At 47.5% G+C, this 142,095-nt stretch overlaps 2 protein-coding genes and 1 non-coding gene across 21 annotated transcripts; 1 reads left to right on the top strand and 2 right to left on the bottom strand.

Annotated features, from left to right (window-relative positions):
• Positions 1-713: 713 nt before the first annotated feature.
• On the bottom strand, positions 714-62,930 carry Rap1gap (RAP1 GTPase activating protein). Of its 14 annotated transcripts, none has more exons than XR_012450073.1 (26): positions 48,506-48,609; positions 46,686-46,718; positions 28,058-28,151; positions 22,187-22,222; positions 21,262-21,309; positions 20,441-20,479; positions 19,796-19,981; positions 15,721-15,824; positions 15,402-15,480; positions 14,948-15,001; positions 14,039-14,122; positions 13,734-13,834; positions 13,473-13,602; positions 12,249-12,404; positions 11,795-11,866; positions 11,104-11,190; positions 10,634-10,774; positions 8,907-9,038; positions 6,689-6,766; positions 5,676-5,785; positions 4,632-4,745; positions 2,917-2,980; positions 1,981-2,083; positions 1,545-1,679; positions 1,301-1,340; positions 714-992 (listed from the first exon to the last, which is right to left on the bottom strand). XR_012450073.1 is itself a non-coding variant. In XM_074081070.1 (26 exons), the coding sequence occupies exons 1-25, from the start codon at positions 48,547-48,549 to the stop codon at positions 1,332-1,334; spliced, it is 2,211 nt and encodes a 736-aa protein (XP_073937171.1). In that variant the 5' UTR covers positions 48,550-48,607; the 3' UTR covers positions 714-992; positions 1,301-1,331. The 14 variants fall into 14 exon arrangements, 6 of the variants coding, with proteins under 6 accessions (XP_073937171.1, XP_073937170.1, XP_073937175.1 ...); XR_012450072.1 differs by having other exon boundaries at positions 2,917-3,040; positions 12,249-12,353; positions 48,506-48,608; XR_012450070.1 differs by having other exon boundaries at positions 2,917-3,040; positions 48,506-48,607.
• A 6,368-nt stretch (positions 62,931-69,298) lies between these two features.
• Positions 69,299-139,116, bottom strand: Usp48 (ubiquitin specific peptidase 48). 6 transcript variants are annotated; one of them, XM_074081064.1, is made up of 28 exons: positions 138,951-139,116; positions 138,511-138,726; positions 120,691-120,811; positions 118,719-118,875; positions 117,380-117,507; positions 116,936-117,060; positions 116,341-116,449; positions 114,260-114,393; positions 113,511-113,593; positions 110,986-111,165; positions 108,427-108,555; positions 107,747-107,896; positions 103,027-103,224; positions 101,800-101,914; positions 101,407-101,537; positions 98,194-98,265; positions 93,917-94,041; positions 93,642-93,764; positions 93,309-93,370; positions 92,931-93,041; positions 91,511-91,641; positions 90,918-91,024; positions 89,006-89,110; positions 83,764-83,919; positions 78,918-79,043; positions 75,478-75,526; positions 73,316-73,342; positions 69,299-72,064 (listed from the first exon to the last, which is right to left on the bottom strand). In XM_074081064.1, the coding sequence occupies exons 2-28, from the start codon at positions 138,642-138,644 to the stop codon at positions 72,042-72,044; spliced, it is 3,111 nt and encodes a 1,036-aa protein (XP_073937165.1). In that variant the 5' UTR covers positions 138,645-138,726; positions 138,951-139,116; the 3' UTR covers positions 69,299-72,041. The 6 variants fall into 6 exon arrangements, with proteins under 6 accessions (XP_073937165.1, XP_020032720.1, XP_020032718.1 ...); XM_020177131.2 differs by lacking the exon at positions 138,951-139,116 and having other exon boundaries at positions 108,427-108,552; positions 138,511-138,867; XM_020177129.2 differs by lacking the exon at positions 138,951-139,116 and having other exon boundaries at positions 138,511-138,866.
• Trnat-agu (transfer RNA threonine (anticodon AGU)) lies at positions 128,318-128,391 on the top strand. The gene has a single exon. It is a non-coding gene; the product is annotated as a tRNA-Thr (tRNA).
• Positions 139,117-142,095: the final 2,979 nt, after the last annotated feature.

Here is a 142,095-nt window from a genome sequence, read left to right as displayed (position 1 = left end):
ACAATAGCGATAAATAGAATTTATTTTATACAACTGTTACCAACATACACACGGCCATGGGAGCTTCCAAAGTGGGCAGTGGGGCCGGAAGGCTGGCCTTTGGCGTGGCACCTAAAAAGTGTAGACACACAAGGAAGGACATGGGCTCACAGCAGCTGTGCCTGACCGGCCCCTTTCATTCTGAGCAGGGTTTGATGAGGCCTGGCCTCTAGGCCCTCTGAGACCCCCAGCCTGAAGTGCCCAGGAGTGTGGGTGGCAGGGATTAAGCTGTGTGCTGGCTGAGGGGTCAGGTAGGACCCCCACACACAAGGGGGCCACTGGTCTATCACATGTAGGCAGTGGACAGGGCGTCAGCAGATCTGTGGCAGAGCTGGAGGGTCCAGGAGGGGCAATGGGCACAGCTGGCTCCTAACCCTGTAGCCCGTCTAGGGCCCCAGGGACCTCAGAAGGGGGTTAGTGTGATGAGGGAGATCCCCAGAAGACAAGTATCCCTTTTGGGGCAGGTGCGTGGAATCACAGTCTTCAGCCTCCTCTGAAATAATCTTGTCTGTTTGCAGCAGAGATGCCCAGAAAAGAAGAATGATTTACCCAGAGTCACACAGCATAACTCAAATCAGAAGCCAAGACTCCCAACCCAGTGCTTGCTCTACACAGCTCATATCTTGTTACCCAACAGCAGGCTGTGTGTGCACTGAGCTCTCACAATCGCCCTCTCCTATCTCTCCCCTGACTCTGGATAGGCACCCAGAAGTGTCAGAGGTCAAGCCAGGCCTATAGTCCTGCTTTAACTGACCCATCCCTGCCCAAGTCCAGACCCCTGGCCTGGGGTGGGGAAGATGCCAGCAGCGTCCCGACCCCAGGTCTGGATGGCTCTGCCCTGCGGAGACAGCCCAGATGGGTGGGCTGAGGGTAGGGCTGGGGTGGCCTTGGGGTGGATAGCCCAGCACCTGGGCTTGGCACAGCGTCTTCACTTTGTGCTTCTGTGGCCTCATCTGTAGGAAAGGAGGATAAGACACCTCGAAGCAGGAGACAGCAGGCCAGAGGGCTACCCTCAGCACCTGTTGGCACTCCTGGGCCCTCTTTCCACTGAATGACCACCAGGCTCTATCAGGCCCTCTCAGTGCCTCTTGGGCAGAGGTGAGCCCCTCTGTGCAGGTGAGGAAACAGGCTGAGGATCCAGGACTCACCCAAGGCCCCTGGCCACTGAGAGGCAGGGGATTCAAACCCATATATGTAGCTCTCACCCAGAGAGACTCCCATTTCCCCCTCCCCAGCCATGCAGCAGAGAGGTTTAGCTGACCTGCTCAGTCCACCTTCCCTCGGGTGGCCAGCTAGCAGCCCTGTGTGGACAGATGGTGGCCAAGGCAGGGGCAGGACAGATGAAGGGGTGGGCAGGAGACAGAGGAGAGTAGAAGTCACTGGTCGTGTTCAGGCTAGATAAGCCCAAACCTCCTGGATGCTGGGTCCCCTTGGTGTCTATCCCCGAAAGTTTATCCCCCTTCTCAGTGGACTTCCTCAGGGGCACCCCCAGGCACTGCTCCTACCATCTGAGGTGTGTGCTGCTCAGATGCTTCCAGCTGGATCTTGATCTCGGGACATGCAGGGTCCCCCGGCTTGCCGGAGTCTGGGTGGGGTGACCGCGAGGGGCCTGGGGAGGGGGGCAGGAGGGAGCCACCTCACTGGCCGCGGGGAGGCACCAGGGAGATGGAGGCATGGATGGGCGGTCGGCACCAATACTTCCAGCCTGTCCAGTTCCTCCCTTAGGGACTCCCACCCTTAACTCAGTTTCCTGCCACCCACTGTCCTGTGAAACCACAACAGAAGTGGCAGCCCTTCATATGCCCAGGTAACAACCCAACCTCTGCCCCCACAGCAGTGCAATAACATCACACACCCACACGGGGGGCATGGAGTGGTCTCTGCCCTCTGCTCCCTGTCCCCCCATCAACCCCCACTGACTAGGAGTGGACGGCCTGTCACCTGGGGAGCTGCCCCCGCTTGTGGTGCTGATGCTGTCCTCCAACCACGTGCTGTACAGGAAGGAGTCCCGCTTGTGGGGTGTTCCTGAGGATGACACGCTATCCTGGGGAGAGAGGGGAGAAAGTCAGCCCAGCCAACAGGGGCCTCCCTACCCTTACTCCCTGCAAGTCTTGCCCCAGAAAGACCACAGGAGGGAAGACCAGAGGGTCAGGCCCAGGAACAGACATCCACTCATTCACTCAATACACAGCCATGGATGGCATCCTCGGCCAGGCTACTAGGATAACAGGCCTGGTTCCTGCCCTCAGAGAGCCCGAGGTCTAGGAGACACAGCCCATAATTCCGGACTGAAAGCCCCAAGGGGAGGTCTTGTTCTGCATAGTTTCCTGCAGCACCAGAACAGAGCCAGGAAAGGAGCAGGTGCCCACAGAAGGTGTGTTCAATGAAGAATGACAACACGTGTTAAGGGCAAAGCCCAGGCACGGTTCTGGGAGAGCATAAAGCAGAGCTGCTACATCTCCTGGGCCAGAAAGCCAAAGTAGGCTTTCAGGAGGGGCAGGTAAAGCCCAGGTAAGAAGAGTGCTCAAGAGTCAGCCCAGTGAAGGTAGAAGGAGACGGAGGAGTGCTCCAGAGAGGAGAAACAGCACGTGGGAAGGCCCAGTGGTGGAGTAAGCCTGGGACATTTGGGAGATGGCAGAGTCCAGGACATCTGAACCGGTAAGACATGAGACATGGTAAGGAAGGAGCAACCAGATCTGCAACAGCACAGAGATTGGGCTCTGTGCAGACAGCACTGAGGAGCCAGGAAGGCTTCAGAGCAGGCCCCTGATCCCATCTCAGCCACAGTCAGGCTCATGCTTCTGTCCAGAGCACCTCCAGAAACCACTGAGCCCCCATCAGGCCCCTGTGGGGAACCTGACCCCTTGGGGAGCTCACCAGGCCTGTGTCCTCCCCATCCACGCCTTCAGTCTCCTCCACCACACTCGCGAAGCTGCTGGCGCTGGACGAGGAGCGGGAGAAGTCCTTCAACACTTCTGCTCTCTGGGCAGCCGTGTCCACTCTGTCACACACAGTGCCCGTTAGCCAGCAGCCAGCCACAGAGCAGCCCCTGGGGCCAAATCCTTTCTCTCACCTCCCGGCCCATCCACAGCCAGTCAAGTACCTTGTGACGCCCAGTACATATCCTTGGGCCTCTGAGCCTCCCTGGCCTTCCAGGACAGCCCCCTGACTGTCCTTTCTAGTACATGGATCTGTCCAGGGCCCTCCCCAGTGCGACACCCTCTCACGGCTCCTCATTGCCCTCAGGTAAAGCCCAATTGCCTTGGCTGGCATCCAGTCACAGGGATGATTACTGGTAATACTATCAGCCAGTTCAGTGCAGCTTCCTCAGTTCCCTGAGTCATCTATCTCACTGCTGTCATGGTAAGACCCCTCTTATAGGTGTGGGGACACTGAGGAACAGGAGGGTGGGCCCACAGCCCAAGGTTACTCAGTCGTAAGTGGGAGAACAGGGAACCCCACAGCCCACTTCTTAACCCTCCATCATTTTGTTTCACATTCAGGGCCTTTGTGTTTCCTGCTGAGTCTTGTTCCACTCAGATCTCAACAAGAAAATCTATCTTTCAAAAATCAGACACTCTGGGTCCTATGTGCCTGTCTCACCCCATCCCTGTTGCCCTTTCCTGCCTCTCTGTTCTCCTGCCTGATTCTCTAGCCTGTGCCGAGTCCTCTTGACCTCCAGGGTCCAGCTGGATGGAGGAGCAGCCTCTTGTGGCCTCCCTGCCTCTAGCCCTGCCCACCACCAGCCTCTTTCTATATAGCACCAGAGCACCCTCCTCTTCATTAAAATCATCCAACGGGGCGGGCACAGGGGCTTACACCTGTGATCAGGAGGAACACAGTTCAAATAGTTCCTCCTGGCAAACAGCCAGGGCAAATAGTTCAGGAGGCTATCTCGAAAATACCCAACACAAGGGTGCCCTCTCTTGGGACCCTCCTCAACTCTGGGGACTCTACTCTCCCACTTTATTCTTTTCTATCTCAATAAACTATCCTGCTTTATTTGTGACAGAGAGAGAGAGAGAGAGAGAGAGAGAGAGAGAAAATGAGAGAGAGAAGAAAAAAGAAAAGAAAATACCCAACACAAAAAAGGGCTGGTGATGGAGTGGTTCAAGTAGTACAGTGTCTGCCTCTCAAATGTGAGGCCCTAAGTTCAAATCCCAGTACTGCAAAAAAAAAAAAAAAAATCTTCCAAAGGCTCCCTGACTCAGTATAAAATTTAAAGCTTACATACTGCCTCCAAAGCCACGAGCCAGCCCCTGCTCACCTCTGACTCATTCCTGCTGCCACCCAGGACATCCCTGGCCTAGCCCCTCACTCACTTGGTTCCAACTGCACACAACCCTTCTTTCTATCCATCAGGCATGTCTCAGGCCCTCTGTACTTGCTGGCTCCTTCCCTAGAACCCTCTTCTCTCTGCCAGAGCTGACTCCTTACTCATTCTCAGTTCCAGTGGCACCCCTTTGGAGGTACCTTCCCTGAAGGACCCATCAAAAACTCCCAGTATCCAGACCCCTGGGCAGCTCAGGTCCAAGAAATAGAAAGGATGAGCCAGCTACCCACAGCCCATCCCATTGAGCCCAGAGCCCAACCTGTTCTTGGTTGTGGGCATCTCTGGAGAACTCTGAGTGGAAGAGTTCTCTGACTTGGGTTCTTGTGAGACGTGCCCGCTGTCTGGGGTCTTCTGGCCGGCCGGGGGACTCTCCCTGCAGGACACAGGGGGATAGCAGGGGAACTAAGCACTGAGCCTGGCAGTGAGGTAGAATGAAGCCCAGGTGGTAAGCAGCAGTCATGGGTACCTTGTATCCTCGGGGCTAACTTCAGGCCCTGTAGGCTCCCTGGCTAGCCAGCCAGCAACAGGGCAGTACTGATGGAACCACCAGTGACCTCCTAAGTCCTCCTCTGCATGGGAGGGGCAAATGGGCCCCTGGGATAGCTAAGGAAATTGGGACTCAGAGGCAGGAAAGGAGCTGCCCAGGGACACCTAGCTAGGACAAGAACCCAGGATTTATGGCATTCTGAGCTCGGGTAGCCTCTGCTTGATGTGTATAGCAGGAACTTTCACAGCAGTCCCACACTGTTGGCTGATTTCTTATCCCAGCTTTTCAGATTGGGATAATGAGAATCAGAGAAGTACAGTGACTCACTAAGGTCACACAGCCCTAGTATGGTGAAACTGGACTCATACCCAGGACCTGTTTTCTGTATTCCAGGGATATCTTGCTACCCCCATGCTCTCACAGACTCTGGCCACCCTGAGGCCCACTGGAAGCCAGCACTGGATGCTCTTACAGCCACTGGCAATGGAAAGAGTGTGGTGATGGCCCTGGAGAGACCAGGGCTCAAATCCTAGCTCTGTCCTTCTCAGCTGTATGACCTGTGCGAGCCACCGACTCCTGGACCTTACAGCTTCTTAATCTGCAAGGCACAGATCCAGGGAGCCAGCAAAACCTCTGGGCAAACAAAAGCATTTTGTGTTAGGTAACACTGGCTCAGCACCTGACATACAACTGTCACTGTAGGGGGACAGGGGCTGACAGGTAGGCACTCCCTCCTGTCTGCATCATCTTGCCTTGGAATAGGGTCAGGATGGGACCAGGAGGAGCAGGGCCCTCTCCCCAGGCACCCTCACCCACCTCTTTTCCTGGACCTCCTGAATGTTCTCAATACCGATGGCACTACTGCGGCGGGAGCCGAATGGGCCCGACTTCTTCCTTGTGGGACTCTTCCCAGGGACAATCAATGACTGCAGGGAGAAGCCCCATCTCAGTGCCTGCCTGCCCTGGGAGACCCTGTGCCTCCCACCTCCCCTGGGGCCCTGCTGTCCCCCGCCTGAAGCAGAAGTGGTGAGCAAGAAGGAGCAAGAGAAAATGTGCATTCCCAGGGCGGGTGCCTGGCTGGCAGATGGGAGACAGGGCCTTTCCTAAGACCACACCACAGGGCTGTACCCAGGGTTCAGCCCAGAAGAATGGCAGGGGCCTGAGGGGCAGGGCCACCACTCAAGCCAGGAGGAAGGAAGCCAAGTCTTCAGAGGGGCCACCCTCCCTCCAGCTCCATGAGAGCTATAGTCTGAGGGTGGGTGGGGAAAGCAGAATAGCAGCCCAAGCCCCAGTCCACCAGCCTGAACCCTTGGAACCTTTACAGCAGCTGGGAAGGCTCTGGCCCAGCAGTAGGGAGGTCCCCACTCACACACACACCATGGTGGGGTTCCCAGGCCCCAGAAGCATGCTACCAGCTCCTTGGGGGAGACAGGAGATGGACCCCAAGGAGGCATGGAGGGCAGCACCCCATGGAGGGAAGGGGGATCAGGGCAGAGGGGAGGGTTGGTGCCCCAAGCACAGCTGGCGATATTGGGGGACGTACAGCTAGACAGAGGGTCTCTTGAGTACCGTATACTGGCAGGGACTGGATCAGGGTCCCAGGGGCCAGGGCAGGGCCAGAAGCCCCTGGTGAGGGCCACTGGCTCTGGCCCAGGTACCACGCCCCAAAGCAGGTACTGAGTACCCAAGCCATGGGCACTCCACCCTGCACACCCTAGGGCCTGTCCCAGGGGAAGGGGGCACATCCCCAATATGGCCTCCATCCTGACAGCGAGCAGAAAACAGCGCGTGCAGGCAGCCTCCCGAGCTGGCGGCCCGCGGACGACAACCTCTTCCACGGTTCCTATGCCTATGGCACTGCCCCGACGTCCGAATCTACTCGCGCTTTTCCCAGGAATAAGCAATGACTGGCAAGCGGCAGAGGATGGGGCAGAGAAACAGAGAGTCGGAGAGAGGGAGAGAGAGATGAGACCAGGAAGGAGGAAAAGACAAACAGATGAGAGAAATAAGAGATTGAGTGGAAAATGAGAAAGAGAGGCAGGTAGGGAAGGGAGACATGGAGACAGAAAGTGACAGGTAGTTATGCAGTCAGGGACACGTGTGAGAGCGAGCATGTGAACACGAGAGATGGAGCACAGAGGAAACCAAAGGACAGGGACAGAAACAGCAGGACACAGATGGGCCCAGGAAGCAAGGGTCGGAGTCAGAGATGGAAAGAAAAGGGAGCGAGAAGGGAAGGCAAGGGTGAGAAGAGTGGAAAGAGGAAGGAAGGATGTAAACAGACAGGTGCAAGAGGAGGAAGAAAGGCACAGCGTGAGAAGATGGAGACATGATGGGGGGAGGAGAGGGGCAGGAAAGAGAAAACACCAGAGAAGAGTACAGGAAAAGAAGGCAACATGAAGAAAGGGAGAGTTGTGCAAAAACAAAAACAGAAATGGGTCTGGTTACTGCCATGGTGGGTGCTCCTGGCCTGGCCCTGACCCCGGGGCCCCTCCACAGCCACCCACAGGAGGCTGAGCCACTCAGTGGGGAGGGAGTGGCTGTAGAACCTGGGTTGGGGGAGGTTGGGCCAGCTTCTCAGATGACTGTGGGCTTGGTAACTGTGGGACAGCAGAGGTCTCACCTTGCTCACCCTCGGCCAAACCAGACCACACTGCAGGCATGGGGGTGGGGGGTGGGGGCTGCCTCCTGTCACATGACACAGACTCACAGCACTGAGCACAAGGTTTGGCATGCGGTATACAGTCAGTAAGAGAAGGATGAATGGATTTGTGGGTGAGTGGATGGATAGATGGATGAATGAGTGTGTGGGTGGACTGATAAATGGATAGATGGCTGAAGATGGGTAGGTGAATGGATGAGTAGATGGATGGATATGGGCAGATGGATGAATACATGGATATGTGGATGAATGGGTGGATAGGTGGATAAGTGAATGGGTGAATGAGGCATGAATGGATGGATGGATGGATGAATGGATAGATGGAAGATAGACATGGATGTGTGGATGGATGAATGAGTAGATGGATGGGTGAGTGGATGGGTGTGTGGGTAGACTGATAGACATGTGGATAGCTGGAGGGTGGACTGATGAATGGGTGGGTGAATGGATGGGTGGATGGGTAGGAGAATGGATGAATGAGTGTAGGATGAATGGATGAATGGGTAGATGGATGGATGGGTGGATGGTGAGTAGGGAGAGAGCAGAGCAGTGGGTGCAGTGTCTTAGGTCGTCACTAGGTGGCGCAAAGCAGCTAGGCCCGTGATGGAGGCCTGTTTCTCAGCACTCCCTGAGTGTGCTGGGTAGACAGACTCCTCCAGGGCCTGGCAGTCAGCAGTCACACAGCAGGGGCTCACTCAGGAGAAGCCCACACAGAAGCCAGTTCCTGGCTGGCTGCTGCAGACACACAGAAGGAAGTGCTCAGGAGAAACGCCCACCGTCACATGCTTCCTTACACACAGTAGGTGCTCACGCAGCAGGCAAGATCCAGACACACAGTAGGTGCTCACGCAGCAGGCAAGATCCAGACACACAGTAGGTGCTTTCAGAGTAGATGCCCACACAGCAGTCCATTTCCTTACACATAGTAGGTGATCAAACAGCAGCTCGGGACTGGGCACACAGTAGGTGCTCACAGAGTGCATATCCACATAGCAGCCCAGGTGCTGACACAGTGGCTGCTCACAGCCTGACACACAGTAGGTGCTTCCAGAAACCCAAGGCTTGACAAAAGATGCCCATACAGCAGCCCGGTTCCCAGTATACAAGAGACAGTAGGTACTCAATTAGGAACGGATGCAGAGGCTACAGAAAGTCACACCTGAATGAGTAAAGGGGCTAGGAGGAAGACAAGACCAAGGGGCTACAGGGTCTCAGGATCCTAGTGTCCGGGCCAGGGTATTTGACCCCCAAGGGAGAGCAGTGCCTAGACTGAGTCCAGAGCCCCGAAAGGGCACATAGACAGCAGGACCATGGGTGGGCAGACCTCAGGAGGCGGGGAGCACAGAGGGCCCTGGGGTGGGGCGGGGCCGTGGGAGGATACTCACTATTCCAGCTGCCTTGGCCAAGTCAGGGTTGTTGGGTGTGAAGCTCCCACTGTGGCTGGTGGACACGGTGCTGGGCTTCTTGTTTGTCAGTCCCATGGCATCCATGGACTGGCTGCGGCTCCGGATGACCCGCTGTGAGCAGAGGGTGGAGGTGGAGGCGGCACAGGCTTCCTGAGTTTCATCTCTGTTACGGAAGCCTAGGAGCCCAGGCGTCTGGTCCTTCCCCACCAATGCCACTCTGGGTCACCCTAGGAAGCCCAACCTAACCTCCCTTGTGTGGTTTATTACCCTGTGTGCCACACAAGAGGCAGGCAAGTGCACACAGTGCCTTGGGCAGGCCACTTCACCTCTCTGAGCCTCTAGCCAAATGGGCTGCACGACAAGTCTCCACCCATGTGGTTGTTGTAAGGACAGCAGATGTAGAGTTGTGAGCAAGTGTGCACTAATGTCCTCCAGAAACCTGTTTCTTTCCTTTTGGGGTCTCTGAGCGGCCCCTTCCATTCCTTTTTCCTTCTGCTTCTCCAACCTCCCTCCCTCCTCCCTCTCTTGTCTTTCTCAGACCACTCTATACTAAAGGCTTACTGTGGGGCCTGGTAGGTAACATTTACTACCATTCAATCCTTCCTGTGCGGTGGGGACTATCTCGTGCCTACTTTACACGTGAGGAAACTGAGGCAGAGGTAAGCCTGGCCAATATGCCAAATCCTATGCCCTTAACCGTGGACCCTGCTGCCTCAGAGAAATGCTCTGAGCTAATCTAAGGGTCCTGTCTGTCACCTACCAGATGTGAGACCATGGAGCTCTCCTCACAGAAAACACCATAGACCATGATCAGCCCATCATCCCTGTCTCTAATAGGCAGAGGCAGGACTCTCCAGGCCTTTCTCACATCCCGTCTGGGCAACTGGGCTGCCGCTCTTACACAAACTCATAGCTTCTGCCTTGGGGCTTCCCTGGGGTGAGGGTGAGGCCAACAGGCCTATCTGGGTACCTGGAGGATGGGCAGTCCTGCTCCTGTGGCCTCTGCCTGGGGTCCTGCAGTGGGAAGGAAAACTCCACCTCCTCTGCCTGTTGAGTTGGACCCTTATGGCTCAGGCAGATCCAGCACACTGGGTTGTACACTTTGCTTTTTAACTGATTTTGCACTAACCTAACAGCTTCACAATTAGCTCCACAACAGGTATATGAGGTCGGTTGTCATGACCTCATTAACCTACCAGCAGATAAAGAAACTGAGGCTCCAAGAATGCCTAAGCTGGTAAGAGGCAGAGCTGGGATGTGAACCCAGGGAGTTTACACTCTTTAACACTAAGCTAAACCAGGGACATCCAGGGAAAGTCACCCAGGCCAGGTCCCCTGCAATGGTTACTCAGTCCACTCACACCTTCTGGGGAAATTCCCAGGGGGACTCCCTGGGCTAGGCCCCACCTCTAGCCATTAACTCCTCTCCAAACGACAGGACAGCCCCCGTAGTACATTCCTCTTCCAGCCTTGAACCACTCAAGGCCCAGATCCCTCCTGAGTCTAAGTGCACCCCAAAGACTTGGTCGCCCAACCACGCCCCCAGCAGTGATCCCACCTCTGGCCACACCTCCACGCCCAGCACCTCCACTGAGGCCCTGCCCAGACTCTGCCCCCACGGATCCCTCCTCCACCACACCCCATGTCTGTCTTGTCCATCAGCCCCGCAGCGGTGGGTTCCCACCGGGTAGCCCCAGGCCCTTCACCTTGAAAGACTCGAAGAAGCCGCCGCCGCCGCCGCCGCCGTTCTCCATCTTGTCCTCGTCACCGCCCAGACCCATCATGGACTGGCTGTGGATGTGAAGTTCCTCATAGAGCGTCTCTAAGAGGGCCGCGCGGGTCCGCTCCTGTGGGCCAGGCACCAGGAGAGACCGCAGGGGTCAGCCCCTGTCCCACAGTACTAATACCGGCCACTTCCCTGAGTGGGGAGGAGGGAAGTCCTAGGCCCCAGGGAACGTGGGCTGGCTTCCCTGGGACCACTCTGCAGCCCCCAGCTCTCCTCATGGTACCCCTCCTCATTCCACCCACCTATGAGTCCCTCCTGCTTCCCCTCACTCCAAGCTCTACTTAGTCAGGTAGTCCCTGCCCCAAGGTCAAGATCTAACATTCCCCTGTGGGGGGCAGGGCTGAAAGTCTAGGCTGGGGTGGGGGTTCAGCTCCAACAGCCCATCCTCACCTCCAGTTTGGCAAACTTCTCTGCCTTGTAGCAAGCATATTCAGCATTGATCAACTTTGTCAGCAAAAATTCCTGGAACTCAGGCCCCTGGGAGCCCCCAGTGTGGAGGAAATAAGAAAGGGGGAGGGGGAGTCAGACAAACATAGAAGCCAGGTCTGAGCCTGGATGAGTCAGGCTGGAGCTCCTAAACTGTGCTCTGCCTGGCCTGCAGGTCCCTCTCTTCATTCCCAGAAGGGCATCTCCTTGGGCTCAGCAACCCAACCCAGGTACCTGTGCCCCTCACGGCCACCCACCCCCTCAGGAGAGCAAGGTCTGGAGGTGTTAGGGTCTAGGTCACTATCTTCTTCTGCCAAATCTGTAGTAGCATGTGCTGTGTGCCCAGCTGATGCCATGGCTTGCAGCGTGGCTTCTGAGAGGTGACAGAGACATGTGCCCCCTCTCCAAACATTTTAGAGGAAAGAAGACTGTCAAAAAGAAGAAAGGCCACAACTTGCTATGAAAAATGTAAAACAGTTCTGTAGTTCATTTGGTGACCTTGTAAAACCAGAAGTCACAGCTCTTTATCAGAATGAAGAGAGCAGCCCTAGTGGCCATGCACGTGGTAGACATCAGAACCTCCAGAGGCAGAACATGGGGCCCCTCCCATTGAGTCCTCCTCTGCCAGTGGCAGGAGCTGAGGGTTGCCTCTCACCTTCCTGAACACAGCGGGGTCTGGGAGGGGAGGCCCAAAGAAGGGCACATCATCTCTCGCAGTGACAGAGACCTGGAAAGGAAGACAGCTGTCCCTGTGGGGTCCAGGGCCTATGGCTCAGCCCCACACTAGTCCTCTTTCACCTTCTGTCATGCCCCTGGCTGGGGGAGGCTCTGACTGCGACTACCTGGGGACCAATGCTTTTGTAGCAGGATTTCAGCTCCTCTAGGCTTTGCTGTGAATTTGAGAGTGAGAGATGGGTAGGGGACCTTGTGGAGGCTCAAGGAGACAGAGGAAGGTGACACCGGGTCAGGAGGTAGAGGAAGGTGACTGCCTTCTTTGAGGGAATGAGCTCTGGGAAGTGAGAGGGCATGACAGGAATCATCCTGCTTACATAGGAAGCACTGGGGCTCAGAGAGGCCTTTGTAAGACAAAGCCATGGCAGGGCCCTCACCTTGTAGAGAGGGCCATCGGTGCCACACCCCTCGGCCTGCACCACTACATAGGCGTGCAGGAAGTTGGATGCAATCATGTCGGGCACGAAGGGTGTATTCTCATCCTGGAAGACCACAGCCACGATGTCATTCCCAATGTGCCGCTTCCGCTGCAACTGAGCACAGGGCCAGGGGCTGCACAGCTGGCCAGGGGGTGGGAAGGGCCACCCTGAGGGTGTGGGGGGCTTGGGGCAGGCAGAAAACACATCTAAGGACTTGCTTTTCCCCCAAACATGAAAACTTGTCTTAAAATTATTTCAATTTTCTTCAATATCTATGACAGATGAGAAAACCAAGGCCAAGGGAAAAGTAATTTACAAGCTCCTACGATGACCTCTGTGCAATAAATATATTTAAAAAATCCTATGATGAGCTCAGGGACCTGAACCTAGGTCTCCTGGTTTACAGGTCCTACTGCTCAGCCCTTCGATCTAAATGCCCCCAAATATGATCCTTCATTGAACAGACAGGTTCTACTCAGTATATATGTGTGTTGCTAAACAAATGGAGGATCTCATGAAAAGAAAAAGCTGGTGGAGTGGCTCAAGTGGGAGAGGGCCTGCCTAGCAAGCATGAGACCCTGAGTTCAAACCCTAGTAACACCAAAAAAAAAAAAAGGCACCAAAAATAAGGAATACATATTTCATTTAGTGCGCTGGGTTGGGAGTGGAGAATGGCAGATGGTCTTATAAGCAGCTCAGGGCAAAGTGATCAAATTTTGGGTTCATTTAATGGAACACACCCTGTTCCTCCTGTTCCACCTAGATATCTCAGCTCCTTTGCAGCCTAAAATTCACTTTATCTTGAAAGTTCTTCCTGGCTCCCACTTCTGCCAAGTCTAAGTGCCCCAATGTGATCCCATAATGCTTTTTACTACCCACAAAAACACTAGCTCACCTTTCTTGGGCTCTTGTGTGTGCCAGGCCCTAGAACAGTCACTTCATATGTATCCCTCCTTCACACTCACCTACCAGGGAGGTACCATTATTATTCCCATTTCTAGGCAGTGGAAATTGAGGTTTTCCCAGTATTGTAGCAATCCATCTCCTTGGCCCCCGCTAAAGCCCACAACTGGGAGGACTAGCTCGTTTCTCTGTCTGGTCCAAGGGCCCAGCACTGGGCTCGGTGTGATAGGGCATAGGTGGACAGTGGGAAGCAGGTAGGTGGATGGGCACCCAGGCTACCTGCTGGGCGTCCCCTTCTGTGTAGGGCAGCTTGGTGGACACATGAAACATGATCTCCTTGTTGCGGAAGTTGCAGTACACAGACTCGGTCCCCGTCTGCCCGTGGGTCACATCCAGGCCTCCTCGGAACCTGCCCGGGGGTCCCCAGGCCACGCCTCAGTCTCCAGCCCCAGCCAGGCCTCCAGGGGGCCAGGCCAGGGCTCCCTCCCTGCCCAGGAACATGGGTGAGATCCACTCTTCTTGTCCCACCCTTGAACTCACCCCTTGAAATCCTGCAATTTGACCTTCTGGCCCAGAAATTCGAGGAACTCCACGAAGGCAGGGCTTTCCTCATTGGTACTGAAGAGCTCTTCCTCAGAGGTCTGAGGACCACATGGGGGCCGAGGTCATGGAGCTGGAGTTCCTGAGCAGCCCTACCCCAGCCCCACTCAATTCCAGAGAAGACCCAGGCAGCCCCTTGCTCCTGGAAAACTGGGTTCCCCTGGCAGGTGCTCTGCCCTGCACAGGTCTGCAGTGCCAGGTGGAGAGCAATGTGGGGTGGGGAGCAGGGTGGGGGAGGAGCGCACCTGCCCAAGCTTCTGATAAATGACTCCGAACTTGAAGTTATTGCTGATGACATGCTCGTCGAAGGTGACAATGAGCCGGGAAGCCTGTGGAGAACACATGGCCATTCACTCCTTGTACATCCACTGCTGGGCCAGGTACACGTAATCCCCAAAGCAAGCCTGTGGGGGAGACTGTCCACTGTCCTCCTGTGCCTGGGTTTCAGAGTGCTCCAGCAACTTGCCTCAGGTCAACATGTAGATGAGTGAAAGGCTGGGACCTGACCCAGGTCTGTTGATTCCTGAGTTTTGCCAAGGCCACCCCACCCCACTCTGCAATGCCCAGCTAACTCCTGGCTCTTCTAAGAACCTCCTCATCCTTTCAGGCAGGCCAAGTCCCACCAGTTTGCTGTGAGGCCTTCAACAGGTACTGTGTCTCACCTTGGGCCTCAGTTTCCCCTTCATAGCCAAAAGGTAGGACCCTTCCTTCAAAACACCTTTCTTGAACCACAACCACCCTCAGGGACCTCACACCACTCCAGAATTCAGCCAGGGCCACAAGGGTTTACATGTCTTACAAAGCTCACCTCCTCCAGGAAGTTTCCAGGTTAGTCAAGGACAGAAGCCCCTGCCCATATTTTATTGCCACCGTGCCTAGAAGTAGCAGGCAGCACCAGGGCTGGAGGTGTAGCTGCTGTGGGGGCAGCAGGTTGGGGGGGGTTCTCCCTAGGTCCCCTCTAGGGGCAGATAGCAAGGCCAGTGGAAAAAATACCATTTCTTGTTTCCTCTTCTGCAAACTGTGGACTTTACAGTTTAGGAGGATCAAATGAGAAGATTTGGGGAAATTACCCAGCATGCAGCAGGTGCCCAATAAATGTTCAGTCCTCCAGATACCACCCACACTCAGGGAGTAGGGCCCAGATATGGCTATACCTTGGGATAGAGCACAGGGTAGAATCGATCCACATTGACGTCTTCACACACCAGCTGCAGAAGGAGACAAGGGAGGGGCATGAAGTGGGCAGGGTCAGAAGGGAGGGGCCTCCTGGGCTTCAGTGGCCAACCCTGGGGAGAACAGCAGCAGAGAGGATGTGGGAGTGGCCCTACTGGGAACAAGTAGGCTGGTGCAGTCTTGGGAGCTCACTGGTGCTCAGAACAGGGTTCTGAAGATTGGGGCCCCCAAGAGATCAGAGTGCTATAAAAAGTGCTGAAAGCACACAGGCCAAAGACTGATGCCAGGACAACCAAGGGCAGCGTGCACACACAGTGGGAACAAGTGAGAGGAAGGTTTGCAGCTGCAGACAAGGCGGTGCTGAGGCCAAGCTGCAGCCAGCCCTGTGCCCCCGGGGTGCCCAACTTGGGAAGCTCAGGAGAGCGGAGGCCTCACCTTTGCCATCTGGACCACGTTGGGAAACTCAGTGAGGCAGGAGATAGGGATGACATCATGGTATGTCCGAGACTTGGTCCTGGGAGGAGAAAGCCACATGGTGAGGGGCTAAGCAGTGGGAAGGGAGATGGGAGCTCTCCACAAAGACCCAAAGGTGAGCATGGTGCCAGGCCTGGCTGGGATATTAACTTGCCACATGACATCAGACAAATCCCCATTCCTCTCTGGGCTTCCATGAAAAGAGTGGGTAAAATGAGTCTGGCGCTCGAGTTACTGCCTCAGCCCTCCCCATGGACTCAGGGTCCCCCAATGCCCTCACCTGAGCAGCAGGCGCAGGTGCTCTTGATCCCCAATGACATCATACTTGAGTGAAAAGACCAGGTGGCCAAGGGCAGTGTCCAGTGAGTAGTAATTGAAATGTTCCTGTGGTAAACAGAGTTCAGGGAGGGGTCAGGTCCGTTTGGGACACCAGAGGGCCTACTCACTTGCACACAGCTCCTTCACCAAGCAGCAAGCTTCATAGTCAGTACCATCACACAGATATGCCACCTGCCAGCTGGGCAGTCTGAGAAGGTCACCTCACCCCTCTGTGCTTCATTTCCTAATCTATAAAATTTGAGTGAGGCCACCTACCTTGATGGTGGCAGGAACTGAGAGAGGTAAAATGCCTGGTATGGACTCAGAGTGCAATGAGTGTCTGTAGTAACCTTGATTCTCTGGCTCCTCAGCAATGTCAGGGCCACATTTGTACCTGCATATCTGTCTCCCAGCCTTTGCATTCTCAGGGCACACAGAAGGCGCTCAATAAGAAAAGCCAACTAGCTGGGCATGGTGGTGCACACCTGTAATCCTGGCACTGAGAAGCTGAGAGAGGAAGATTGAGAGTTTGGACCCAGCCTGGGCCCTGTCTCAAAAAAAGATGGGTGGATGGAATGAAGGAAGGAAGGAAGGAAGGAAAGAAAGAAGGTCAACTTGCATGTTCAAGGCCCTGGAATTCCCAACACTAAAAGAAAAAAAAAAAAATCCAACCAGTCGATTGCACAATATTTAGTTCCATGACCCCGAAGTCAAGGCAAGAGAGAAACAGGAAGTGAAGCATCTCATGCCACACAAGGTAGGTGACCTGGCAGGTTCCCACCTTCCTGTCTCACCTGAAGAAGACGACACAGGGCTAGGAAGACATCCTAAAAGGAACACGGGTGGCTGCTGCAGGAATGGCACCCCTAGATGGGCACACAGGGCTAGCACCTCTATGTAGGGAGGTCCCCAAGCAGAGACTAAGGCCAAAATGGAGGAGGCGCTACCCCAGCCTGACCCAGCCCTGAGAGTGGAGCTGGCTCCCCAGCCACACCCATCCCAGGAATCAGCCTGGAAGTAAATCCTGGTTCAACAGGAACACCTGTGCTCAGAGGCCAGGTGGAGAAAGCAGCTGCCAGGGGAGGAGGAGATATTCTGCAGGCCAGGGGCACTTGACAGACCAAGGAAGAGCCCCAGCCTTGCCTGGATACAAAGTGGCAAAAAGTCCCAACTGCCTGACAGTGTCCACAAAGCAGGGTGATAGGTACTTGGCAACAAAGTTTCCCCCAAACCAGAGGAGGCCAAAGTATACAGTGGAGCCAGACTCAGGGTCCCAGGAGGCCAAAGTCACTCTCACCTTCTCCCTCTGCTAGAACAGGCCTAGTGCCTGAGCACCTGGCTGCTTCTAACACCCTGCCTGGAGTCCAGGAGAGGCCCTACCACCCTGGTCCTGTCACTCTACCTCCTCTGTCCCCTCAGCCTGCACCTCTTCAAATCCTCCTGCATTCAAGGCCCCCACCTTCACCTGAAGGTTACTCCTTCAGCAAACTGTTCAAAGTCAGCCCAACACAGGCACCAAAATCCCACCATCGTTCAGAACCAGCTGAGACTCTGGACAGTGGGCACTTGGGAGGTAGGTCTTCCTTCACCCAAGGGTCCGCAGAGAGGCGGAATCCCACCCCACACTCTAGGACCGTCCCTGCGCAATGGCCCCTGAACCCAGGCCTGCTGGGTCAATCCCTGTCTCAGTGGATCCTCCCCCAACTCAGTCTGTTAGCACTAGTATTTCCTAGGCTCAAGATAGTGTCCTCCTCCTGATACACGCACACGCACACACACACACGTGCACACACACACGCACGTGCACACACATGCGCACACACACGTGCACACACGCACACGCACACACACATGCACACACACGCACACATGCACACATACACGTACACACACATGCACACATGCACACACACACGCACACACATGCACACACGCACACACACATGCACACACACGTGCACACATACACACACACGCACGTGCACACACACATGCGCACACACACGTGCACACACACACGCACACACACGTGCACACACACGTGCACATACACGTACACACACATGCACACACACATGCACACACACGCACACACACATGCACACACACACACGCACACACACGTGCACACACACACACGCACACACACGTGCACACACACACGCACATGCACACACGCATGCACATGCACACACACACGCACACACACATGCACACGTGCACACACACATGCACACACACGCACATGCATACACACGTGCACACATACACGCACATGCACACGCACATGCACACACACGTGCACACATACATGCACACGCGCACACACATGCACGCACGCACACACACGCACACACATACATACACACACATGCACACACGCACACACACACACATGCACACGCGCGCACACACGCAGCACACGCGCGCACACACGCACACACACACATGCACACACACACGCGTGCACACACACACGCACACACATGCACACATACACGTGCACACATACACGCACATGCACACGCACACACATGCACACATACACGCACACACACGCACACACATGCACACATACACGCGCGCACACATACATACACACACATACACGCACACATACACGCACGTGCGCACACACGCACACACATGCACACATACACGCACGTACGCACACACATGCACACACACATGCGCACATACATACACACATGCACACATACACGCACGCGCGCACACACATGCACACATACACGCACACATACACACACATACACGCACACATACACACACATACACACGCACACACACACGTGCACACATACACGCACACACATGCACACATACACGCACGCACACACACATGCACACATACACACACGCGCACACATACACGCGCACACACATACATGCACACATACACGCACACACATGCACACATACACGCACACACACACGCACACATACATGCGCACACACACGCGCACACATACACATACACACACACTTCCTGGCTAGGTAACTGCAACCTTAACCAAGACACTTCGCCTCTCTGAGTTTTAATTTTTTCTTCTGTAAAAACAGGATAATCTTGATCTCAAAGAGGGATTACACACATGTAATCATAAATATCGTTAGCTGTGTATTTGCTACGTGCCAAGCATTGTTCTATATGCTTTTACACTTACTTTTACTACCCCATATTTACAGATGAGGAAGAAGGCTTGAGAAGGTTACATAGCTTGCCCGAGATATCACCATCAGTAGAAGGAAGGGCCAACATTCGCACCCAGACCAGGGGACAGAGCCCATTTTGGTGGGAAACGGACATAGAGATGGCACCCTATGTGGAACTTAACATACAGGTCCCAGCACGGGCCTCCCCTCTGACACCCAAGCCTTACCCAGTAATTCCTGAACACCCTTGGGCAACACTCTGCCAAGCAGTTACTGGGCAGGCTCCCTGCTCTGGGGCTGTGGCAGCATCAATCTAGGTCACCACACTACTGTGCCCTCCCAGCCCCCACCCCAAGCTGCCCAGGGCAGGGCTGGGTCTTTGTTGGCTGTGGTATACCTGGTGCCCAGAACAAGGCCAGCATGCAGCCGATATCTGGTATTTGCTCACCCTAGGAGTGATTCCTTTGTTCCCAAATGCTATTCAAATTGCCTGACAGATCTTATCTCATTAAAGCCTCAAGGCATCCTTAGGAGGTGAGTGTCATCATCACTACTTTTACAGATGGGGAAACTGAGGTACCCTGAAGTTAAGCAACTTTCCTGATGTCCCATGTAGCATATGGCTAAACCAGGATTCAAACCCTAGGAGTCTCTGTTGTTAGCCACTATGCCATCCTACTGACTTTTGCAATAAATGTTTGTTGAGTGAATGAATGAGTCCACATGCACTCTCCCTGAGACTCAGAGCTCCTGAACTGTTGCCTAGCTCCAGCCAAAGGTTCTGGTCCCACAGAGGCCCAATGTCCCATGAGGCTAAACTGTGCTCCACCTCAGCCAGCCCCCAATGCCAGCCAGCCACCTACCTTGCCAAGAAAGTGCTTCCGGTAGATGCGGGCTGTGGGGTTACACTCGAGCTTCACCTTGGTGGTGGGCGACTGAAGTGGCTCTGTCTCAGGGATGCTGGTGATTTCATGGTTGGTGCCTTCAATCCAGTAGCCCCCAAACTGGGGCAGCAGGATGAGAGGAAAGGGCCCTTCTCGCCCCAGGACCTGAAGTGGAACTCAGCTGAACACCACCCCATACCTGGGCTCCACTATGGGTCCCAGGACACGCTTCAACTCAGAACCAGGATCACTTCTGCCATGGCTAAAATGTACCCCAACAACTCAGGGCTATGTGGTTCACACCCACTTCCTCTGGGTCCCTGCTCCAGTCTTTTCCCTTCAAGACCCAGGCAGCACCAAATCCATGTCTCAGTGGCAAGGATGGCATGGGGGCAAATGGGAAGGCTGAGGACATGGCCTTGGGCAGGAGACTGAAACGTTTGGCCAGAGGCCTAAAGGTTCAAACAGGCTCTGAAATCTCCAGTATATAAAATGAGGCTCCAGCCCCCATGGCAAGGCTATAGTCAGGCTCCTGGAAGGGAGGAAGACCCGGGCATGCAAATGCCCTGCATGAGGGCCTCTCCAGGCTCTTGGTAAGAGTGGGATGGGGGTCCAGCTGGGTACCTCATGGACGCTCGGATAGGGAATGTAGTCCTCCTCCGTCTGCAAGACACAAGCAGGTCAGCCCAGCTGGGGTGTGACCTCACCCTTCCTAGTACACTTGGTCTGTCCAGCCAGTGCCCCCAGCGGGGGTCAGGAATCAGCTGTGGCTTCATTCCCTCCATCTTATAGAGGGGGCAGGTGCAAGCCTTGGGTTGATCCCACCAGGCTGGGGCAGAGGCAGCTAACCTCACTAAGTCTGGCAATTTCAGGCTCTTTCTGTGGGGAAAGGAGGCTACTGGTTCCCCAGAGAAAACCAAAGACTACTTGGAGGCCTTGTCAGATGCGGATTGCTGTCTCACCCCCAGGGGTCTGGATGCAGTGATCTGGGTAGGGCCCAAGAACTGACATTCCTAACAGGGTCCCAGGAGGTACCGATGAGGCTGGTCTGAGGACCACAATGAGAACACCAGCCCTTAGCAAAGAATCAGGCTTACTGCCCATGAGCCTCTGTAGCCCTGACCCCTCCCCCAGCTACAGCCTCCCATCTTCTAGGGTTGGTGGCATCCAGTATCACTTGTGTGTGCCCCCCACCCCAGACAGGAGCTGCACGGAGCAGCTCACACACCCATCAATGTCCTGGGGTGAGTCTAAATGCAACTGCTGCAGTGATGCAGGAAGGCCCAAGCCTATGGTAAAGGAGCTCTTAGGATGCAGAGACCCGGATACCCTGTTCACCTAGGGCCAGCACCTGGTACACCGAGACTCCTTCACTCACAGGCAGCTCTGGCTGCACTTCCCAGACCCTGCCCTGCTCAGCAGGTGGTTTGCACTGGGCCACCTACTTTGAGGGGCGGCGGGAAGGGGCATCGTTGTTCATCCATCCTGCTTCCCTGAAAGAGAAGGCAACACCCAGTGGCACCCCTGCCGTGCCTGCTGCCAGAAGCCTGCCCTGTCGGAAGCTCGCCCCTGCCTATGTGGAAGGGTAGCCCTGGGAGGTATTCGTGGGTGGGTGTGATGGTACTCCCCCAGCAGGGTGCTGGTCTGTTTGCTCCTCAGGCCTCTCTGGAGGACTGGTGATGGCCAGGAACACCCTCTGCAGTGGCAGGGAGGGGCCAGGGGCTCTGTGCAGGAATGCACATGTTGCTGGGAGTGGAGGCAGGGGTGCACATGCAGGCGCGTGTGTGTGTGTGTGTGTGCACAAGGAGGGGTATGAACATCAACACAGATCTGGGGAGGGGTAGGAGGCAGAGATGTAAGATTGAGAGGCAGAGAGGCAGGAGGCAGAGGGCCAAGGAGGGTGAGCTGACATCAGGGAAAACTACTGAGGTTTTTGCAAGCCCCTCCACACTCTCCTCCCAACACATACCCATACAACACAGGAGGCAACTGCACCCCAGGTCTCCAAGCTCATGATGCTCCCCTACCTGTAGCACAGCCGCTGACTGACATCTGTCCCCTCCTCCGCTATGTATGAGGTCCTGAAGAACCTGTGATACCTCTTATGATGGGGGACGGTGTGTGCATGTGGGGGTAAGGTGAGGAGCTGACCAGAACCCTGCTGGTGACCAGTGCAGGGCTGGGAGCTGAGAGCTGGAAGCCTGGATGGGTCCCAGGTCAGGGAGGAGGTGGGGCACTACAAGTCCTTCGGTCTATCAGAGGCTCCTGGCCTGTCCTGAGAGGTGCTAGGATGGAGATACTGAAAGGGCCCCTGTCTCTAGCCCCAGCAGCTCTGTGGATCCCCAGCACAGGCAACTTTACCATTCTCACCTGCATCTTTTCAATCATCTCAAACAGATCTGTGTTCTGCAACAGAGACAGAGAGTGAGGTCAGTCCTGATAGGGTCCAGTCCATCCTGCCAAGCCCCACCCCAGCCTTGCTGGTCCCTTCAAGTCCAATGGCCACAAAGGCACAAGTCAGCAAGAGGAAGTGGAGGGAAACATTGCGAGGAGGCTCTGAGCAGCAGACTCCCAACCCTCAAAGTTTGGCCGACTGCCAAATGAGGCGAGCCCAGAGCCCAGGTCCTGGGCAAATGCTCCCCTTGGTCTGCTTACCTGAGGGCGACAGACAGACCTCCCCATGCCCACCAAAGTTTTTCAGTGCTAGGATTGGCACATGGATCCTTGAGAGCCCCAGGTCCTAGCCCCAGAGATGAGCCCAGCCAGGGTGGGAGGGAGGGTTTGTGTTTCCACTCATCTCTTCTGGAAGGGGACTGTTAACCCAGGCCACAGCTTAGAAACCCCCTTCCCCACAAGTAGTGTGAGCCAGGGGCTCTTTGGGGACAGGATGCTGGGCTGTTTGTTGGGCCTACACTTGTGTGAGCACATATGCATCCCTCACACCCAAGACAGCCTGTCCTGAGGCTAGCCAGGGTGCACGCGGGGTTAATCCTCATCTGCCAGCTGCTTGGCAGCATGGGCCTCTCCAGCGCCAACTCCCTACAAGCCTTCCTGGAAGGCAGTATCCCTGCTGGCTGGTGGCTGGCAGGCTGGGGGCCAGGCCTAGGAAGCCCCCAGAGTCTCTAGGATGGGACCCCTCCCCCAGCCCTTCCAAGGCTCAACTCAGTCCCCAGTAAGGGCACCACCTGAACTCACACGCATGTGCTATGAGGCTGTATACCAGGAAACACACTCATGCATACACACATATACAGGCACACACACTCTGTCCTCTTCCTGCTCACACACAAGAGGCCTGCACACCAATATTTAAACGGTTTCACTGTACCACGCATACATTTTGCATACTAAGAAATACAAACGCTATGATAGTAATTCTTAGAGCTATACACTAACAAAGATGCATGTTGTTATCCCGAGCTGCACAGTACACCCACTCGCACATACACAAGTCCATGTTCCTGAGAAACACAAACACAAACCCACCCCTGTGCGGGCCTGTACCCCAGTAACTGTGTACAATGCTACACAAATACACAAGACCACACTCCTGTCTGAGACCAAGAGACATACCGATGTACACAGGGATAACAGGGGGAAACAGACAGAACCCCACGCACCTCCCCATGACCACACACGCTGTACTACATACACACACGACACACATCATCCCAACACACAGACGAGTTCTGAGAAAAGGAAGACGCACCAGGCAACTGCAGGAGTTGTTAGTCCCCAGTGGGGAGGGGCACAGGCCTGTACCTCACGCCCACCTGAGTACAACCACCCACCACTCACACCATACATGAGCGCACACACACGCGTATACACGCGCATACACACACACACACACACATATACACATGCACGTACACACAGCCCTGGCGAAGGTCATGAGATACCCCAGGCCCACACTCTGCCTACAGAACAAGACACAGCTTTGAAGTCCACCTCGGGAGTCCCCAGGACAGGTCCCCATGGTCACCTATGGCCACACCCAGAACCTCAGAGTTTGGAAAAGATGACACCCATGGGCAGTTCCGGCAGATACGGCAGACTCACACCTGTAAACAAACACACCTGTCAAACCCGACAGTGTAACAGCAACACTGCCATCTGTTTTGGTCAGCCAGTGAGACACAGCAATGGGGGCACCCCGCTGAAGGTGGCCAAACAGTCAGACAGTCAGGCACAATGAAACGTGACGCCTTGCTGCACAGGGAATCACAGCCACATAAACACTGACACATGGGACTGTCACCCAGAGTGTACACACAGCAACAAGTAACACCCACAGTTAGTTTCACAGACAGCAAGCAGACGCCCTGACACATGGCGAAGGGAGGCCGGGAGTGATGCGGCCAGGAGGGGCATCCCACCTCACGGGACAACAACACAAAGTTACACTGTGACAGTCAAAGCCCCAATCGGGGCAGGGAAGACATGAAGTGGTTCCGACAGCAGTTTCACCCAGTACCACTGCATCCCGGAGCCACAGTGCTACCACATCTGTTCCGTGGGCAGCTGTGGAAAGAGCCCAGGGCTGTGGACCCCAGGGCGGGGTGCGTCCTGTGGCCGCCGTGGCCGGGTGTCAGCCCAGGAGCCAACACACCCACCAAAGCGAGCCTCTCACGCCCGGCCCGGCTCGGGCTCCAGGGAAGTGGGGCTGACCCGGCCCCGGGGTCCCCCCTCGGCCTGGCCGCCCCAGCCGGGGTCCTCACCTGCCAGCCGGCCCCAGCGGGTAGTGAGCCCCTCCGCGGACGGCCGGGGGTCGCTGGGGGCCGCGGCTGCGCCATCCCGAGCCCGGCCCGGCCCCGGCCCCCGCCCGGGACGCGCTCCAGCTGACCCGGCCGGCTTCGGTCCGCGCGCGCCCCGGCCCGGGCCCCGCAGCCCGAGCTCCGCGTTCCCGGCTCCCGCGGCGGCCGCGCTGCCTGCGCTGGGCTCGCGGGGCGGCCGGGCCGGAGGGGGCGGGGCGCCAGGTACGGGCGGCGCGGGACGGGGGCGGAGGCGGCCGGGGCGGGGCCTCGGTGTCCCCGCCCCCCTGTGAGGCTCGGCCCGCGGTCCCGGAGACTGCGCCTGCGCGCAGGAAGCCCCAAGCTGGTCGGCTCTCCGGGACACCCCGCCTTCTCTGTCTTTGCTGACCGTACTTAGCCTCAGGGCCTCAAGGACCAGGTTTCTGGGACTGGCTGTGAAGTCCGGCAGCAGAAAGATTTACCGTGGAGACTGGGCTTTTCTTGAGCACTTACTTAATGCCGGGTCCTTCAGTTGTCTCATCGTCTCGCCATAACCCAGGGTATACAAATATTACCCCCAGTATGGGGATGAGAAAACTGATTGCAAGAGGAGAAATCAGTTGTCCGAGACCACACAGCTAGGAAAACCAGGAATCCAGGAAAGGATCTGGTGCTGCTTTGGGGGCCCTCCTCCCTCCTCACCTCTCTACCCACACCAATGCCTGACGGTGGCTGGCTGTACCCTTCTCTCCCCAAGCCCCTGGCCCGAGGGGGAAGGCTGCCACAGTGCCTGAGAGGAAGGGATATGCCAAGGTCCCATGGTATGGAGAAAAGGGTACAAGCAGACTTCAGGACATGTGGGTTCTAGCCCTGGCCTGGCTACAACTTACTGAGGGGTCTAAATGAGTCCCTGCCTCCACAGCAGGCCCTTCCAGCTGACTCTGCTGTCCTGGTGTAGCCACTGTGTGTGTGTGTGTGATGGTGGTGGTGGGGACAACAACCTCCCAGCAGCTTCCTGAGCTATGGCCGGGTTGACATCAGCTGCTTAGGAAGCTGCAGGGACAGAACTACCCAGCAGCTCAGTGCCAGACCTCTCTGCAACTTCCCAGAAATGCTGCCCACCCCTTCTGTCCCCAGGGCCCAGAGCTCCTGGAAGGAAGGCAGTGCTTTCCTTTCTCTCCCACACCTGGCCCTGGTCTGATTTGGGCCCAGAAAGCCGGCGGGAACTCCGGAGATGTGTGTTCCAGACACAGAATAGCTTTGGTTTTAATAATTAACAGCAGCAAATATTGATTTACACAGCCACTTCCAGGCCTGCATGCTTCCGGGCACCCATTGAAATGCAGACAGAGGAGCATCAATTCCCACACTGGCCCTGGGGGAGGCTAGACCTGCTCACATCACCAGCAATGTGTGTGTGCCAGGTGGAGTGGAGGGTGTGCACATGTGTACAAGACAGCTTTCTGTGTGGACATATGTGACTCCAAGGCCGGCTGTGGCTGTGTGAGTGTGGATGTATTATGTTTCTGGAGCCTAGGTATGTGTATTTGTTTGTTTGTACATGTGTATCATGTATGTACCAGTCTCTGAAGACATTTACAGACAGATTCTTATGTCTGTGACCATGCCCCTGTGCCTAAGTGTGGGCAGTCTGGGTATGACATGAATGCAGACCAGAGCCCTGAGTGGAAAATCCCTGTAAGAGGGTGGGAGAGTCCTGCATAACTCAGTATCTGTTCAAATGTGGCTTCCTAAAGAAAAGGGAATGCCCCCTCTGGGTATCTGTCCAGCCCTGGGAATACAATAATGATGATAAAAGTTCTGTTTCCTAATTTCTTCCTTCCGCACTACAATCACAGCCATTGCCCAATGACAAACTGGCAAGGTAGACAGAAAAGATAGTGTCAGCTCTATGATACAGATAAAGAAACAGTCAGGGATTTGCTCAGGGAGGTCACTTGTCTCTCAAACTGCTTCCATCAATGCTATAAATGTGCCCAGATTTAGGGGTGCTTGGGAGAAATGGAGAATATATTCTAGGCCTGGGTTTTCTCAGCCCGCTATTGGCTTGCTGGGGACTCCAGATGAATCATTTAGTTAGTCTCTCTGAGCCTGGGTTCCTCCCAGACTGGGGCTTGACTCTGGGAAGGGGTGCACTACTGGGATGGGGTTTTGGAGTTCACTGTGTGGTCTGCATTGGCACCATCAGAGGTTGCCAGCCAGATCGGGAGGAGGCAGCTCTGTGCTAAATCAGGAAGGACCTTGCTGGGGCTGTCTGAGTATAGGACACAGGCAATGTGCTGCTCCAACCTGCTTCCCAGATGGGAAAACTAAGGCCTAGAGGGGAGAGCACAAGCAATGTCCAGGGGCACAAGACCTTGTGAGAAACCAGGCTTCTCCTGGCATGCCCAGGGAGAGAATGACGGGGAGCCTCATTCAAGAGCCCAGCTGCTTGAGTGAGTGGCCCCAGGAGCCACGTGGCCCAGTGCTGGAATGTTGCTCAGGCACAGAAGGCAGAAGAGGGTCTCAGGAGCCCCCTTCTGCTGCCACCAGCACACCCACTTGGGAGCCCCATGGAGGTCGTGATCCCACATACACACACTGCTCCCTGGCTATCTGCCCTCCCAGTCTAGGAAGGTGCCAGGCCAGAGCTCTGGAGGAGGAGCCTGGCTGAGCCTGCTTTGCTTTTTCCTGGATGTGTGACCTTGAGAAGAGCCCTTCACCTCTCTGAGCATTTGGCTTCTCATATGGAGGACACCTACCACCCTGGGGGTGTGCTTTGGAAACTGTAGAGTGCATCACCCCTGCATTGAGAGGCCATGAGCCAGTCTGGGCACACACCAAGCCTGGCCTCACTGTATCCAACCTGCTGGACTTCCGGCAAGTAGCAACCTCCCTGAGCCTCGATTTTCTCTATTCCAAAATGGGGCTAAAGAGAGTGGCTACTGCCTAACACGACTAGGGGAGAATGAAACGAGACACTGCACGGGAGGTACTAAGTACTAGAGGCTCAGAGCAAATGCCCCTGGATATCTGCAGGTTCTGGCATTTGACAGTCTGCACAAGGAAACAGTGTTCTCTCTGCCAGGCCACAGCTCATTGGGGGCGGGGTCTGTGTCCGGTGGATTAAGCAGGTGCTGGGAACACCTTGAGTTTTGGCGATAACCACAGGAAGAGCCTCATTTATAAGGTTCTTGCTCTGGGCCAGAGAGTGTGCCTGGGCTGCTGGACTGGGACTTTCATCTGCTCTCAGCATGGCCTCTGAAGCCGGTGCTGTCATACCCTGGGTTTTTCTATGGCGATGTGATAAGTAAGATAAAGAGAGATTGGCCATTTGCTCCCAGCCTCTCCCAACAGTTCTCCAGACCCTGGTTCAACCTCAGAGGGGCCAGAAGGGGGTTAAACCCTAGCAGCATCTAGCCAAGCAGTCTCCATTTCTCCACTCCATCTCCCAGCCACTGCGGGGGAGGGGGCAGACCAGGGGCTGCAGGTATGGGGCTGTGCTTACCTTAGGGTGGGCTGAAGCTGTATAGGAGGGAACTAAGTCCACTTGTGACAGGTCTAGTGCCTGAGGGACATGTTGGTTTTGCCCATCACTTCTCCTGAAAGAGAAAAAGAGTCTGAGGTCAGGGAGAGCCCCAGATTGGGAGAAAGAATCTCTGGGAGGAAAAGTCACACTCAGAGCTGAGCTGGCGGGGGCGGGGGGTGGGGGGAGAAGAAATACGTAGCATGGAGGGAGCATCCTGAGTTCCTCAGGAGGAGGGAGACGGGGACTTCCCGGCAGGCACTCCTTCTTGGAGATCAGAGGTGGTCTCTCCCCAAATTCTCCTCTGGCCTCCAGCCCCTAGGGGCCCATTCTGAAGAAGGAAAGACTGAGGCAGCAGCAGGGAGAGTTGATGCAGAGGACTGAGCTGTCTGGACCAACAGGGGTAGACCTCCCCCTTCCCCACCTTCAGGGAGCTGGCAGTCTTAGGGCTCAGAGCACCTGGGCTACTGCTATTTTTAATGAACCTCAGGTGAGCTGGGCCTGTGCTGAGCCTCCCCCCAGGCCTGAGGGCCTGGCCTCCTCCCCACTGCTATTCCGACCTCAGGACCAGGACCTGGATGTACAGAGGTCACATAGCTGACCTGTAGCAGGCCAGCACCTGCCCACATCTCATCTGACTTGGACTCTGCCACACCCACAGCCCTCTGAGGAAAGAGCAGGTCTGGTGAGAGTGAAGTCAGCGCCTGTCACCCTCAAAAGCCTGCCAAAGCCACCTCTGGGGTTAAGTAGAAGAAGCGCCTGGCAGTTTCCGGATCCAAGGAGCCTGGGGTCAGGTGAGCAGGCCCGGCTTCCGCCGCTGCCTAAGGCCACCGTGACGTGGCTGCGTTCCCCACCTGGGTCCCATCAAGCGAGGCCGGTCCCACGAGGGTGAGTCACCCACCAAATGATGCTCAGTGGCCTGTGGCAGGCTTGAGTCAGGCAGAGCTGGGGCTTCCACGCCCCACGAGGGGAAGGGCCTGCAGGAACTGGCATAGGAAGGAGACTCCAGAAGTTCTGAGTCCCTCAGCGTTCCCCTGGGCCCAAAGGAGCCATCCACAGTCCTGCTTGGTACTGGGGGGCCCCTCCACCTCTTAGGGCAGTCCTTGACCCCAAAGGATAGATCTGGTAGCATTTCAAACCCACGGCGTCAGTGTGGGCGAGATGTTTTCAGACACTGACTGGCTCTGTGGCTTGACACCATGTCACAGACACTTTCAGCCTCAGTTTCCAAAAAAATTCATCACAGAGAGTGGGCAGCTCGTTTCACTCCATGAATACCTTCTTATTTATTATTCATGATGAACTCTGGCTCTCCTGGTTAGGGTTCCATGAAATGTTGGTTGAATGATGGATGAATGAGTGTCAGCAGTAGAGAGTCACTGAAGGGCTGTGAGCAAGGAAGGTGCTCTATCAGGGGAGAGGCTGGAGATGAGGACAGAGGACTACAGAGTGGCCCACAGAAATGTCCAGAGGCTGCCATGGGGGGACTCTGTTGAGCCACAATTGTGCCTGGAACTCTATCAGGCATGTTACACCCTATGACAGCGCTAGAAAGTTGGTATTACTTATCCCCATTTTCACAGATGGAGAAACCGAGGCTCAGAGAGGTGAGACCACTCCCCTACCATGTAGGGGAGCTGGGATTAAAAGCACATGGCTGGCCAGTTCCAGTGGGGTGAAGAGCAGAGTCTCAGGAAGTCCTGGGTTTTAAAATGAAGTGAAGCTGGTGGTGGGGCCCACTGTCCCGGGGTGGCCTAGCTAGGTGTGGTGGTGGTCAAGCTTGGTGAGTGCTGCCCTTCTGTCTGCCCCTCTCAAGACCCAGGCTCAGACACTGTCTGCTGCAGCAGCTCCTAACATACCCTTTCCAGAACATTCTCAGTCTGCCGCAGGTCCGGTATCTGTCACATTCATGACTGCTCACATCGACACAGGACCAGGGAGGCTTCTCAAGGTTCAGGTACCCTGTCTTCCAACTTGGAGCCTGTCCTGGACTTTCGCTCCCTCCTTCCTGTTGGCCAGAGTCCTACCCCTCCTAGGTGCCACCCCTCCAACCCCTTTCCCCCCACCTGCTGAGCTCAAAAGGAAAGAGAGGGGCTCTAGGATAGGAGCCCAGGGGGAAAGCCATCACCCACTCTGAAGGGTAAGAAGACAGAGAGTAATAGGAAAAGCCTTGCACCATCTTATTTCACCCTTGCAGCTCCCCAGTGCAGCATGTACTCATCTACCACCTGCGTTGCACACAAGACTCAGAGAGGTCCAAGGTTACAGGCAGTAAGTGAAGTCCAAGGCTGTGCCGTGAACCCAACTGTGCAGTGAAGATGCTGCACCCTTAAGATGATGTTCCACGGACTGAGTAAACAGAAGCTGCTCAATAAAAACCCTTGAAGCAGTGAATGAACTCAGCCTCTCCTCCCTACCCTCCTGGCAGCCCCCTCCTTTCCATCACCCATTTCTGCCCCACCTTTCTAGCCCCCAACTCCTTTCTACCTCTGGCCTCTACACACCTCCCCCAACTTAGTCATTGTCCCCCTCTTCATGAGCCTGAACCTCTCTCTCTGACCCCTCTCTCCTGCCCCACCTTTATCTCCTCCTGGTCTCTACCTTTCCACTCACAATGGGGCTCCCCAAGTCTCTGTCCCTTCCCTGCTTCTCAAAACCTTAACTGACCCTCTGGCTCAGCTTACAAAGCTTTACGTCCTTCTTCTTGTGACACCTGCAGCAGCAGGGAGGGGCCCAGAGCGTGCCTGATTGGGAGGTGGGAAACTGCCCCTCTCCGTCCCCTGCCACAACCCAAATCACCTGCATAGCACCCACATAGCACCCACAGTTCACACGGGCATTACCTCCTTCCGCCGCTACAGCAGGAGATTGAGGTTGGACTTCATTAACCTTTTATCCAGATAAGAAAACTGAGGCTCAGAGAGGTTAAGTGACAAGCCCAAGGTCACACACCAAGGAAAGGGGTGGGCTGAGGTTTGACGCCTGCCCAGGGTTCCCTCCTCTGAATACGCCCCAGCTGCCCTCAACTCAGGCCCCTAGTCCAGTCACCTGGCCTCCTGTCCCCATTGACCTCCTATCACAGCCCTAGGCCAGTCCTGCCCTGTCTGGCCTAAACAACTGCCTACTGTCTTTTCTGACACATGGAAAGGCAGCCAACTCAGAAGAGGTGACTCGCTCCAGGTCACACAGAAAGCTGCAGCCAACCAGGAGTCTGGGCCAGGCACATTCTGGGGTCACCTTCAACACCTGAGGCTGCATGGCTACCAGCCAGCTGGCCCAGCCCATCCCTCTTGGAGGACCCATCTTTCCCTGGGAAAGGGCGAGGCAGGGGGGTGAGGGGCGGGCCTGGCGGAAGCTGCTGTTGACTGCTCAGCTCTGGGGTTTCTTGGCAACAGTCACCGGGCTCCTCCTACTCCCTTATCTCTGCAGCAGGTAACAATAATCGTTCCTTTAGAGAGCAGCGCTTTGTACTTTGCAAAAGCCCTTTTCATCTGTTCTCCTGGGACTCTCACCGGAACTGGCAGGAGATAAGGGAGGGCCAGGATACCCAATTCCCAGAACAGCAAACTGAGGCTTGGAGAGCTTAAACTCCTACCTGTAAGTGGCCCAGCAAATTAGCAGCAGAGCAGGGCACCAGATGTGGGAGGACCCCAGGGAGCTCTATGCCACCAAACAGCAGGATCCTACCCAGGCACAGTGGGGGAGATAGATGGGGAGGCCAAGGACAGGTGACTGGATGCCTCCCTGGGGTGTGTCCCCCTCTGTGAACCAGCTGGAGGGCAGTAGGAGGATCCCATCCTTTTCTCTCATCTGCAAAACTGTCACCCTGGGAGGTGACAGAGCCACCTCCCAGGGCCTCCCATGGCTGCCACGAGGCAAGAAGCACGTGCTGTAGGAGCGTTGGCTGTGATTATTGTGGCCATTCTCCTGAGAACCTAAATTTTGGGGTCAGAAGGATGGCCAGGCAGTCCTGTATGTACGAGCTGGATGGAGATCCCCGGGTGGGTCTGGCCCTTGCAGACCCTTCCCCCAGGATGGACCGCACACCTCCCACTCCTGTCCAGCCAGCTGCCCTAGGCTGCAGGTGCTCTCCAAATGTGCTACCTGTTCACACAAGCAGTCCCCGCTGCTGGGGGTCCCTTCTCACTCTCTTCTGCCTGGTGACCATTCATGCTTTGAATTTCAACATAAATAGGTGGAACACTGTTGACTACAGAAGGTGATTGATGACATCAAGGCAGAAAGACCATGACAGGGACCATCTTGAGGACCCCCACCTAGCACACGCATTGGGAAACCAGACATGGGTGGCTGGGAGGACTCAGCAAACCAATGAACAGAAAACTGAGACAGATTTGTCAGGGGCTATCCAGGGACAGTGGCTTGAGGGGCTCAGGCCAGTCTGGTACTGGTCAGAAGTGAGGAGGGATTTGCCCAAGGCCAGGTCCCTCAGGTCTCCCTGGTTCCCCTGAAACCAACTACCTCTTTCCACCTGGTGATCTGGGTAGCTTGGGGAGGGATACAAGTGAGAAGGGGGCTTGGAGGCTACTCTTCCCCTCCCTGGATGGGGCTGGGGAGCTACCAGAGCCAAGTCTCCCAGCCATGGGCATGAACTTGGGGTCTAAAGGAACTCTAACGGAAAGCTGGCGGGCCGGGGGTGTGGCTCAAGTGGTAGAGTACCTGCCTAGCACGTGCAAAGCCCTGAGTTCAAAGTATAAAAAAAAAAAAAAAAAGCAAAACAATGCAAAGCTGGAGCCCAGTGGCTGCCCCAGAACTGCCCTTCTCAGGGGGTCACAGAGGCCCATTGTTTTCTGAGCTCAACCATCCGGCTCTGCCCTCCCCCTGCCCCATGCCATGTCTGCCTGTCCTGCCCCTGCTGAAGTTACAGGGAAGGTGGCGAGTGCAGCCAGGTGAGCAGGTTTCCAAAGTGAGACTGGAGGACCGGGACCGGGCCCCCCTTCTGTAGTCAGACCAGCAAGCCTCCTTCCCCAGACACACCTTGGCCTCAGTCAGGACTCAAGTGAGATTAGGATGGGAGGTGGGAGTGGGAGACACAGGAGTCACTGTTTGTTGAGTGGATGCTGTGATGTCATTTAATCCTTAAGACAACACCCAGAGAGGGGTCTGCTCGCCCCATCTCAGAGAAGAGCAAGGAGAGGCTCTGTGGGCATTTGAGACAGGCTAGGGGCTCACAGCTACCAAGTAGTGGAGTGCCAGTGTCCCCTAGGGCCTGGAGAAGAGGGGGCCTCCAGCTCCAAGCTAGGCAGAAAGGTGGCACACGGGGCCCTCATCCCACGCTGGCTGAGGGCCAAGACACCCGGATCCTGGAGCTGGGCCAGGCTGTGGCCTCCTGAGCAAACAGCAAGTTGGCAGCCCAGAGAGGAGGTCAAAGAACAGGCCCCCGCCTGGGAGAGCAGCACCTGGACCAGGCCTGCCTTCCACCTGCTGCTGGCCCAGCAGTCAGAGCCCTACTGAGGCTAAGTCTGCCTCCCCCGACCCCTCACCTGTGGTCTCCAAAGCAAGACCCCCACCCCACCCCTGCTTGGAGTCAGAGCCCTACTGAGGCCAAGTCTGCCCTCCCCATCCCCCCACCTGTGGTCTCCAAGGCAAGACCCCCACCCCACCCCTGCTTGGACTGATTCCTCCCTCAAGGAGCAGGGAGGAGGAGGGAGACTGAGGTGACCTCACCACAGGGCCTCTTCCTGCTGGGGAATAATGACACCTGTTAACCAAGCCAGTACTTGGCAGTTGACACATGGCCATCACCTCCGACCCTTCCAGCAGCTTCCCAGGGACATAGACAGGTAACGAGATCCCCATTCTACCCAGAAGAAAATCAGAGCCCTGATCAGATAGGTAGGGACTTGCCCAAGGCATCACTCACTGTTCTGGCCTTGCCTACACTGAGCAGGATTCACAGGCACGTGCTAAGTCCCACTGTAGGGATAGGCCTGCCACATGCTGCCCCCTTAGACCCGAGCAAGGGTGGCCAGGGCTCTTTCCAGCAGCTACCCACACTCTCTGTCATCTCTGTCTCAGCTCGCCCCTCTGCTGACCTCATTGTCCCTTCCAGGCCTTTGCAACCCAGGGGGTCTCCCCTCTCTGAGCTCTACACATTCCTCTGCTCACTCACTCTACCATCTGCCCACACTGCCATGTGCCCTTCATTCCTGCACTCAGTCATTTATTCAGGGCACATGTCGTGACACCTGCTCTGAGACAAACAATGGTGCTGGGTGTTGGCATGACAGTGGGGTGAGCCAGGCATGTCCCCTCAAAGCAGAGTCCCTGTAATTTCTGCCAGGACTATTTTCTAACTGTTCCTGGGGCTCCTCTGGCCTGACCACCTGGATACTGAAACCTCCAGTGCTGAGGCCTTGTTTAATCCATCGTTACCCCCTCTGCACCCTTGCGTTAGCCCCAAGGCTGGAGATTTGCCAGACTGGTAAGCAGAAGTCCCTGCCTCTCCTAACTTACCAGGTGGTGGCCACCCAGGCCGGGGCAAAACCTCCAAGAGAGGTAATCATGTCTGAAGATAAAGAGGAGAGCCCAGGCTCTGCTTCTAAATTACCATGTATAAAAGACTATGTCACCATAACCTCACCAAGCCTGCTAAAAATGGGGTTTCAGACTAGATGACCATAAAGGCCAGTGCTGGCATCCCCCAGAGGGTAAATGGAAAAACAAGGAACTGGGGTTGAAAGTGAAACCACAGGGAGGCCTTTCCTTGTGGAGGGTCCACATTGCTTCTCTTCTCTGAGCCTGTTTCCTCGTCAGCAAAATGGGAGAGTAAGGGTCACCATATGGGATAAATTAGGTAACTTATGCACAATCTGACTAGCCTAGAGAGAAGTATACAGTAGGCGCTCAATAAATTACAGGCTCCTGCCTGGACGCACAGTATAGCATTAGAGTATAGGCTCTGGAAGCAGACTGCCTGTGTTTGAATCCTAACTGTACCACTTAATAGCTACATGACCTTGGACAAGTTATTTAACCTCTCAAAACCTGTTTCCTCATCTATGAGATGGTGATTAAGTGGTTGGGGCTGTAGCCCAGGGGCAGAGCACTTGTCTAGTAAGTGTAAGGCCCTGGTTCAATTCCCAGCACCACAAAAAAAAAAAAAAATGGGGATAACTACAGTGCCAGCCTGCAGGGTTGTGAGGACTAATGAGTTCACACATACAAAGTGCACCATAAACATTAGCTGTGAGCTTGTCCTGGCCTTCCCTCCTCTGCGTTTCTTCCTTCGTTGCTTCCTTAATAGGCTCCTGGGAACAAGGACCAGACTCCTGGGTGACAGTCATGAGAGGTGGACTAGAATTTAACCCAAGAGTCAGTGGGACAGACAAACTGCCAGAGTAAGGTGCCCAGCTATGTAAGGTTCTGAGCCCCTGTCCCCAAGGCAGGATGGGACTCTGGGTTCAGATCAGAGACTTGAGGTATGGCCTGGAGAAGCCAGGGGAACAGGTGTTTGACCAGCCCACCTCCAGGCACCTCTGCATTTGGAATCCACGTCCACTGGAGGCTCCTATGTCCTAGGGTGGAGACGGTGGACAAATCCTCAAAACTTTGAGCAAACGGAGTTGCCAGATCTGCTGGGGGCAGAAAAGATCTCGAGCGACCACTTTATTTTAGAGGCCTGTTTGGCCTCATCACCACTGAACTGTGCATATTCTTCAGCCCAGCAACTCCGCTTCTGGGGCTTCTCCATAAACACGCACACGCACAAAGATCTATGGACCAAGGTGTTCACTGCAGCAGGGTTGGCAAAAGCCCACATCTGGAAGTCGCTCCAAGGTGTACTAAAAGAAGGCTGGCCAACACATCAGGGCACATGCACACTGTGGAATAATAGGCAGCAGGGACAAAGGAGGCCTCTAGTCCTGATGGCAGGACATACTATTGCGTGAATAAAGCAAGCTATGAACAGCAGAGATCTATAGGTAAAACTTCAACGTTTCTGCTTCTGTGGCACAGGATTTTTTTTTTTTCTTTTTTTTGAGATAGGGTCTTGCTAGGTAGCCCAGGCTGGCCTTAAACTCCTGATCCTCTGCCTTGGCTTCCCAGGTGCTGTATTACAGGGCTACACTCCCATGCCTGGCTGAGAACTCGTTTTTGTAACTTAAAAACCTGAAAACTGGGCACAGTAATGTACCTCTGCAGTCCCAGCTACTTGGGAGACTGAGGCTAGCCTAGGCAACATAGCAAGACCCGTCTCTTAAAACACACACACACACACACACACACACACACACACACACACACAGCTCTGAGCATTTATTACAACATGGCTGAGTACCTGGATCCTTTGCCTTTTCCAATCACTAGAGAGGGGGAACTGATACAGGGAGGTCAACACTATGACCAAAGACCCCTAGCCAAGAGTGACACAGCCAGGCTGTCACTCACTCTGGCTGACTCCAGAGCCCTCAACTCTCTCCCCGACATTAGGCATCCATCGGGCAGCTGCTCTGAGGGCTGGGGAGGAGCAGAGGCAGCACATAAGGGATTCAGGCAGCAGAGCACAGACCTGTCCCTTGTGATGCAGGATACATTTGGGAAAATGAGGCATGGGAACAGCAGCCAGGAGTTCAGAGACTGCATTCATCAGCAGCTGGATTAAAAGCACGTGGGCACGCTTTGCTTTGCTTTAAGCCTTACACCCCCTCAATAAGCTGCAACACTGAGTAAAAAGAAAACACAAAGAGGAAAAAGAACAGCTCTCCTCCTGACCTTGCCCACTTGCCCCCAGAATGAGTGCAGTCTGGAAACTGAGCAAGACTATTAAAGACGCTTGTCCGGAGGACACTTTTCTATTGGGAAAATGAATCCTTTGATCACAAAAGTGTTTACAAAGGAAAATATTTATCTCAAGGATGGACACCTGGGCATCTGGAAGGACTCATCCTTTGTTTAAAAGGATGCTCAAAAATCTATGTCATAATGATCCAAATTTAATAAGCAGACCAAATTGATAAAACAGTGGAACAGCAGGAGTGATTAAATGTGCCAACTGTCCAGACTGAAGGGGACAAATTTGTCAAACCCTCAACCCACTTTCTCACCATAAATACCCCTAGTGTTAGAGCACTCATGGCACCTGTCATCAAATGTGCCGACACCTGTGTCTGAGCTGTGTATTGTCCTTTGTTTTACTAATAAATTTTCTTGGTCTTTATGCTGATGTGTCCTAAAATTCATTCTTGTGATACCACCATGAACTCAGTACCCAATGGCCAGGCAGAGGCCTCCTCCCTGTTCTGCTAGCACTAGGACCTCAGCTGTCCTGGACTGGGAGCCAGGTGACCTGGGGCTATAACCTGGGGCTGTAGACAGGGTAAGGTCCACCTCATTTGTAATGCAAACAGATTCTGCTTCCAGTTCCGCCCTGTGCCCCAGTTGCCCCAGGCTCACCGTGCCCAGTTCCACTCCTAGCACTCCCAGGCAGGTGGGTACAGTCTGGCTAAGCCTCTTCAATGGAGCTCTGAAATATTTTCTGTGTGGATCAACCTGGCTGTGGAAGATTTTGACCTTGAAGATCAACTGTGGGCTCAGTGAGAGCCTGGAAGATAATGGTTGGGCACCTGAGTCTGTGTGGGCCAGTGAACAGACCAGAAAGACAGTCCTGCGCTCAAACCCCAGCTGTGTTGCCTGGGGGACGTCCCTTCACCAACCTGAGCCTCAGATTCCTAAGCCGTACATGGTGTTGGCGACTCCTCACTGCAGGGCTGCTGGGAGAATTTGGTGACACAACCTGTGTGAAAGTTCTCCAGGCACGTGTGCACACGGGCACATGTGTATCTGGGACAATGTGCAGGAGCCAGGGTGGGTCCCAGCTGGACCCAGGTGCTGCTCAGAAGCTGCGGTGGTGGGGGTTTCTGACACTTGTTGAAGTGGAGCTGGGTTTCCTGCAGCTCTGCCTGGTGACACGAGAAGGGGTGTGTGACTCTGTGGGTGAGAAGCGGATGGGAGGCAGGCAGAGCGGGAAGTGGAGGTGGGAGAGAAAGTGCTCGTGCCGGGCGGGCGTGGGCTGGTGTGCACGCAGGATGACGATGTGCTGCCTCACGTGGCCCACGAGGCCTCACCCTGCCCAGCCCTCTTCCCTCCCAACCTCCCACAGCTCCTCAGGCCCCCGGTGCTCCCTCCCACCTCCAGGCCTTTGCACACGCTGTGCCCCTGGTTGTCATGCTCTTCCATCCTCCTCATCACACCTCGTGTGCTTCAGTCTTTCTGATACCCTCAGCTGTCCCAGAAGCTTGTCCAGGGCCAGCAGAGTGTGGTCAGTTTGGTTTGCATATTTCCTGGTGAACATCAGAGTAAAACCAGTCTGTTCCCAAGAAACAGGGCTACCTGGGGTCAAGACTGGGGCTGTTCCAGTCAGTGCCCAGTACTGGTCTGTGGTGGGAGTGAGTGTGTGTGCACACAATGGAGCAGTCTGCACAGGGCCACGCCTGTGAGTGTGGGTAGAGAAACTTGTGTGTGTGCATGTGTGTGTCTAAGTGGTCATCTCAAAGGACCTCTGGCCTCTCGTGCAGGAGGGCTGGGGAACGCTGAGGACTGGGCCAGTGCCCAGCTGGCTAGGGCAAAAGGGGAAGCAGGCAAAAGCCCCCTGGCCCCTACTTCCAAAATAGTCAGGCCCCGGGGTCTCTGTGCCTAACCACAACGCACCTCAGAGCAGTGGGAGAATAGCAGGCTGCAGACTGGCCATCCACTCAGCAGCAGCATCCCCCACCTCACCCAGCCTTCAGCCTACACAGCCTGGCTTCCCAGGGGCTGCTGCTCTCCATGCCTGCCCATTGCTACCCCACCGCTCACTTCCGTGGGCAGCAGGTCTGGGTCTGAGAGAAGGTGGGCTTCCTCCTCCCTCCCTTCCATCCAGCAGCTCCTGCTGTCAGGTTTGAACTGGGGAAAGGAGTTCTGTTCCTCCCTTGCACGTACTCTGTTCTGCATTTGGGTCATGCTTCCCACAGTGGCTCCTTCCTACCCGGCCTCAGAGTGGCCCCGGCAAAAGCAGACTGTCCCTTAGCTCATTTTCTGTCTGTCTCACACAGTGGAAGGTAACCTGTGTGAGGCCAGGGACCATGTCCATCAGGCTCCCTGCTGTATCCCCAACTCTTAGACCAGCACCTGGCACACACCAGGAACCCAGTAAGTATTTGCTGAATGAACAAATGGTTAATGGGAGCCTAGAAAGACTCCTATGAGGTAAATAGTATCCCTATTTACAGGTGTGGAAACTGAGGTTCAGAGAAGTTAAATCTCTACCTCAAGGTCACACAGCAAATAGCTGGACCAGGTCCTACAATCTAACCCCACTAGAATCATAGCGCATCAGTGTGTATCAGAGCCAGTCTTCCCATTTTATAGGTATGAAAATGACCCTCAGAGAATGGTACTTCCCCAGGTCACCTAGGCCTCAAATGTTCCTTCCCCTCTGTAGCCTGTGGTCTGAAATAGCTGGGCCACACCCTCTCTGCCTCACTCCCCATGAAGCAGAAGCTCCAACACAGATGCTGTACATGGAAGAAACCAATGCCCAGGAGCTGAGGGCCTCCGCAAGGTCACCAGCCAGGACTCCCAAGCCCAACGTCCATGGACAGTAGCAGGACAGGGCACAGCGAGCAGTGCTCACTCAGGTGTGCAAGGTGTAGGGAGGCCAGCTCTGCCTTGAGCAGGCACTGGGCCTTGCAGGCAGAGGCCAGCAGGGACAATGACAATGACAACGCAGTAGCCACAAGAGTGTCACCCACAGAGCCAGTTCTGCACTAGCCCCTGCTTTTGCCATGTCACACACTGTGTCATTTAACCCTGACAACATTTTCCAAGGCAGCCTGTGTGTTGCCCTTGTGCCACAGGTGAGGACACCAAGGCTCCCCGGCTTGCCAGGATGCAGGCAGTGATGACCCGAGCTCCCCAGTCCGGCACCACAGGCAGGGCATCAGGGCTGCAGGAGCCCCGGATGACTCAGTGTCACAGAGCAGGGCTGCAGGGGAAGGAGAGCACAGGACAGGCTGGCAGGGCGCTCAGAGCCTCCAGAGCACCCCACAGGAAGTCCCAGTGGGGCCTGTGGGACATGACCTTGGCTGCCTCAGCTGCCTTCACCTGCTAGGCCCAGCTTGGCCCTGTACCTGGTCTGTGCCACTGCCTGCTCTTCCTGGAACAATGTCTTGGATGGGTCCTCCCTCCCCACCAGACACAATCTCCCTGCCTCTCTCTCCCTCTGGACCTCACACACACAATGCCGTTTGGCCCACTTTCACATTGGGTCACCTCCGCCACGAAGTCTCCCTGCTCTCAGCCCCCACATCTCTACTTAGCACTGTGACCACCACTAGAAAGGTCTCTTCCTTTATTTCCCTGCTCCTCCACTGTGTCCCTGGTGCCCACCAGGCTCTGGCCCTCAGAGGGGTCCCCATACTAATGCTGGCTGAATTGCTTTGCTGAATGAATGAGCCACCATCTTGGGGAAGACTCAGAGCTCAGACATGCTGGAGGAGTCCCCTCCTTAGCCATGCACTCACTCTGGCCACTGCAGCACCCGACATTCCACTCCTACACAGTGTCTCTTTGGATTAATAATCGTTTCTCTCAAAATGTAAACACTTACAGACTCAGAGAATTCTCAAAACCCACCCCAGACTCACTTCGATCTAAGCAATACTGTCTCCATGGACATGGATGATGTGAGATTCAGAGAGGCAAAGAGGATTGGGTAAGGTCACACAGCAAGTAAGTGAAAGTCAGCATGGGTATTTATAACTGCAGAGCCTAGCTCTTTCCATGTACCACCCAAAGGGACCAGAGAGTCTGAGCATCACCAAGAGGTAGGGCCCAGCAAGGCTGAGCGGGCCAGGATTTCACAGCCACAGAACCCTGCCTTCATGGTGCTGAGGCTGGCATGGGCACTGTGCACGAGGGAGACAGGGGGCTCAATTCCCAGGCCACACAGGAAAAGAGCGGCAGCCCCAGAACCAGCCCCCATCCAGAGAGGGTCTGTTTCTCATCTCTGAAGCTACAGGGAAGTTTCCTGACCAAGAGTTCTCTCAGTCTGGGGCCCCACCCAGGGATCCCCCACCCAAGGGGCTGGCCTTCCCCACAGGAAGACAGGGACAACAGAGAGGCTGTGGCTTCAAGGCAGCAATAGCTGAGCTGAAGAGAATGAAAGGGGAGGGCGGAACCAGGATGAGCAGATGCAGATCTAGACAGAACAGCCTGGGGAGACACTGTCCTCACCTCCCTCGAAGGGCCACTGTGGCGGGGAGACCCCAAAGGGTACTCCTAGGCTTAGGCAGTGGCTCTAAGTAAGAAAGAGTTGTCTTGTCTAAGAGGTTAAAATTCTCTAAGATCCTACAGAGCCAGGAATCTGAGACTCAGTGGTTCTGTGGACCAGTCACTGACATATCCAGACTCCTATCCTACCTGCAGAACTCTGTTCACAATTTTTGTTGTTGTTTTTGTTGGTACTGGGGTTTGAACTCAGGGCTCCATACTTGCTAGGCAGGAACTCTACCATTTGAGTCACTCCACCAGCCCTAGGACCCTATTCACTTTGGGCTCTGCCAAGTGCTGGTGGCTCACACCTTTAATCCTAGCTATTCAGGAGGCAGAGATCAGGAGGATCATGGTTCGAAGCCAGCCTGGGCAAATAATTCCACCAGACCCTATCTCAAAAGAACCCTTCATGAAAAAGGGCTGGTGGAGTGCCTCAAGATGTAGACCCTGAGTTCAAGCCCCAGCAACACACACACACACACACACACACACACACACACACACACACACACAAATGGGCTCCTCCCCATCCACTCTCCAGACCCACCTCTGACCTCACTCTCTCTCAACCCTTCAGCCACTCTGGCCTCCTCACTACTTATAGGACTACTAAGCTTGTTCCTGCCTCAGGGACTTTGCACCTGCAGCTCCTTGTCTGCAAACCCTTATCCTCTACCCTACCAGCTCTTTGCATGGCTGGCTCCTCTCATTCTTCAAGTTTGGGTTCAAATACCACCTTTTCTGAAAACCTTTCATGACTCCTCCTTCTCCAGCCTTACAGCACAGAGTGAGAGGCAAGCTGGAGCCAGCTACTTAGGTTCAAACCTCAGCTTTCCCAGGAGACCTTGAACTGGTTACTTCACCTCTCTGCGCTAACCCAGGAATAACAACGGGACTTGGCTCATGGGTCCCTGTGACAATTAACTTTATCAATATGTACAAAGCCCGGCATGCAGCAAACTCCCAGGAAGGACCTGCGACCCTCACGTTTCATGGTACTGTTTGTCTCCCTGGCTTTCCATTTTACAGGTGAGGAAACGGAGGCCCAGAGAAGTGAAGTCCTGGCCAAACCAAGCAACCTGATGCAAGGGCGCAGCCCCCCCTTGTGGATAAACGTGGATAAATGACCACAGCTCTGCCACTCTGGCTCTGAGTGGCAAACAGCTGTGCGTCTAGACTACTACCTCAGTGCACCTCTGCCTACCCTCGTCCAGTGACTTGGGTCAGCCCAAGTCCCAGGCCCTCTCAGAAGTGGCTGTTAGAAGCCGGGCACCAGTGGCTCACGTCTGTAATGCTAGCTACTCAGGAGACAGAGATCAGGAGGATCGAGGTTCCAGCCCCGGGTAAATAGTTTACGAGACCCTATCTCAAAATACCAAACACAAACAAGGGCTGGTGGAGTGGCTCAAGTGGTAGTATACCTGCCTGGCAACTGTGAGGCCCTGAGTTCAAACCAAAGTACTGCCACACACACACACACACACACACACACACAAGTGGTTGCTGGCTGGGCAGGCAGGTAAGCTGAGGATCTGGGCCTAAGGGACCCTCACTCGGGCCATGCTGGGATGGCCGGTGCTGCCTGGACATTTGTCTCCACAGATCCCTGCCCAGCGGTGGGGGCAGGTGTGGGCTCAGGGCAGCTGCTGGCTCCCGGCCTGTCTCTGCCAGCTGCCCAATGGGGGCCTGCCCACCACATGCATAATAGATGAGGAGGCCCAGCGGGCTGCACCTGCCTGGCATTTCAGAGCCACTAATGAGGCCAGCCTGTGCTTCCTGCAGTAACACCAGGTTCCCAGGGATTCTGGTTGTGTGACCACCGAGAGGAGCCACCTAAGGACAGGGGCCACCTACCCAAGCCCACCATCAGTCAACAGCATGCAAGAGACAGAGAGGGCTGACAGCCTTGGTTCACCATTCACTGATCGTGCAGCCCAGGGCAAGCACGTCTCCTCGCTGAGCTGGTTTCCCCATCTGTAAAATGGGGACAGATAATGGTCTCTACTCTGGAATGAAATTATTCCAATGAAGCCCTTGGCCCAAGGCCTGGGACACAGGAAATGTACCACATACAGGAGCAGCTGGTACTAACACAAGAGGAAACATCTCAGTGGCCAGATGGCCCCTCCCAGTGGGGCACACAGGGCTCACAGTGACTTCTGTTTTGGGGGCAGAGGGGTCATTTCCTTCTCCCCTCCTCCCTCACCCTGCAGCCAGGACTGCCCCAGTTCTGTGGCTTCCAACTCTGATCAAGGTCCCCTCCTTGACAAGATACAGCTGGGTTCAAATTCAGCCAGTAGTGTGGTTTTGGGCCAGAACTTTTACCATCTTCAGTTTTGATTGTGGTCTCTAAAATGGGGACAATACAGCTTTGCAGGACTAGTGTCATGACTGAGTGAGGCCACCACGGCAAAGTGGCCGGCACATTGTTGGCGTCTCAGTCTTGCTGGTTCTGTCTCCTCCTCCCAGGGTCCCGGTTTTAAGGCCAAAGTGAACAAGTGAATGCAAGAAGGATTCCCAGAATCCTCCCCCCTGTGCAAATCCACCCAGCCACTCCACCACCACCACCTTCTCCCATCTGAACCCACTGGAAATGCCCAGCCCCCATTCTAGGACTTGTGGGTCACTCACCAGCCCCTAGCCCTCCCTCTGGGCCTCTTTCCCCTCATCTCTGCTCACCTACTCTGAGCTCCTCTGAGGGCCACCTGCCCCTGAGGGGTAAGGGTGGAGGTGTCAACCCCATCACATCTGCTTCAACCAGGCCTCGGTGTTCCTACTAACTTAATCCTTTTTTAAAGGGGAGTAGGCCCTCCCAGCCTACTGACAAACGTTGCATGCGTTTCACTCTCTGGGCACAGACGACGCAATTCCACAAACACTCATGAGGCCCTGGCTGGGCATGGGTAGCTCTGTGACCATGTGGGGAACAAAGTCATTTGTAGAGGACAGCCTGGCTGGTCCAGCGCTCCTGCTGCTCATTATGAGAACCAGCAAGAAAGGAAGTTAAGCAAGCCTGCTTCCCAGAGCTCAGAGCCTGCCTCATGCTTCAGGGCTCATGCACAACAATGCCACTTCCACCAGTGTCACCTCACTGAAATGTCCAGCTCAGCAAATGCCATCAAGTAAGACTCGGGGTGGGGGGCAGGGAGGGGATGACCTACCCAAGGTCCCACAACTAGAATGTGCTAGAGGCTGATTCCACCCACATTCATCAGACTCCTGGGCCCAGACTCTTTTGTTCTTGCCCAGGAATGACCACAGGTGTGTGATAAACAGGAGAGAGGTGCTGAGGGAGCAGGGATGTGATGTGGCATCAGTAAAGAAAACCCAAGGCAGGTGGCGATGTTGGTGGCTGGGGGTGGCATGAGGCCTGCAGGATGGGAGTGGAGGGAGGTCCAGGGGAGGGGCCATGTAAGCAAAAGCACAGTGGGGCTGCTGACCATGGCCGTACTCCTGTGGGCCAGAGATGCAGCCACTGGGAAAGTGAGCCCCTGCTGGACAGGGGCAGGGACTGGCCTTGAATGGAGACCAACACGAACAGTCAAAGTGGCCACTGATAGCCAGACACCAGTGGCTTAGGCCTGGAATCCTAGCAACTCAGGAGGCAGAGATTAGGAGGGTTATGGTTCAAAGTCAGCCTCGGGCAAATAGTTTGCAAGGCCCTATCTTGAAAAAACACATCACAAAAAAGAGCTGGTAGAGTGGCTCAAGGTGTAGACCCAGAGTTCAAATCCCAATACTGAAAAAAAATTGCCACTGATAACTAAGTACTGAGCACTGAGTAGACACCATGTATAGGTTGCAGTGAGCAGTTGGTTTCCAGGGGTTGAGAAAGCCCAAGATTAGCACCTTGGACAGCAGTTCTGGCAAGGAGGGTGCTGCAGAAGGCATCCTGGGGAGTCCAGGATGTCAACCGAGGCCATAGAGGGGAACGGTCTTCCCCAAAGTCACACTGACTTTTCCCAGTCAGTTACCATCAATCCTGGGCCCTTGTCTCTAACTCTTGGTTCAGGGGTCCCTAGAGTGGACCTTCTGGGTCACCCCTACATTTCCAAGTCTTCCCTCAAGTGAATCCCTCACTCAGAAGCCCCACTCAGAAACTCCCACACCCTGGAGGCCTTGGGACAGAATGAATGAGATTCTGAGCTCTGCACAGAGCCTAAAAGATCAGTTCTCCTGCTGTGTTAACTTTGGCAAGTCACTTCCCCTCTCTGTGCTTCATGTTCTCATACTGATTAGAGGAAACAGTCCACAGCTGAGAGCTGTGCTAAAGATAACACGAGAATATTCATGTCAGGCACCTAACAGAATGCAGCAGGAAAGGCAGCCTCTTCCTCACCTCTGTCTGTACCTCCCCCATCCTTCCCCCTGACTCTGAGGATAGCACACTGTTTTGCACGTAGGAGAGACTTAAATTGACAGGGAGATAAAGCCCAGAAAGGGAGAGTAACTGGGCTCAGGTCACACAGAGTAAAAGGGAAATGAAAAGGCCGCCCCGGAGCTCAGCCTGGGCACCCCATGAGCCTCCTGCCCCAGAGCTCCAGGGGGCAATGGTGCCAGTTAGGAGGGGAATGCAGACTCCAGGCAGTCCTCAGCAGGGGCAGGAAGCAGGAGCAGAGCTGTGGGGGTCTCTCCAGCTGGAAGGGAAGTGGGCGCAGGAACAGCCAGCTGGGCAACGTGATGCCAGTGCCAGGAAAGCCAGGGGGTGCCCACCTGTGGGGCACTGGGTGCTGAGATGAATCACAAGGTGAGGCTGTACCTCTGCCCACCACCTCTTGCCTCTCTCCAAAAAGAGGGTGTCCTCAGTCACCGGAAATGGGAGGCAGGAGGGCATCTGAGAGGTTTGTACAGATGGGACGAGAGGTTTTGGGTGTCAGTGGAAAGGCAGGGCACCCCCAGCACAGCTGGGAACCACTGTGGTATGGGAAGGATTAGAGAACATAAAAAGGAAGAGGACCTTTCAAGTGAGTGCCTATTACTTGCCAAATTAGTTTGCTTGAGTTTTACAGCCTTACACTCCATTAAACAGGCACCAGATCCCCATTCAACAGATGAGAAAACCAAGGTTCAGAGAGGCTAGTGCAACATTGAGATCACACAGGCAATGGCAGAGCTAAAACCTGAACCTGATTTGTTTGACTCCGAGGCTAAGCTCCAGAAAGAATTGTGGGGGACAGCAGAGGGGTACTCAGGAAAGGGTTTCCCATCCCCTTTCCAAGAAGGATGGTGGGGGGTTGGTGGGTCCAGCCTGGCATTATAGGGGGTAAGAGAGTATTGGGGTGCCCCAGGGATCAGCCAGGGCAGCCCAGACCCTCCTGAGGGGCCCAGTACTCACCACACACTCTGGCTAGAGAAGGACTTGTCCACCCTGAAACACAGCAAGCAGGGCAGCCAGTGAGGGTGTGCTCCAAGAGTGCCAGGTACCCTCCCTGTGTCCTGGGGCTGCAGGACATTGAGCTGGGGGCATGGGAAGGTACAGGGGCTACAGAGTAAGGAAGAGGCAGGATTGGGGGCCATGGTGCAGGGGCTGGGTCAGCACAGTTGGGGTCAATAATACTGGGTGAGGTGAGGAAGGACAGTGTGACTTCAGCAGTGTGGGGTCAGAACAAGAATGCGGAGGCATGGCTGGGCTAGCCCAGAACACTCCAGACAGGCTTGGAGGTTGGCGGGGCAGGAAGACCGCTTTGCTCCCCACAAGCCCCATAGCTCTCAGGCCCAGCCCTGGAGCTGGCTTGCATCCACCCAGGGACAATGCCTGGGATGGGAGGAGGTCCATGGAGGGCTTCCTCCCTTCGTCTACCCCCAACTCACATATCTGGGGCCCCCAAGAGTTCCCTGTAGGTCGGTCCAGGTTTCAGGAGAGTGGGTGAGAGGTGCCCCTTCCAGGCTCTCCCCTGCACTCTTCTCTGGGGACACCTTGGGGTAAGGGAAGGCAAGGGCTCCACTTTCCTGCCCAGTGGGGGGCCATGGGGCTGGGGGTATGTTGGGACAACAAATAGCTCTTGCCCTCTGCCTGAGGCAAGCGGGGAATGGAGAGGGAGCCAAGAACTAGACTCTGCCAGCTGAGGGGTGGGGGTGACTTCTGGGGAGGCAGTGCTGGGGCTCCCAGGGGTCAGCTAGGGCGGAAGTTGGCTCTGCAGGCAGGAAAGTGAGGCCAGGACACCCCTGGGTGTCAGCTGGTCAGGAAGCTCAGCCCAATCCAGGATCCTCCTTCACCTGACAGCTAGCAAGGCCCCATAGGGAGGGCAGCCTCTGTGTCCCCCACCTCACCCCACCCTTCTGCAGGGACCCCCTCAGAGGTTGAGTGCAGAGAGCGGAACACCTTGGAAACACTCCCGCTGCTCAAGGAGCACCAGCAGCCTCATGTAGCTCCAACTCCCCAAAGGGGACCTGGGTGTCCTCTGACCCCAGGAGACTGGTGAAAGTCAAGCAGCTCCTTGGCTGGCCTAGAGGGGACTCTGGGTCCAGTCTGTGTAACCCATCCTCCTCCCAATTGGCAGAATCTTTGCCTCTGGCAAGAGTCTCCCATCCCACCTCTGCACACCTTGGAGGTGGGCGCTTGGAGTCAGGAGGGACAGTCACCCCAAGATGGGCCAGCTACCACTTTGGTCACCCCCTGAGCTTCCCAGGCCCAAATTTGAGATGAGAGGTTCTGGCCCCGGTGCCAGACGGGAGGGGGCTACTGATGGCTTCCAGCTGCCCCTCTTCCAAAGCCTCAGTGGAGGGGCCCGTGGCTGCAGAGACAAAGTAGGGGACCAAGCAGGGCGTCCCTCGACTTCCTGCTCGCATCTATCCATGCACTCACACACGCGTGTACACACAAGTAGTCATGCTCTCAGACACGGCCCTACACTCACGTCCCCATCCTTGCACGTGGCCACCTAACCGGAGCCCACAGGCGCACACGCACAAACACACCCAGACTTGCCAACCCAATGGCCCCGCTTCCCACCCCCGCAACGCTAATCCCGCGTGCACACACGCACACACACGCGCGCGCGCGCACACACACACACACACACACACAAGGACACACACATACCGGGCGGAACCACCCTAATCCCGGCACGCAGCGCACGACTGCGCACGCGCTCACCCTGTGCGCACCCCGCGCTCAGCCCGCCCGCACCCCGCCCGCACCCCGCCCGCACCTACCCTCCATAGGCGCCGAAGGTGAAGCTGCGCTTCCGGCCGCTCATGGTGCCGCCGCCGCCGCCGCCCGCGCCGGGTCACCGTGGCAACGGTCGCCCCGCCCGGCCCAGGCCGGGATCGTCCGCGCCCCCGCAGGGCTCCGTCCAGCTGCCGGGCCGGGCAGCGGGCGCAGAAAGGGCCGCTTGTTCGCACCGCCCTCGGCGGCCGGCCGGGCTGCGCTGCACGCCCCGCCCCTCCCACGCTCCGACCCGGGCCCGGCCCCACCGAGCGGTACCGCCTGCGGACCTCCTGGGGCGACACCCACTGGAGCCACCTAGCGCTATCTGCGGAGCTGTCCCTGTCATCCCCAGGGGGAAGTCATAGCAGCCAAGGCCAAATTGTCCTGCACCGTGGGCAAGGGACCCAGAATTTCTCATCTGCAAAATAGGACTAATCGGGCCCGTGTCCTGGTCCCTGTGATGACAAATGAGTTAACGCCCGTACAGTTAGTGCCCAGCCCAGATCCTGACTCACTGCAAAAAGCCCAGTCCTGTCCCGGGCCAGACGCTGGGCTTCAGGCGCACAAATGAGCAAACGGAGAACAGAGCCCACTCTCATCCCACTCTGCCCAGCCCAGGCCCCCAGGACGCCCCGGGGAGCAGGAGAAGCAAAGGGGTGGGGATGCCTGGCCCCCTCTTGAAAATTCTTCCAGTCCAGGTTCCTTCACACAGCAGACTTTGGAGGGGAATTGGACTGAGTCTTGAAGCCTGTCATCTGTTTGCTGCACCCAGCTGGCCCAGACCTCATGGTCCAGTGGTCTGACCCAAGTAGAAAAGTGTCAGTTGACATTGGGGACAGTAGCCCTGCCCTCAGGACTCACCCCACCTGCAAAAGCTTCACCATTGAGGGAGAACTATTTCTCCATGCCATGCACCAGGGAGGCTCCCCGAGCCTGGAGGGTTTCTATGAGGCTTTCTGCTTAAAGGAATGGTAGAGAAGTGGGAGGGGGAGGGGGGTGAGGAAAGGCCCACCAAGGGCACAAGGACCAGGTGGCAGGGACTCTTCTGCTAGGTTAGCTCCATCTTTCCCTGGAAAATGACCCTGTGAATCAAGTCTCCACAGTTCCCTCACCCAGGAAGGGGCAGGTAGTGCCAGGTTTTCCCCTTCAGACAAAAAGAATTTGGAGCCTTCTTTCCCAATAGTACTTCTGTCTCAGGGAGCTGCCTAAGCCCTGGTCTGTTCACAACCTTTTCTCCAAACACTCAGATGGGCTGAGCTGCCCTCAGCGGAGTCCTGAAGAGTTCAGAGCCAGGCGGGAATGTCTCAGTTCTCACCCCAAGAACCACCCGAGTTGGTTTTGAGCCCTCAGAGCAGGCTCTGGCTCATCCTTGGCTCCCTTGGCAGGGTGTTCACTTGCTGCCCTGGGCTGGACTGCAGACTCCTGGGTGGAGGGACCACTGCAGAGGAGTATGGGACACCCACTCAGCACAGGGCCATCAGGTGGGACTGGGAGAACCAGATCACCAAAGAGGGAACAAGCCTCTGCCCCTCTCTCTCCTTCCCTCCCTTCCTTCCTTCTTCCCATTTTTCCCCTTCCCTTCCTCCCCCTCCTTTCCTTTCTCCTTTCCTTCCTTCTCCTCCTTCCCTTCCTTTCCCTTCTCCCTTTTCTTCCCTCCCTCCCACCCTTCCTTTCTTCTGCAGCAGGGGCTCCCAGAGAGGAGAGGGGTGGAGTGCCCAAGGACCCTGGAGCTAGCCTGGGCTATGGGGGTGTGTGTGTGTAGTGTTAAGCAGGGGCCCAGGGCCCCAGTCCCAGCTGAACTTCTGTACTCCCTGGGCATGGACCTCAGTCTTGCGAGTCCAATTTGAGGAGGCTAATTCCTGAGTGGGCTCTGCATGCCCAGTTGGCAGGGAGGCGAAGGAACCTCCAACATGCCAAGTTTCTCAGCCGGGCCTGGCCCCATGGAGGCCCTGCTGGTGCTGGGACAGTGGGCCCTTGAGAGGGGCCATGGGGGCCGCAGGGTTCCCACCAAAGACAAAGGGCCCAGTGTGGGCTCTGGCCTCTGGGTTCTGGCCAGCTGCAGCTGCCTGCTTGGCAGAGGATGGGAGTGGGGGTGGTCAGTGAGGGTCATGTTCCCTCAGCCTGAGAGCAGGACACTCCCTGACCAGCTCTTGGTCTCTTGGAAAACAGCAGGATTTCAATGCTCCTTCTTAACCTGCAAGGCCACCTCCAAGAAAGTATCCTCTGCATCATAGCATGTGAGCCTGAAGACAGTGGCCAAGGTTGAGGGACAGTGAAGCACACACTTACATCCTCAGCCTTGTGAACCCTTCCAGGGCTCAAGTCCCAGCTCTCCCACTTGTCGGCTGTGTGACTCAGGGCAAGGTAGTTAACTCTTCTGAGCCTCAGTTTCTTCATCTTCGAAGTGGAGCTGGTGATGAAATACCTCAAAGGGTTTTGCTAAGGATTAATAGATGACTAATTATAAGCCATTGAGAATGGTATCTGGCATTTGGCATGTGTTTGTCAAACAAAACATTTGCTGCAGTATCATTTATATTAGGCTTAATTATATGAAATTGCCATTTCTATAAAGCTAGCAAAAATTTATTAGTAAGAATTTAAAAACAAACTGGATGGCCAACCAGAGAGAACTGGATAGATTATGTTCCACTTATCCCATGCAGAACAAAAAGGGACAAATCTATGTGTGACCATGTGGAACAACCTCCAAGACACACAGACACAGACACACACACACACGAGGCACACATGCACACACACAGGCAGCATAATAAGGACCCGTCGTGGATGCACCTAGTTTTGGGACCATAATACATTATGTAACACCCCACAGACACTGGCCTCTATGGTCCACTGTGACAAGGACTTCACTCCCTCCACCGACACAGAGTGGCCACTTACAGACTGACACTGGGAGGTCTTTGCTGTCTTAGGGGACAAGATAGAGTCCCTTCCTCCTTTGCCTTCAGCCTCTCACCTAGGAAACAGGGCCACGCTGCCCTTCAGAGTTCAGGCCTCGCTGCAGGAGGAAGCCTTCCCTTGTAAGCCCCCTACATTTGCACCCAAGTTGTTCAGACACGTGCCACACTGTGCGAGGGAGGAGGGAAGGGTGCAGGGGTGGAGGGCTGCAGAATTCCCTTTCCAAGTTCACCCTGGGTTGAACTCTGGGAGTTCCACCCACCTGCCTGCAGCTCCCCATTCCCAGTCACAAGCAGCAACAGCAGGGCAGAGGGAGGAGCAGCCCCTGGGAAGATCTCAGGCCCAGGCTCCAGCTGTGGCTGGTAGGCCCACTTTTGCCAGGGTCCCAACAACTTCCTTCCCTCCGCAAATCCTTCCCAGTTAGGATATCTTCTTGGAGCCTACTGGGCAGGAGACACATGGTTCTGGTCTTCCTGCTCTGGTCCAGACAACTCCTGAGTGATCTGCATTAGTCAGTTTTCCTCTCTGGGCCTCAGTTTGCTCTTCTGTGAAACACTCACACTTGCTTTGCTGGGCTAAAGACATCACAGTGGAAAAATGCATTTGCCTTGAGAGAATTCCATCAGAGTTAGCACTGTCATTCAGAGGGCAGGAGCCAGGAAAGCTATACCAGGGAGACTCCCACTCGAGGAACACTTGTACATCAACTATCCCCTAGCCCTTCATGTGGGTTAGCAGCCTGGGTAAGCCATCCTAGAACCTCAGTGGTTTACGTGGATTTATTATTTATGCTTATTATTTTTGTGGTGCTAGGGCTTTGAGCAGACTAGGCAGGCACTGTACCACTGAGCTACAGCCCCAGCCTCACAAGTATTTTTTGGTGTGACTTTAATGCATAATAAAATTTTCAGAGGTGCAACTCCTGGAGCCATTGTGAAATAGAGGTCAGGGGCCATGACGTGATTTTCTGCTCTTAAATCTAAAGATAGGAGTGGGAGGCAAAGGGGTGAGGGAGAGCAATGGAAGGGGTTGAACGGACCAAAGTAAAGCACACCCACACTGGGCCTGCATGGAGACGCCCCTTTGAACATCAATTTATTAATAAGGAAAACCAGGACTGTAAAATAAGTACAGTGAGTGTGTTTGTGTGGGTGGGCACTAGTGGGAGAGGGGAGGGTGAAAGAAGGAGATTAAGGTATATAGCAGATGGGCTTCATACACCTACATGAAACAGAACTAAGAAACTCTTGCAATTGCTTTAAATGGGATGGGGAGGGGGTTAAGGGGGAGAGATGATGTAGAAAATGTAAATAATGTACAATATAAGACTAATCGGAATTGTTACTATGAATATCCCCCTGTATAATAAACATATCCTAATAAAAAAATTGTAAAAAAAATCTAAAGATAGCTTAGCACAGTGGCTCAGACCTGTAATCCTAGCTACACAGGGAAGCACAAACAGGAAGATCCCAGTCCAGGACAGAAAGGGCATAAAGAGAGAGGGCCTATCTCAAAAATAACCAATGCAAAAAGGGCTGGTGGAGTGGCTCAAGTGGTACAGAGCCTGCCTAGCATGCGTGAGGCCCTGAGTTCGAACCCAGTACTGCCAAGAAAAAAAAATCTGAAGATATGGCTCTATAAATAAAAACATTTGGTTACTTCAGTACCTTACTCGTCTAGGCAAGCAGAGAGCTTTTTGCTTTTCTTACGGCAATATGTCGTTGGTTTTTGAAATTAGGTGTGTAGGTAGGATTATGTAGAAATGTCATTACAGGAAAATTAAAAAATGCTTTTCACGACGTGTTCTGAACCGAGCCAGGGAGTCCGCCGCGGTCCCTGGCGCCCCCACCTGGCCACCATAGGAACTGCAGGGCAGAGCCGGACGCGCTCCAGGACCAGGGACAGCGCCCCAGGACCACGCCCGGGGCGTCTCTCCGGGCAGAGTGAGGACCCCGAGCCGCCCGCCCAAGGATGCGCCGAGTCCCAATCCACCCCCTACGCCCTCTCTCCTCCCCTCGTGTGGGGCGGCCCCAGAGCCTGTTCTCCCTTCGCCGCGCCTCTCCCGGCCCACCATGGCACACCTGCGCCACAATGCGGCACCTGCCCGCCGCCCACCGTGTTCCTTCCTGCCCTCTCCCACCCGCCTCTTTGCTTCTCTGTGCGTCGATCACAGAGCCGCACCTACGCGCCCTGGAACCTCTATGATCCCCATAACAGCCGGGTGAGATCCATCACGCAAGAGCTGTATGTCTGCCATGACTGATGGGGAAACTGAGGCTGACAAACAGCAGGTTCCTTCGCTCCCCAAGACCTACATCCCCATCACACATGTTCCAGCCCAGGAACAACGGCAGCTACTCGCTCTAGAGGCCCTGTGAGAACACTGTCATTCAGACCTATGTCCATCCTGCAAAATGTCCAATCGTCTTCCCCATTCCACAGGTCAGGAAACAGAGGTTCCCAGGGGCTGAGTGGCCCACCCAAGGGTCAGTGGAGGTACAAATGGCTATAAAGACCCTCTGAGGATTTTCAGTCTGAGTCGCTCTCAGGGACACTCCTGCCAAGTAGAAAGCACTTAGAACACCACACGCTGCCCTCCCACCCTCAGAGGCTGGGGTGGGGTAAGACATGGGGCCCCCACACTCCTCACAGAGCACTGCCTCCCCATTCTCCCAAACTGTAGCCTCACAAGGCACCTCCCCAGCAAACTAGGTGCTTAGTAGGTGCTGCTTAGCCAAAGCCTTGCCTTCCAGAAACCAAGGTTCAAAAACCACAGCCACACAGCCTGGGCACAAAGCCTGGCCACGGGGCAGGGCAGAGGCAGCTTAAGGGCACAGAGTAGGGTTTCAGCTCCCACAGCTGGAAATGGGGAAACACCAGCTTTTAGCTCACAGGCTGGTGGCGAGTGTTAACTGTTCACAAACTTAACACAGCATCTGTACCCATGAAGGGCTGGCATGAAGATGGTTATTAATATGGCTGCCAGCAGGGGCACCTTTGGGCAAACAAAGCCCAGGAACCCCTGCTGAGCCCTATTCCCCATTTCTCCCAGGGATAGATCAGATATGCCCTGGGTAAGCACAGGGGGCAGAGGAAGGCATGAAGGCTAATCTGTGGTTAGAATGAAGTCAGAGGACAGTCAGCCATCCTGCCAGGGGTAGAGAGTTTCAGGGCATCTGGAGCTCTCCTGCCTCGCTGCTTAATCTCTGACCCTCAACCCCACCATTTCCATGGTCACCTCATCATTGTAAGCACTTTGTGAATGTTCAATGAATGAATGAGGCCCTAGGTTGGCCATGAACAAAAGGACAAAATCAATTTTATTCCTGTCATACCACCACAGGGCTTGGCATCAGTATGGGTTTGGAATCAAATGGATCTGGGTTTGAATCCCTGCTCTGCCACTGGATGCTGATTTTGGGTCATTTCCATAACCTCCCAAAGACTCAGTTTCTTCATCTGTAAAAGGGGATGATAGCTGGGCGCTGGTGGCTCACGCCTGTAATCCTAGCAGACAACAGGAAGACTGCAGTTTGAAGCCAGGCTGGGGCAAACAGTTCACGAGACCCTATCGCAAAAATACCAATCACAAAAAAGGGGTGGCAAAGTGGCTCAAGTGTTAGAGCATCTGCGTAGCAAATATGAGGCCCTGAGTTTAAACCCCAGTACCACCAAAAAAAAAAAGGGAAGGGATGATAGTGATAATAATTCCACTTATCTTGGAGGTTGTTTTAAGACTCTGTAAAGGGCTCTTCCATAACACAGGAGACACCAATAAATGGGGCTGTCGGCTGGGCATGGTGGTACCCACCTGTAATCATAGAACTTGGGAGGCTGAGACAGGAGCATTGCAAGTTCCAGGCTAGGCTGGGCTATATAACAAGATCTTGTCTTGAAAAACAAAACAAAACAAAAAATGGTGGGATGTCTTTAGTACTGCTACTGAACATGGGCTGATAAAACCACAAACTAAGTCCAGACTAAGTCCTAAGCTCAGTTCCACACTGGCTCACAGTGTCATTTGGAAAGGTCCCTGCCCTCTCTGGGCTCATTTCCTTGTCAGTAATAATGGCTCTCCAAGGGCCCTTCTTAATGTAGCCCCAGCCCCTGGGGATAGCAGGCAGGGCAGCATCTAGGGAAAGGGGCAGGACTGAAGTTCAAACACTGGGGCTGTCCTCACATCTGCAGGACCTGCCCTGCAGCTCCCAGCTCCCCCTCCTTGTGGCCTATCCTGGAGCCCAGCACCCCGGACTGGATTTGGCAGAGATTCCCAGCAACCGTACTTCTCCTGCCCCGCTCCGCCTGTGTGAACACCCGCTTTGGAAACCCAAGAAATACTCAGCCTCAGAGTTGGAGAGGAGCCCACGGAGATCAGCTGGAACAGCCCCCTCGTTTTACAGATAATAATTATTACAATTATGCCCGATGGAAGCAATTCACAAAGGGCTCTTGCATCTGGGTTGCCTCCACGTGTGTGCTGAGCCCTTGGGACTGGCAGGCCTCTTGTGCTGGTTGCTACCCCTCCCCCCACTCTGTGGCTGAGGAAACTGAGGTTCAGAGAGGTTAGAGATGGACCTTGGGGCACACAGCTGCCCTGATACCGGGTGCCAGTCCAGGTCTCTTCCCCTGAGCCCACTGTACCACCCAGGTCCCATGTGATACGGGTGCGCTCTGTATCAGGGATGGGGCTGGTTCTGAGAGGTCTGAGTGAGGACAGGGCAAGTACCAGTGAGGTTCTGGGATGCTTGGTGATGCCCGCCTTCCTCCCTGTCATGGGACATCTCCCCCCTCCCTCCTCACCTTCTCCAGGCAGCCACTGACAGACTGATGGGCAGAGCCCCAGGTTTCCTAGGACAGCCTAGCACCCCTGACCATGGCAGCCCCTGGTCAGACAGCTCCCATTCCTCAGGGGAGAGCCCATCTCATTCTGTATTTCGTACACAAAATGGTCAACCATAGAGTCAGGGACAGCTTCTCATTCAAATCTCATTCCCAGCCCCTTATCAGCTGGGTGACCTTAGGCAGGCTACTTAACCTCTCTGAACCTCTCATGATGGCTAATAACAGCAACCATCTTTGAGAAGTAAGTAAAAGTGCTTTGCAGTGGGCTGGACACACTGTAAGTGCTCAGTTGAAGCCCCACCTGTGTTCTACTCTTCACATCTCCCCTGCACACACAAACACCACCAGAATCCTCCCAGAATCCCCAGCCAGCTGTGCAGGTCCCACCCTGACAGGGCAGACCTGACAGCATAGGAATGGGGCCAGAACAGCGGGCAGGTCCCAGGCTTCTCTGTCTTGCAGAGGACCCCAGCCAGGGTCTTCTTCACCCTTCCAGCCAGGGAGGGGTGTGGGCCTGGTGTCCTAGGGGCTCTGCCCAGCCTTGTTCCTGGAGACTTCAAGTCCTGAGGGAGGGCTACAAGGTAGAAGGTTGGTGTGCACGGATAAGCCTGGAGCCCACCTATCCAGAGCTTCAGTTCTGTGGCATCCTTAGCCTCCCCTGATGGCTATCACAGGTCCTGCAGCAATCTGCCATGGGTATGTGCTCTCTGTCTGAACCTCCAACGTTGGGGAGGGTGGGAGGCTCATCAGCCCAAGTCTCATCTTGGCAGTCTCTTGCAGTTCATTACACTGCCCATTTGAGAATGGGGAAATTGGGACTGTCCCAGGAGTTCAAGGGCTGAGCCCTCAGGCAGGGAGACTCTCCCAAGGTCGCCCTCCATCAGTCACCTCCACCTGACTCAAGGAGCGGGCTCTCCTCTGAGCTGGGATGGGGCACTTTTGCTCACAAACTTGGATCCAGAACTCAGTAGTTGAGCAGAGGGTTGTAACCTACCTGTGTCACCTCCACCTTTCTCTCTGACTTCCCCAGGGTCTAGCCTGTGTGGCCCTGAGGATGTCACAGTCTCGCAGGTGGCTCAGATATCTGTCCCCCCCACCCCCGCACCTTGTCAACAGCCCTAAGTTCTCAGGGGAACCTGGGAAACAGGTAGTTGCAAGAAACACCTCCATTCCCCAGAGACCAACACACCTGAGGCTTGCACAGAACACCCAATGGTTCCACCTCCTCCACACCCACTTCAGAGGCGGCCACACGACTTTCCCCACGCCACAGATGAACAGGCAGGGTCTGAGAGGCCAGGCCAGGCCAGGCCCCAGCAGAGCTGGGGGAACACAAGGTTTTGATTTCCTGTATGCATGGCAGCCCCAGCTGCAAGCACTCACAAGTCAGTTCCCTGTGAGATGCTACCCTGGGTCGCCTCCCTGCCCCAGGGATGGAAGATGCTGGAGCCCTCTCCTGTGCACACTCAGGGAAGATGAGGCCCAGGAAGGCAGGTGCTGGGCCATCTTACCCAGTGGAGGCAGGGCAAAGAACTGTGTCAGGCTGCTTCCTCACTCCTGGAGAATAGGCCTGAACATGTGTCCAAGGTCTGCCCTCAGAAGGCTCAGCTGGTCCCCAGTAACTTTGGGGGGATGCACATTCCTCAGCCTGGCATTCAAGGCCACAAGTAAACAGGCAGGATTCATCCCTACACACCTTTCACCAAAACCAAACCAGTGCCCTGATCACCACCTACTAGCCTTTGCCTATACTGTAGCCTGTTACGCCAGAGGAATGCCTTCCTTCTTCTCACTCTACAACCATTAACCCTACTAGCGATCACACTGCCATTTACTGATACCAACTATGTACCAGGCACTTACTCCGCAAGGGAGAAATTATCTGACTACCAAATGCCTTGGAAATGGGGAGTTATGGGGAAAAAACCATACTACCCCAAAACACTGAAGAAAAGCTTTTTTCTTACTGTAAAGCTGGGTGTCAGCGGCTCACCTCCTAGTTACTTGGAGGTTGAGATGGGGAGGATCGTGATTCTAGGCCAGCCTAGGCAAATAGTTTGCAAGTTCCTATCCCCAAAATAACCAGAACAAAATGGACTGGAGGCATAGTCCAAGCAGTAGAGCACTTGCTTTGCAAGTGCAAAGCCCTGAGTTCAAACTCTGGTCCTATCAAAAGAAAAAAAAAAAAGCTTTGAAATTTTTTTTAAAAAATCTTTTTTTCCTGGTGCTTGTTTTTCCTTCTGTGCATTTCTATGTTTCCCTGAGAACAGTTCTGTTCTTCAAAGCAGCTCCTGCCATTATGCCTGATCCTCACAAATAACATTCCTAGGTAGGAAGGCAAATAGGAGCTCATCATCCCATTCTGGTCAGAACAGTATGAGACACAGATGTAAGTGGCCTGTTAAAGTCACACGGCACAGACTAGACTTGGACTTTTTTTGAAGACAGGCTCTCATAGCCCTGGCTGGCTCAGAATTTGCAATCCTCCTACCTATGCCTCCTGATTACTGGGATTACAGCATGCAGCACCATGCCCAGTTGGACTTGGAGTCCCATCCATGGCCTTTAAGGATCCAGACAAATGCCTTCAGTGAGCTGGGCACTGCCTTGGATATTTGCCCACAGTAGTCTTTTGTTTGTTTATTTGTTTTGTTTTTGCAGAGCTGGCGATTAGAGCCAGGGCCTCACACATCCTAGGCAAGCTTTCTCCACTGCACTACGTAGCAGTCCTGCATTATTAGTTGTTTTAATCCTCTAAACAAACCCATCAGATGGGGACTATGACTCCCCCTTTATGGATAAAGAAACAAGGCTTGGGGAGATGTTGTAACTTGCTCCAGCTGTGTAGCTAGTTGGTGACAAAGTCAAAATTCGAACTCAAGTCTGCTTCCTCCCAAAGGGGCCCCAGGGGAGGGTGGCCTCATGTTGGCAGAATGAGCAAGTTGCTTGACCTCTCTGAGCCTCACTTTGGCCACAGTAACATATAATACACTGGCTGTGGCAGGGACACAAGGATGTCCATCCCAACTCCCCTCTGTGTCCCTAGTGCTTGTGAGGTGTGGGATACAGTACAAGCTCATTAAATGCTTGGTGATAGAGCAGATAAGCCTCTAGCATTGTGTCCCACACAGCAGGGGCATCCTTTGCTTTCTTCCAGTGAGGAAGGTTGGCATCGCAGGGGGACCCCTTGTTTTGGGGTGTCTCTCTACCAGCACCCCACTCACTGCCTCTTCTCCCTTCCTCCTTTCTGAGTCATTGCTTGCAAGTGCCAGTCTTTATCCCTAAAAATAGAGCACATTATGAAGGATAAAAATACCCACAACACATAAACTACAACTGCAGCCCCCTGCCCTCGGGTCCCCTCTTTCTGAGGCTGACCCTAGGGTGGTCACCCCAGGAAGTCTCAGGCCTGGCAACCCTCAACTGACCTGATATAGGCCCAGAGTTTCCAATCTGCAGTCCTCAGCCAGGGCACCCTTGTGCTCCATGTTGCCCAGCTGAGCTAAACTTTCTTTACTGGCATGGGTGAGCCGCCTTACACCTCTTTCCTCCCAGAGCTATAGCTGGGCCCAGAGAAGGAAAATGACTTGCCAGGTGCCACACAGCCAGCCAGAGGCAGGGACAGAATGACAGAATCAACACTCTGACCAATCTGGGGTGGGGATCCAGGGACCCTCGCTGCCCCCACCTGGCATCCATCTGCCCTGGAGGCCTCACCACAGACTATGGAAGCTGCTCTCAGCAGTGACTTCCCAGCGGTGCCAATCTCTGAAAGACACAACCAAGGTGCCAGGACTGGGCTCTGCCGTGTGGGAAGGTGAGAAGACATCTCCAGCTAGCCCCATCCCTGCTGGGAGGGCAAAGAGGAAACCAGGATTTGGCCCAGCATCGGGCGAAGTGGCAGAGGGCTGCTGGGAGCTTGTGCTGGGGACAATCCTGCCTTGGGAGGGACTGTGGAGTGGCAGCTTCATAAGCAGCCTCTCCCACGACTCTACAGGCATCTGTGGGTGGGGGCAGGAGAGAAGAGTTCATCGAGGGAAAAACACCAAGCAGTTTCCCAGTGTCTGTCTGTCATGCTGGCGTCACAGGAAGAGGATAAGAGGGAATAAGGTGAGGCTTGGCTGGGGGTGTTCAGAGGAGCCTCTGCCACCCCCTGGGGTGACAAGGCTGTCACATCCCACACTCAGGAAGCTGATGAAATGCAAGCGTGTGCACCCACGGTGGCCTGGGTGTGGGTGGGTGTCTGAGCATGTCTGCCAGGCTCATGTGTAAGAGTGTGGGGCCTCCACCTGTTCTTGTGTGCACATGAATCCTGACTGCATGCGGAGGAGACCATGAGGCAGGACAGGGGCTCTTTTACTGACAACCAGCCCATCTGTGTGGGACCAGGGGCAGCGTCCGGATGGCGTGTCTCATGTGTGGTGTTGGGCAGAGTGGGGCGGGGGTCTTGGCTGGAGCATGTCTGTGTGTTCCTGTGTCTGGGTCTTGGGATACTTGGGAGTCTGGCCGTGTTTGCGTTTGCGTCTGTCTGGCTGTGCTCGGGTCAGTGCTGTTTGCATAGCATGTGCGGCTGCGCAGCAGTCTCTGAGGGCTAGGACAAAGGCCTGGAAGACAGACAGGTAGTGTGGGAGACAAACCTGCCCCTGGAGTCCTCCACGGCTTCTTGGCCTTACAACTTGACAGCAGGGCAGGGGCAGGAGGTGGAGGGTAGGTTTCAGAACTCTCTCACTCCAAACCTACATAGACCTTGCTGGGGGGACCTAAGGACTGAGCACCAGACACCCCCAAGCCCAGAGGAGACTTGCTGCACTCCAAGAGGCCAGAGGAAGAGTCCGGGTGGGGTGAGGGTGGTTAGAGGAGGAGAGGGGCTCCTGAACCCCCTGCCAGGAAAGCACGTTAGGGAAGAGTTGGGCTTTGGCCAAGAAAAGCAATGAAAAGGAAGGGCTTGGTAGGGAATGTCATGGCTGTGGGAAGGGACAGGTGAGCAGGCCAGCTCTGGGCCTTCTCCCCAACCCAACCCACCTCCATCGAGAGGCAACACCCCCCCACCCCCTGCAGCAAACGGGAGCAGGCCATTGTGAGCACCTCACGCCATCACTGACCCCCTCCACCCTGCAGGATCTCCACCCTGAATCAGGAAACAGAGAATTGGAATTATAACCCCCAGCAGAAGGTAACCCAGTGACCTCATGAACTTCGCTCATCCCGTCTGAGCCTCAGTTTCCTCATTTGTGCAATGGAGACCTCAGCCTCACCTTAAAATGCTCCTGAGATGCAGAGGGTCAGTCCTTACCCTAGAGTCTTTCCCAAGGCCATTAGGCACACTCACCCTTGAATGCAGCCTTCAACTGCCAGGGAGCCTCTGAGGTCTTGCTGGGTGATGGATCAGATGGGAGCACCCCAGGGCCCAGTAGGGCCTGACTGCCACCTCCCCACTCAGCTGCTATGCCCAGGGCCCAGCTCCTGCCTAGACACAGTTTGGGGATGCCTCTACCTAAAGTTCTCTCTCATTACCTAGCACTCAAGGCCACTGCCCCCAGCTTCTTCCCTTATATGCCCTCTGACCAGGGGGCAGGGGGCAGAGCCTGGTCCCAGCCTCTCTTGGGGAGAATGTTGTCTCACCTCCCTTCATTCCTCTTTGCCTTTCTCTCCTGCTCCACATGGGGGGCTTTCTATCAGTGCCCCTCCTGCTGGCTACTTGGGGACTGGCCCTCTGACTTTGGCAGGGAGGAGAATGAAGGACAGGGACAGACATCAATATGCCAAGCAAGGGGCCAGGTGTCCTTCTTGGTTTCACCCTGAGACCTGTGCTAAGACCCCAGCAAAGACTCAGGGGTCAAGCATTGGTGGGGCCAAACTACTAAGGGTGCAGGTGGGGGGTCGCTCACCTCCTGGGCTTGTGAGTGTTGTTTCTGAAAGGTGTGTGTGTACACAAGGTTGCTTCCCCAAGCCCTAGCGGCTCACGATGGCTGGCACCAAAGGGCCTGCAGGGCATAGGGACCGCCGGGTGAATTCCCACCGGGTCCTCGGATCCTGCGGAGCCAGAGGAGGCGACGAGGGGGCGCCCGGCTGCGTGACGCGTGTGGCGGGCGGCGGGTCAGGGATAGGGGCGGGGAGAATGCGCTCTGTCCCTGGAGATGCAAGGACATCACCGCCCTGCGGGCTCAGGGTCGTTGGACCTAAGGCCCCCACTTCCCTCCACTGAAGACCGATCGCCTCCCGCTGGCGGGTGTTAGGACCGGGCCCCTCCTCGGGGTTGGAGGAACCGAGCCCACTTCTCCGCAGTCGCTCCTCGAAACCCGAGGCACCCCTCCTCAGCGACAGCGGAAAACAGGACTCGGCACCCACCCAGGGGGGTGGGACGCGCGCCCCTCCCCGCGGCCCGGACCGAGCCCCCCGCGGGGCCTCCGCGGGCTCAGCCCGGCCTCCGCCGCCCCTGTCCAGCCGGCGGCGCCCCTCCCCGCGCCCCTCGCCCCGGGTCCCCGGCAGCCAGCCGAGGGGAACCGGGGACGCGTCGGTCCCTTCCCCTCCGCAGAGCCGCAGCCGGCGCGGCGCACTCACCCACGGGCCTGGGCCGGCGCGTCCTGGGCTCGGCACTCCGGTGCCCGCGGCGGCCGCAGCAGCTCTGCCCGGACGCGGTCGGCGCTCGCCGCCGCCGCCACCGCCGCCGCCGCCGCAGTTCGGGGAGGGGACGTCACGTGACCGCCGAGCTCCTTCCCGGCGCCGCTCCCCCCTCACTGCGGAGCCCGAGCCGCGGGCGCGGGAGTGGCGGGGAGGCCCCCACCCTGCCGCGCGCCCCGAGCCGCCAGTCCCAGAGGCAGGCGCTCTGCGCCCCCATCCTACAGGTGGGGAAACTGAGGACCAGAGAGTCTAGCTCAGGGTTACACTGCCAGCTAGACAGTGGCAGGGCCTGGGAGCCCTCTGATGCAAGGGACGGAGACAACTTCTGGGGCAATTGTGGGCGACTGAAGAGGTGGGGGACGCGCCTAGCCCCCCAAGGGCGCCGTTGGAGCGGAGAGGAAGTGAGAAGCACGTGGCCTTAGCGGTGCGAGGAGGCTCAGCCCGCAGCACGTGCTGCGCCCAGGGTGCGCATCTTCCAAGAGGCCGGCGCTGACCCTCAGCACGTCTGTTAGCGACCTCTCCCCAACCTAACCCCGGAACGCAGCTGGGCCGGTTGCTCGGATGGAGAAGTGGAGGGAGAGGGCAGACAAGAGGGAACCCCAGCAAGAAGGGATGACAGAGATTGACCTTTGAGGACCAGGCAGGGGAAGAGACCTGCCCAAGGTCACACAGCAGTTAAGCCGCAGCACTGAAACTTGTGCCCGTCTGCGACGCCCTTCTTTGAAGGCTGAGTCTCAGGCTCCCTCCAGCCCACTCCCAGCACACACCGTTTTCCACTGAACTCCCCTCCAAGGGACAGCCTAGAGGAGGCAGGGAAACAAGGCTCCAGCTGTGGAGGACGATGGGTGAGGGGGCTACTGGTAGCCCCAAGATCATGTCGTCACAACACTAGTGGCAGTGGTCATGATCTCTGGTTCTTACCCCATTCTAACAACTGGGGAAACTGAGGCTGCAAAAGGGGCATCTTAACCATTTAGAATCAGCGGTGACAGGTTCCTGCAAGGTTAAGGTAGGACTTAAGGAGGGGAAATAACTCATGTATTCAGTGTATTTACTGAGTACTTGCTGTATGCCTAACCCAGCCATCATCATTTCCACCTCCCACTCTTATTTCTGCAGCCTGCATTTCATTAAGGATTAAGGAAAACATGTAAGGTCTTTGGCAATCCTTACATCTGCGTCTGCAGGACCTGAAATATGCAGACCCAATTTCAGTCCCACAGGGGACTGGGGACTAGGACCATGCTCGTGGTCCAGACTCTCACCCCAAGGGAGAAGAGAGCACCACCTACAAATGGGAAAAGGCTGAGAAGTGGGGACCAACCACTTGCCCCTTCCAGTTCCCTGTGAGGTTCTCTCCTCCAAGTTCCCGCTGGGGTGGGGAAGAGACCGCAGTCTAGGGGTTTCAAACCTCTAAGAGCACAGGAATGGCCACAGACTCCAGCTCAGTGGGTCTGAATCCTGACAATATAGTTAAGAAGTGTTATCGAGCTCATGCCTGTAAATCCTGGCTACTCAGGAGGAAGCGATCAGGAGGGTCGAAGTTGGAAGCTAGCCCAGGTAAACAGTTTCCAGAAACCCTGTCTTGAAAACACCCAACACAAAAAAGGCTAGCAGAGTGGCTTGGGGGGTAGAGCGCCTGCCTAGCAAGCATGAGGCCCTGAGTTCAAACCCCAGTATCACCAAAAAAATTTTTAAAAAGTTGGTACTGCTGGCCCTGATGACATTTTGTGAGGTGTGGGTAGAAGGTGGTGAGTTGACAGGGCAGCAGGAGGAAGGTGCTGTGGCTCCTGGAGACTCCTGTGGGCCCAACTTGTCTTTTTGACTTCCTGCCTAGGAATACACCAGGACCATGCACTTTTTCAAAGCTGTAAAAAGAGGGAAGAAATTGAGTGAGATTGGCCAGGGAACAGGGAAGGACCCAGGCAGCACGGCAACTGCCCATCAGGAATATTCTACAGAACCCAGGTCCTGAGAGACCCTTGGTGAAGTAAGCCCTAGTTAAGAAGCGATCATTGAATCCCTACAGCTTCAGGGACAGCATGCATTGGGCTAGCCTTGGCCATCTCAGACGTCCAAAACCCAGGATGCTCCTAGGCACTATGATGAAGACCCATCGTCTGGCTTCCTGTGCAGAAGCACAAGCTGGATTAACCCGTGCCCCTCCTTATTCCCTAACTCCTTTCTCAAAGGAGGGCTCTTTCCTCCACGCTATTCGACAAGACTCTCAGCTCTGTCTGTCTAATAAGGAAGGTCCTGTTGACCATCCACTCCAGACTGCTGTGTGGAGATCAAGGTGCCCCTTCTAAGCCAGAAGGAGAGGCAGGCACAGGCAGTGGTGCAGAAATGCACCAAGCCAAGGACGTGAGCTGTGTGACCTCTTCCATGATCCTTATCATTCCAGTGTTTGGCCACAGTGCCTCAAAGTTCTTCAAGGGGGGAAAGGGGCGGCAGGAGACACCAAGTGTGCCCAGTGCTGGCTGAGTAGATCAAAGAAAGAAGATTCTTCTGTGCCAGGCCTGTTTCTTCTTTATAACCATGGAGCTTTGTAATCACAGCCTTTCCTCTTTAAAACGGCCTCCTCATCAAGGGGCTTATAAATTGTCGGTCCTGGGTGGCACCATTCTCAAACTGTCAGGGCCCCTGGGGAGGAGGCAACACATACTTGCTGTAAGGAGCTGGGTGCAGAGCAGAGCCTGGCATGGAGCCTGGCTTCTGAAGGGAAGATTGGACAAAGGCCCTGGAGCTTTGCTTTCTCCGTCCTATTTCAATCCAAACCACTCAGCACTGACCACTCACGCATGGCTGCCTCTGGGCACAGTTCTCTTCCTCAAACACTTAATACATAGTGACCCAGCCACCACCTTGCTCCTCCAATTGCTGAGAAATGAAAGCTGCTTTCAAAAACCCTGACATCTCAGAAAACTATAGAATGAATAGTATCCTACTTGTATCCTATGCCAGCCAGGATCAAGTAAAGTGGGGCAGGACCCCCAGTAGGAAAGAGCACATGTGGGAAATCCTCCAGGCAGGCATCCACCAATCACCAAGACAGGTTGTGTGTGGAAGGGAGGGAGGTGGAACAGTTTCAGGCATGGCTGGGAGAGAGCAGTTCCATCCCAGGGAGAACAAGGCAAGAGGAGGAGGAGTTGGTACCAGCACATCTGTCAGGGAAGGACCTGATGTAAACATGGCAGAGGATGACACACACTTTGGTGTCATGAATGTGAACACAGCAATAAGTCCCCATTTGTTTTGGAGGGACTGGAGTTTGAATTCAGAGCTTCACACTTGCAAAGGAAGTACTCTATTGCTTAAGCCACACCTCCAGTCCATTTTGCTCTGGTTATTTTAGAGATAGGGTCTCATGAGCTATTTGCCCAGGCTGGCCTTCAACTGCAATCGTCCTGATTTCAGCCTCCCAAGTAGCTAGGATCACAGGAGTGAGCCACCCAGACCCAGAAAGAAGTCCCTGTTTTGAGCTCAACAGAGAAAACTCTAAAGGTGAGAAGAGCCCTGGTCAGAAGCTCCTGAAACATTCATTCACCTATCCAACAGAGAACACCATGTGACACATGGAACACGCTGTGATGGCCCGAGTCCTGTTCTCAGGGAGCTAGATAATCCAGCATTAACTAGGCTGATTTGTTTTCTGGGATGGATGATTTAGGTAAGCAGACATAAAATCCTACCCTAAAAGGCTCCCTGTTCAAAAAAAAACCAAAAAAAAAAAAAAACAGCACACTCCAGCTCCAGAACCATAGACAGTCTAGTATGGCTCGGAACCTCTTTCATCAAGAGAGCCAGTGATAATGTGGATGGCTGAGATGCTGAAAAGAAACAGACACAAACCAATCAAAGAGGTGAGTTACCGACTTGACAGGTCCTTAGAGGTAGCCTTTTGGAGACTTTCCAAATGCACTTCCCCAGCTTCCTCAAGGGAACAGATTGAGTGTGAGGAGAGGATCTGAAGCATTGAGAACCCATGGTCTCCTTTCACCAGGCCAGGTCCACATTTGACAACTTCTGCACAGCCAACTGCTTTACAGGGAGAACACGGAGGCCCAAAGGGGAACAGACTTGCCCTGGATCATAAAGGAAGCTGGTTGCTACTTGCAGTTTGCTGTTCCCTTGGTAACAAAACACAAGGGGGTGAGGGCAGGAAGGCCCAGATACGGCTGTGCAGAGGCCAGTGTGCGCCAATCGGCAACAGTCCAATCCAGGCAGTGGCTGCTAGGCCTCTGGCTTCCCTGGAGTGTCCCCCACTTCCTGTGGCCCAGGGCGTGCCCAGCCTGGCAGCACTAGCAGAGATATGGAACCCAGAAGTCATTCCAGCTGCTGTAAGGCCCTGGCCTATGAGGTGTTAGCCAAGCAAGCCCTTCAAGGCTGTTTTCTTTTTTTCCTTTTTCTGAGCATGTTGGGTTCAGGGGATAATGCCTTCTATTTAAGATCAATGCAACAACTGGGTGATTATGTTGAACAAGTTCTTAGGGCTCCCTCAAGGAGGGACACAGACAGTCTCACCACAGGATTGTGAAGATGCCATGAGAAGGCCACTGTGCACATGGCATTGAGCTGGCTCTGCAGGGGCACACACAGCAAACTTGCCAGGGAGACACAGTAAATGTCTGGCCAGTAATAAGCTGGCGCAGGTCCCAATTCTAAAGGCAGAACAATGTCTCCTCCAAGAGGCCATACAACTCCTGGCGAGTCATAGTGAGTTCCATGACCTACTCCTTCCTAAAATCTAGGTAGGCTCACAAAAAAATATATAGGGCTGGAAGTGTGGCTCAAGTAATAGAGCACTTGCCTAGCAAGTTTAAGTTCTTGAGTTCAAACCCCAGTATGGGGGGGAGACACCTGTATGCTACCATGCAAAGTTATGTGATAGCAGTGTGGTATATTAATTTGATAGAACTAGTTCTGGGGTTTACTTGTTGGAGGAACGACACAAGAAGAACCTCTTGATATTCTCTAGTCTCAAACATTATTATTCACTAAGATTCAACACAAAATAAAAAAATACCCAATTCTAAAAAGCAGGAAGTAGCCTCTAAGCAATGGCCATAGTCTTTTGATGCTTCATGCTGCCCTAAGCCTGCACAGCTCTGCCTCTAAGGCCCCAGGCATTTTTTGGATGTTCTTGATGATGACAATCAAAATAACTGAAGCTGCCCTTCTGAGACCAGAACTGTCCGTCACAAAGACATAAATCCTCAACACACATTCTGTGTGTCGAATACCTTTCCACACGACCCTGCACATAAACAGGAACTCAAGCAAGCTTGCTGTCTGGCCACTGGCTTCCATATTATTATGGGCTACAAAGGAAGGTTTATGCAGCAGAATGACTGAACATCTGGCTGGCCCTCAGTGGAGGAGGAAGGGCTCCCAGCAAAAGGTATGACCTAGGGCTGGTGGAGGGCTCAGGTAGTAAGAATGCCGGCCTAGCAAGTGTGAGGTCCTGAGTTCAAGTGATGCCAAAAAAAAAAAGTTCCCAGACAAGAGGCCTGGAAAGCTTCACTATGTGGCTTTAAGGCCTCTCTAGAAACTTGCAGGGAAAAAAGTTCCCATATTACCTTAGTACATCTTACAAATTACAAAGAATAATGCAAAACATTTTACCCAATAATATTTATTGCTTCATCCACGGTGCTGTAGGGTAGATAAGAAAGCAAAAACTGCCATTCGGACATGAAGTCAGATTTGATAGCTTTTCTTGGTTATAAGGTAAATGGTGGTTACCTGCATCAAAGATGCCCCAACTTCTAAGACCCGCAACACATGCCACCTGTGCAGTATGCAGGGTTGGTAGGCTTCTCAGCCTATGTGACAACCCAGCCGGCTGGGAAACCAGCTTGGGGTACCTGGGTCTCTGGACTTGCACTGCTTCCCTGCACACACAACTCAGCCGAGGATGGATGACTGGGTACGCAACTGTTCGAGGCAGTGGCTACCCTTTTGCAAATGTCAGTAATTCAGGATTCCTTAAGGGACTCCAATAACGTTGATGGTCAGATGCCTGGACAGTACTCCTGCCCATGAGACATCCAGGGTTGGGGGACGGTGATGCTGGCCAGTGCCTTACCGAGGGGCGTGCTAAGGATGACAATCTTAAATGAAAGCTCTACTTCTCACTGGCCTGCACTTTGTCCCTAGTGCCCTGTACACTGAGCATACTGTGCACTGGCTCACCCCCAACAGGAAAGACGGGCTTTCCTGCTTAGTTCACTTCAGCAGTTTGTTTAGAGATAAGTCATCCCTTGAGTATTTAAAACAGGTTATTCAACCCAAGCGTTAGCTTCTTATATTAACCACCATCTGATCAACAAGTCTATGACACAACAATCAACTGAACATTTGTGAGGCAGAAAACTCACTTTCGAGTATGATTATACAGAAACAAAGGGGAATTTGTATTTTTTAATTTGGCAGAAAGGTAACAGTGATTCTAAACAATAGTTTCAGAGATACATAGAAAGGATATTCTTCTCCAAGGGAATGAAGACATCCAAGGGCAGCCTCCATTTCTGGTAATGGCAACAATTCCTTTCAGCACTGGATACTGTACACATTAGTCAGGATTCAGTAAGTCAGAGCTGGGCGCGATGGCACACAACTGTAATCCCAGCATTCAGGAGGCTGAGTCAAGAGAATCATGAGAATCACGTAGCCTGGGCTACACAGCTAGTTCCAGGCCAGACTAGGATATAGATCTATATGCAAAACAAAACAAAAAACAGATATAAAAAAATAAGGGGAAAAGCCTTCACTAGGCAGCTGATCTAATAGAGTCCATACACAATATTATAACATAACACAGAAAACCTGGTCACAGCCAAATTAGATCCCATCTATTTGTAAATAAAGAATAATAATACAGGCTGTAGGTTATCTTCATACCTGTTTCTGTGTACAAAGTGGCACAAGTGCCAGAGAGGCCCCAGCCCAGGGTTTCCCAAACTTCTCTGAGCACAAGAGTGGTCTATGGGCACAGCTGCTGGCTCAGATGGCCTAGAACTTAAGCCCCTGCAGTTCTAATACAGCTTCTCAGTGTTGCTATGCAGCAGACCCCAACGACATTGTAAACACTGGTAGAATCAGGTAAGCTGTCAAGGCAGGAAGAGGAAAATGCCAAGGCTCTGGGGAGAACCTACCTGTACCCTCAGGCAGAATTAAGAAAAGAGCCAGGACCTAGCCAGGATATCGTCTGAAAGACTTAAAAGGATGTCATTTTTGCTTCATTGCATAAACAAAAAGGTTACCCAAGTAACAAATTTTAAAACTGGTGTCAGTAGCAAATTGGGAGAACAGATTTCTGCTGGCTACTGGCCTATGTCAAACCTCACAAAGGATCTTCCCTGGCTAACAAGCTTCTTTGTATCATTTTTTTCTTTTGAGGTACTGAGGAAGGACCCAGGGTCTACCAAGTGAGAAACAAATGCTCTGACACTGAGCCACTCACACATGAGGGCCCTTCCCCACCAGCAAGCTTCCTTGTAAGGAAAAGGAAGGTGATTTATCAAGTTCTTAATGAACTTCCATACCATATTTGACCTTGGGAAGAGAAAGGTGATTGATTGGTGCTGTGACTCCAGCTTCACTTCTCTGGAGCTAAGTAAAGACTGAGATCTGGAAATGGGTTTGCTATCCACTTAAAGTCCTGCCCTATGCCCTCAAGGCCAGAACCAGGAACTGCTGCTTTTAGGGTGGCTCCTGAAAGGAAGGAGCCCTATGCAGCTCTCCTGCCCCACATGCGCTCCTCAGTGGGCTCAGGCTCAAACAACACAGAGGGGAACACAAACACCAGGTCAGAATTTTACCAAAAAGCAACCGCAATACAAAGCTATTCAAATGGATGGCGCTAAGGTTACTGGTAGTCAAGTTAGGACCTGGCTCTCCCACCCACTAGTTGAGTTCAGATTTTGAATAAAGGAGGAGGGGAGAAAAGCTTGACAAAAACTTGAGGTCAAAAAAAAAAAAAAAAAAAAAAAGAGTAAGCAATGCCTGCGTCAGCATCGTGGCCACAATCATACATACATGACAGAGAAAACATTTTTTTTAAAGAAACAAACTCCAGTCTCAGGTTTCATTTTAAAATCCTTCAATATTCTCCAAAATAGTTTTGATTATTTGTTGCTAGTAACAATAATCCTGAGTTGAATAAAACAGGACACCCCATCCATACACTTATTTTTGTTTACAAAGTTGCCTAAAAGATCCTTTCAAAGCATTTTGAAAGAATGCTTTCAAAAAGAGAAGGAAGATCCAAGAAACAGCAGATTTGGAGAATGGAAAGAACATACTTTATAAAAACCTTGTGTTATCCAAACGTACTTCAGTCCAACTTACTCTTCTGATATGGTCGTCATTTTTCAAATATGCAAGGAATATTTGATTTCCCATTGTTGAATAACAAAACAGAAGGAAGCTGCTATGACACGTAATAAGTAATAAGCATTCTCCATCATTTCAGAATGAACCATTTTTGTCTTTGAAGCCAAAATTGAGACAATCCCCTGCTCATTGCAGTAGACACTCGGGTGGCCCCTCCTTTACCCGACACAGATGGCCCACCAGGCAGGGGCCAGGAAGGGCACCAAGCAAGCAGCCCTCTGGAGAGGAGTCTAGACCTGAAGACACTTTCCACAGGACGGCAGGTTCTTCACTTTCATGCTTTATTGAAAGTCGAATATGAGTCAAAGACAGGTATTGGTAAGCAGGTTATATCTAAAGAATCACTTTTAGTTCAGGGCAGAATGTTGTCCCATCTACTGTGATACAAATCCTTTATGGTCTGGTATGAAACTCAGCAAGGAGATATAACAGAACTTTCTTCCCTCCACGACTATAAACCTCATATGTAAACATGATTCGCCATTGCTGCTGCTAGACTTGCTCAGTCTGTACTCGCCCCCCGCCCCACCACCCCCCTTAAATAAAAATTTCAAAGATTTCCTTCAAGTCTGATGTCCATCAGTGCAATCTGCTTTATTTGACATAAGGCATTTGGGACAGTCACTTTTCAATGGATCTTTGCCTTTTGGAAGAGTCATGTTATGTTTTAATTCTTAAATCCACTTTTAATGCCCTAACATGTCAAACTCCTCTTCCCCTCTGGACATTTCTTAGCAGTCAGGAAGTGTTCAAAGATTAATGTCCAAGTAGACCAGTACCTGAGAAAAGAAACACATGTGGAGGTATAGTTGTGAACTAAAAATATGAGCTCATATATTCCATTTGCCAATAATGCATCAACAGGGAATATTCAATGTACTAAAGACCACAGCAGCCCCCTGACACCGAGGGTAAGAAACCCAGCAGACTGAGCTTCATCTTGGTTAAAAGTCATTGTTTCCTATGCACATCTTCACACAAGCTAAGCAGATTTTATTGAGGGCTTTCTTTTCATTGCCATGTTCATAAATAATTTTTCCTTTGGTGGGAGAAATTTGGGGTTTGAATTCAAGGCTTTGCACTTGCAAAGTAGGCACTCTACAGCTTGGACCACACCTCCAGTGCATTTTGCTCTGGTTATTTTAGAGATGGAGGTCTCATGAACTAGTTGCCCAGGCTGGACTCGAACTTCGATCCTCCTGATCCCAGCCTCCTAAGTAGTTAGATTACAGGCATGAGCCACCAGTGCCCAGCTAATCAACTTTTTGCTGCTTTGTTTTGACCATGTCAGAAGCTCCTCTGTAGTGGTAACACACAGACAACACAGCCACATAGAGAGAGAGATTTTATTTAGGCCAGCAGCTTTGTCATTCATCTGCCCCAAGACCCCCTGAAATTTGATTCAAACCCATTCCTTAGCAGAATCACAATCTGCCAGGGGCCTCTAGAGGGCCCACAGAGAACCAGATAAAACTGTAAATGCCAAATATCTGTATTTGGTGGGTTAATGAGTATTACTGATGTGCACAACTACAGTGGCCAAGACGAAGTACAAGGTGCTGCCGGGTCCCCCTGAAGTAGTGAGCCAACAAATGCCTGAATCCTAAGTAGATTAGTGACGCCTTTTCACTGGACCTAACACAATTCAGTGAATTCTACCACTAATTCTTATCAGTCACACATCGTTTTGCTCTAAGATAGGACTGAGAGGAGGAAATGGAACAAGCTTAAATATAAATCTTGAAAAGCCACCAGCTAAATTCCCAGCCACCCAACGTAATGAAAAAGAGGAAGCTGAATGGACATCTGGCAGAAAGAGATCTAAACACAGGCCCTCTCTGAGGCCTGAGTGCTGAAAATGATAATGAAGAAGCTTGAAGCTTGAATAAAAATGCTTTTAACTAAAATTAATTCCAGTCATGAGACCCAGATTGGATTAAATTTTAAAATCAAATTATAGGCTTCACTTTAATAGAAAATTACAGTATGACTCTGACATTCATGAACAAAACATGACAAATGTAACTTACCTTTAAACCCTTCTTCTGGCATACAAACTGGAGGAAAAAAAAAATTCCGATGAAAAGACCGTCAGGTTAAATGTAGTAAGATCACTTCAATGCCTCAAGATGTAAAATTTAAAATAACTTTTAATTACCTTAATCACCTGTAATGGTTACTTTTGAACTTATGGATGACACTAATCTGATGGCGATATTTTTCTGCCTTTATTTTTACCAAAGCAATACACAGGCATCATTTTAAAAGTCAAGTACTGGTGACAAGGTTAGTAACCAGGGCTCACATTTAGCATGACCTCAGGAGTGCCTGGAAAAATGACATGGCTGGCTCCCTGGGAGCTGGGTCTCTCCCCCCTCCTCTTCCCATTCCCACATTCTAGAAGCAGCCACATTAGACGCTTGTAACCATTTCTTCCGCTATTCAGTTTTCTTATTTATAAGTAACAAGTTTATATTGATATTGCATAATCTTAGGTAATATCTGATAATCTCCTCAAAGAAGGACAAAAATTTAGCTCTTCTACCACCTCTTATACACCACCGGCCCCCAACCCAGCCTTGTAATAAACTGTGCCCCACAGGCTGCTAAGCCAGTCTCTCAAATTAATGTTATCTGTCTTTCCACTGGTCCTGCTCACAGGCAAAGCCCCGGTGCCCTTTGGTTCTATCACTTGTGGTATGGTGTGCAACTCCTGAATTATTCATGTGTTTCATTTTCTCAGCACCTATAAGTGTGAACACCAGTAAGCCTTTTCAAGGCAGTCACCATCACTTCCGCCTTCCCTTTTAGACTTCCTTTGTCCAACCACTCCAACCTGAACCAGGGCCTACGGCACACTGCAGTGTGGAATCTCCCTTCACCATCTTCTAGAGCTTTCTGTTCTTCACTGGATCGTTCTTACCACTCAGCTGTTGGCTTCACTCTTGGTTTAGCCCTGGTTTAAGAGGAGCATCCTCCACAGTATCTTAGCAGGTGATATGTGGCAAATAAAACTTGAGGCCTTCCACGGACTTAAGGGCCATCAAGTGAGGGTAGAATCTACTCTGTCTGTATAGCTGGAGAAGTCTGGTTTGGAACTCACGCTCCCCAGGGCCCTGTCCTATGAATGCAGTTGGTTTTCTGCAGATCTCCAGATGCTGTCAGGATTCTTTTACCCCTTGTTTTTCACCATCTTTATCTCACCCTTGGTGCAATCAGTTTTTAGTTCCATGAATTCTTTTCTGTTCTCCAAAGGTCCCTTTTTTTTTTAGGCCCTAGTTATCATTTGCTCTTTTGCTCTGCATTATTTATAGGCCATTTTTAAGCTTTCTAATACTTCCTACATCATTTCCTTTTCGGTCTCTTGACTGACATCCTTGGTTCCACGCTCTGAGTGCTCAACTGTCTAGTGATCCTGGCTGCCAACTTGTATCTATGAAGTGTGAACTACGAGAAAAATGTCTGAAAGCTCTGTTTGACGGGCACTGGCAGGTATCAGTAACAGGTCTGGGGAATGAACCAGCTTTTTCTACCCACAGGTTATTTTCTTGAATTGGCTGGTTTCCCTGGAGAGGAATCCTCTGCCCTCCTGTTGGGGAGGTAAGTGATGGGCTGGCAGCATTTGAGCAAGGGGCTAGGAAAGGCTCCTGCCGGTTAAGGAACAGGCCTCCTTCCCACTCTTCTAGTCTGACTTCTCCAAAGTGCTGAAGCACATACTACAGTTGCCATATGAGCATGCAGGTGAGGAAGGGGTAGTGACACAGACTGAGGGAGGGATGCTGGTAAAGATCCTAGGGTGGGTAGTCATCTAAATGCTTCTCACACAGGTTTCTAGCCAGGTTTCCTACTCTTAGGCTCATACTGCACTCACCCCTCAGAGGTGCAGGGCCCCAGCTCCTGTGTGCCTGCTGGGTGCTGCCATCTGTGTGAGCTATGTTTTCTTGTTGGTCTGTTCCACTTGTAGGCTGACTTCCTCCAGTTTCCTCAGGTTCATAAACAATTGCCATTATTCTCTAAACTCTTGTGGATACCCTTCTATGATCTTTTAAGACAAATAGTGAAGAGTCTACCTTAACATGCAGAAGCTTTTTAAAGGATAAAAGTGAAAGCACTGGATACCCATGCTTCAGTACCCATGACCCCACCTACGTTACCGCTCATTAAGAGACTCCTATGGAAAACTGGCCTTTACCTTGCATGACATCATCCATTGCAGCATAGTCTGCAATTGGTTCATCAGCCTAGAAAACAAACGAAGACAATTCAGACCCGTAAGGACAGGGAGCTGGGGGATAGAGCCTGAGACATCACCCTGAAGTCTGGCCCACGAGTCAAATACTGACATTCCTACAAAACAGACATGTGGCTCGCCAGTGGCTCACATCTGTAATCCTAGCTACTCAGGTGGTAGAGATCAGGAGGATCGAGGCTCAAAACCAACCAGGGCACACAGTTCATGAGACCCCATCTTAAAAGACAGAACAAAACAAAAAAAAAACTCATCACAGCAAAAGGGCTGGCAGAGTGGCTGAAGGTGTAGGCCCTAAGTTCAAACCCCAGTACAGAAAAAACAAAACAAAACAAAAAAAACCCAAAAAACCACCAGACATGAACACTGTCTAGTAGAAAGCCGTAGCCACCAATGTCCAGACCTGACAATGAATGTTCTGCCAACTATGGGTCTTGCCTCAGCACCGGAAGAAATGGCATACTGCCGTGTATGTGGAGGGTGGAGGTACTGCTTTGTCCCTCCTAAAACTACCTTTAGATCTGCAAATGTCCGAATGTCTAGACGCTCCAGAGCCACTAGAACTGCTATGATCCCATGAGGTAAGATGCTAGTTACCGGCACATCAAGCTAGGTAGGAGTAAAAAGTTAGATCGGTTCTCTTCAAATACCAATTAGGTCACAATTACACCGTCCTTTTTCACCATCTGCCCGTTTTAGGGCAGCAGTCTGCATGCAGTCCGAGCTTACATTACAGCGCAATTAACTGCAGGGGCAAAGGAGCCAGTGACTAGTCCAGACTCCAGCTGCGCATGTGTGGGCAGATTTAACAACACGGCTGCTACTAGGCATTTAGATGTGGAATTAGGATTCAGCAGCTTCATAGCTTTTAGCAGCATCTCACAGACATAGTTCCAGGAAAAGTAAAAAGAGTGGACAGAGGGCACAGACATTACAGGGGTAAGAATGGTTCTGTTTTGTCATGCCAGGGCCTAACTTTATTGTATCAGAACTGGGGATCTAGACTATAAAAAAGCATGTATTTTGCAGTTCAAAAACCTAAAAAACTATTCTAGCACTTGGTACACTATTATTTGGCACAGTGTGGGTCCTTCTGGCCAAGAAACCAAAGAGGCAAAGGGATGCAAAACAAGGCCCTTAGGAAGGGGAAGAGAGGGTCATGAGGTCTCAAGAGAACTTACTTTCTAAAACATGTCTAGTATCTACTAAATCCAAAACTTACCTGGATATTCTGAGTTTTGTGCCAGAACCTTGTGTCTCATGCTTGTTCCCTAGTTTGATTAGGTGGACAGGTTAGGTATCCCTAATCTGAAAAATCCACAATGTTCCAAAATCTGAAACTTTCTTTTTGAGCTATAACATGATATTATAAGTGGAAAATTCCACACCTAGGAACCATCAGGTCCTAGTAGATACATCAAAACCATTGTATGGAATCACCTCCAGACCATGTGTATAACAAGGTGCCTGAGACATATATCAATTTCACATTCAGATTCAGGTCCATCTTCATGTATACACAAGTATTCCAAAATCCAAGCCAGGTGTGCTGGTACACACTTGTAATCAATCCCAACATTTGGAAGATTGAGGCAGGAGGATTTCAAGTTGAGGACAACATGAGCTACACAGCAAGACCCAACAACAAATATTTCAAAATAATAATAAAAATAAAGTCCCACATTCAAAACACTTCTGGTCCCGAGCATTTTGGATAAGGCACCCTCAGCTGTAATTCTGAACAGAGAGGAAAGGGTGGCTGCAGTCATAGGGCCTAAAAGGTAAAGGCATGGTTAAGTTATTCTGCTATTCCAAAAGACTGGGAAAAGGTTAGGGAGAAAGCTGGATCTAGAGTTAGTGTTATTTTTTTTGGCACAACTGGAATTTGAACTCAGAGCCTTGCATGTGCCAGGCAGGCATTATACCATTTGAGCCACATCGCCAGCAGCAACCCCCCACCCTTTTTTTTTTTTTTTGCTTTAGTTACTTTTCAGGTAGGGTCTCAAAGATTTTTTTTTTTTTTTTTTTTCTCTAGAGGTCTACCTACAGCCTCTCACCTAGCTGGGGTTGTAGGTGCAAGCCACACACCTAACTTATGGATTGAGATGCAGGGAGTCTCACAAACTTTTTGCCCTAGCTGTTCTCAAACCATGATCCTTGCGATCTCCACTTCCCGAGTAGCTGGGATTACAGATTTGAGTCACTGTGCCCAGCTACAGTTATTATTTTTAATGAAAACTATGAGAACTCCTACTGTATATAGTGTGATTTTTGTAATCTTTGTTAAAAAATGACAGGTCTAAGGCTGGTGGAGTGACTCAGGTGGTAGAGCACCTGCCTAGCAAGTGTGAGGCCCTGAGTTCAAACCCCAATACTACCACCACCACCAATAAAAAAAAAAATAAAAAAAAAAGACAGGTCTAGATTTCACTATTCCCGCCAGTCATATATCGGCCCTCTCTGTTCTATCTCGGGGAGTGAGGGGCAGCATTTTGAAGTCACAGGCATTAGTATGATTTTTTTTTTTAAACAGGACAAACTCTCCCAGCTAGTCATAAACAAAACTAGCATGCATGGCAGCATATCTCAGCAGAAGGATCACTAGTTCAAGACCAGCCTAGACTATATGGTAAGAACCTCTCTCAAACAACAAAAAAATAAAATACAAAAGGGTACGTGTGTACATGTGAAGGATACCACAGAAACTTAATTACTAGTGACCAGGTCACCAAGCTAATCTAGCAGAACACACAACATGGTTAATCCTGGGCAGACAGTCAGTCAATTGTTGGTGCTCAGACAGGCATAAGCCAACTTCCCTTCTTCCCTCCCCACCTGAGGGAAATGAAAAACAGATCTCTGGGGCTGGCAGAGTGGCTCGAGTAGTAGAGCCACCTAGCACATGTGCCTGCCTAGCAAGTGTGAGGCCCTGAGTTCATACCCCAGTTTCCCCCTGCCCCGCCCCCCAAAAAAGATCTCTATCTGGAGAGCCCAACAGCACATGCCCCTTGTCAGAGACCACGCAGAAATCAGGAGGTGAGGGGTTTCTGCCATGCCCCTGAGCTACCCTGATATCATATGGGCCTGGACATTGAGCTGGTGGTCCACAAGGGCCTAGATAGGCCTCTCCTCCATCTTCTTAGCTGCATGCAATTGTCACTGTAGCCTACTACAACACATGAGAGCAAGAACTGATGTCTTGACTTCTCAATCCCTCAAGCTCAGCCAGAGCTGAGTAATCCAGAGGAACAAAAGCTCACAATAGTCTCTTATTACCACCCCCTGAAAGGTCTGAGCACCCTCGAACTAACATTGCCTGTTGTTTACATATGGGATGTATCATTTCAAACCTAGAGGTCCTCAGCTAGGCAACTGCTACTTACCTTTAATAAAATGACAGATTCAGGAATGACGCCAAGGGTTCCAAGGGTGGCACAGTCATCACTTAAAATCTTTCCATCAATTGACAAATTCTGGTCAAAAGGAGCAACTGAAAATGCATGCATGATCTGTGCCAATACAAAAGAAAGAAAGTCTATATGAAGCAGAATACCGAGACCTACACCCAACTTGAACAAACAAAGCATGGGTTCTAAAAATTACAAATAAACAAAAAGGCTTCTGAGTACAAAAGACACTAGATTTGCAGTTAGCCCACTTGTTATGTTCCTCCTGAGCATAGCTGGGAACCAATTATACATACAGATCCTTTTGTTCTGTACTTGCTACCTCCTCAGGCCAGGGTGGGAAATGAAATGAGGCAATGGTGGGGCTGGGCTGCTCAGCTCTCTAGGTAGAAGGCTTGGGCAAGGTTATCACCATCATGCCACCATACCCAGAACTTGCATCCTTTCACAAACAAGTCAAGGCAAAATTGTCTCTTAAAACCATCTTCTGGGGCTGCTGGAGTAGCATCTGCCTAGCAAGTGCAAGGCCCTGAGTTGAACACCTCAGTACAATTAAACAACAAAAAAACCCCAACCCCCCCCAATCTATCTATCTATCTATTTACTTACCTACCTACCTACCTACCTACCTACCTACCTAATCTATCCAACTATTCATCCATCTATCCATCCACGTACCTTCAGGCCAGGTATATGTACCTTCTACGGAAGCTAAGGCAGGATTGCTTGAACCTAGGAGTTTCAGGCCAGCCTGGGCCCAACACTGAGACTGTCTCAAACAACCACCACCAGCACCACAACACAATAAAAACACCTCTAAATTAACCAGCAAGTTATATGGACTTTTCTGCCTTCTGCTTTTACTCCTCTAGCAATCAGTCTAGACTGTGTAATTTAGCCTTTGAGACTATCATACATTCTTAGACTGAATCTTGTCTCTAGGAACAAAATATGAGTAAAGGTAGAGGCCATACACCTCACCCTCATTCTGACCAAGTGTTAAAAGCTAAATACATTCCTAAGTTGTAATACTTAAGTGTTTTTTCAAATCAGAAATTTTTGGGGGATATGTGGAGGATATAAGGAAAGGGTAAGGGGGGGTAAATATGGTGGAGATATTATGTATTCATATATTAAAATGGAAAAATGAGACCTGTTGGAATTATTCTAAGGAGGGAGGAGGGAATAAAGGGGAATGATGTAGGGGGTGATAAAAACACTTTGGTAGATGTCACAATGTACCCCCTGTACAATAATGATATGACAATAAAAATATTTTTTAAAAAGTATGTAAAATAAATTCTAAAAACCTTTCATTATTCCTGAATATTAATTGCTTCTGGAGGGTTAAGTTGAAGATGTTCTCAGAAAGGCATACACACAGGTATTTTTCAATCACACTGTTCTAATTCTTAACTGGGAGGACAATTTCAAGAGTACTCTTTTTATGCTGCACAATAATTTAGGGACAGATTCATCAAATATTAACAATACTAAGATTTAACTCAGGGCCTCATACTTGCTAGGCAGTTGTGCTACCACTCGAGGCACTCTGACAGCCCTTATTTTTGAGGTAGGGTCTAAAGGAGATAGGGTTTCAAACCAAGATCCTTCTGAGCGCTGTCTCCTGAGTAGCTAGCATTGCGGGTGTGAGCTACTGTGCCCAGCAAAGATCACAAATCTTAGATGACAGCAACATTCATGATGCTTCCACCTTTCCTTGCATTCTGCTTTGTACCTGAAAGAAAAACGAAATATGGCCAGACAGCCCTGACCTAGCAGTGCATATAAAAGGCCAAGAGCTTCATAAGCTCAGGAAATGTGGACACGAAAAAATGACTTCGATAATGGCACACAGGTAAATAAGAACAAGGATAAGAACACAGGCCTCTTCCTGTTGAGCTAGAATCTAATCTGGATGTCTCACAAAGACATTGGCACTGAAAGCAATCAGAGATCTAACACATCTGTGGCCAAAAATGCCAAGTGCAGGGCTGGTGTAGTGGCTCAAGTGGTACAGTGTCTGCCTAGCAAGCATGAGGCCACGAGGTCAAAGCCCAGTGCCGCCAAAACCAACCAACCAACCAACCAGTCAAGTGCATCATGAATGATCTTTCTAAAGCAATCAGCCTATTTCTAATGTGCAAGATTACCAAGAGGACAGCTCTGCCAAAGCCAGCCCAGTACACCAGCATCAAGCAGAAACTATGATAGGGATGTGTGCTGCTAATTTAATATGGGGGACATCGCAGCCTCCTGAATGGAGGAATGCTGCTTCATCGGTCTAAATGCTCGGTCGAAATGCTCCGTGTCTCTAAAGCACACTGTGAGACTGTACAAACACCAAATGCTGCCACACATGAGCACCGCCACTAAGGGGCTGACAATTGTGCTCTGGTTTCTGAGCACAAAGAGAAGGATGTTTAAATGTGTTCATCAGCTAGTGAAGCTACCACATGACAAGTACTGTGCCAGGAGCTGGAGATAAAAGTGGGAACAACCCGCCCTGGAAGCATCACAGGAGGGTGGGCACAACAAAATCATAAAGATGGCAGAGGGTATGTGCAGGATCCAAGGGAGCACAGAGGAAGGGACAGCCACTTCTACAACAGGGGCCAAGACAGGTGTCACCTGTCTCAAGAGGTATCCATCAGAGGGGACACAGTGCATGCGAGTGAGAAGCAACCACTTCAGAATGAGGGAGCAGAGCAATCAGGTATGAAGGCCTAAGGTATAGTGATCCACAAACCCAGCGTGCTGAAAGAATGCCTGAATTTAAGCAACACAGGCCTGCCTATGCAGCAGGTGCGCCTTCCTGATCTGTGGAACCTCCCAGGAACAGTGGGAACCTGCTGCTGGGCGCATGCTGCCCGCCACCTGACCCTGTGCCAAAGCCTTCTCCTGGGTAAGGCATGCAGTGCCACCCACTGAAGACCTGTCTTTGGGAAAAATAGAATAGTGCGACTTGGAGCTGGCAAGGGAGCTTGGTGGAAGAGTACTTGCCTAGCATGAGTAAGGCCTGGGATTTGATCTGACTTAACAACAAAACAAAGCAAATAAAGGAAAGCTAAAGAAAATAATGTGATTAAACACTGAATATCTTCAGGGAAAGGAAACAAATTATACTTTATTTTCTTTATGGTCTGATGGAACTGGTGGATGGATTAATAATAAGATAAAGTCATTCTCTTAAAGTTCTAAGCAATTGTATATGATGAACACATCTAGAATCAAACATTTATAGTTTTGCAGAAACTGGAAGTACAGATTTCCCAAAGGAAAGGCTCTATGAGATATAAAAAAACTGAATTATACACTTTTTAAAAAACCACCCACCACTATCAACTGAGTATCACACACATGCCCACCACAACCCCACCTGCTCTCCAGGCAGCCAGTCAAAAGGTCGTATCTAGTTGAAGCTTTAAAAGCTTCACCATTGAGCAGTGAGGGGAAATTACATTCCACTGTCCTTTCTTTTGGTTCCATTTGATTCACAGTGGTCTTTGAAGCAAGAATAGTAGAAGAGGAGACACTGCAAAGAAACCACCTAAGAAAAGCACATCTGGGGGTTTCATGTGAGCAGCAGCTGCCTTCCAGCAACTTATCTATGCAGGTAACATACTCCCCAGATGGAGAGGTTATTTCTGCTGGCTTCCGATTTATTCTTCAAAAACAGTAGTCCATAATAAGAGCAGCACAAGCTTTTTAAAATGTCCTTACCCACAGGGGCTCTTTTTGTAATTTGAAGGTTTTGAATGTTCGAGGTTTACCACTGACAGGCAGAGAAAGCCGGTGATAGAAACAAGCCTTCTTAGATGTAAAGGGTACAATAACACAGCAAAGATATTATGCCAACACTTTTCTTTCCAGAGGCGTGGGTTCAACCGAGGGAAATACTGTTCTCAGGACAATCTGGAACATGTAACACCCTCAAAGGAAGCCTGTACTTTTGCCTCGATTACGATGATAAATATCAGCACAAGAAAAATGCACAGTCAGTAAACTATGCCACATAAAAGTAGAAGAGAGGGAACTCGGTCAACTTTCTGGATAGCGAGCAGTGACTGAACATCAGGGGCCAGATTTTTTGTGGACATCTTGAATTCATCAGCCCCCTTTTCCTAGGTATTGAGCTGTACCATAGGAATGCTCTGTTATGGTACTTTAGTACAGACACCAAGAAGTATCAATATCATAAAGCATTTTCATACTGCCTGCACTACAATCTCTGAATTGATTTACAAGTCATGTGGGACAGCAGTGAAGATCTGAATTGAATGTCTTAACAATTTGGAAAAGACCATTGTATAAACAAAAAGTAAAGATGACTTAAAATTCTATCCAATAGGCTTATCTGTCACCAAGAATACTGTGATAAAAGAACTTGTGACTCATCTCGTATACAGGCTATCATGTGGCTGAGTTTGATTCCCTTACATTTCACAGATCTTATTAAGTGGAATAGGAAAACCCAGAGAACAGTTATCCTGACCGACCTTGACACGTGACAAATGTGATGGCTCCCAACGTTCCTCATTATTGGAAGCTACTGAGAACTTGGTCAAGGTTTCAGAATCTCAAAATTGCTTTCATTTTCACAAAAAGATCCCTGGCTATTTTGAAAGCTAAGTCTTTTTAAGGAAAGAGTTATTTTAATTTGGGGGCCCGGGAGGCATTCTTTAGAAATTGAAAAGGCCTGCTCTCCAGGGCTTAGTGGTCACAAAGAAAGAGATCTGTATAGAAACATAGGTGAAAAGCAGGAAGTCATAAAGGCCCTCGTATCCAGAGTAGACTTAAACAAATGTTAGATTTCGCTCACCTGAATTTTCAATTCTTTTAACGTTTGATTGGCGGAAACCAGAAGTGCTTTCTCGCCTCGAACTTTTCTATGTCGCATACTTCTCCGAATGACTTGCTTTTGATAGGCTATGTAATTTTGATGGGATATCTTCTGCCGCTTTGTTCCTCCATTGCTCTATAACAGAGATCAGAAACAAGGAAAGGCCTAAAAACATGCACAACGTGAACTTGCATATGAAGTTCTTCAGGCAAATAAAGCAGTGTGCTCATTGGTCACACATCCTCCGAAATCCAACATAAGCAACAAGTAGAAGACACTCCAGAGCCCCTTCGAGAATTGAAAGCTCACATACAACGGAACAAAGGCTCACATGCAACTGAAAAAAGAGAAGCATAAGAGAAATGCACTTTAACTACATTCATTACATGTGAGCAGTTTAAAAGTTTGCTAGAAGAAATACCTTAGAGGCAAAGTAAGCTTAACCTTCAATCAAAAATAGTAAATTGGAAAATATCAAGATTACTAAATTCAGTTCATAAATAACCTGAATCCTAATTTGTTGATTTTATTTGTTTTCTTCTCTTTCTGGGAATGACACGGAAGCTAATTATAGTTGTTGGGAATTCTAAAATGAAAGACAGAATCTTAATAAATCTAGTTTTGCTAAAAACAAAGCACTGTGCCCATTGCCATGCTGATGAGACAGACAATTTTACCTATTAAATATTTTTGTAAAAAATGTTAAAACTGAATGGACATGAAGACTTAGATTTACTCTCCAACTCATAGAAATCAGCAATATAGGACACAGGCAAAAAAGTTTAAAAAAGTGATATAAGAAGGTAATTAGTCAAATCCTGAATGTGGTACAATTTCCAAGAAAGCACACTGGTCTCCGCTCAAGGAGGAAAGAGAAAAGAAAGGAGCAGGAGAGCTGTACTGGATAGTGACCACCATAGTGAGCAAAGTAATGACACCTGATCCCACACTAGTCTGAGAAACAGGCATATTTGAGTATGGGCATAAGAGGACATTAGGGAATTTTTTCTAGTTTCCTTACTTACAAGTACATTATTTTTGTTTGTTTGTTTGTTTTTGAGACAGAGTGTCGCTGTGTAACTCAGGCAGACCTTGAATTCGTGATCCTCCTGCCTCCGTTTCCCAAACAGGCATGTGCCAGGCACATTTAGATTAAGCACACTATTAGTATTACACAGGTCACTTTACTTCTTGGATGTTGTGAGATTAAGAATTTTAAAAGAGAAATATCAGGCTGGGGGTGTCGCTCAGTGGTAGAGCACTTGCCCAAGACGGGCAAGTCCCTGGATTCAATCCACGGCACGGCAAGAAAACAACAATACAAAATGAAACTGTGACTGTGAATTATCTAAAGGTTCAGCAAAAAAGAAATACAGACATCTTCAGATATAATGATACAGATTACAATACCCTAACAGTTCAAGGTTAAATGTCTCAGAACACTCATAAATGCTTCATTAAGAAGGGAGGGCACCGGCGCCTGTAATCCTAGCTACTCAGGAGACAGAGATCAGGGGGATCACAGTTCAAAGCCAGCTTGGGTAAATAGTTCCAGAAACCCTATCTTGAAAAACCCATCACAAAAAAGGGTTGGTGGAGTGGCTCAAGGTGGAGGCCCTGAGTTCAAGCCCCTGTACTGAGAAAAAAAAAAAAGTTAACAAGTAGTCGATTCTTCTGCAAACCAGAAACCAGGCTAGAGAATGAAAGCAGGATTTAGACAGCAACTTTTTATTTGGCTTAATTAGATCTGGATGAGGTAATACTGCAGCTCTTGCTCTGATTCCTGGTCTGTCACTGTCAGCTGTGGTAAGTAAAGGGGTGCAGGGGTCACTGTGGTCGACATTCATTACCAACAGGGCTCTGCAGACTCAGAAAGTGGATGGTCAGGATGCAGACAGAGGTGAGAATCGGTTGAAGTACTGCCCACTGGCAAGACTCTGTACAAGGCCTGATTCAGCTCCACCTGAGCCCCGGGTCTATATGGATACACAGCTGATTCCAAAACGTGTAAGGAAAAATTAGTTAACTACCCCCACATACAAAATCAAAGAATTTATTAAATATTTTTTCTGACCTTGTCTGTTGAAAGAAAAGGTCAAACTGGATCCGAATTCCACAATTAGGACTATAAGGGAAAGTATCTATAATATGTAATTTTACTTTAGAAGTACAAAACACAACCAAAAAAATAAAGCCATGATCATCAAACAAGATATGTTTTCAAAAAAATACTAGATGGGTCTGAAGGATTTTCCTAGAATTATTTTCCTTTAAATACACAGAGTTTAAATCCAATTTAACTGACAAAAACCATCCCACTGGTATACGAAGGCTTGGCAATTACCTAAGTGATAGCCAGTACTGAGTATATCATTAACCTAAATTTTAGATAACGGCCAAGGGACCTGGGTTGATCTAGCTTAGAGAAGAGGGAAAGGGATTTGCGCAATTCATTAAGGACAAGCATAAATACATCATTTTTTATTGCAGGGATTTACCACAGCGGTGATAGGATATGCCTGTGTTCTGAGACACTATGACATATCACAAAGAAAAGTAAGGAGGGTGACATATTGAAAAGACTTGCTATTCTTCAGGGACTATCTACTCTTTTCTAAACAGAGGGTTAAACTTGGGATTTTTTTCTGACCCTAAAATATTTAAAACATTTTAGAATATTACAACATCCAAACAAGGAAAAGGAAGAAAGAGGAAAATTATAAAGTATAAAAAATAATTACAGCATAACGAGCAATCCTCCTCAACATTCTCTATCATATTTATAAATGTGAAAATCTGTTTTTATCCACAACGGAGAGGAATTCCATATCCACTTCAAAAACATTGCTGTGGTTATGACCACAGTGAATAAAACTAGACATTCAAAACAATTAGCCTTTCAAAGTCTAAGGCACTTGAAAATGTAAAGAGTTTTCTAAACAACTCTTAGGCTGAAAAGCAAAGCTTGAAGTAACAAAAACTAAGGACAAGAAAAAGACACATAAAGCTTAACTGATTTATAAAATTTAGCACAGAATGGAGAATAAGTTAGTGATAATAGGCAAGGCAAGAAAAGATCTGAAAAAAGATCAGATTCTCTACTGATCCTTAAACCATACAACTAAATAATAACTAAACCAATATGGCACTTCCACAGAAGTAGAAAGAACAGAATCCTAAATCAAGATGGATGTGTGAGCCTTCCTGTAAGAGAGGACTGTATAGAAACAAAGACATAAAAACAAAGAAGTAACAACAGTTAGAGGGCATCGAAGTTGTTCTGCAAACTCCTAGTGAGAGACATTACAGCCAGGCATGGTGGTTCACGTCTGTGACTTCAGCACTCAGGAGGCTGAGGCAGGAGGATAGAGAATTTAAGGCCAGCCTGGGAGACAGTGAGACCTTCTCTCATAAAACCAAGAGACACCTGGGTGCCGGTGACTCATGCCTGTAATCCTAGCTCCTCAGGAGGCAGAGATTAGGAAGATCGTTGTTTGAAGCCAGTCCAGGAAAATAGTTCAGGAGACTGCATCTCGAAAAATACCCAACACAAAAAAGGGCTGACAGAGTGGCTCAAGTGTAAGACTGCCTGCCTAGCAAGCATGAGGCCCTGAGTTCAAACCTCAGTACCACCAAAACAAAACAAAACAAAATTCCGTCATCCCAAGGAACACAGAACATACATCTATATTCAGATTTTAATCAGGTATTACTAAAGAAAACCCTCTCAAAACTGAAAAACTGAATTCCTATAAAATGGTATAGATATGGTTAGCATTGAAGGTAAGAGTCCCCCAAGACTGATAGAATGAAATTCAAATTTGGCAGAAGTACTTTAACAGACAGACTGTCCACTGTCACAGAGCGGGGCATAAAACTGCCTTATCTCCATCCTTCATAGGTGTTTTAAGGTTATTTTATGAGGTTCCAACAAGCCATGGAAAACAAATGCTGTCATGTACTTTCCATCAATGGTGGACATAAAGCAACAGTATCAGTGTGCACTGACAGGCCAATGAGCCCAGACAGCTGTGCTCTGTAACAGATGGCCACTACAGCACTTCTAATCTTTCAGGAAGAACGCTAACCACAATTTGACTACCCTATTTTAGCAGTAAAAACAGGTATGTCATCCATTAGAAAACAAAACTGAGTAGAAACTTCTTGAATTTAAAATATCTATAGAATCTGCTAAGAAACTTATCCTATACCATACAGCAACAAAACACATTCCTATACTATTTCCTGTTCTTTGAGACAATTCTCTCAAGGAGAGTGAGTGGGAATGATGGAAGGGGTGAAATCTAGTTAAGACATATTGTAAGCACATATGTAAATGTCACAATGTATCCCACCCCCCCCACCCCCTGTACAATTATTACATGCTAACAAGTACAAAAAGAAAGAAACACAAACTCAAAAAAAAAAAGACAATTATCTCTGGGGAGGAACAGAAAATCTTAACAGAAAACAGTCTATCTTTGTCTTTTCTTCTTTTTATTTATTTTTGCTTTGAAACAGAGTCTAGCTATGTAGCCCAGACTGGCCTCGAACTTGAGAACCTCCTGCCTCAGTTCCCCCAAGTGCTGGGATTGCAGATGCACCCCACCACACCTGGCTAGAAAACAGTCTATCTTAATAGAAAAACTTAAGTTGATTAGTCTGGAAGATGAGAGACTAACAGAGCAACTGATCCGGTCAGCTGATTGACACCTCAATTGGAGAAGCAAAACTCTCACATCCAAGGGCATAGGGAAAAAAAAAAAAAAAAAGAAGCAAAACCTCTCTCTTCTACTGCTGCTATTAGGGTGTTTATTTCGCTTGCAATGCCACACAGAATCTGCTAATTTTTTCTTTAACTTAAAGATCCAAGATTGCAAAACACAATAAAAGTTATCATTGAGAAAATTAAAAAAAAAGATCCAAGATTAAGTGACACACCAAGATATGAATCTTGTTTTAGTGTTGTTTTCCAGCTAAAAATGTCACATTATATTTCAGCCCTTCTTAACAGTAACAAATGTATTCATTCTGAAAGAAATGTGGTCCATGGCTTTTAAAGAGAAACTAGTACTGTAGTACTGTAGCCACAAACTAAAGAATGAGAAAAGCAAGGGAGGGAACTGAGAATCAACATCCCACACAGGGCATGAGAGGTCGGCCTGGAGTAGCTATTCTGTGAGAAAAGTGAACGGCAATGAAAAGCAGTTTGAACACGTACTTGATTAAAATCTGGATCTTTCTCTCCATCTGGTTTAGCTTCTTCCTTGTCCTCCTCTGTTTCGGAACTACTTACATTCAACTCTGGCGCTGAATCCTTCATCACCTGAATACATCAGGAGCACAAAGAGAAGTGGGTCAGGTCCTGGGAAGACATGCTATAGAGGGTGCAGGACTGGCTCAGGAACCCGGTGCTCCCTGTTTTTTTTTCACACTTTCTAACATTTAGGTTTTTAAACTTTGTTATTCTTGTATGTAATGTGCACACCACTAACTTAAGAGGTCTCTGCACAGCAGTTATTATATAATGGGGCTTGTACAATTATATTATACAATGATGTTATTTTGCAGAAGTTCAAAGGTGCTCCACTCCTTGCCAAAGATACTGACTGTCAAGTCTTTTCAAGCCTTGAGTGCGGTGGCTTAAATGAAGAATGGAGAAAATGCTCTTTTACGGAACACTGTGAAATGTTAATATCAAACTCAAAATAATGCAGATTCAGACACTATTTCATACTAGGTATACAGGTACAAAATGTTTAAGGAAATTCTAGAGGGAAAGCTGGGGTATTTATATTCATTAACTTCATTTTCTTACAAGTTAGGAAATAAAGGCCTTAGTTTTTAAATTGTAAAGCAGAACCCTACATCTTTAGTGCATATTTGTTAAGTTAGCCTTCTTGAAACACTGAGTTTGGTAACTAGATCAAATTAAACACATTCTACTTTGTCTTTAATCCCCAAACCCTGGAATCAAATTGGTGAGATGCCTGGAGATCCAGGTCAGGATCTACCCCAGAGCCATTCCTACTATAGCAAAAGTGCTCTGGAATCTAACATGCCTGTTACATGTACCCTTGCAGATCAACCAAGAGGCTCTACACTGGCCCTGATTAATCCTGCCAGGCTCTTGCCAATCCTAAACATAATAGCCAGGGTGACTTTTTAAACTATAAACCAGATCACAGCATGACTTCACTTGAAATTCTCCAGGGGCTGACATTCATTCTTACAATAAAACTACAAATCCTTGGTGCATGATGTGAGAAACTGAGAGAGTTTGGTTGTTCCTTCCTGATCATAATCTGTCTTGGGATAAACTTCATCTGAGAGTAGCACTGGGCACTATGATAGCCACTAGCCACATGTAACTACTTAAACTGAAGTGAATTACCAGTAAAAGTTCAGGTCCTTAGTCATTTTTAGTCACACTAGCCCATTTCAAGTACGCCACAGCCATACGAGGCTAGTGGCTATTTGTGCATAGCATGTGAAACCTGTGCATCATGCAAAAAGTTCCAGTGGACTGTGCCAATTGCTTGGGCACATTAGGTTTCCCTCTTTGGCCTTTGTTTCCTTTGGCTGAACCCTCATGCTAGCCTGAGTCTCTTATAGTGAGTGCTCAAGTATGCTCCTCCAACAAGCCCTTCCTGTCCACTCCTTCTCTAACACTATGACTCCCACTTTGGTCAGCATCTCAGCCCTGCTACATTTCCTTTCACAGACTCATTTCTGTTATGATTTATGAGTTTAGTCTTAATCTTCCCTGTCAGTTGCCTTCATCACTGTCTCCCTAGCACCATTCCTGCCCCACAGCTGACATTCAGTAAATACATATCAAATTAATAAAAGACCAAAATCCACACACAATTGCACAACTGTTCATTTTCACCTCTGTCCAATCTCAATTCTAAAGCCAAAAGTACAGAAGACATAAAAACACGGTCAATGAAAACCAGTAGCATGTTAGAAAGCAAGGTTGGAACTGGAGGCATGGTTAAAGTGGCAGAGCACCTGCTTTGCAAGTGTGAAGTCCTGAGTTCAAACCAGTCCCACCGGCGGGGGGGGGGCGGAATCAAAGCTAGAAGGCAAGCTTGATCATTACCAGTTATGGCCACAAGAGGGACCAATACCTTTTTATTGTCCACAACTTTGTGGACATAGATGGTGGCTTGGGTGTACTCTCGAAGGTCCCTCTGCTGCTGGCACAGTAACCCTTCTCTGCATTCTGGACAGAGTTCTACAAAACAGAGAGCAGAAATGGCTGAGAAATCACTGTCAAAAAACCAAGACCTAAAAACCTGCATCAAAGTGACTAGTGCAGGGCTGGCAGAGTAGCTAAAGTGGTAGAGCGTCTGCCTTGCAAGTATGAGGCTGCGTTTAAACCCCAGTACAGCCAAAACCAGAAAAACACAACAAAGCAAAAAAATTTAAAAAATTTTAAAAATGAAGTCACTGTGCATATTAATTAAATCACCACCGGTAATATTTCTTACTAATTGATGTATTCGACTATGTGCAAATATTAACAATAAGGAGACCCAATTAGTGTTCACAAATATTTGTACAAATAATGAGATCTTCTATGATGGTTTCTGCCTAGAGAGTCTTGACCGCCACTTAACCTTCAAGTTTAAGCAGACAATATGGTATTGAAGTACCCTTCCTTTCCCCTTAAAAATGTCAATTTTTAACTACAGAAACCAAAAGCAGTAAGAAAACTTACTAGGCTCAGAAATATACTGTGTTTCTGAAGAGTTTACATCTCCCACTTCAATCCTTGTGATTTTGATTACATGATCCACAACAAAGAGCTTTTGTATCATTTGCCACTCGCTGGGCCATATGAGAGCTATACTGTGCAAAAAAACACAACATGCCTTAAGACACATGGAGATTAGAACTAACATAATCCATCATCCCCTAAATCAAAACTGACATCAATATTAAATGAAAAGAAATCGAAGGGAAAAGATGCATCACCATCAAGGCACAGTCATTTTTTTCTCACACATGAATGCTACAGCATTGGTCAAACTGAACGGACTGCTACTACATGAATCAACACAGCTAAATCAAAACACAGGGAGAGTAAACAATGCAAGATAATGCCCTTTATGTGAAAGGTTTCACACATGTAAGAAATTACTATGTGCATGTATCATTCTTAATTTTGATTGGGTTTTTGAGCCAGGGTCTTACTATGTATGTAGCTAAGGCTGAGCCTGGAACCCACAACCCTCCTATTTCTACCTCCTGAGCATGTATTATTATTATTATTATTAAAAGGAATACTTTGCTACTGCAAGGCTACTACAAGTAGGAATGGAAGAAAGGGTTCAGTACCAAGGGGCCTTCAACTACACTTGAATTGTGTAACTGTTAAGCTGACAGGTAGCATACATTTGTTTTATTACTAGATATATTTTACTAAATGTCTAGCATTCACAGTAATAATGAAAGAAGAAAGGGAGAGAGGGAAGTGATAAGGAGACCTGTGGCAAAACCTAGAAGAAACTATGTATTAATGGAGTTCCTTTAAATAATCTTAAAGTTGTTTGGTTTTTTTGGTTTTCTGGTTTGAACTCAGGGTCTTGTGCTTGCTAGGCAGGCACTCTACCGCTTGAGCCATGCCTCCAGCCCCAATCTTAAAGCTTTAAAACACAATTTAAACTCACTCACTCTCTATCTCTCACCTCCCTCCCCAGGCCACACTGGCCTTGAACACACTACTGAGTGCTGGGACTACAAGTGCACACCGCTATCCCTGGCCTCTTTCCCTACTTTAGGATGGGTGGCAGCTACACACAAAGTAACTACAGCTATGTTGATATGTGATTGTGGAAAAGAGGTCTGCCTAAGACATGATGCTATTACCAGCAGCGTTAGGAGAAAAGAAACAGAGTCTGATCAATAGGAGGGACAAGGAAGGACACAAAGAACAAAAAGCCTTGGCAACCGTGAGCTGAGCTGGAGAAGTAGACTATCTTCTCACTGTAAAGACAAGTGTGCACTCTGGTAGAACACACAAGGTAAAAAGCCATGATTCACTGATTGGCTACACTCCTAAAGGACTTTGTATTGGGTGAGATTTTCCAGGCATACTTTATTAACCATTAGGAATCACATGGAGAGAAGAAACTCACAGCTTAGAATCTTCTTTGGTCATAGAGGCAAATGTAAACATGAGTCCCCCATGGGGACACAAAAGGGCGCTGTTTCCCACCGATGACACAGGACTACATCTTGTAGGTTTTCTATTCAAATGAGACAGAGGGGATAAATACACCTCACTACTGCATGAAGAAAGAGATTTAAAATGATTATTTTTAATTAAGGACATGTAAAAAAAATTAAATATCTTTCTTGGGTTTATTTACTTCCTTGATAGAAAAGTCAGACTTACAATAAATGCCAGGAAAAGTACTCAAGAAGGATACCATGAATGGAATCCATGAACTCTTTTAAACAATACTAAGAGTCAACCCCCAAAAAAAGTGAAGTAAGAAACTTCTGATTTCTACCTAACAAATTTGCGCCACTCTTCTACAAAGAACTGCGACACAATGTAGAGGACATCCGTTTCCTAGAATGTAAGAAGCACAAAAAACCACATTAACTCATCCCATTCTTAGCACAAATTCCTTATGATAATACAACATTGTCTTCCTTCATCAAGTGTTAGAAGAAAATGGAACTAGATGCCTCTCCCAAGAAACAGCATGCTGGAGATAATCCTCTGATTAGAGATCGAAATGAGTGACAGTGAGAGAAACTCTAGGCTGTTCTGAAACTTACTGGGAATTTGGGAGTCCTTTAAAAAGTTAGGTGAAGTCTTCCCTTTCTGGGAATCATACCTCTGGCCAGTTACTGAGACATGGTCTGTTTTTGTCCTGGAACAAATTCGGAAGAGAAGTCTTTTGCTCATTTGCAATCATCTTATGTAAGGCTTCATTTTCTTCCCCTTCTCTTTCTAAAATCTGGAAGAGAAAGAAGCAATCAGCTGTCTCCTGCTGAGATCACATGGCGTGCCTCCTCCTTACACCCCTATTACAAGTACCATGTTGATTCCCCCTGGGAGGCAAGCCAGGGAGGCGCATCCATTCCCACAGATGCCAGCAGAGGTTGGTACCTTGCACTGTGAGCAGCATTCTTTGTAACTTGGAAACTCTGGTGCCTTTGGGAAGTACTGCTGTAGTTTGCTCCAAGCCTCTTTAGACACAAGCCTCCTTTCATTTTCAGATATACATAACTCCCCTGAGTGAAAAAAAAAAGATATTTAAAAAATGGATGAAAAGTATCTACTTCCTACTTCTTAAACTTAAGAAAAATAATAGGTACTCTCTCTCCTTATTTTCCCATCTTTCTGTGGTTCATTCCTGGGTTTCAGTGCATGCACACACAGCCACAGAGACACACAGATATTCCCTCTCTAAGATTTTAATTTCATTTTAATTCTAAAGGAGCTAGCTATTAACCCCAATTTTATAAACTCAATGTAGGTCTCTGGTTGAGAAACCAGAGGACAAAGACCAATGTACAAGGTAGACCCATGGTTGAATGTTTCTCCCTGCCACGATGGCATCAGGAAAGAGGGCTTTCACCCATCCTGTTACTTACCAGCTCTGCAGGGGCAGGACCAGGGCTCACTGCACTTCATTCATTCCCACACCCAAAGGTTATAATTCCCTGAAGACTTTAGACTACCATTTGATTGCTATTGAAATCACCAAAGAGATATTTACAAGGTTCTATAAATCTCAGGCCTATTCTCTGAAAATTATCAATTCAGAGCTAAACAATAAAATAATCTACATATCAATTAAAGCACTACCTCCAATTTGTTACATGACTTTTCTGTTGTTTTGTTTGTTTTTCTGAGACAGGGTCTCACTGTGTACCCCAGATCTTCCTGCCTTGGCCACTGGAGTGCTGGGATTATAGGTGTATACAACCACACTGTGTTTGCAATTTGTTTTGGAAAAAAAAAAACAACAAAAAACTTGGATGTTCAAAAATGTCAGAAGAAACAAACAAAAATCTCAGAAGACAACAAGAATACCAATCACAGCCACCATGCCTCTTCTCAAGATCTCAGAACACCAAGATTAGAGCAACCTGAATGTCCCTCCTCAGTTTACACTCAGCTTATTACAAAGTTAGCTTTTCAGGACCTGAAAAGGGCCCTAACTCTATTTGTAATCTTATTTTATATTGTTTTAGCATTCCCAAATAAGTGAACTCACCTACCAAAAAAGCATCACTACCTAGAAAAGCATCATTATGCTTCCCAAACCATTTGTTTCTGTGTCCATTGGCAGGGCACCTAGAGATGTATTAAGAGTGAGAAAGCCAGGGTCTTTCTAAGTATGTAATAAATATCACAGAATAAATGAGCTGAGAGCCAGGCATGCTGGCTCACGCCAGTAATCCTAGCTACTCAGGACATTGGGAGGATTCAGGTTCAAGGCCATTCCAGGCAAAAGTCTGTGAGCCCGTTTCTCCCCCCCAACCCCCCATCAACCAATAAAAAGCAGCGTGTGGTGGTGCACATCTGTCATCTTAGCTACAGCAGAAACATAAACAGGAAGATTGTGGTCCAGGCTGGTGTGGGCAAGAACATGGGTCCCTATTTGAAAAATAACAAAAGCCTGCCCAGCGGGTGCAAGGTCTAAATTCAAACCCTGGCAAACTCACTCACTCCCTCAGAATCAGAAAGATGAATATACCAGGGTCACCAGTTAGTGAGTAGTGAAGCTGCGATTTAATCCCAGGTCATCCTGATCTGTAATTTCTAATTCCTGAAAATGCATCTTCAGAACTTCTACCCTTCACCTCTTACTGTGCTTTGAATAATCCAAAGAAAAAAAGTATTTCAAGTCGGGAATAGTGGTGTAGATCTGTAAACACAGCTGCTTGGGAGAGGCAGGATCATCACAAATTTGAGGCCATCCTAAGCAACACCGTGTCTTAAAATAAAAAAAAGGTTGAAGCTTAGTGGTAGAGTGCTTGCTAGCCTTGTGTGAAGTGGCCCTGGGTTCAATCACTACTAATACACACACCAAAAGAAACACCCCCCCCAAAACAAACAAACAAAAAAACACTTTAATAAACCTATTACTAGAGGAATTAGGTCACAATGTAAACAAACATTTACTTTCTTTCTGAATAAGATGTTCATTTGCATTTCTTCTGAGGCTACGAAAACTCACTCCATTATGTCTTATCCTCAGTCACAATTAGTTTTTTTTTTTTTTTTTTGAAGTCAGAACCTTATACTTGCCAAGCAGAAGCAGGCTCTCTGCCACTTAAGCCATGCTCCCACCTCTTTTTGCTTTAGGTAATTATTTAGGCAGGGTCTTTCTTTTTCCCTAGGCTAGCCTCAGGCCATAATCCTGTCATCCTGCTATGAATGTTTCCAAGGAAGCTGGGATCACAGGCATGCCCTATCACACCCCAATTATTTTTGCCAGATTGGTCTCTAATTTCAATCCTCCTGAACTCCTCTTCCTGAATACTTGGGATTACGACTGTGAACCACCATGCACAGCTAGGGAATTTATTTTTAAAAAACAAAGCAGGGCTGGTGGAGTGGCTCAAGTAGTAAGAGCACTTGCCTAGGAAGCATCAGGCCCTGAGTCAAACCCCAATGCCACCACCAAAAAAAAAAAAGGCTAATTGTATTACAAAACTCCACTATCTTGTGGTGATATATAATGCATCCATAAAAAAGAGCAAGGCAGCTTTCCACGACCAAACTTAGAAACCCAAGGAAATTGTAATTTATATGCTGTTTCCTCTTTCTTTTTTTTTTTTGAAAAAGGAATGGGGAAAAGAAAAAAAAGGAGTGGGCTGGGGATGTAGCTCAGTGGTAGAGCACTTGCCTAGCATGCCTGAGGCCCTCGGCTTGGTAAAGATTCATGTATGTGTGGGGTTCAGAAATGGAAAAGGATAAAAACACACTTTAAAATGTGAAATGCGGGAGTGAACTGGTGAAGGAATGGCAACAAAACAGATTTCAGTATTGTGTTGCATGGATATTACTCACAAGGTCAGAAAAGAATGGAATTTTATATTGAAATCAGGAAAGTAATTTCTACTAAGTCATTTTACTGCAGTCTGGTTGGTATTAAAGTCCTAGATAGGGGTGTGACTTAAGTGATTAAGCCTGACCCTAGCAAGCACAAGGCACAGTTCAAACCCCACTGCCACATATACATACACACTTCTCACAATAATCCACTTTAACTTTCGACATATGAGTTTTTAGAAATTAGACTTACGTCCTGCAATAAGTAACATTACTTCTTAAATCTGAAAAGAGAAACCTAATCTAAATTTGTTAAGTGAGCAATCTTTCCAATGTAAGAGCACATCAGTCATGAGACATCTAATTCAGCAGACATAATCAGATTATCAAACACGCAAAAGATTCACCTGGCAAAAGTAGAAATCTAGGTAACAGTGAGTTTAAGCTTCTGAATGAACAGTTCCCCACACCACCAAAATCTACTTCAAGCTATCATCATTTGGGCCACAGAACACCCAAAAGGAACTTAACAAAACAATACCCAACTTCTAAGCAAACTAGATATAATAAACAAGTTATAGTTAAGTAGACAGGCTATTCAATTAAAGGAACATTAAGTGAATTGAATAATAAAACTTGATGGGCTATATAGTATTTACCATAAAATGCTGAACTCTATGGTAGCAATACGTCTTCTAAGAGGATATAATCCAATGACCAACTCACGCAAAATTTGTGATATACTAAATATACACAGGGCTTTGGAAATATATAGAAATTAAAAAAAAAATGGTAATTTGGCTAGGAGAAGTGGTTCGCACCTACGGTATCAGCTATTGGCGAGGCAGAGATTAGGGTGGCAAGCCCAGGCAAAAAGTTAATGAGATCCCACCTCGATGAAAAGGCTGGGCATCATGATACCTATCTGTCAGTAGGAGGCAGTAGAATCCAGGTGTCAATAGGAGGCTCTTTGTCTAGGCCAGCACCCACACACACACATAAAAACTTGGACTGTAATTGAAAAATAACTAAAGCAAAAAAGGGATGGGGGAGAGGCTCAAGTAGTAGAGCAACTGCCTATCAAACTTGAGGCCCTGAGTTCAAACCCAGTACCATAAAAAAAAAAAAAAGACTTTCAAAGCTTGGCACAGTGGAACACACCTATATATAATTCCAGCACTCAGGAGGCAGAAGTAGGAGGATCTCAAGTTCAAAGCTAGCCTGGGCTACATAGTGAGCCTGTCTCAAAAACACCCACCATCTCCTCAGCCACAGCTGCCATCTTAGGCCAAGTCCCTAAGAGAAAGTGTAGAACACTGAATAAAATATTTATGAGATGCTAAGGTCAAGCTAACAACAAGTTTATGCTTTCAGCTTACCATGTGGACACAGAATATCTTCATTAAAATTTAGTTCCTCCTCTTCTTCTTTTCTTTCTTCCTTTGACTCATCTAATCAAAAGGAATACAGACAATAACTGCTTTGGATGTTGTATTTAAAAGTTATGTGCATCAGATATAACACTCCACGTCATTTTGAGCAAAGAAAACTTTAATTCTGAAAATTGGATCCAAGTGATTCCTACAGTTTTGCAAAGAAGTGTTATATTTCTTTGCCTTAAAAGGCAAGAAAATTATCTTAATGACAGTTAACTTTTTAAAGACTTAGGTTATGTAAGAAAATGTTCCTTTTTCAATTTGAAAATTTTACATATCCTATTAATTCAAGTCAAGGTATTCAGAACACAGTGTCATAAAACAAGTTAGTCATCTGCATGTCATGTCATGTCATTTTCATCTACCTCTTCTTGTAGGAGCTGAACAGAAACCTCTACAGACAAATGAAATAAGGACTTAAAACTTTAATGACAAAATATGCTATGTAGTAAGAAGAACTCTGTAGCCAGGTGCTGGTTGTTCAAGCCTGTAATCCTAGCTACTCAGGAGGCAGAGACCAAGAAAATTGCAAAACCTTAACTCAAAAATACCCAATATAAAAAAGGGCTGGTAGAATGGCTCAAGTGGTAGAGCACCTACCAAGCAAGTCCCATATCAAGAGAAAAGAAACAAACAAACAAACAAACAAAACAAGCACTTTGTTTTTCTTGTTACACCTCTTTTTCAATTTTCTGCTTTTCCTACTTGTCCTCGGGCTGTGGCTGCCAATTTGGAGCTCTCTGATGACAGAAAAGTTTCAGATTAGACTAGTAGTCCATGGGCTTTCCAGGTTAAACAGCTAACGTTTTTTTGGCACTCAGGGCCTCTCCACCACCCCCTTAACTAACATTTTTAACACATGCAATGTACACAAAAAACATTTGCTAACAACTAAAACACCTCAAGTAGGGGTGGAGGTGTAGCCCAATGGCAGAACACTCGCCCAATAAATGAAAGGCCTGTACTCGATCCCCAGTGCTGCAAAAAACAAACAAACACAAAGCCTCAAGTGGACAAATGAGCAAAGGAAGTTTTTTTGACCAGATACACATTCTGCCTCCTCTCTGTGTGCCTCACACACACAATACAAGTAAGTAACTTCAAATGTGAGATGATGGTTAAAGCTCAGTGGTAACTTTGAAAATGATAAGCCTCAACCCTGGTTGTCGTTTTCATATATCAGACTAATAAAACTGCTGTGACTCACATAGTCTTCATATTGGTGAAAGTATGCAGAAACAAGCCTGGATCTGCTTTTGGAGGAAATTAATCAATATGTGCCTATGTGTCAGAATGTGGCAATCATCAATGTGTCTAACTCTGACCCAACAATTTCTAGGAATTTATATCTCAGAAATAATCTGAAAATGATGCAAAGATGAAGATACAAGAACACAAAAAGATCCTTACTACATCTGTGCCTTGTGCAGTAATTATGAAAAGGTGAAACAGAATCAGCTAACTATATTTACATAATAAAATGCAATTAGAAATAAGGGCAAAATAGTTTCTGCTGGGTATTGAGGGGGTAGGGGGGAGAGGGAGGGGGCGGAGTGGGTGGTAAGGGAGGGGTGGAGGCACGGGGGAAGAAATGACCCAAGCCTTGTATGCACATATGAATAATAAAAAAAAAATGCAGCTGTTAAATAAAAAGAGCAGCATATTGACAGGGAAGCAACACACAGTTGTACCTCTATGAGCTCCATTATAAAAAGCCACTATTTGCAGTGATTATGTCTTGTGGGAAGGCTTTTAAGTTTACGTTGCTACATTTGAGTTGTTTCAAGCTTTTAATATTTTTGAATGGAGAAAGGAGAAGCATAAAAAGCAACACAAAACAATATTTTTAAGCTAGGACAACACTGAGGCACTTTCTATTTTTATGGCATCTAACTCTACTTAAAATGAAAGTCACTGATATATTAAGAGGCTCCAAAGATCAGCAAACAAAAACTTAACACACTACGTAGGTTATGTGATACCACTAAGATTATAGTATGGTCTTTCAAATGGCACAACAATAAAACTTAATGTTATGTTCACAAATTACATGGCACGACAAAATTATTTTTGATCAAAGGAAAAACTCTTCACATTTGAAAATGTTTAAAAAGATAGCAAGAAGATGGGGTGCAGATGAGTGGTGAGGAGCATGTGTGGCACATGAGAGGGCCTGAGCTCAGCCTCCAGCACCACCCAAAGGACACAGCTCAGGAACTGCACACTAAGCTACTCAGATGTTTTAATTTTCTCAAAAAGTGGAGTAGTGACACAGGAAAATCCATAACAAATAAATATGATATATACTGCCTCTAGTGCAGGAAACAGAATATTTTAATAAAAAGCTTAACAATATTGAAATAATTTAATACATGTATGCATACACTAATATTCGTAAATAGGAAAATTCAAGGAAGCTGGGATATAGTTCAATGGAAGAACACTTGTCTAGCACATACCACTAAAAGAAAACAAAGAGGAAGGGGAAAACAGAAAATGATATGAAAACAACTGCTTTTGGATCACATTAGCTACAGGTCACAGCTTATGGGCAATTAATCTCTGAACGTGTAAATCTGATCAATCACTAGTCTCCATTTTAAATTGAAAAGTAATTTCAAATACCTTAATTTCTTTTGATCTACAAATCAAAGCACTGATTATAAAATTAAGTTTAACGATTGATTCACAATAACACAATTTCCTACTTAACAAGAGTTTCAGTTAACCCAGGTATCTCAGAAGACTACAAGCTAAAAGCTATTCCAACACTGCCCTCTGTCCTTGATGACAAAGTGCTGGAGTGCACATACATTTATACTTGACAAAGGCAGGCAGTGGACAATCTAAAACCAAAATGTACTGTGTAATCGCTGCACTTGCTTTTCTTACAGCTTTTATCCTGGAGCAGAATATTAATTTTGCATGTGATTACCCAGACAGAATCTGAGCCCAAGGCATGGCTGGCTATAAAGAAGAATTCCACGTGGGAATTGCTGAGCTTATTAGATCTATTATATTAGACAATATATTAGACTTGAGACCTATAGATTTAATAAGATTCTCTAAAATACATTGATCAGTCTCAATTGATATTAAACCAATTTTGTTAGGAACAAATATTTATAATTTCGTAACGCTCTACATCCAAGTTACCTTTACTGAAGGTGTTGCCATTCATTCTCCCATTGCTTTGGTCTGCATCACCATCTTGCTCATCTAGCTGTTCAAGAGCTAGCTGGCGCCAACTCCGCAAGGAAGATTTTCCCACCCAGAATCCATCATCGCTGTTAAACAGTGAATGTTAAACCAGACATGAGTTATTTCCTAATGTTCTCCTCCCCTCCATCCCTCTCTGTAAAGACCACATCCAAAATGAGTTACAAACACTGGTCCTCATTTGGGTCATTTCCACCCACTACTAAACTTCAGGTATCTAATTGTTCTTGCCCTAAATATTATCCTGTTCCCTCCACCTCCTATTCATTGCTTGGTTGGAACTTCCTGAAAATGTCCTAGTTTATCATAAACACATGCTGTGCAACATACCCCTTTACTGTTGCTTTCAGGAGATTATTAACAGTTTTATAATCCTCATTTAGTTGGTTCTTCAAACGTAACATGCGACAACGTTCTACTACACATTCCTTACACAGGGCTTTCACTAGAGGCAAGAAAAAATGAAAGGAAATATACTTTCACACATATCTTCCTGTTAGGAAAATGTTCAACACTGAACGAAACACACAAGAATTCCAAAAGTCTCAGATTTTGGCAGTACAGTGTATCAGTATACATCCTAAATTTTGATGATCTAGATACTCCGATAGCAATGCTGTTACCTACATAAAGCTGAAACAAAATGTTACAACATATTAAAACTACCTATAACAAGTACAATATATTACAAGGTTCAGATAAAAATTTTACATGATGATAAACAAATGATATGGTTGGGGAAGTAAGTATTTAGTAACTATTAATGTAAGTCTTCGTATAAAAGTGATTTTCAAAGCAGAGAACACTAAAGGGAAAAGAAAAAAAATGAAGGATTTGACTGAAAATACACAGCTAGGGATTATATGAATCATGAGTCTTTGAAACACTCTCATTGCATGGTTTATTGATTGTTAATTTAGTACAGAAATTTAGGAAGCAAAACCCAGATGTGCATACGGGACTGCTCAAATCATGTAATTAAATGCCAGTTCTTATGGGGTGAGTTGTACACAGTCAGAAAACAGCATTTCATTTAAGGAAAGGGGGCTAGGGTTATATAATTCCTTAGCTTCATCTATGGATCTGACATGGACCAGGGTTGCCAGTTGCTAATTAAAAAGAAAACTGTTTCAAGGAGAGGTAGCCACAACCAAAAATAATGGATACTTTGTGGTTATATATAGCTCTATATATTCAGAGTAACATCAAGAAGCTTCCAGTAATAAACTAACAATCTACAGATCAAATGCTGTTAGAAATCCCCATAACCTAGAGGAACAAGACTGGAATCAACAAAGGTTCAAGTACTTTAAAGATTACTATGTAAACCAACATACACACAAATTACAACCAGATGTTTTTTCTTGAAAGAGTCCTATTGTGTATACTCTGTATCAATTGCTTAGCTTAACTTCTACTTTATTTAGCAAATTCTTTTTACAAAGTATAGGAACATTCCACCTAACAGCTTGGGATAAATCAGCATCCAGTCCCATTCACAAATAATGAAAACTTAATGCATTACTCTTTTTAAGCAGAAAAGATATCTTGAATTACCAGTTAGTCTTGGACCTCCTCCATATCTACTGTAGAAAATGTCAGCCGCATACTCAGATATTCTCTTCATAATTGATATTTTATCTGGATGAAGTTTGTCGTGGGAACACAGGCAAGCATGATTATCAATAGGTTTGGTAGGTGTGGATTCATCCAACCACTTTTGCAGCCATTCAAGAGAGACAAACTCATAGGGCTCTGAGGAAGAAAGAAAGGGAAAGAAACTATGTATTTTTACAGGTTTGTGACTAAGTGATACAGTCATTTTCCTTGAAAGATAATGTAAACTCTGTTCAAAGTTAGCAGAATCAAAAGAATCAGTGTTCAGAGGTCTCTGATGAGTGTGGCACAAAGCCCCAGTTAGCTACCTCTCTTCTGAGTTCAAGGAGCTGTGCATGCTAACAAGTCTGCACAGTGCCCTATGGGATCCGGCTGGTATTATTAACCACATTCTACCACAGGCATCCACAGAGAGAAGTGTCTTGCTTGATAGCACAGCAGAACTTCGATCAGGACACCTGTATTTGTTGATTACAAGTCACGCTCCACACTGGCTGGCAAATCAGACAACCTTATCCCCTACTATGTTTATTTCATAAATTACTTTCATAAACACGTTTCACAAGTATGTGATATAAAAATTAAAATAAGAAGCTAGATTGAGCCTTATGTTAGAAATTAACTTTTTTGGCTACAATCACACTTCACAAGCCCATTTCAACCACTGATCTTTTCTGCCTCCAAGATGAGGCTGACATTGACTAAGAAAAGGTCTGTATTATCCCCACCAAAATCAAAGTCACGATCTATTCATTTTATTGTTTATTTCAAGAATTTATTGTTTATTTCAAGAAAGTAACCTATTCTAAACAAGTTCTAGGATGAAGGACACTAGAACTGAATTGTCTTCAATTCTGAAGTTACAAAAATTAAGCCAAAATCAAATACTTCGAAATGAGTTTTAATTTGGGGAAAGAGAGTCCCAGAGTTCCCTAAAAGCCAAAATTAAAGATAAAGGGACAGCTTTGATTACTTACAAAGATCTCCAGTGAGTCCCAGCATAAAACATAGAAAAGAACATACAGAGATTGAATTTATGTATTTATATTATATTCTACTTCTGATGAAATCTGAGGGATAGATACTTCAGCACAATGCCCATCTTGACTTATTTCATATTCCCAAGAGTTGCACTTATAGAAAAGCCAACTCACACTTATACTGTAAAACATTTTTCATTTTTACAAAAACAAAACTTAGAACTGTCAAAACCCTTATTTGTGCTAAAACTGGACACCATCAAAGTGCCTCCAACTGGGTAGCTGTGAGGCTGCCACAGAAGAGCACAGGACTGCCAGTTGAGACCAAGGTCTAATCCAAGTTCTGCCATGGAGAAAGTGAACTTGAGCAAGTCACTTAAACTCTCTATGTTCAGGTCTTTATTTGTAAAATGAAGGGTAATAATACCTGCCTTCTACCTACCTCACAGAGATGTTGTTGGGTGTAAAAGATAAGATATGTGAAGCATTTTGAGCTTTTTGGAAGAAAAGAGATACAGAAAAGTTAATTACACATTCACACAATATATAAAAGAGGAGACCTTAAGATGCAGAACAGTAAATAGTTGGAATGTCCTACAGTATATCATGGTGTAGCTAAATACATTCAAAACACCTGCCATTTTATTTGCCATTTTCCAGGTTTAACCTGCAGGCACAAAGAACACTGGTCATCTGGAGAATGCAAAGATAAACGATCCTTGTCTGAGAGCTAAGTAAAAAGTCTTGGCATAGCTACTATTTCCAAGGACAGTCACATGGATTAAACTTTAGAGTCATCTTAAAGATTCTTCTTCAAGGAAAACAGGATTATGATGTAGGGCAACATTCAAGAATAATTCCTCAGATATTCTGGTTTCCCCAACAGACCAGCGATAGGTGCAAAGAGGGAAATACCTGCAGTTGCTAACTGAAGGAATAAACCTGAGAATCTAACTATTGCAAGGAAAGGAATCTAGGACAATGAAGAGTACACAAAACACTCCTTACCAGAGGGTATCTTTGGAACTTAAGGCCCAGGGATTGTACTCTGACCCACTGAACAACAATGTGACTTAGAGGTGGGTAGGTCAGTATTTTCCAATCCCTTATGACAAAAGTCCAATAGAAAACTTCCAAACAAAGCTTGTTTTGGTTTTGAGTAGTTTAACATGAATTGAACGTAAGATAAAATGATTAGGAAAATCACGTGACTTTATAGTAAGAGGAGGAAGAAAGAGCAGAGACTGGATCCATAATTTTGATCTAACACCATGCTTAACATTAACTCTGCAAATTTTCCTGATTTCATGTTGGTATGCTGGAGGACCCACACGGAAGGAGGAGTGGCTGTGCCTATAGGTCTGTCTTTCTGTTTGCAATCTCTACTTCTATAAAGAGCTATGTGGATCTCTCCAAGAGCTCCCATGAGAACTAGGGTTGAACATAGGCTCATGATTAAGACAGACTCTGCTTGTGGAAGGTTTTATACATAGACGATTCTGCCATACAGAAAGACTCCTGGCAAGAATATTGAAGATGTGTCTCAGTATGTATCTCAATAATCAACCCAGCCCTGCCTTCCAAAGGCATGGCAGTCAGCTGCCAAGCAGGAGAGAGAACTCTTATCTCCTTGTCAAGTGGAGATACTGAACCATAAATTTCAGTGTTTGATAAACCAGAAAAGCAACCGTTAGAATATTTACCAAGGAGAAATATTAGCAATAACTTTGGACCAAAGTTCAAAAAAATTTCTGGGTTTTGAACACAATAAATTTTCTTTTGGAAATTTATAGCATCTGGACCAATCACAGTACCAAAACATTTGAAACACTTTACATAAAGATAATTTAAGGACATTTCTATTTAAATAATCAGGACCAAAGGGATTGTTTCCAATGAGGCTTGATTTTAGGATTAATGACTCTTTTATAAGTCTGTTCACAAAGCTAAGATTTAAAAAAATACCTAACAACGGGATGAACCAAACCAGAATACAACATATGTATATATGGCAACGTCACAACGAACACAATGAAATCCCCTGTACAACTATCATATACTAATAAAAACTTTTTTAAAAAAATGCATAACAAAAGACTTTGGTTGGCAGCACAAAACTATGGCCACTGACTTTCAGATTTTCCATCATTTTAGGACAACACAGATTTTCCATTATGGAAGTTTACTGTAAATGGGGAAGAAATATAAAGCCTGCTTCATAAAAGAATAAAAAACAGAGAAAAAAAATCTAAAAACATAAGCACAGGATCTGAGAGACTAAATAAAACACTCATGGGAAGTACAGTGCTAACTTGTCATATAATATCTTTGAGCAGCACAGTTTTAAGAGTGGTTCCCAACAGCACCTTTTTGTTTTTTTAAAAGTGCTGGGATCAAGCCACAGCCTCTAGTGCTCTACCACTTAGCCAGACTGCCGGCTGTCCCAATACCATCTCACTTTAGCTCCAGGAAGTCCCTTTCTCCTGGGTAGAATATGAAGAAGCTGTGAATAAAGTTCAGAAAACAGATTTTCTATGTTCCACTTCCGTTGAACAGAGACAGATAAATTTAGCTATGTTGTGCTGGTGGACTGACCGAGTGGTACAGCGCCTACCCAGCAAGCATGAGGCCCTGAGTTCAAACCCCAATACCGCCTCCCACCCCCCAAAAATTTAGGGATGTGAATTATGGGTTTTTTTTCTTTTTTTTTCTTTGAACCAAGGGTTTATTTCCAGTTAAATGGAGGCCAGTGACATTTTCTTAGGCTATTCCCAACTGTCAAACACAGTAAAAATAATATTACAAAGCAGCTTTTTTTTGGTGGTAGTGGTGGTACTAGGGATTGAACCCAAGTGCTCTACAAACTAACCTACATCCCCAGCTTTTAGTAAGAACTTCTAGAAACTATTCTTGCAGATTTAGCAATTTACTGCCATCTTTGGTTTAAACTTTTATCAGTAATGGAAAATTAAGATATGAAAAGGACAAAACCACAAGTACAATTACGTTTGCATGGTTATTTTCTAAGTTAGGACTAAATTTCCTCCGCTCTGTACAAAGAAGTCAGGTTTGAGGAATTTGTGTCTTAGAAATGACAAACACAATTTATTGTAATCAAAGGTGTATCCGCCTTAAAAGTGTTGGCTTCCTTTAAGATACTGGGTAAACTTGAATAAACAGACAATAAAAGGATGAGTGGATTAGGTAGGTAATTCTAAGAAATCAGAGGTGCACTGGAAAGCTTTTCTACTCCTAGCATAACAGTTGTTACATTCAAGTTAATCTAAGAATATCAAAAACTGTACTCAAATAAAAGTATGCCTGTGACATTAGGGCATAAAGTATACAGAGATAGAATGGGCAGGTTGCGTCCACAGTAATCCAAGCATACCTGTCTTTAGAAACAAGTTAGTATCTCATGAAGTAAAAAGTTCTATAAACCATGTATACAGAGCACTGACCTAAATCTATTAATGGTTTTCCATTTTAAAAACCATATGATAATGAAAACTATATGGGATGCTACACATTACTGCATAAACCAGCACGGACTGAGAGTTAGGGGCTGGCTTTAGTTGGTTATGAGGGTAGGAAAAAGTTTGTTCATACACATTTTTTTATGAACATAAAAAAATAAGGCACTTAATGGCAATAGTGCCGTCCTGGAATATCTTACAGACCAGCTCCAGCAGGTAACCTTTGGTACAGCTCCTTCACCTCTTCGTGTTTTGCTTTTCCTTTATCCACACTTTGCTTACGCATCTCAGCCATTTCAACACACCACTCCTCAAACTTGGAATTATCCCGATCTACCAGCTCCTGAAGGAAGGCTATTCAAAACAGAAAGGAAAAAAGTTACCCTTGTTTGCAAAGACAAAAAACCACACTAACCTCTAAACTATATCAAACATCAGCTAACACTGTGGTGGCAATTTCCTTCTGCTACAGACCTCCAATGTGAAGGTAGAAGGTAAAACTGCAGACACTGAAATAAACCCAGGTGATTTTCCCCCACCTAGTTCTCCACATCGTCATCAGCCACCCAAAACTGCCGAATGCCTCGGAAACACTACTTCAAAATAGGTGGAACCACAGTGTGTGGGGCTGATGGAAGCGGCCTTAGGCCAGCAGCAATTCTTCTTTTGCTCTATAAACTGAACAAAACAAAACTAAATGTTTTTTAAAAGACTGCTTTCTCCTTTCTTTGGATGGGAGCAAAGCTCCTTATTTCAAAAGCTCTCAACTTTAAAGCAAATTTGTGATAACCTTTACCACACGGAATCACCTATCACAATAAAAGCAATTTGGTATATGTCATTCTAAAATGTCTGCCTGTATCATGCTGGAAAAACGAGATTACCTGGAACTTGAATCATCGTGTTGGGCTTTTCTTGGGCTTGCAGTCTATAAACCAGCATGTATGCATTCCGAGAACAGTGAGTTCCTTTGCCACACTTGGGTTTGCGTGTCTGGGACTTGGAAGGTTCTGCTGGGGTAGAAAAATTAAGACAATTTAACTAGATTGCCCATAATTTGTTCTTTGGTGGGGGGAGGGAGGCTACACGTTAACATGTATCTAAAACATTAAAAGGCAATACAAATTTAGTGAGGTCATTAAATTTGGGGACTATTTTAAAACGATTACTATGTAGACATGCTTGTCACACTCTATTTTTACAAGATGAAAAAAGTACTATTTTTTACAAGGACAAATATTCTAGTCCTAAGGACTACAATAAACTACTACTACCACTATGACTTGATTTGAATGCTAGTTTTAAATTATAAAAGTCAATTCAGATTAATGTAATTACTGAGGGAAACATGGGACTGTAACACTCATGATAATGGCTTTTATTTATACCCTGAGTGCTTGATATACAAGTACTTGTTTTACTATTGTTTTTAAGTAAGGATATATAGACAATGTACATGCACAGTTTGAAAAGCAAAAGTTAGATCATTAATCATTTCAAAAAACAGGAATTCTTTAATTCAGTCAAAATACATTCAAATGAATTGCCCAGAAGATTAAAAAAAAAAAAAAAAAAAACACCACCAACAGAATGAGATGCCAGTGTCAGAAAATCTACAAATCTCTATGAATTCAAGTAGCAAGTAGCCAGTGGCAAACATTTCCATGAAGTCCATCACAGAAAAGTACCCTTGAAATTGGGTTTGAGTGACCCAAGGTAACTTCAAGAGATAACAAGTCCCAGGCAATTCCAAGGAAAGCAACGCTCGAGGTCCTCAGCCCACTAGGCACTCTTCTGAAATGGATCTGCCTCAACACTGAGGCTCCATCATGATTTTTCTCTCTCCTTCCACAAATATCTCTCATTTTACAAATGCAATATAAACCTCTTACTCAGTCAAAACAAAGTTCTCAATCATCTCATTAAAACATCAGATGTAGTGTTCATACCTATAACCACAGCCCTGGCAAAAAGTTATCTTTCAATCAATAAGCCAGGTGTGGTGGTATCCATCCATAATCCCAGCTTAGTAGGATTATAGGTAGGAGGTCTGAGGCTAACCCCAGGCAAAATGCAAGACCTTATTTGAAAATAACTAAAGCAAAAAAGGGCTGGGGGCATGGCTTAGAGCACCTGCTTATCAAGTGCAAGGCCCTAAATTGAAACCCACTACTGCAAAAAAAAAAAAAAAAAAAAAAAAAAATCGTTAAAATTATATGTATATACATGTACACATATATAAAATAAAAACAAATACTAAAAACTTGATTCCCCATATAATGAATATATCCTAATAAAAAATTTATTAAACAAAAAAGGGGGGGAGGGGGGAGAGGGTGGGGGGAGGGGAGCATGGGAGAGAATTGACCCAAAGAGTGTATGCACATGTGAATAAACGAATAACAAAAAATTAAAAAAAACACTTGAGCATTACCTAGGTAAAATGGGAGCAAGTTTACCGAAAGTCCATGAATGCAAACTTCTCCAAACAGGAAGACTGTAATTACTGCCCTAGGATCTCCTCCCACTCAATTTCACACTACGACCCTTACACAAAATGACAAGCACAGAAGACGAGGGTGAAAAGCTCAGCACAGATGGCTCCACCAGAAGTAGCATCACTTTTTTGAGAAATGACTGCACACTTTGGCCTAAGACAACTGAAGCAATGGATTGCTCCACAGAAGGACCCTGTCTAAGGCACTTAGTTGAAGACAACCTCCCCAACTACTCACCACCAGGTGGCTCTGTCCCTAGCACTACCTCACACGTCAGGGAGGAAGAGGCCAGTCTCAGAGCAAAGCTCCTCTGCTGCAGTGACTTTCCAAAAGTAATTTCCTGACTCCAAGAAAAGGATAGGAGGTGCCAGTGTATCACGCCTATAATCCTAGCTCTCAGGAGGATCTCAGTTCGAAGCCAGCCTGGGCAGATAGTTCTAGAGACCCTATCTTGAAAATACCCAACACACACAAAAAAAAGGCTAGCAGCATGGCTCACGTGGTAGAGTGCCTGCCTAGCAAGCTTGAGGCCCTGAGTTCAAACACCAGTACCACCAAAAAAAAAACCAAAAAACAAAAAAAAAAACCTATAAATCCTCCCATATTAAATCTACCATTAATCATTTTTAGCCTAATTCCCCATCTTCCCCTGTCTTATAAAATAAGGCTATAACTTAAAAACTGACTCTTTTCAAGTTTTCCTGAAAGCAAAATATTATGGAACCATTTTTTGGGGTAAAATATTAAAAAAAAAAAAAAAAACAAAAAAAAAAAAACAAAAGCCAGGCATTGCTAATAAATGATGTTGAGTGATTTTATGTGTGTTCAGGAAGCTATATTCTTGATAGTACATAACAATCTTGGGCCATAATATGTATCACAAATATTTCCAGTAAAAAAAATAATTTATATTTTAAAAGGGCACTCACAACTTAAAGGTTTTACCTAGATCTTCCTCAATCCCTAGCTGTAATTTCTTCCCCTCCATCTTTTCTATGTCTTCATCATTAAATTTATACCATTCACCAGACTGTGGATCTTTCACATGGGCGATGTAGTGGCCAGAATAAGCGCTCACTCCTCTGTGTATGAGGACGGCACTGAGTTCATACACATAGGACCCACCTGGAGAGGGAGAAAGGGAGAAGGTAAAAGAAACATTGGATAGCAGTATTTCTTATAGCTCAAGCATAAGATTGCAATGATTGTAATTCTTTACACTTCTGGTAGAATTCAAAATGTCACCTAAGATTAAAAAAAAAAAAAAAACTCTATTAGTTTTACAAAATAACGTAGTAGACATTCTTTTAAGCAGCATACCATGTTGAATCTCCATTCCCTCTACAAAATATACCCAGTACCGCCCAAAAAAAACCCCAAAACTCCACCTGTTCACACTCCCTGCTACAAAAATTAAAACTTATACGGACCTATCTGATACAAGTGGTACTGGGGTTTAACTCAGGGCCTCATACCTGTTAGGGAGGTGCTCTACAACTTAAGCCATACCCTCAGTCCTTTAGTTATTTTCAAATAGGGTCTCCCTAACTTTTTGCCCAGGCTGGCTTTGAGCAATGATCCTCGCGATCTCTGCCTCCCAAGTAACTGAGATATCAGGTGTGAGCCACCTTGGCCGGCCCTGAAATAGTTTCTTTCTTGGTCCATGTGCTACTCATGCAGATGCTCACTTTGAGATAATTTGCTGAGTCATACATTTGTGTATTTTGAACTTTGATGAATGTGTTATATTCCACAATAAAAAAGGAAGAAAAAAAAAGCCAGGCCCCTGTACCACGTATCTGCAATCCCAGCTAATCATGAGACAGGTAGATTGCAAATATGAGACCAGCTTGTGCAATGTTAGGGAGACCCTGTCTCAAAAACAAACTGAACGGGCACAGTGGTTCCCATGCATAATCCCATCTTCCTGGAAGACAGGGATCAAGAAGATCAGGGTTTGAGGCCAGCCTGGACAAAAAGTTAGGGAGAAATGATTTCTATGCTAAAATTTTAGAAGTAGTAAGATCCACCTTCAGAAGGGAAGTAATGACAGTTCTTCTAGTCAAAGCAAGAAGTTTGTATTCTGTTTGGTATGATGAAGACTTCCAAAAGAACAAAGGAGTAATCTGGCTCTTTGTTGAGAGAGCGTCTCTCTGTACGTAGCCCAAGCAGGCCTAAAACTAATGGTGAACCTCTTCCCTTGGCTTTCTCAGTGCTGCAATCACAGGTGTGGACCACCAACACTACTGCCTGACTAGTGACTGGTTCTTGTTTAAAGTATGACATAGTATCCTAGGGCACATCAGTAGTCACAGAAAGAATTACAGCATAAATAATAGAATCACACAGTGTTTCTTACAAAATGGTTTTTAAAAGGTCAGATGTGGGGGCTGGGGATGCAGCTCAGTGTTCTGGTGTCTGTCAACCACAGTACTACCAAAAAAAAAAAAAAAAAAAAAAATTAAAAGGCCAGTTGTGATGGTGCAAACCTGCAATCTCAGCACTCAGAACATTGAAGCGAGAGAATTTCACATTTGAGGCTAGCTTGGGCTACATAAAAATGTGAATGGAGCCAGGCATGGTGGCATACACATGTAATCCCAGCCCCTAGAATCAAGGCCAGCCTGAGGAAAACAGCAAGACATTGTTTCAAAAAAAAAAAAAAAAAAAGAAAAAAGAAGACAATGAGAGGAATTAGGGGTGAAGCTGGATGGCATGACAAAACACTTTATTCAAATTATTTTTATACCCTTGATCATGTAGATTTAATGTGCTTTACTCCCCCATCACCATACTGGGCTTTGAACTCAGGGCCTCCCACTTTCTAGGCAAGTGCTTTACCCTTGAGCCACACCCCCAGACCCAATATACTTTCCTCTTAGAAAATAGAAGAAATATCTTGTCTTCCCTAAAAAAGACTGTGTTCAGTTAGGTGTCGTGGCTGACACATGTAATCCTAACTACTGGGAGGGCGAAGATAAGAACTGTCATAGTTTGAAGCCGCCTAGATCAAAAAGTTCACAAGATCCCATCTGGACCAATAAAAAGCTGAGCATGATGGCTTGCACCTGTCATCTCAGCTACTTGCAAAAGGTAAATAGGAGGCCGGCAGGCCAGGCCAGACCAGCCCAGCAAGGGTACAAACCTGAGACCATGTTTGAAAAATAACTAAAGCAAGTTGGGCACCAGTAAATCATGCATGTAATCCTAGCTATTTGGCAGGATCAAGGTTCAAGGCAACAGTTCTAGAGACACCCATCTCCAAAATAACCAGAGTAACATGGATTATAGGTGTACCAAACCTAATCCCCAGTCCCACCAAACACACACACACACACACACACACACACACACAGAGAAAAAAAGGTCTTTCTTCTCAGACATAGCAAATAGAAATTAGCAGTAATCTGCTAAGATCCTAAGTAACAGCCTTAAGCATTACACTTTTCAGTGCTTGGTAAAAACATTACCTTTGTGTTCCACATAAGGCTCCATATCCAAAATTTCTGAGAAGCCAATGTAGGTATTCAGCTTTTTCTTATGTCCAGTTTGCCTAACCAAGAGCAAAACTGATTACATTTACATTTAAAACAATCAGAAACCAAAGTATAACAAAGTGTAAGTTCTGTCAGCTCTTGTAATAAACTCACAGCAGATAATTTCCACTTACCAACAAATAATATGCATGATCAAAGCAAACAATTATATTTTATAATTGGGAAGTAATACTCAATAGATTAGAAGATATGAATATTCCAAGTACTGATTCCAAAGATCTTTGGATTTTCCAAAGATGAACACATGCACACATGCAGAGTTGCCTTTGTTTTAGTTGTAAGAAGATATATTCCCACGGAAGTGAGGGCATTGCAATGAGTAGCAAATCTCCTCCACTTAAAATACACTACACACACTGAACGTTAAAATAATTCATTCTGTTCCTTATAGTTTTAAATAATTTCTTAGGGAATAAAAAAGTAAAAATTCCCTATTTCTAAAATTCTCAGCTAAACTTAGTTGGCTTCTCAGCTAAACTTAGTTGGCTTCTTTAAAATTTTTACTATGAAATAGTGACATTTTAAAATCATAGGCTACATCTACAGCTTTCATTCCTAATCTTGAGTTTCAAATTCTGATCATTTTATTATCTTCTGTGTCTATGGCAAATCTGGATGTTAGTTCACAGTGAACAAGGAACCTACGACTTGCACGTATTTACCTGTCAAAGACAAAACGCATCAGCTGCAAGTTCAGAGTGCAAGGAAGGCTAAGAAGTCGAATCTTCCGTGTAGCGTTTTGTTTGCTTTGACAATTTTCACAAAAGTATCGATTGTCTCCTTCTAATTTTTCTTCCTGATCAGGAGTAAGAAGTATTAGTTTAAAACGCAGAAGACAACGGAAGAATTTAAAGCAAACAATAAAATTTATGATGTAAAACATAATTTCATTTAGTTAATAGCTCCCATTCAAATTGTTTAAAATCAAGCTACTACAAATAACAGCCACGAAGGATTAACAGGCACTTCTCTGCTATGACGTTACCAATTTCAAAACAAAGATATTTACAAGTAATGTGCCTATTTCCAAAATGTATGATTTTAAAAAATATAAAGAAGTAAGTTTTAAAAAGAAATGTAGGGCCAGCTGCCGGTGGCTCACTCCTATAATCCTAGTTACTCAGAAGGTAGACATCAGGAGAATCTTAGTTTGAAGCCAGCCAAGGCAAATAGTTTTCAAGACCCTATCTCGAAAATACCACACACACATGAAAAAAAGGGCTGGTGGAGTGGCTCAAGTGGTAGAGTACCTGCCTAGCAAGCGTGAGGCTGAGTTCAAACCCCAGCATTGCCAAAAAAAAAAAAGAAAAAAGAAATGTAACGCATACTTTGATGCAAAATTAAAACCAGTGATGGGGGCTAGGGGCACAGCTCAAATGGTAGATGCCTAGGATGTTTGTGCCCTGAGTATGATCCCCACCACAAAAAATAGTGGAAGAGGGAGCAGGTACAAACTCCATGCAGACATGTATGTGGTTACAACTACTGAAGCACATTCATAAGATGAAGCTGTAGGAGGAGTACAGAAAGCATAAATGCTATAGTGGATAGGCTCCCTTTGTAAAATCCTCTTTGTATTTTTCTAACTGCTCTTGGATACAGATAATACTGGTGCCATCACTTTCTCCATTTGGTTTCCAGGATACCACACTTGCTTATGTCCTCCTAACTCCCTCGCCACACCCTTCTGTCTGCCAGCTGCTTCAATCTCCCTGATTGCTTCACATTTGAAAGTCTCAGGACTCAGAACTTAGCCCTCTTTGTGCCCTGACTTCTCCGCCTCATACTATCCTTCAAATGTAATATGATTAAAGCCAAACCTTTTTTTTTTTTTTTTTTTGTGGAACTGGGTTTTGAACTCAGGGTTTGGTGCTTGCTAAGTAGGTGCTACCACCTGAGCCACACCTCCAGTGCATTTTGCTTTGGTTATTTTGGAGGTGGGGGTCTCTTGAACTGTTTACACAGGTTGGCCTTGAGTTTCAATCCTCCCAAGTAGCTAGGATTATAAGCACGAGCCACTGGCACCCGGCCAAGCTTTTGTGTGTATGTATACAATACTGGGGTTTGAATTTAGGACATGAGCTTGCTAGGCAAGTGCTCTACTACTTAAGCCACACCCCCAGCACCAGTCTGAAACACCTCGACTCTATCTTTTGCTCTATACTCACTACACAAATTTTATTGACTCTACTTTGAAAGTCTGTATCTAAAAGCCAAAGAGTACTTATCACCTCTTGAGCTAACCCTTGGTTCACGCAACCAAACCTCCTTCATCCTCCGTCTGCCCTGACCCCACCTTCGGCCTATTCAAGATAGAACTCACAGGACTGGGGGTGTGGTTCAAATGGTAAAGCACCTGCTGAGCAAGTGTAAGTCCCTGAGTTCAAACCTGTAGAAATATGGAGTGGAGGGGTTGAAGAATGATCATAGTCTATTAAAAAAAAATTGCCTTTAATGCATCCTAGTTCTCATTACATGAAAAGGCAAATTAGCTTTATGGTAACAGAACTCGGATTTCCTTACTCTACTACCCCCAACCACACACGTAACTACATATAAAATAACTTGTAATAACCAAAAATTACATGAAGATGCTGCCTGCTTCCATAGTTTATAAAGTTTCTTTCCAGATCCTTACACTGAAACTTCATATATAAAAAAGTCTAAAATAATAATCAAATTAAAATACCATTCAGAATAGCATTTAACTATTAATGAGCAGAATTAATATATATGCAAATACCTTTAAAAATTCTGAGATACAATCTGTTAACTGTTTGTGGCCTTGGATATTTAACTCCAGTTCATAGAACTTTGATAAAAGTTTGGACTCTCTGCCACACTGATTGCAACTACAATAAAAGAGAGTGATTAGTTAAGATTAGTGTGAGATAAACAAGGAAGTGCTAATGTATCACATCCTAGGAAGATGTAACCTTAATTGCTTCTGTAGCAGAAGTTATTTACCCTACAAGTAAGTTAAACACAAAGAAAAAGTGATGGTGAAAGGAGGTTACTTTATGACTGGGGAATTTCTAAGAGGTGCTGCACATTTACTCTTCACTCTCTAGCCAGCCCCAATCTTACTCTTTCAATCCACACCACACAGCCATAAAGCAAGTGGCACGAGTTCAGCCAGACACAGTTACCAGCACCTGGAGGGTGCAATTGCAATTATCAAGCTGGTTGTTTACATTTTCCCATGGAAACAGTACTATAAATACTTCAGTCCCATGATAACCCACTGAAGCAATAACTTGACTGAACTGAAAATTAAATAACATACGAGCAACTGTCTTACAATAAAATGCTTGGTGAAAAAGTCGGAATCGACTTACACAGTCACGTAAGCATACTCCCCACAGAACTGCCGCTGCACAATGTTCTGCACATCTGGGTTCTTTTGTTTAGACAAAGTATCTTCCAACAGAGACATAAAGAGCTTTGAAAATTCTTGGGCATCCTACAAATTCGGATTAGTGGAACGAAAAATTATATCTTGTTTAAGAACCCCCAACACAAATGGTAATAATGTTTCCAGAAACTACTTGTTTAACTTGGCATTTTAGAACGAGGATTACAGCTCCGTTGAACCAGTGTTTGTGTCCATACAGAAATTTTCAGAAATGGAATCAGGTGTAAAGTAAAGCACATGCGAGAGTAAATAAAGGTACAAATAATTCAAAACAGAAAAATTAATTTTTAAAAGCATCCTATTTCATCTTCCTTTATGAACATTTTAAAGAACACTTGAAAATCTCTGAATATCAAAAATTTCTTACCTGCTGTTGTCCGGTGTCCAGGCCCAAGGCTTTAACAAATCCTGAAGGATCAATGTATCGCCTATTACTGTTCTGCAGCAGTGCAAACAAGTACTGGAGATGCTCACAAATTGTCTGAGGCTCATAATCTATTAGTAGAAAAATGTAGGCTTGTTTTTTAAAAGTTACTGTTTTTCTTTTCAAAAGATCCTACTTCCACCGGACCTGGGAGCACACAACTTTAATCCTAGTATTGTGGCAGTCAACAGCAGGAGTGTCATGAGTTGAAGGTCAGCTTGGATTACATAGTGAGACCCTATCTCAAACCCTATATCATGATTCATTTTAAATTCCTTATCTTTTTACATACACTATTGCTTAAATATTAATAAATATTAATGTACTATTTACTCAGATTAAAACACACAGAACTATAGGAATAAAGCATCAAGGAAACAAAGTTATAATATTTTGTTTTGCATTTTGGTAGTATTGGGGGATCGAACCCAGGGCCTCTTGCATGCTAGGCAAGCGCCCTATCACTGAGCTACATCCTTCCCTAAAGAATTTTTAAGTGCCGTATTTTGAAGCAAATATTACTATTAACCAGGACCAAAATGCAAAAGTATTTCTAACGTGTAGAAGCGATAAGGGGGTTAAAAAGACGTGGATCACATGCTTAGCTAAATTAGCTATTTTAAAAAAAAGACTACTGGGCAGGGAGTTACACATCTACCCATCTGTAAGCCCAACACTTAGGAGGCTGACGCAGGAGGATTTGAAGTTCAAGGCTAGCCTAGGCTATATGGTAAGACCTTGTCTTTAAAAAAAAAAAAAAAAGAAAAAAAGACAGCAAGGAATTTACAGAGAGAAAGAATCGAAGCTTCCCAGTTTGCAGCTCTCAGACATGGATAACCTTCTCACTCACTATCTCATGCCCCATCTTTGAGAAAAAGAAAAATATCTAGTTCATTTTATGAAAGCCCCAACTCAAAGAGGAACTCTCAGTCAGGCACGGCCGGACTGTAATCTCAGCACTGGAGGAATGTGATGCAGTAGAATTGATAGTTCAGGCCAACCTGGGCTACATACCAAGTTCAAGGGAAACCTTGGTTACATATTGAGAACCTGTCTGAAAAAAAAAAAGAAAGAAAAAAAAAGAGGAAATCTCTAAATATGAAGCAATAGCATTCCAAGCATGGTACTAGGTCTTTTTTTACCCTGGCACTACTGGGGCTTGAACTTAGGGCTTCTTGCTTGGAATGTAACAAGTGCTGAATCTCCTCCTTTGGGCTGGGCCAGAAGTGATCAAGCTGGCAATATACTCAGGGTGAGCGTTCCTCCACCCATCCCCACCAACCTTTCTCTTCTTGGACACCATCTCTCATCATGTAGTCACTACAGGTACTTGGACATAAGTACAGCGCCTGCCGAAGCTCCAAGTTGAGAAACCACACTTGAAGAAATGTATTGACATAACAAGTGGCTCCAAGGTTAGTCAGGCCCACAAATGAGTTCTACAAAAACACAAGATTTACAATTATAAAATTAATTCCTGTGCTGGTGTTGTGGCTCACGTGGTAGACTGCCTGCCTAACATAGATTGCACTAGGCCCTGAGTTCAGCCTCACTACTACCAAAAATAAAATTAATTTCCTGCTAAACTACAAGTTTATAAGTAACTCCATTGTTTTTAATTTTCATATCAAAAACGTGTCAGACTTATAACTGGCATGGTATAACCTCATTAAGCCTCCTGTAGCTAGAGGGGGTGCAGAATTTTCAGAACGCCCACTGTGGACTGACCACAGTAGTGGAAAAGATGTTGGACAGCATCACTGCTCGTCTTCCACAAATGGTCTTCTCCAGACACTTAAGTCTAAAGTTGTAATAGGTGATTCTCAAAAAGAATGGACACGTATACAGAGGCTTTTCATTGGCTCTATTCCTAAACTGCCAGCGTTCAATAGAAGGGCAAAGTAAAACTTCTAGAAAAGTTCCTTCATATCCTAGATTTGGAAGACTGGGGGATGGGAGAAGGGAACTGGTTCCAAATTTTTCCAAAGATTGACAAATCTTAAACTTGTAAGGAATGATTCCTTTTAATAGGCAAAATATCTACATAACAACATAGCTGATTGCTCTGTGCATGTCAGGCTTTAAGGCTAAGAAACATCAACAGTTTTTTTTTTAAAGTAAGGCTTTTATGTATAAATACATGTAACTATGTATAAAAACATGTATAAAATACAAGCCCTAAAAAGCAATGTTATATTACTATTATCACTCTTTTAAAGACATTTTAAGTTCAAAGTAAAATCAATGTTAAAGCAAACACAGACTCAGCATTCAAACTAAAACTATTTAAAGACTTAGTGGATTACACAGTACCTGTTCTAAAGTATAATGCTTGGAGGGGTCGGGGTGGGGCTGGGAACATAGCTCAGTAGTGAAACAGGCTTCACATGTTCAAGGCCCTGGGTTTGATTCCCAGCATGATGAAAAATAAGATGAAGGTGCACATGATTTCACTGTGGCTAGTGAGGCCTAACTAGCCCAGCCTGAAGTTCATTAAAAAATTAAAAAAAATTTAAAAATGCTGGGCACCAGTGCCTCACACCTGTAAACCTAGCTACTCAGGAGACAGAGATTAGCAGATCGAAGTTAGGAGCCAGCCCCGGGACAAAATAGTCCGCAAGACTCAATCTCAAAAATACCCAACATACACACACACAAAAAGGGCTGGCGGAGTGGCTCAAGTGGCAAAGCACCTGCCTAGCAAGCATGAGGTCCTGATTTCAAACTCCAGTACCGCCAAAAAAAAAAAAAGTGGGGGAAGTTTAAGAACTGTTCCAATTCAAGTGACTTTGAGTCTTAAGTTCCACTACTTATCTGAAAGTTGCACAGGACACCTGAAATCAATAGAAGCTTCTTTCCTTTTTTTTTTTCTTCTTCTTCTTCTTCTTGTGGTGCTGGGGATCAAATCCAGGGCCTTGCTGGGCACTGGTGGCTCACACCTGTAATCCTAGCTACTCAGAAGGCACAGATCAGGAAGATCACAGTTCAGGCAAATAATTCCACAAGACCCTGTCTGGAAAATCCTTCACAAAAATAGGGCTGGTGGAGTGGCTCAAGGTGAAGGCCATGATTCAAGCCCCAGTACCGCAAAAAAAAAAAAAAAAAAAAAAATCCAGGGCTTCACACATGCTAGGCAAGCAACACCTCTAAGCCATACCCCAGCCCAGCCCAGTAGTGCTTTCTGATTACAGGTACAAATCAAAATGAAACCTGAAGAACACCATAAGGCAATCACTTCAGATGTGATGGTTTACCTTTTTCCTCCTCTCACAGTTGGGATCATCGATGTTATGAAAACTATTTTCATCTATTTCTCCTAACCAAACATGCTCACCAATCCCAACCAAACAATTCGGATTTCCTTTGCAGTTTCGCCTATGAAAAAAAATATGTATTGTTTAATTTAAAAATATGCAGCAGAGATAAAGTACACCATATATATGTTTTATACATATATACATACATATACACATATATGAAAATCCCATAATAAACAGTCTTATGTAATTATTATGCTAATTTTAAAAAGAAAAAAACACAATGGAGGGTAGGGAAATGACTAATGATTGTGGAGTTTCTTTTTTTAAAATAATCGTTTTTTGGTGGGCTGGGAGGGGAGCTCAGTGGTCACACACATACATAGCTTGCACAAGACTCTGGGTTCAATCCCGAGCACTATAAAGTATCATAAATCTACAATGAAATATCATTTCTTATCTACTTGTCTATAACATTCGCAAAACCAAGGAAGTAAAACAAGACCAACAGTTTGTGAGGATGTGGAGAAACACACATATAGTGCCAGTAGGAATGCAAATTGGTAAGAGCTTTTATGGAAGGGATTTGACGAAACTATCTAAGGCTGCCTTTTGATCTACCAATCTCATTTCTGAGGATTCACTCTGAAGGTACACCTTCAATGATGCGAAAACAACTACATTAGGTTATTCATTACAGAATGTTTAATCACAAAATACTGGCAACAACCTAAACACAGAGAATAGTAGTGTAACCTACAATGAAATGCTATGCAACCGCAAAACAAAACACTACTACGAAGCCATAACTGATGTGGAATCATTTTCATGATATATTATATTATTTTATATTATAGTATGTTATTTTTTATGTAAAAAAGATGGGAAAATTTGAAAATAGATGTGCATTTGCTCATTTGTGCAAAAAAAGGAAACAGCATGAATGGAAAGAAAGGAAAAAGTTAAGAAATGAAAAAAGAAAGGAAAAGAAAAAGAAGGGCTATGTAAACGTTCTCTGAAAATGTGCTCAGATATTGTTGAATTAGTGGCTGTGTCAATATTTTCTGGAATATACACACACACACAAATCAGTAAGGATAGGAGGACCCCTAAATCAAACAAAGAGCCAGAGGTGGTAGGGCATAGAATCCCAGCACTGAGAAAGCAGAAGGAGGCAAGACTGTTGAGTTTAAGGTCCACCTGGGTTACACAGTGAGAACCTTTCAAAAAAAAAAAATTCATTTCAATTGTTCAAGTGTCACTTGAACAGTCATTAACCAGAAAGCTCATTAAGTAGTATCTGCAAGCTAAAGATAAAAGGAACAAATAACAAACTCTAATTAGTAGGCAGACCTTGATTTCTAAATATTCTTCACTAAAAGAACCCAGTACTCCTTAGGGAAATTACAATATAAACTTATAACATCTTCCTGTGCCCCCAAAATAAGGATGCACCCGAAGAAAACAGGAACATGGTAAAAGGACAGAGTCGCCTACAAATGGGGGTCCCCCCACCCAAGGGCCAAATCAAGCAATAAGTAGCAGAATTACAACCAACCAAAACAAATAATAGGATTAAAAGCTACTGTATCATGAGCTCATGATTTTGCCATGAGATGGGTGGATGAATTAAAGAAAACTGTCTTCCTTCTAAAAGAAAGCCAGCTTATCAAAGTGGAAGGAACCAGAGGATTACAAAAATCACCATTCGGCATCCACCAGAACAATCAGGCAAGAATCACCCATGGCTACTGGCATAAGGCAGCTACAGAATCAACAGTATTTCCTCCATTATAGAGTGGTGGGTAGAGAAAAAAGATGAACAATATTCACACTATTTCCAAGTGTCACAGCACAAGGTTATTATTAATTACAAAGGAAAAATAGTAACTTGCAGCAGAGAAACCTGGCAGACAGGCTTTAAGCACATAATCAGAGTTAAGGTGGCCAGCAATGGCTGTAAGACGGCCAGCACACACTTGCCATCGTATCCACTAAGAACACAGTACTACTTACATGGTCTCACCATGAGGAAACAGGAGGCAAACCCAATTTGAGACTTTCTACAAAATAAATGTCCTGTACTTCTCAAAATTCAATGTCATGAAACACAAAGCAAGATTCAGTAATGATCCCACACTTAAGGACACACAACCTGATGCAACCTTTGCACATATGCACACTATAAAAGACATTATTAGGACCCTCTGTCCTGTAGATTTAGGAAGGCTATCACTTAAGCTTTACTGACAGCAGTTAAAGAGACTGGAAACTTCAATTCCAACAGACAATTGTAGGGAAGTATGAAAAAAATTACAATAGAAGGAATCAATGGAAACTACTGCAGCCAAAAAGAAAAAAAAAAAAAGATAAAGAAGCTCTTTATAGTGTGATATGTAATAGTATCATATGACACAGGTAAACACTGTTTCAGGTTATCATCGTCTGTTAAGTTCATAAGTGGGACTAATAGACCTGACTGGTTATATACAAAGATACACTATAAATAACCATTTCTGAGTAGTTACCTCTGCACTTGCTAGCTGCAGGTCAGAAGACTTCCTGAGCCAGTGTGGTGGTACAGGCCTATAATCTCAACTACTCTGGAGACTGAAGTGGTAGGATGATAAATTCAAAGCCAGCCTGGACAACTAAGTGAGGCCCTGTCTCAAGTAAAATTAAAAAGGGCTGGTATGTAGCACTGTGGTAGATCATGATGTGTGAGGCCCCGGGTTCAAATCATAGTACCAACATAAAAAAAAGAGAAAAGGTGAGAGGGAAGAGGAGGACCTCCCTGTGCATCTCCATTACTCTAGACCTTATATAATGGAATGTACCACAGAGTCCCAAAATAAGTAACTGTTTTAATGGTTGTTTGTTTGAGACAGGGTCTCACCCCAGGCTGGCCTGGGATTCACTATTCAGCTCAAGTTAGCCTCAAGCTGTCATCCTCCTGCCTTAGCCTCCCAAGTGCATGAATGCACTAGACACCATGCCCAACTTATTTTAAAATTCTGTTTAAGCATACTATTTTCCTTACTTTTAAAAACATGAAAATGGAAATGTTTGGCCAACTTAAGAACAGTCTTGTCAAAGCCCCATTGGAAATTTACTAAAGAAATAAAAGGATCTGGGGAAGTGACCCAGTAGTAGAGCACTTGCCTAGTATGCACAAGGCACTGGTTTCTATCTCCAGCACACTAAAAAACAAAAAAAAACAGCCAGATCCACTGGACTACAAGGTCTTTGGGAGACAGGAGACAGAGAATATCAATGCTAAAGTAAAAATAAGTGGGCATTTTGTTTATTCTTTCAAATCTGCTTTTCAAAGGTATAATACCAAATCTTGTATGTTCCTTGTTTCCTCTTTAACAGGAAGGTGGTAAGACTTTATCACATGATTTGGTTAGGAAGACACTTCCATGGGTCAAAGGAAACATCAATTCTCTCAGAAGTCAGTTCCAGTGGACCTGTCAGGATCTTAGTCCCCTATTCTGAGAGCAAAATAATATAATGAACAAAAGGGAGCATTCCCCCTGTCCTCCCCAGTTCCCCCTCCACATACAAAAATCACAAATACAGTCCATGACCTAAAAATTACAGCAAGACCTTCAAAGGCTCAAGCGACAGGTTGGGAGCAATTTGCATTGTGTGGTACATTATTTGGCCCAGTATACTGGCAATGCCAATATAAGTACTTTTATAGAAAAAGTATTAAAAATTCTTTTTAATTTCTCAAATTAATTGCTAAGTATTACTGAATAATTCTCAAATCAGTAAAAACACAATCTTGGCCTGGGTGAGATGAACATACGATAAAGCAGCACCACTCCCCCAGGCTCTGGACCAATATGGGCATACATCCGATGGGAATCATCATTAAAAGAGACCTTGGCTTTCCAAATTGTGGCTAAGTCTCTTGTACATAGGCCCAATGTTGTGGGTCCTTTGTGTTTGTTGTTCTGCTTGGGGCGGGGGAGGGAATCTATGTAAGAAGCATAAATTATTAAAACCTTTCTAATTATCAGCTATAACCTCTGAGCCAACTTAAGCAGCATAGCAAAATGCCAAAGATCAAGGGCTTTGGAGTGCTCTGCAGAAGAAAACCTCTTCAATTTGTCAGTGTCCCATGGCCCTAATTCCATTTTATAACCCGTTCAGATATGGAGGATTTTATTTTATGATGTTTGTACCAATTTTCTTATGGTAGAAAAAATATTTCTTGCTGTTTCCATCAAGTATCAAAATGGATTACACATCATGGGCTCGAGAAGGCAATGGACACGTGGCAGATGCTTGTTTACGTGCCTAGCTTCTTCACTTCCCTGTTGCCTCCAGGTCTTCTGAGAACAGACTGTTCCCTAGGGATGCCTCCAATCATCATCCAAATCCAAACAAAAATCTAATGAGATTACAAACGGGAACTGAGGGGAGGGAAGCAAAAAAAAGGTCCTCTGCCCAGCAGACTTTTCTGAATGGGAAAGGCTTGGGAAGCTTGGCTGTCCCCATCACATGGAAAAAAAATCCAGAGAAGCAGAGCTGGAAAAGCTTCGCGGACTACTCCTTAGCCCAATGAGATCCTTGACTTGTTTGATGGCCCTAATTCTTAAAATACGGTTTTGCATCTCTTCCTTGAAACCTTCTGATATGACCAGTCAAGAAATGAGAATGCAGGCATGGTGGTACTCACCTGGAATCCCAGCACTGGGGAGGCAGAGTCAGGAAGATCTCTCCAGACCCGTCTGGGATACAGAGGCAAGGAAGGAGAGAGGGAGGAAGGGGAAGAGAAGAGGGAAAGAGAGACACGGGAAGAAAAACAAGGGGGCGTGGGCATAGCAATATGCACCTGTAATACAAGTTCCTTGGGAAGCTTGCTAGGTAAGCACACACTTCAGCCATGCCCCCAGCCCTCAGTTACCTTTTTTTTTTTTTGCAGTACAGGGGTTTGAACTCAAGGTCTACACCTTGAGCCACTTCATCAGCCCTTTTTGGTGAAGGGTTTGTTTCAAAATAGGGTTGAGAACTATTTGCCTGGGCTGGCTTCAAACCAAGATCCTCCTGATCTCTGCCTCCTGAGTAGCTAGGATTACAGACATGAGCCACAAGCACCCCAGCTTACCATTTTTTTAAATTAACATAAAATAGATGATTCAGACAGTTGCAGATCTTGAAAGAAGATGAACATTGCAACAACTTTCACATTTTACCGCATTTCATTCCATCCAGCACAGAATATTCTGCAGTATTAAATCCCAGTAAATTTAAAAGAACTGAAATCATAGCAGGTATGCTCTCTAACCAGAAGAAACCCAGACGAAAGCTATCTGGAATATCCCTAACTACTTGGAAATTAAATAGCACTCTTCTAAATAATCCATGGGTCAAAGAAGAAATTGCAAGTATTAGTCCTTTTAGGTTGTGATAATAAAACATCTCTGATTAGGGCATATATAACAAATTTATTCTAGAGTAGCTGACAAAATGATCCTTTGGTCTACAGAAAATATTTCAGGTAAGACAATGTGGTGGCCCACTCCTATAATCCCAGCTACTTGGGAGACTGAATCAGAAGGATCACTGAGTTCCAAGCCAGCCTGGGTTACAAGGCTGAATCTCAAATAAAAATAAAAATAAAAAAGCAACCAACTCATTCATAATTAGGATCCTGGAGTCTTTGTTCCCATTTCTAGCATGGGGAGCAGTAAGTGTTTCTCCTCCTTTCCCTCACTTTTCTCTACTTTATACTGTTATCAGGGCCTGCTCATGCTAACACCAACATGATTCCTCTGAAAGACAGGGAAACTTCTGCTCAAACACTTATTGTTTGTACTGTATCATTTTTTTGAGATTTTAAAAAATTTTATTGTTTTTACATTTACTTACATGTGCATACATTATTTGGACCAACCCCCCAAGTATGAATTAATTCTTTTTTTTTTTTTTTTGTGGAACTGGGGTTTGAAGTCAAAGCTTCATGCTTGCAAAGCAGACACTCTTACCATTTGAGCCACAGCTCCAGCCCTGTACTGTGTTATTTTTAATTAATAAACATGTTTAGGTTTTCCCAAAGCACTGATGCTTAAGTTAGATAAGAAAATCAAGCAACATAAGTAACAAAATTCTTCAGGTCCTTGTTTCTTTACTTACAAAGCAAAGAGGAACAGGTTAGGCAACCACTAAAATTCCGTAGCATCATTTGTTTTTAATTTGGACCCCCTCAGAAACCCATGTTTATGAAAACATCTGCATACATGAAGCAGGAAGATACTTGGCTTTTTACCTCACAGTGAGCGCAAAAAACAATGAGAACAGTGATACAAGAGACCATGGGGAAGAGCTTTGTGTGAAGAACGACTGGATTATTCACGCTCACAGTACAGTTTGCAGATGATATGCTGGCAGTATCAGCCTTCCATGTCATGCTGCAACCAGAGTAAACGTAAATGTCATTTTATAAAACAAAATCCCATGACCTTAGAAAAGCAACTAGACTTTACAGTTCACACATTCTGTCAAACACCACTATCCAAGTAAAAATGATAGGACCTAAAAGTACCAAGACAAAAGACAAAATCCCAGGCATCAAAGAATGGCTCAGAGAGGATGAGGTAATAGTTAAGAAGACAACTTTAGACAAATAAGTGCTGTGGCAACATAGGCACAGGACACAGGCAGCAATCTCACTGAAGAGGAGAAAGTGCTGCCAAGCTGGGAGTCTCTGAGGACAGGCAGAAACTGACAAAGTGTGGGAGGGAAGTGAAGAGCAGTGGAGACAGAAGACAGCATGGGGGAAGAGAACCTAGAGAAGCAAGACAGTGCAAGGTCAAGGAAGCCATGCTGGGGAAGTCTTCCACCACACAATTCAGCAGAGCTGGATATATGGGGAGAAGTTGGCTATGGCGAAGTCAGGGGCTAGATCAGATAACCCAACCGAAGACCACAAGTAAGACACTAAGGCACCACTAACATGCTTTAAGATAGAATATAATCTTTTTGTTGTTGTTTTTGGTGGCACTGGTGCTTAAACTCAGGGCTTTGTGCTTGAAAGGCAGGAGCTCTACTGCTTAAACCACACCTTCAGTCCTGAAAAATAATCTTTAAAAAGACCCTCTAACTCATCAGGAACCTAATCTCTTAAAAAAAAAAAAAAAAAAAAACTCTAATTATGCCAATCAAGATGGTTTACCAAAATTAAACGAAGATTCTATATGTTTTGCTTTTTCAAGGAATGGCATTTTATAAACTCTTCCTGCTTTTGTATTTTCTTCATTTTTTTCCTCTTCCTATTTTTAATAAGGCTTAGGCTTGTTTTTTTCTTTAGAGACAGGGTCTCATATGTAGAGGAGAGATGGCCCCAAACTTGTTATCCTACTGGTTCAGCATCATTTATGCTGCGATCAAAGGCGTACGTCACTACAAGATTCTTTTTAAGTGGGAGATGTTCAAAATCTAAATCCTAGTTCTGTTCCCTTGAGAAAGGGAACACAGTGATATGACAGATACAGCAAAGCTGAGGATATAGCTTGGGGTTAGCAGGCTTGCCTGGCATTCACAAGGCCTGGACTCCATCCCTAGCACCCCTCCCCCCAAAGATATATGGGAAAGAGAGATTTAAAGATCTGCTGGCAGTGTGGCTCAAGTGGTAAGAGCGTGTGCCTAGTAAGCATGAGGCCCTGGGTTCAAAACCCAGTGCCACCAAGAAAAAAGGAAAAAGAAATGCTTTTACAACAAGAGATGAGAAATGTGGATCTGAAATGTAAGGCGAAAGAGATTAGGGTTATGTGTCAGTTGCTTCAGAGTCAAAAAATAAATACAAAACAGATCATTTCTGTAGGGAATATACGAAAAAAAAGAAAACAGTTTTTTTTTTCTTTCTTCCCCACATACTCAATACCTTTCTATATCTTTTCTACTTGTTGACTTTGTTTTTTTTTTAATACATTTACTTACATGTGTATACATTTACTTACATGTGTATACATTGTTTGGGCCACCTCCCCCTCCTCCCCCCCCCCCCGACCAAGAAACCAGGCTTCACTTAAATGGTTTTGTTAAAAATTTTTGGTCTAGGAGTACAGTACTGGGAGTTGAACTCAGGGCCATGTGCTTGGTAGGCAGGTGCTCTAGCAACTGAGTCATGCCCCCAGCCCTCTTTCTTTGGTTATTTTGGAGATGGGTCTCCATTATACCCAGGACAGTCTGGATCATGTTCCTATCTATGCCTCTCACTCACCAAGAATGGCAGGCCCATGCCACCACATCCACCTTTACTGAGATGGGGCCTTGCTAACTTCTGCCCAGGATGGCCTTGAACCTCAGTTCTCTACCTGTGAGCAGTTGAGGTTATAGGTTTGCCCACCTCACTAGGCCAAATAAAATCTTTTTAAGGAAAGAATGGGAAATGGAGGTGTAACTCAAGCAGCAGGGCATCTACTTCAAGTGCAAAGCCCTTACTTTAACCCCTAGTGCCACCAAATAAATAATAAAAGGAAAGAATGGCAATCACCAGTACATGCTTTTGAAATTATCCACATCTAGAAGCTCACAGCTATTCATTTACCTAACAACCTAATTTTATTTATGTTTTGAATTATGACCAAAAACATCCAAGAGAAAGTAAGCCTGTGCCAAACAGGACACACCAGGCCTGGGGGTCTTGGCTAAGCATCCCTCACAACATGTAGTTATCCGAGGTAGGCTCACTGGCCTGAGAGCTGCTTGTTCTTTCAGACTGGGAGACACTTGCTTTCACCAAGAAGTCTCTGAACATAGGAACTCTTTTTAGCTTTTTATTCCTCCAAAGAGTCCACTGCCAAACAACATTTGACAGTGTTAAAACAGGAGTGGTTCATCTGAGGCTTCAAATTTCTCAGGGCATTTTAAAAAGAACAATTCGAGCTGCGCGCTAGCGGCTCACACCTGTAATCCCAGCTACTCAGAAGACAGAGATCAAGAGACTCATGGTTCAAAGTCAGCCTGGGAAGACAGTTCAAGAGATCCTATCTTGAAAAACCCATCACAAAAAAGGACTTAGAGAAGGGGCTCTAGGTATAGGCCCTGAATTCAAACTCCAGTACTGCAAAAAAAAAAAAAAAAGTTCACAAGACCCTATATCTTGAAAATACCCAACACAAAAAAGGACTGGTATAGTGGTTTAAGTGGTAGAGTACCTGCTCAGCAAGCATGAGGCCCTGAGTTCAAACCCCAGTACCGCCAAAAAGAAAAAAAAAGGAGCTGGGCGCTGGTGGCTCACACCTGTAATCCTAGCTACTCAGGAGGCAGAGATCAGAAAGATTGCAGTTTGAAGCCAGCCTGAGCAAGTTTGAGACCGTATCTCAAAAATACCCATCACGAAAAAAGGCTGGTGGAGTGTCTCAAGGTGTAGGCCTTGAGTTCAAGCCCCAGTACTGGGGGGGGGGGGGGCGGGGCGGGGAAAGACTTGAGAAAAGTGAATGCAAATATACAGGCTATAAACAAAACTTTATAATAGCTCTTACATTCATAGTTTAAAAATGCCAGGCATGGTAGTACACAGTTAAAATCCCAGCAACTGGGAGGCTGAGAGACAGAAGGATTCTGAGTTTGAGGCCAGCCTGGGTAATCTATGTAAAAAAAAAAAAAAAGAGTCATTACCTATAAGGGGGATTGGAACTAAGTGGAAATGAGGTGAAGACACTAACTAGGGTGATAGAAATGTTCTCTTTTGTTTTTTTGACACAGGGTCTTGCTAGGTAGCCGGTGCTGGCCTTGAACCCTAATCCTTCTGCCTTAACCTCCCAAGTACTGGAATTACAGTGTGTGCCAGAAATGTTGTCTTAGTTAGGGTGGTAACTCACTGACAATTCACTGTATGGAATTTTACCTAAATTGCCTAAAGCTTTGACTGTTTTAAACAAAAACCAGGAAGTCCTTAGATATTAATAAGAAAATGTGGGGCTGGTGAAGTGGCTCAGGTGGTAAAGTGCCCTCCTAGCAAGCATGAGGCCCTGAGTTTAAACTCCAGTGCAGCCAAAAAAAAAAGAAAGAAAGAAAATGTCTATAGGTACAAAACAGTAATATAAGCTACATCTGTGTAAGAAAGGGGAGTGGTAAGCTGGGTATGATAGTGTAAATGTGAGACCTCATTCAAAAAAGAGCAAAAAGGGCTGGGGACATGGCTCAAGTGGTAGAGCACCCACCTATCAAGGGCAAGGTCCTGAGTTCCGAATCCAGTACCAGAGGGGAAAAAAAGGGAGGGATGGAAGAGGGCTAAGGAAATAGGATTGTGTTTGCTTATATCTGCATAGGGAAACACTGACAAATAAAGCAGTAAGCATTTTTTTACAGAGGATACAAATCACTGGGACGGTGGTGACATGTACTGATGAGAGTTTTCCATGAACATTCTTTTCTTCTTGTTTGTTTTTAGCTAGAACAGCATTCTATTTGAGCTACCACCAGCCCTCAAAAGTGCATTCTTTAAAACAAACAAACAAACAAAAAAACCTAGACAGAGGGACATACATACTATCTCATCTACTCTTGAGGTGGAGATGGGGAAGGGAGAGGACAGAAGTTAGAGCAAAAAGTTATCGACACCCCCATCTCAACAAATAAGCCAGGCATGGTGTATGCACCTGTTGTCCAGCAATGTGTGAGACTACAGGTAGGACTGAGGTCCAGTCTGGCCCAGGCAAAAACTTGAGACCATATCTAAAAAGTAATCTAAACGCAAAAAGGGCTCGAGGTGTGGCTCAAGTGGCAGAGCACTTGTCTAACCAGTACAAGGCCCTGAGTTCAAAACACTTTACCGAGAGGAAAAAAAGTTAAACTGGGATTCAAAAATTGCAGCTTTAAACATTTATCAGTATACTAAATACTCCTGCAATTAGCATATTAAATGAGTTGGCCTAAAATGCAGGCCTTTATTAGGGAAAAGGGACTAGTCAAGCAAAAACAATTTTAAAAAGTAAGACTACTTGGAAATACTACTAACCTCCCTTCCAAAAGGATATACCCCAAATTGGTATTAAAGGAAAAATGTCCCAGGCAGGGGACTACTAACTAACTATCCAGTAAAATAGTCTTTCCCTGTCTAAATAGGCTTCTTGAACCATCAAAGCTTAAAAGATGTTTTGGTTTTGATGGGGTGGGGAGGCTGACACTTTTTAGTTCTCCATGGAGAATGGTTTGAAATGTTACAATCTGGCAAAACACTGGCCTAGCACTTGAGAAAACAGTCATCTTCAGACACGAAACTGACAAAGATTTTTGAATGTGGAAGGCAGTGAGGGCAAGGACACAGAGCAGGAAAGGTCCCACACTGCACAGTGGTGAAAGCAAATCTTGCAATGGTAATGTGGATTGAAAGCCTTTAAATGTTCGTGCCACCTTCACATTTTCCTAACAGAAAACAAAATGACATTTTCTTAAAGAATGCTCAGAATATTTAAAGAGCTTAACCAAAAACAGGAAAAAGGAAGAAAAAAAAAAAAGAGAGAAAAGGATAAGAATATGACAAGGAAAAGGTGGGAGACAAATGTCAACAGAAAATAGTTAAATACTTTGGGGTGTGTAAAATTATTCAATGATCAGAAACTGGCTTTGTAAGATATAAAATATTCTTAATTCTAAGTTACCAAAACTATATAAATGCACTTAACATGATAGCATTTTGTTTTTTATGCACATATAGAAAAATCAAAAAGCGTTATATTAAAATTGCAACTTAAGTTTCCTGGGTGTAGATTTTATTTGATGTGTGTTCAAGTTATGAAGGAGATGTGAGGCCTAAGAAATCTAATGTAACTTTATTTCATTTTACTTTATCTGAGCTTCTCAAACTGAAGTGCACACTACTGAATTTATCAAATACATAGAGATACAAGAAATATTAATTGTGCCATTCTAGAATCTGTTTCATTAGCTTTACAGAAAACCAGGTTAAAGGAATTTTTTTAACAAACAGAAGAATTTTTGGGGTGGGGGGTTGGTACTTGGATTTGAACCCAGAACCTACACCTTGAGCTACTCCACCAGCCCTTTTTTGTGATGTTCCCCCAACCCCCAGGGTTTTGGAAACTATTTGCCTGAGCTGGCTTTGAACCATAATCCTCCTGATCTGCCTCCTGAGTAGCTGGGATTACAGGCGTGAGCCAGTTTGCCCACTCTTTTTAATGGTCAGATCATTACCTCAGAAAGCTGCAGAAATGGATGAGGCACAGAGATCCTGCAAAATAGAAAGGTCTCAGGTGCCTTGCTGAACTGCAAGGCATGGTGCAAATCTCCAGCCCTGAGAGACCTCTGTTTCTGTGGATGGAATCCCTGATTGCCATTTTCCAGAAGCATGCTGGAAAGGACGGAACTGCAAACTCCCTAAGAGGGAATTCCTAAGCATCAGGAACCCATAACTTATGCCTGCTTTCTTCAAGGACCACAAGAACCCTGCTTTCCTTGACCACACGATGAAGAAACTAGACCTCTACTTCAACAGATGGCTACATCTCCAAATGTCTTAATCTTACTGAAGGCGCAGCTGTGGGTTGCTATAACCTGTGACTCCTTTATCGTGGCTACCCATTTCCAGAAGCAAATCTGAGGAGCCTTGAGCCTGGCCTCCACACCTATCCCCTTTCCTTCTAGCCTCCCAATATAGAACTTTCTCTTCATGGTCCCCATAGACCCTCAACCCAGCGCCCAATATCTCATGCAGACCTATGCACAGCCTCATCATTAGTTTAGTTTTAATTTTCTACCTAACATGTCTTCTCTCTTCCTAAGAGCATTACTTTTTCTAGTATTAGATATGTTTTCCATTAACAGTAATTCAAGTAGCACTCTCCTACTTTGTCAAGGTCATTGCTATGGTTCTGATATGATTTGGGCATTCTCCAGGGCACATTTATTCTGAGCAAGGTCACCAATAACACGGTATTAGGAGGTGGTGGAACCCTTAAGAAATGAAGACTAGTGGGAGGTACTCAGAAAAATTGGGGCACTGCCCTTTGGAAGAGATCAGGGAAGAGATTCCGGTAGTTCCCCTGTAAACCTGTGCATTCTCTGGGTAATTTTCAGAGGATTGTTTAACAAATGTCTGGACCAGCAGGGCATGGTGTCACAGGTCTGTAATCCCAGCACTCAGAAGACAGAGGCAGGCAGATTCTGAGTTTGACATCAGTCTGTATTACATAGTTAGATCATGTCTCAAAAAAGTCCTGAGCTTGGCCCTACCCAGCCTCTCTCTGGCTATTGAGATGTGAGCAACTGTCATCCCCAGTGATGTGACATAGCCAAGAGCGGCCTAACCACAGCCTAGCCAATGCAAATGCCATTCCTTTGAACCTCCACAAGCTGTGAACTGAATAAACCTCTTTTCTTCATAAGTAGCCCATGACAGGCATTTCATTCTAGTAATGAAAAGCTGACTAATGCATCCATAGAAAACAGTTAACCTTAAATTCCTGCATGTCCTCACTTCCCAACTGACAAAAATAAATAACTGATTTCAGGTAGAGTATGGAGCTAAGAAAGATAAAGTTAATACAAGTTACATCAGATAATACAGGAGAGTATCTTTAGAGCCTTGGAGATGGTAAAGATTACTTAATACACATACCACCACCCATAAAGGAAAATATTCATGAACGGGACTCTACTGAAATTACCATGCTACTCTAATTTCAAGAAAGGCAAGAAAATATTTGCCAACAAATTCACCAAAACATCTGTGTCCACGAAAACAACAAAAAAGATAACTTTATCTTAAAAAAAAAAAACTGGGCTGGAGGTGTGGCTCAAGAACTGGTTAAAACTTAAACAAGTCATCTCACAAGAAGATACCAAAATAGTAAGTAAAAAAAGGAGTCAACTTTATTGGTCAGTGGGGAAATGCAAATCAGTGGCTCCAGGGGAGAAGTAAGTAGTCTTAGCCAGCAATACTTAAAAGATACCACCAGCTGGTCAGAAATGCAAATTAAAACCCCAGAAAAGGGCACATATAATCTACTCAGAAGGCTGAGGAAGTTCAAACACCAGCCACCACCACCTCCCTGCCCGCCAAAAAAAAAAAAAAAGGCAGAAAAGACCAGAGGTAGAGTGTTTGCCTAGCTTGCCAAAGACCCTTGGTTTCATCCTCTGCACTGCTCCCCACTTCCCCCAAAACCCAAACACCAGGAGATACCACAATACATATACTATAAGGGCTAAAATTAGCAAGACTATATAACTATACCAAGTGTGGTCAGAATGTGTAGGAACTGCAACTCTCTCACACTGCTCAGAAAAGTATGGTAAGGTATGATCATTTTAGAAAAGTTTGTTATTATCTACTAAAGTTAAAAACATCTAGGACCCAGCAACTTCTCTTATCAAAAATGTATATACAGCCAAGCCCTATCTTGAAAACACCCAACACCATGAGGTCCTGAGTTCAAGCCCGAGTAGCTCCAAAAAAACTCCCAAAATATTTATATACAGCCTCACGTGGTGGTGCACATCTGTAATCCCAGCACTTGGGAGGCTAAGGCAAGAGGGTCTCCTGTTCCAGGCCAGCCTGGCTCCATAGTAAGAATCTATTCCAAAAAATAAAAAGCCAGCCAGCCAGGTGTTGGTGGCTCACATCTATAATCCCAGCTACTCAGGAGGCAGAAATTAGTTGGTTTAAAGCCAGCCCATAGTTCCCTAGACCCTATCTCAAAAATACGTAACAGAAAAAAAAGGACTGGCGGAGTGACTCAAGCAGTAAGGACACCTGTCTAGCAAGCATGAGGCTCTGAGTTGGAACCCCAGTGCCACCAAAAAAAAAAAGTGGCTTTTTAACTGGTGGGGGAAAAGACTGGACTATGCAATAAACAGTAGCCATTGGGCACAAGCAAAATAAAAATAAATCCCTACCTTGCTCCCTAAATCAAATTATAATAAGACCAAGATTGCATAAAAGGAAACCATCAGCATTACAACAATACATGGGTACTTTTGTAGTCTTGGAATTGGGAAACCCAGAAATCATTACGTAACAAATTGACACATAAAAATTTTTAAGTTTTGGGGGGGTGGGGGGAGAAATATGTATGCACATATGAATAAAAATAAATAAATAAATGAAAACAAAAAATTTTTTTAAGTTTTTATGAACCAAAAGGAAAAAACTCGTGAAATTTAAAAACAAAAAAAACCCCTGGGGATAATACCTTCAACAGAAAAATTTAATAAGCTCTTGGAAATGAGTAAGAAGTCAGATGCTGGTGGCTCATGCCTGTAATCCTGGCTACTCAGGAGGCAGAGATCACTCTCAGTTTGAAGCCGCCCTGGACAAACAGTTCTCCAGACCCTATCTTGGAAAAAACCCACCACAAAAAAGGGCTGGGAGTGACTCAAGATGTAACCCCTAAGTTCAAACCCCAGTATCCCCCCTCCCAAAAAAAAAAAAAAGGAAATCAGTAAAAGAAAAAAAAAAAAAAAAAGGCCAATAATCCAGAGCCCACAATTTACAGGAGAAATACACTTGGCCAGTTAACAACAACAACAACAACAAAAAAAAGGCAAAGAAAATAAGATGCTATTTTTTACTAATCAGATTGGTGCTGGAATTAGGCATGCTTGGGCTGGGCAGCAGTGACACTCAGCTGCAGGTGTAGTGTTAAATAGCGTGAACTGTCACTATCTATCTAAATTTTACATGGCCATGCCCTTTTACCCCACAATTTCTCAACACCCTCACTACATGGACAGGGATGGTCACAACACCACTATCTGCAGGACCAAACCCTGCAGACCCAAAGGCCCAACAGGGACCTGGTTAAGTAACTGCTAACTCCTATAACCCTACACAATGATCTCGGGGGCATTCGGAACCATGTCTGATCCAGATTGCTTTAAGAGTCAAAGTTGCAAATAAAGTCAATTAAGATGTGCAAAAATAAAAAAATTTAAAAAAAAAAATTCAAGTTGAATTTAACAGGTACACATCGAGGAAAAATAAAAATCAAACAGTTGTTCTACACAGCTATGGGCTGGCACGAAGGCTTTCACTTCCTGCTAGTGTAGGTGTGCTAGACAGAAAGATGTACAGAATCAGGACAGACAAGGGTACTGGCTCTGTGCACCTATTAAACCAATAATACACATTAAACTGGTAAGTTTTGGTGTACAGAGGTTTAGTAGAAAAACTAAAACATGCAATAACAAAATGAAGCAAGTGATTACCCAGTGTTAACTGAAGCTGGGTAATGAGCACAAAGAGGTGCACTGTACCACTGTCTCTACTTCTATGTTTAAAATTTATAGGGCGTCTGCCTAGCAAGCACAAGACCCTGAGTTCAAATCCTTGTCCCACCAATAAAAAGAAAAAAAAAGAACTGGTGAGGATGAAATTTGAACCCTCATACATTGCTGGTGGCAGTGTAAAAGGGTACAGAATTTAGTACACAGTTCCATACTAAGTTAAACAGAACTGCTATAAGACTTGGCACTTTCAATCTTACATACAAATCCAAAAGAACTGAACATATTCATCCACTGAAGAATGCATATACAACCTGTGGTATATCCATACAACAGAATATTATTCAGTCATGAAGAATAATGCAATGACACATGCTACAACATAGATGCAAAAAAAGGCACATATCATACTCCATTCAGATGAAATGTCCAGAATGGAATGCTTGGTGCTTGGGGAGAAGATTAGAGGGGAGCAAGGGAGGACTCAATGCTAATGTAAGGGGCACAGGATTTCTTTTAAGGGAGCCAAAAACATTCCCATGGTAATGGCTCAACAGCCCGGTGACTATCCATAAACCACTGATTGTACACTTTAACTGAGTGGATGTTAGATGTGAAAGAGATCTCAATCATTCTGTTTAACTTCTATTATTCATAGACTTCTGTCATTCCAGTACCTACGGTGGGGAGTCAGATTTGCCCTCCTTGTAAGCCAGACACCCGCAACGTCGAATTATTCATTTGCTTTAGGCAGTTCTAGAGCCAGAGACCGTAACTTCCATTCCTTCTGGCTCTCCTACTGGAATGTAAGACTCCACAAAGCACTTACTAAATAAATGCCTACTGAGAGAAGGCTACTGAGCATGCCCGGTTTGGCCAAGTCAATTCAACATTCCGCCACGAAAATTGTATTTCCCGCGTCACAGGTGGAAAAGGGGGGACAGGCACAACGTCTAAGGATTCACTCTAAAAGATGGAATTTAGAAAAGGCAAGGCTCAAGGGCTTAGCAGAAGGGAACGGAATTTGCACAACTCAAACACGTTATTCCGCAAAGTGGTGTAGTCAGAAAGGCTTGTCTCCCGCCCCCCTCCCCCCCAAAAAAGGCTAAAAAGTGCGAGTCCAAGAGTGAGGGAAGGTCCACTGCAGTGGAGGGTACTGGTGACGTAGGCTAATCAAAGGTTTTTCTAAAGCTGCTCCCTTCAAATACTAAGGTGATCAAGCCTCTAGCGTCAACTCTAATAGCAGATATACTGTGACGAAGCTCACTTCCAGCAAGTTCCTTTTTCCAAATGCAAAAGCCGAGCTGTGGCCAAGATAAACCAACCACCAACGTTTGCTAAGCTCTCGGTCCCTACCTTCAACCATCTCCACCGCCATCTTCTGGATGAGAACCCAGCGCCCTTTCTTAAAGGGCTTTTAGCAGCAGCATCTCCGTGCAGAGCCCGGGAAGACGGCATTTCCCAGGTCACCCAACCTGGGAAAAGGGGGTACCCTCCACCCCGATCTCGGCGTCTTCCAAATGCACGCAATGGGCCGCCCTCTTCCTTCCCGCACCCCGCCTCGGCTTTCCAAGGTCCAGCCCGCGGGGGCCGCGAGGCCCGGTGCACCGGCCTCACCTGCATACGCCTCGGATGCAGGGCTCCAGCCAGATGCGGTAGGCGGTCTCGATGTGCTCCTGCGACACCTCCTCGGGCCGTACGGTCTCCGCCCAGCGCCAGGCCGCCTTCTCCAGCTGCAGCCGCGGGGCCATGGCCTTGGCCCAAGGAGCACCCCCCGAGCCGGGCCGCCGCCGCCGCCGCCGCCTCCGCAGCCGCCCAAATGAGCTCCGCCACCTGCCAGCGAAGAGAACCCGGCGCCTCCTCAGCCAGCTGGCCAGTCAATCACCTGTGCGCGCCACGGCCGCCGCGCCCGCCCGCGCCCAACCTGTACGACCGGCCGCAAAGCGCCGCCGCCGACACCCGATACCCCCAGCGCCTGTAGACGTTGGAGGTGTACGCTTCGCTGCGGCGGGCGCATGCGCGTTCCCAGCAGCCCCTGCGCCTCCCGCGCCTCTAACCCGACTGGCCGAAGAAAGGGAAATTGGCTGTCTAAGGCAATCTAGCCATGTCCTCTCCACCGTAGCGGGCAAGCCGTGCCTCAATGTCTGTTCGGAGTAGCTTTCTGCGTAACACTAGTCTCACAAGCCCACGCCTGGAGGCCGAAGGCAGGCTGCTCCTGCCTCCAATACTTTCCCCTTTAACTGTGAAGGATTCACGCGAGAGGCTACTCAACGCACACCATAGGTCCGCCTGGACTGCGGGGGTGGGACCTGGTTACAGTAGAAAACCTGTCGCCAAAGAAACCAGGATTGGCTCTCTGGAGGAAGATTTAACTTGAGACTGGGCTGGTTCCGATTCCTTTCCCGAGCCCTCCTGGCGTCACGGGACGTTCTGGATTTGGCCAGATTTGGGACGGGACTACATGTCCCAGCATGCATTGCGTCCTTGCCACTCACGGAATGCAGGGCATGCTGGGATTAGTAGTCTTGGCGATGGGAGGCTCCTTGAGAAGCAAATTGTGCTGGGGCTCCAGCTGGTCCTGGGGCGGGCTCATGTTCGCTGTAGGCTCTCCACTGAGTCTTAGCTCTAGGGGATGATTTCTTAGTTCTTTGTCAAGGCTCCTCCCTAGCTCCCGGGTATAAAAGCATTTCTTTTTTGCAACTCTTGCCCCAGGACATTAAGAGTAAACTTATCACAGTGTTTTGCAAACTGAAAAGGGCATAGCTTAAGAGGGTATTTGAGGACTTTAGATTTTAAGTACAGCCCTGCTAGGATCTAAGCAGGAATTTCTGACTGAACTGCTTTCTATATGCGTAACCTTGTACTGGATTAATTAATTAGCTATTTACTGAAGGCATTTTGAAAGTAAGACCTGGTCCCAGAAGTTGGGGTGGGTGGGGTTTGAGCGATAGAAACACCAAGATCTCCTTCGTAGTCTTGAGAAAAGGCTTCTCAGAATAATTTAAACCCATTAATTAAAAGATGAGTCCAATTTAGCTGAGATAGGAAAAGGCACCATTCCCAGAGCAAGGGCACCAAAGAAAGAAACCTGATCAAGGAAAAGTGAGAGATTAGATTTGAGAGGGAGCCAAGACCTGGCTTTTATCTAAAGGAGTCATTGAAAGTTTTAATGCTAGTGAATGATATAATGGAGATTTGTATTGTGGATAGTTTCTTCAGTCTGGGTCAAGGTCAGATACAGAGAGACCTCTTAGTCTTCCAGAGCCAGGGACATGGAGCCTATGTTTGTAATTCCCAGCACTCTGGTGGCAAGAGGATTGGGAGTTCCAGGCTGGCCTGAGATATATAGTGAGACCCTGTCTCAAAAAAAAAAAAAAAGAAAGAAAGAAAGACTTGCAGTAATATAGACCAGATATAATGAAGGCTTGAAGTGGGACAGTGTAATAGGTGTGGAATGGGGAGAGAAACTCCACAGATAGTTAGGACATAGAACTGCTGCAGCTTGATGTTGATCTTACCAGTATTTCTTCACCTCTTATTTGACCTTCAAGTCTAGGTCAAAGCCCTTTTCCTGGTGCTCACTGATAGCTCCCTGTCACCCTTCACCTCGTTTAGCACAAGATGAAATTGTGAATCTACGGTGCTGCCAACTACCATATGCGTGTTTTTCTAACTTGGGTAATTAAGTAGCATTCTACCAAATGGGGTAGAAACTACAGAAGAAGGAGCAGATTTAGAAAGGTGAGGATTTACATTTTGAATGAGTTACATTTCAAGTGCAACAGGAATCCTATGTCAGGAAAGCTAACAGGAATCTAAGTCTTGGGGGATCTAGCCCCCTCCATCATATATTTCAGTCTGTACTGGCCCATTTTCATCAGCCTTCGTACATGCTGTGATGCCTCCCAAACGTAACAAATCACCTCTTACTCCTACATCCCTCTAGGCTACTGTCCTCCTTCTCTGTTCCCCTTTGTAGCAAAACCCTGGGAAGAATTCCTCCGTTCTCCTTTTCCCTGCAGCTCCTCCTTAACCGTGTTCCAAGTCAGGCTCCTGCCTTCCTTACTCCCCAAGCCACTGCCAAAAGAGAAGATCACAACAACTTCAGTTTAAAGCTCTTAACTGACTTTACTGCAATTCTACAGTCATTCATCCCATAAAATAGGGTGTCAATGAGCCGAGGTTGGTTTTATAGGAGGCAGCAGAAACAAAGAAGGAAAAGTGGATTGGTCATCTCAAAATGACTTTCCTTATAAGGCAGAGACGGGGCCAGGACAACAGAAACATTACTGATTGGTAACATGACAGTACTCCGGGTTCTTTGTGGTGTGGTGTGGTGTGTGTGTGTGTGTGTGTGTGTGTGTGTGTGTAAACAGAGGGAATGTCACTACGTTAATTGAAGCTCACCTGGGGGCAGAAATATGATTATTTCTCTCCCAATTTCTTTCAAGATCAGGTAACTTAGTTTTGGTTTAGTGGAATTTTAGCATGAGTGACTCCATTTTGATTTTTAGTCTGTTCTGCTGGAACCTGGAACAAGAGATTAATCCAAAACAATGACCTCCTATAATTTTTTGTGTCCTCTTAATTTTAACATCACTCATATTGAAGTTAGCAGTGGACTCCACACTGTTAAATCCAGTGGGAAACTCACACTGTATTTTATAAACCTATCAGCAGCATTTGATGCACCTATTCACTTTTTCCTCTTGGAAACACTTTCTTAACTCACAGGACACCACATTCTGGTTTCCCATGACTCACTGGCTATTCTTTTCCAGTGTCCCTTGCTGTTTCTTCCTCATCTCTTCAGCCTGCAAAGTTCAGTGGTCTAGGGTTCAGGCCTTTTAATGTCTCCTCTACCTATATTCACTTTCTGGGTCATCTCATGACTTTAAATACCCTCTGTGTGTGCCTGGCTCTTAAATTCATACCTCTAGACATGTTCCTAAAATGCCAGCTGTGTATATTCTGTTCATTTGGCATCTCTGATGTGCAACAGGTATATCACACTCTACAGGTCCAAAATGTATCCTTATTCCACTTCCAACTGTCCCCCAGTGTCCTGTAATCTTTCCCATCTGGGAAATCTTAGAGGCATCCTTAATTTCTCTCTATATCTTAAATCCCCATCTAGGTCTTCCACAAAACCTGCCAGCTGTGCGTTCAGAATATATACACAAGCAGGATGTAGTGGTACAC

The sequence above is a fragment of the Castor canadensis genome, chromosome 7, assembly GCF_047511655.1.
Source record: "Castor canadensis chromosome 7, mCasCan1.hap1v2, whole genome shotgun sequence".
In the NCBI taxonomy this organism is placed as follows: Eukaryota; Metazoa; Chordata; class Mammalia; order Rodentia; family Castoridae; genus Castor; species Castor canadensis.
The sequence above is the reverse complement of the archived record's forward strand: the minus strand, read 5'-3'. Positions and strand labels throughout refer to the sequence as shown.

Bases quoted from the DNA above. Each gene is read 5' to 3' on its own strand.
- Rap1gap (XM_074081069.1), bottom strand. From the start codon at position 48,549: ATGAGCGGCCGGAAGCGCAGCTTCACCTTCGGCGCCTATGGAGG. The intron at 10,775-11,103 runs GTGAGGATGGGC...CCTGGCCCACAG, and splicing joins AGAAGTTTGCCAAACTGGAG to GAGCGGACCCGCGCGGCCCT. The intron at 9,039-10,633 runs GTGAAGGGCCTG...CTCTGCTCACAG, and splicing joins GCTTCTTCGAGTCTTTCAAG to CGGGTCATCCGGAGCCGCAG.
- Usp48 (XM_074081064.1), bottom strand. From the start codon at position 138,644: ATGGCCCCGCGGCTGCAGCTGGAGAAGGCGGCCTGGCGCTGGGCGGAG. The intron at 94,042-98,193 runs GTAAGCTGAAAG...TTTTTCACTCAG, and splicing joins AGATATTCTGTGTCCACATG to GGGAGTTATGTATATCTGAA. The intron at 83,920-89,005 runs GTACGTGTTCAA...TCTCTGTTATAG, and splicing joins AAGATCCAGATTTTAATCAA to AGCAATGGAGGAACAAAGCG.